Genomic DNA, 114917 nt, shown 5'->3' with positions numbered 1-114917 from the left:
AGCAGAGCACAGCAGGACGAGAGCTACTCGACGCCGTCCAACATGGAGGCCGAAAGCGTTTCTGAATGTTTTAACGCTGCGTCAACGTCCGTAATCACATTTATCTTCAGTCGCCCCCCCTCACCGGACACGTAGACCTCTGACGAAGCATGTAGATGAAGACAGAGATGAATCTGTGTTGAGATACTCGCCAAAGATGTCTTCTTGAAACAGAGAAGAGGATTTCAGGCAGCCTGAATGTTCAGAAACGTTAACCCTGAATACATGTACACGGGTTCATTTTGAGCACTCGTGATGCCGCGGAGGTTTTATAAAGTCTTAAATCAGAAAGAGGATTTTCTTCACAGGATAATAATAATAATTGACATTATGACAGACCAAGCAGGAGGAGAGGTTATATCATATTTAAAATGTACACAGAACAACCAGGAGTCACACATTTGAGCTTTTAAGACTCAAAACCGGCTGGAAAAAGCCCGGCGATCAGTCTATACCTCATCAGCAAGTGCCAGCCAGGTTAAATGGCTGTAATGATCTCTCTAATCATTACACTGCTCTCCTAATTGTTTCCTCAAGATATCTTTGTCATCAGTATTGCTGTCGATGTTGATCAATTGCTCGTTGAGGCACTCAGCTGCGAGTGCACCTGAAGAAGCACTTCTGCTGCAGAGGTTTGATGATTTTGTTTGGACTAAAAGAGCGAGGAATTCGGACTGTTTCTACAAACTGACGTAAAGAAACCGAATGCAATGAGACAGTGGTTCCCAACCTAAGGCTCGGGGCCCCAGAAGGATGATGATGATTAACAGAAAGAATAACAAAGTTCTAGTTATTTTTTCACACTTTCCTCTAATCGTTGCCATTTTTCTAGTGAGTTACTGGATCATTATGAATCTTCAGGGCTCAAAAAAAAAAAAAAAAGAACAAAAGATCGCTCTTTGGTCGAATTAGTCGCAACCGGTGATGACGGATGGGAAGTAGAGATTACTGCAATAAGAGATAAAAGCTACAATAACGTACTGAGTTACTGACCCCAAACCCAATAGTAGGATGTTTCGTTAATTTCTTCTTTTTAGATGTTTTTCCCGATTCATATTTGGCCTTAAGTCCTTAAATCAAGACGTTGCAATTGTATTTTCGTTCTTACAGTCCGACACCACAGTCACCGGGACTCGTTTTTTGTCTCACAAATACGTTTTTGGCACTAACCAAAATGGGACTGAAGCGCAGAGTATTGAAAACTGTCAAGAACCAAAAGTTGCCATTCATTTTGATCAGCTAGCTCCAGACTTGAGTCAAAATTTTGCCAATTTTAGACTGTATTGTATTTAGGCAAAGTTCTTGTTTGGCTTCTTACAACATTTGAGAACTTTGAGAACTTTCTTCTCACCTTCTTTTGTTATATGAAGAAAAAAAGAGTTTTGTTGAAAAAGATATTTATATGTTTCAAATTAAGGTATCAAGAAAGTAGCTTATCTCTTTGATACCAGAAGTCAGTATTCTCGTGAACTCAGAATGATCTGATTTTGACTTGAGAAGGGTCTCCTCTCTCTTCAACCCTCTGATCCAGTCATGATGGGGCGTTCAGTGGCACTCGGTCAACAGACGACCTGTGTGTTTTTCTCCCCAACTTGGGTGGTGGTGTTTGGACTCAGCACACACACCTCCCCGAGTTTTTAATCCACTGTTCTGAGGCTGAGCTCCGTCCCAGGGCTGCTCGGCTCCGCGGGCAACACGCTGAGAGCGGATTACTGCAGCAAATTAGTCTGAGGAGACCCGACGCATCCAAGCCGAGGTGATGCTGTGGTGTGAAAATCAAACAGACCCCTGTCCCAGAACCGGAGGAGGCCAAAGTCAAGCTGAGGGTTTGGTTTACCCTGCTGCTGACACCTTTTCAGATTCCTGACATGTCACAGCTTTCACACGCTGGCAGGAGATTTTACTTTAAAAAAAAACTAAAAATATCTTCAGCAAATATTTTCACTCAAATTGAGACAAATTAAAAAAAAAGAAAAGATCTCATTGTGAAAAAATATGATTGAAAAATGAATTTCAATGTGAGACATTATTGGAGTTTTTAAACTTTCTGAAGATTTTTTTTTTTTTTTTTACATTAATCGCACTGTAAATATCAGTTTTTATCCATCCATCTATGTTTTTGGACTGAAACTCAAAACAAAACCTTCTACCAAAAACGCTGCTTGTCACCTGAACTTCTTTCCTGAATTGAAAAGCAAATAGACCAGAAATATCATGCTTTATGCATCTTTTGATTTCTGCTGAAAAATGTCAGGATGATAGAAGTCACATGACTCCATCCAAAGAAAATAAACGAGGGGCCTGTTGGACCACAAAAAGAAGGCATTCAAAAAAAAACAATCCGTTCGTTTCTTTTCAAACCTTTAACCAGCTTAACTTGAACTTTTGCTTCTTAAATAAGATTTAAAGAAAAGAAGAAATCCGTTTTAAGAAATCTGCACATGAGATTTAAAAAAAAAAAATCAGGAAAGACGAACAGAAGAAGAAAAAACATGGAACAATTAAAAAAAAAAAATCTGATGCTTCCAATCATCATTAGTTCTTTATTATTCACCAACAGTAGAATCAGTACAAACGAATTCCGGCTTTATTGGCTTGTAATGGCATCCTTAATCAAAAGGATAAAGGGCTTGGAAAAGGTCACGGTTTGTTAAACAAAATTAAAATGATACATTCCTGAAGAATTATGCAAATTATAATCCCCAAAACGCCAACAAAAGGCGGCAACAAAAGCTCACCAGTGGAGCGACAATAAACCTTCCCTGCGAGGTTTTCAGCAGGAAAAGTGCGAATAAAGAGAGAAGCTGTGGAGCTGGGCCTGCCTGGGAAATATTAGTTTCACTCCAACAACTTAGAAAAACTGTCCCAGCTTGTAAAATACTTAATTATCACTCTTTATTTTTTGGTTGGCCTCCTTCTCCTGCAGGAGTGAAGCTAAATCTGCACAAAGTTTTCTGCTTCAGCTCTTCAGTTAAAAAGGAGCTTGTGGAGAATTAAAGTTCATTAAGAAACTAACTGGAGTCACATTAAGGTGACAGGAGGAGACTGTGGCCCTCCGGGGGCCCTGAAACAGAAAGCCCACAACAGACGCGGACTCAGAGCGACGTGCAGAGACAGAAAAGGCCGATCTGATCCGGTAAAAGAGGAGCAGGAGTGCAGGAGCGCCCAGCAACAGATGTCCAGGCACAATTCTCGGGTTGGATTTGAAATTTCACAAGAATTGCGTTTGGACAATCAGCAGCTAGAGCTCAAACATACACGCAGAAAGAAGCAGCAGCAAAAGTGTCGCGTTTCAGAGGAAGACTAAGGTTTTTAAAAGAGTCGATTCTTCGCCTCCGTCCACATTCAGTCGGAGCTCAAAGTGGAGTCAGCGGCAGCGTGTTCACACTCACAGTGACTGCACAGCAGAGGCCACAGCAGCCATATTATCCAATTACAACCGCCAATTAGCCGCTCACCAATTTATCAGAAATCATCCCCAAAACAGCAGCCGGGGGGGATCAACTTCAGGTCAGTAACATCACACAGACAATAAGTTTGAGTTTATCTGGAGGCGGAGAAGAAAAGAGGAATCCCGGGAATAACTCCTCTCCGCCATATCTGCACCTGTTAAGACGCATTTCTCTCCTCCATCCTTCCTTCCTTCCTTCCCTTTGTAGTCCCCCCCCCCCTTTAAAAAAAAAGCTCCAAAAAAGATGCAACTACCATGTCCCGCTCTTTTCATCTGCACAGCATTTCACCTTTTCCTTGCACAAACCTGCAAAGACAAAAAAAAAAAGGAAAAAGAAAAAGAAAGAAGGAGCAGGATGACGGGAGGCGCGCTGCAGGTTGCATGCTGCACCTGCTCCGCGTGTAGTTCCAGGAGAGAAACTGGAAGCGGTGTAGGCTGCTCCAGCGGCAGGAAGAGGAGGCTGATGATGGAGGGAGGGAGGCGGGCAGGGAGGCTGGATGCTCCCCCGGATGGTCGCAAGGAGGACGGGGTGCGAGCGGACGGCGAACCGCCGCCACAGAACAACAACCACCACCACCTCCGACGGCCCCCCGGTTTCTTCTGTCGCTCCTGGTCTCCTCCACCTCCTCCCCTACTGGCCGATTTGGGGGGCTTTTTCTGGGGCTCCTCCAACAATAAGCCCCGGTGCGTCCGTGTCACCGAGAGAGAGCTCGGGAGTGGGGCCGGTCCGCTCTTGGTACTGAGATTTGAATAAACACACATTCACACACACACACACACACACACACACACACACGCACACACACACCGCGGGGGTGATGATAAATGCCCATTGTGCCCAGAGGAGGAGGAGAAGAAGAAGAAGTAATGAATCTGCACTGAGAGAGAGAGAGAGAGAGAGAGAGAGAGAGAGAGAGAGAGCAGCTGCGAATGAAGGACCAACAAACCTCTTAAAGACACAACGGTCTTATTTTTCCTTTTCTCTCTCTCTCTTTAGCTTTTTCTTCATTTCCAATTACAATCAAAACACTGTTAACCCTCCCACATACACACTGTGCTGTAACACACACACACACACACACACACACTGAGCGCTGCAGATGACGTTTCCCGTTTCGCTGCTGCTGTAGGAGACAGTTGCAGCTCAGAGGCTTCCCTCGCTGGTGATGTGATGGTGGGAAAACAATAACAACAACAACAACAGCAATAAACAAAAAGGCACATTCATTTCATCTCACCTCCGGCGAACGAAATTCATAAAAAAAAAAAAAAAAAAATGGAAGTGTGTGCATCAGCCACTGTTTGCAACAAAATTCGTTTTATTTTGATATAAATTTAATCCAAGATTTTTCGTTTATTTACTTAAAGTATTTTTCTTAAAGTTGTTTCAATCTTAAAAGGCCGTATTTCGTTTTTAAAATATTAACTATAGTTTAAATTGAATTTAGAAATATTAAGTTTAAATTCAGCAAAGTCTTTTTTTTTTAAATTTCATATTCCACTTTTAAGATACCTCAAAGTGCTGGGAATTTAGTTTTAAATTTAAACATCTACATGAAGACTGGCTGAAGCTCATCTGCTGATGAAGATCGTGTGATATGATCGAAAGCTCCACAACAGCTGGATCTTGAGCTGAGATTGTTTTGTCAACTAAATAAACTGAAAAACTTTTTTTTTCTTTTTTTGAAAACTCTCAAAATCGAGTCCAACAAATCTAAATAAATTAAACACACGAGAATATTTTTTTTTCCTGTAAATAAAATGAAATAAAATGAAACGATCAGCTTGTTTAACAGACCATGTTTTACCAGTTTAAAAAATACGGCAATGAAAAACAAGTTGCTTCCAAAAACAATCGAAATTCAGCTCAGAACAGGAAAAATAATATTATAAACGTGTAAATCAAATAAGTTGCTGGTATGTGTATTTTTTCTCTCTTTTAATGACGCTAGGCTAGCAGTTTCCCCCTGCTTCCAGTGTTTGTGCTAAGCTAGGCTAAATATGTCCTGGGCGCACAGAGATGAAACTCATATTCATCTCATGCATCAAAGTCTAGAGAACAAGAGGATTTCATAAAAATACTGACTTCCCATGATGACACAACATGGATCATAACTAAAAGACAATTTAAAAACTTTTGTTTTATCAGCTGATTAGACGATCACAAACCTGAAATCAAACCTGATCCAAAAAGTTCCGAGAAGACGGAAAGATCGGCCCAGTGGTGGGATGAATGCAGGGTCAAAGCCAATGTCCTTTATTGATTTCCCTCGTCCGATCGCTCAGAAGTCGATGCAGATGAAGCAGAAAAGTGTGTGGAAGTTGTGACAGTTGAGATGTACTTTACTTTGAAAAACTGTGACTCAGAAAAATGTCCTTAAGTCTGTTACAGTCAGCACAAATAGCATCTATATAGCATATATCTGCTGTTTTTACATCAACATGGAGTGCTGTACAGAGCGTCCGTCTCAGTTTTCAGCTCTCAGGCTCCAGCCACACTGGCAGTAGAAATTCTGTGAACCGAAGACGCTGTTTTCTGCGTACGTTGGGAACAATTTGGAGAATATGCATGGAAAATGTGGAGAGGAAACCCACATTTCAAATACTTCTGGCTTTTAGGACAACAAACTGTCACACTCCGTTAGAAAAGTTAAACCATCTGTTCAGTCCCGTGTCAGACCTGACGTGAACCCGCATCTCTAAGACCAGACCCCGAGCGCGGTATTCATGAACCGCTCACAAATGAGAAACTCATATTTGGAAATAACCAAATCTGAACCCTCTCCGAGTCATGTGACAAAGCTTTTCAGAGCTTTACATCATGGATACATAAAAACCTAACGAGCTGGCGACAGTGGCTTCCTCCATACATGTTTTCTATTTGTCAGTGGTGCAACTTCACACGTCAAGTTCAGCAAAGTTGAACGTGACACCAAAGCGCTGTGAAGGGTTCACTTCAGTGTTCATGAACACATCGAACACAGAATGGGGCCTCAGCAGTCAGAGGGGCAGGGCCGAAAACAATAAAAAGGGGCAGAGCTGTGATGCATTTATGGTGAAAAAGATTAAAATTGTGACCCAGATTTAAAGTAGAATTACTACACCTCTGTAATAAAAACACACAGGGAACTATAAACTATGTAACCATTTAGAGGCACGTAGAGGCCAGCTGATTTTCTAGCATGTAGGGCAGCGTGGATGGCACTGCATCGCGCTTTCTCCACTGGAAGGGAAAATTCGAGGTATGAAAAATGGAACGTAACACCATGAATTTCTTTGAGAAGAGACAGTCTGAAAGTGTGCGTTGTCAGACCTTTTGTCCCACCTCTGAACGTGCCCGTCCAGAATGGGAACAAGCTCTTTCGCCTTTACATATGGTTGAATTATATTGTTGTACAAAGTAGTTCGTTTTAAGCATACAGAACCCTTGAGCCTCGTTAAAAGTCGAGTTTCAGTGGAAATGTTTATTGTGCATGTTTTTTACAGGTTCTTCACTCTGACAGAGATACAGTTCTTGTACAAATACTTGAACTTAAACTGGGAAAAGAAACCTTATTAATGTAAATATTGAACAATTCTGCAAAACGTTTTTAACATTCAAGGCCAACACTTGTCACATTTCTTCTTTGCATGGCAACTACAGCATGTTTAAGGTTTGGGAAAGAATGTGCTTACAGTTTTTTACCACTACTTCCTGCACTGGCGGTGGACGGAGACCGCGAGGTGCGGAGTTGTTCAATATGAACGTGATTCCTAGAGATGCTGTGCTGCGTGCAAGCTAAAATGGATCTAAATATTGGTGTCACTAGCCTATATAGGTCAAACCAAGAAAGAGCTGCTCACCATAAAGGACTTTCTTCACTGTGGGTTTCAGTTGTCCCATGCTTTGTATGTAATATATATATTTCAGCCTCATTAGAACATAATTCTTGTATAAACACTTGTTATTTTGAGCATGAAAAGTGAAATCTTGAAATGATTGGTATCTGAATTGGCTTCTAAGACCTACATCGTGGACCCCAGGGTGACAATCCAGCATTTGCATCTTTTATTTATTTATTTTTTTTTTTACTGTTGCACTCCCTGTGAGCCGCTCTGTACAAAACCATCGGCTTTAAGCCAAATGTAAACAGTTAGACAAGGGGTTAAAGGATAAATTACCCAGCAGGCTTTGCCTTCAGAGCGATGGTGGACCCTTCCGTCCCCTCTCATCAGACATGTCAATGGATTCCCTCTGCCCTGCTCCGCTCTGTACGGTGAGTTAACATTTCCGTTGCTGGGAACATCTTTGCACGTTGGATGCTCATTTGCCTCTTAAAGGGCCCCGCTGCTGCCTTTTCATGGTCCTGTAAGAATAATTTAGTGCGGGAGGCCCGAGATCACTGGAGATTATGGCTATGAAAGGGGAAAAGGACGCGTTATTAATGCTTGCTCATCGGAAAGAGACGAATGAGAAAAGGATCCCCAACGGGTCTGGATTCACTGTAACACACGGCTCTGCCATGGGAAAGCAGGACGGCTTCGGTCTATTCTGATGCTGGGAGAAGAAAAAACAGAAGCCTCGTGAAAAAAGAAACTGCAGTGATACTGAAAGACACTCAGACACACTCCGGGTCCATACTGGACCATTACAGCAATACACCAAGAGATAAAATACATTAAGGTCACTATAAACCACTATTCAGTCCCTACAGAAACATCATGAGGGTTAACTGAAGACCAATAGGGATACAAATAACATGAGGTCACTATTCTGGGCCAGAGAGACACTATGAGTCAACGTTTGAAATATTATACATATTAAAAATACAATTAAAGGACAACTGCACCAAATTATTTCTACTGTATGTGCTTGCAAAAGTTGACAATTATAGGACAATAGCTACATTACAAATAAATATAAAAGGACTGTTGGCACAATGTGCAGTAAAAATAACACAAATACACTATGTGATCGCACTGTACTTTCAAAGACCACTTCAGCAATTTAGTATTGCACTTCCATAAAGTTGAGGGACTTTGGGGGAGAGAATGGTTATAAGTAGAATCAAAATCAAGGCAGCAAAAGCTGAAGTGTCCCGACTTTCAGTCCCTGTTATGGGTGAAGCTCCAGAAATGCTGGATGCCACATTTCCCATAATACAGATCAGTGGCATCTTTTGTTCGGCCCTCCCTAAAATTCAAACTTTTTTTTTGAACGTGGGACAAAATTAAATATTCCAACCTCAATGACCTGTTTGAATTGAATATTTACAGTCAATAAGCACAACAGAACGTTTGAAGTAGTTTGCCTTGTGGACCAAAGTGGGGGGGCTCTGTTAAAAGTCACCATCAGCTTGACCTTTTGCATGCCACATTCACAGTAAACTAAGCAAATAAAGAAAAATGGAGGGCGACACCAGCTGGCAAAGCTGTGCTGATCGGATAATCACGGCACCGAAGCATCTGAGAGGCAGAGTGCGGAGGTGTTCTGGGCCAACAAAGAGACTGTTTGAAGACTTTGTAAAAAGCTGCTGCCTTACTCGACAACCACAACAACTGGAACCCAAGTAAGGCAGCGGACGCACCAGAAATGAGCGGAGCAACGTCAGCTGTACGACCTCGTCTGACTGCACTCCTCATCGGGAGCCAGAAGCTCGTAAAAAGGCCATCACCCATGAGTTAGCAAGATAGCAGCGTGGCATCATGCTGTGTGGGTTACTTGCTTTAAAATGATTTAGATCGAGTGTTAGTTCGACTTTGTCCGAACGTAACTTTTTGAAAAAGTGACAGCCCTACTGCCTGGTAAAACACCCATGCCTTTCAAACTCCACACCTCCAGTTTGTAACACAGGATCTTTAAGCCCAAGCTGAGACAAACTGGAGACGAACTGTCTGGAGAGACTTTGTCAGCAGATATGATTTCATGTTAGGATTAGACCAATAAATGGGACAGATTTCAGATGTCATCAGGTCAATGGTGTCCTCTTCAGATACGTTCCATTAGAGCTGCTGGAAATCTGGATTAGAAAATACAACAAGGACCCCAAAATGAAAAGTACATTGCCAACAGTGTTATTAAACAGCATGGCATTATTTCAGTGTGGATTTTTCCTTTAACAATCAGAATACAATGTGGGAAAGACACTGAATACAGTAAATGCTAGTTTTTACACTGACAGCATGTATTACGGACTGGTAGCAGACTTTGATCAGTTGACAGAGGAGACGGTGAAACTTGTGAAACAAAACTGTCACCTTACTGTAATTCTGCCACTATGAAAACATTGAGTGTGAGGGGAAGTTACTCACCAACCTGCCTCTGCAGCAGGTTACCAAGGTAACAGGGCCGGTAACTGCGGTCAGGAACTGGTCTCAAGATGCCGGTGCCATATGGAACCAGGAAAACCAGTAACATGACAGGGTCAGCCATGACAGACAGATGCAGACAGGATGACCTCACTTGTTACATGATACATCACTGCCAGACCAGGGAGGCATCTTAAAGCTTTCTTCACAGCAAGTCTCTAACTTTGTCTGTCCGCCATTTGATGCTGGGGAGTTGGTGCACACTGTTTCTGTTGCCAAACGCAGCTGCAGAGACTGAATCATAGAGTAAATGTGCCGTAAAACCAAAAATATGAGCTAACAGAGGATGAAAAAGCTCAGAGAGCTGCAGAGTTGGTGAAGTGACCTCTTTCAAGACAAATAACAAGACTAACAATCTACAGCTTAGCAGCTCTGGGAGGCTGTGCTTCGGCATAGTGGGGCTGTGAGGTAAATACTAATGTCAGCATGCTAACATGCTCACAATGACAGTGCTAACATGCCTATTTTTGTCATCAATCAGTTTAGTGTGTTAGCATGCTAACATTTGGTAATTACAGTCCAGCTGGTGCAGGTATTTGATCCTGAGCCAAAGTACTGGACCAACACAAATGTTGACCTGATGATGGCTCTAGAGGAAAGTTCAGGGGATCAAAGTTTTCACAATTCTTCCTTTTGGGACGATGAACGTCTGAACCAAATTGAATGGCAATTCATCTAATAGTTGTTGAGATATATAAATAAAAACCACAAACGTCAGCCTCATGGTGGCGCTGATACGTTGTCTGGGGGCCATGAAGATGTGTGCAAAATGTACTGCCAATCCATCAAGTAGATGTTTCGCGGAATAAGCGAAACCTTTGGGGGAATCACAAAGTCACTAGAATGCATTCTCTAGGGAACTTCATGAGACATTTCACTCATGAACACAAATGTCAGCCTCATGGTGGCGCTAGAGGAAAAGTCAGAGGATCAAAGTCAGTAGGATTCAGTCAGTGGGGACCATGAATATCTGAACCGAATTTCATGGCAATCCATGCAATAGATTTTGAGATATTTCAGCCTGGTGGTCCAACAGACCCTCACTGCCATCCACCCATACAGCCACGCCGCCAGCAAGGCTAAATATATGGATTAGAGCGTGTATGGAGAAGAGTGTAAATGTGCGTATGTTCCATTAATGTAGCTCTTCTTAATTAGCCTCCCCAGCATCAGTGGAGTAAGTGGGCTTGGTTTGTGTTTGTGCACATATGTGGGAAGACCCCCCACCAGGCCACCGTTAGCCCAGCTATGTTTGGCCGTAGAGCATGGGGGGGAAGGTTGGGGGTCCCATTCCTGAATAAATTTGGGGTCTCTTCTAAAGACCCAGGTGTCCAGCCCCACTGCTGACCTCTGACCCCTGCAGAAGAAAAGTTATTGAAGCCGCTGGTGAAGCCTCCTAAAGCTGACCAGCGAGGAGGGGCTGGGAAAGTGGCCTGACGGAGGCGAAGGGTGGCTCAACGGGGTCACAGCAGAGAAAGACGGGGGTTTTAGGAGGGTGAGGGGTGTTCAGGTTGTGTGTGTGTGTGTGTGTGGTGGGGGGTGACATAGAGTGAAGAAGTTTCCTTTGAGTCCACCCCCCCACCCCCCTCATGTCCACGAGTGTGTCCCTGCAGCTATTGTGACTCTGAGCTACAGCGGGACAGAAGGCCTCAAACAAACCGGGTCTAAACAATGTTTGGCCCCTTTTGTTTCTCGCCTGCCTTTCTTCTGCAGCCCTCCATCGCAATCTACTGGCCTCCTTTGTATTGATTTCCCTCATTCAGCAGCTCGTCGGCCTCTTTCCGCTGTTTTATATGCTCTTTTCTGGCTTTTTTTGTCCACAACCTCCCCCGCCAAACCCTCCCTCCTCTGGCATTCTCTGCAGTGTGAGAACACAGTGCGCCTCTTGACTGGATGCAACTCATTAAAGACACCTAATTGATGAAGAGCGTAATTAGTGTAACAATCGGAAGGGGAAATCAATATGTTTTTAGCCAAAAGAGCCACATCAGGGAGGACAAGCAGCATGTGAGGAGAACCGTGTGTTCGGGGGGGGCCGCAGCACGAATCACTTATCACTTTCAGATACAAAAATGGAGAAACTGAGCTTCAAGAAAAGGTTTTTGTTTCTTTCCAGTTCGGTTCTTAACTCGACTTCATCACTTAAGAAACTAGATAATTAGTCTGTTAACTTAAAATGCAAATGCACACACACACGAGACCTGATGCTGTTGTTTTGATAATCTTTTATATCAGTACCAAATAAGACATTTACAGTGCTCACACTTCAGAAGAGCATTTCATACAGTACAGACAAATGGCATTTGGCATTTTTAGGCCCAGTTTTGACCTCCTGACTACAGCTGTAAGATGCACCATGCCAAAATATGAGGTACTGAAAGAAAAGAGCACTAAAGTCCAGCTGCTGTTAGAAAGACGTCTCCTCGAGTAGAGAATCAACCCAACAAAGATCCATTCTGCATCAAAATGTAATAAAAACTGACTGAAATACAGTTAACAGTGTGTGTGTTCACAAATGTCCCCTGGTGATTCATGTGAGGGGCCACACACCACTGCTTACTGTTAGCAATCCAGTGCTGTGATTGTAGTTTGCTGCTGCTATTTCAGCTGATAGCAGCTTATCGCAGATACGTCGGTATCAAAGCATATAATGACAATAACAACAACAATCTCATGTTTTCGTCTGTATTTCTGTCCGCAGGGCTGGAAGCTACGATGTGTCAGAGTCTTCTTTTTACTCTGGGGCAAGCTTCATCACAAACAGAGCGGAGCAGTTAGCTTTATATGGCAATTTGGGGGCGCTGATTATGCTAGTGACACGCCCCTTCTCATAAACAAGTGATTAACAACACGTTTATGCAGTTAGGAGGGTTTGTTGAATCTGACATTATTGGCAAACCTCAGAGAGAGAGAGAGAAAAAACAAAACAAAACAAAAACTAGATTTAGGATAAGAACATGATTTTTTTTTTTTTTGCATGAAGCCCATCTCCATCAGTTTGTCCACCAGAGAGCACTGAAGGTTTATTTTTCAACTAAAATATCTCGCTCAGCACATTTCTGTGTTTATGCTAAAATAAGTGAAAAATCAGCTGATATGTTGTTTTCTGATTTTTCAAACTCAATTATTGCTAGTGGTTTGGCCTGAGAGAAAAGCAATCAGTTGGGCTCCACTGCATACCTCCACAAAGGCTGCACAGTCCTCTTAACTTGTTGTTTTAAATCAGAATAACTATAGAGAAGTCTTTAATCTACAACCATGGGATTCATGTACCTGACAATTGTTTCTTCCATTCGTGTTCAGTATTTCATCAGAAAATTGCAAAAATATTTCAAAAATGTCCCATCTTGCAGTGTTAGATTCCCTTAATAAATTCTTGGCTCCACACCAACGTTACAACGCATCTTACTGAAATCTGTTCACAGGTTCTCGAGGTATCAATGGCAACCAACAGTCAGACAAATATGAGTAAAAACACAACCTCCTTGGTGTTAGCAATCCATACTAATCAATACTGTTCAGACCGGCAACTTGTGTTAGTGAACAGTCATTGTTTTTGACATTTGATAGAGTAAATTATCTTTTTTAAATGAATTCACACAGAATTAGTTCGGCCGTGGCATCCATCCCTTTTGAACGGTTGGCCTGTTTTTGTGGTGACACCTCTGCTCCTGCTGCAGGGTTTGAGCCGTTATCATGCTCTGTAGAAGTGTGTGTCGCCTTTAACTCCCAGCAGAGAATAAATACAGCCTCAGTAAAGGTTCATCTTGTCTCCTTCTGATCTTGAAAACAGTTGAGTTGAGAAACTTTGGGGTTCAGCTGTGAGCAGCTGAGTCCTCAGCTGGAGAGGCTGAGCGCTCCCTCTCCTTCCTCTTCTGTGCTGCTTGTCTGCCCCCTGCTGGTGAGGAGGGGGACTGGGAGTCCTGTCGGGAGTCTTGCTCGGAGAGCTGGGAGAGGAGGAGGTCCACGCTCTGAGCCAGAACAGAGTCCAGAACCTTCTGCTCCTCTGAGGAGAACCGGCCCAGGACGTGACGCTCCACCGAGGTTTTCCCTGTGGGCCGGCCGATCCCGACCCGAAGTCTGGGCATCACCTGCAGGAGAGACGAGAGGACGCCGGACAGGTTTACACACACGATCCACCTTCAGTCTATTGATTTTTTTAATTTGCAAAGGCAAAAACATGTTTCGTCTATTTGTATTTTGCTGCAACGTTTGTGAACTTTCTTCTAAAAATAATAATCAGTATGCTGCACTTTCGTTCATGCAGTGAGTGCATTTGTGATTTGCACCTTGCTTTGTTCTACATGCATATATACTTTTTCTAGTTGTATTTTACAATGTATGTATATTTTATTTTACTATAGTATACATATATATGAACTTTGCTTTGTATACTAAAGTTCTCTTATCTTATTAATAACCACTATGGACATACGCTGTCAGTTTAACCAGCAGATTATAAATGTCTAATTAAATCAAACATAAAAACACAAATAAAAACAGTCAATAAAATCAAGAATATAGCTAAAACAACACCAGACTAGAACATGCAGTGGTCCTGCTAATGAACAGTTCAGCAGTGTGCGAGTTAGCAGTCACTTACATCAGTCTGAAGACAGTCTACACAGGAGCGGACTCCGTTATGGCCTCTGTGAAGAACAATCATTTGGGCTCAAGTTCATTTTGCATTCTCACTGTAATTTTACACACATCCAACTCTCTTTCTCACAAAATATTACATTAAGCATTCCTAAAGTTATTTTTGCACCACTGAATCTTGTCAATCACTTCACATAATAAAAAAAAATGTATTTGGGTTATTAATTCTTAGAGGGAACTTGATCCACCAGCAGTCAGACTGATGCTAACACAGGGGTAAGTTATTTATTGAAGCCTTTACAAATAACATTCATTACTTTTACTTTCCCGGACCTGCAAACTGCAGTATGGAGAAGTATTAAGCCAGTATTAAGCCAACCTGAGATCACAAGAACATGATGAATGAAACCGACCTGGCACTTCCTCCGTGTTTGATGGCGATTTTCCCCAGAGGTTTGTCCAGTTCGTCGTGGACCAGCAGGATGTCTTCAGGCTTGATGCCGTATTTACCAGCTGGAGGGGACAAACAGATACTTTGGATCAAACATTCAATGTGAAATCGATTTCAGCTGTCCAGGAATTAGTTCATTAATGACAAACAACTATATAGTTTTGTACTTAGTTTTATACAGAGCCTAATTTTTCATGAATAATCCAAATATCATAAAGGATAAAAAGTTCCTCAAACAGACAACTACAACTGTTTCATTTTTATTTTTTTAGCAACAGTCAAAAAAGATATTAAATGTACAGTGATATAAAAACAGAGAAAAGCAGCAACCAGCCAATATTGGGCATTTTTGCTTGATCAGAGAACTAAAATGATTATCAAAATCACTGCTGATTCATTTTCTGTCGATTAAGTTTATTAAACAACATATTTTTTCATCTCTGATAATCAGAGACTGTTATAACGACGCAAACGCTTCAATTTAAATGCTATTACTGCTTTCTTTAGCTGAACAGTACTCTGTGTAGAGAATTTGATTTTAAACACATTTCAGGAAAGTCCTAATTCATTTGTAAATCCAAGCTTTGGTGTAAACACACACACACATATACTGGAGCTGTATGACGTCAGTGTGACTGCTGTTTGTTCTGTTTAATTATCTGTCCCACGGAGGCAATCTATTAAATGGCAAACTAAAGTGCCTGAGAAAGAGACGGACGGACAGACAAAGGAATCAAATTTGTTTATAGAGCGCTTTTAACAAATCCAATTAGTGGCGCAGCGCAGAGCAGGACGTAAAGATAAAAAAAATAAATAAAAAAAAGAGAGTTCAGGATATGAAAGAATTTGTTCCTGAGCTCACCTCGGTTTGTAAATATTCAAATGAAACAAAATCAGTCTATTGACACACACACACACACACACACACACACAGAGACGGTGACCTCACCTGCTTTGGCCACTGACACTCCGTTGACGTTCATCAGCAGCCTGGGACGGAGCAGCACCACACGTGTGTGTTGTACCTCTGACACGATGACCTCACCGGACACGTGCTTGTCACCGTGCCAACAGTCAGCCGCGCCGAGCCGGGCGGCGAGCGCGCTGAGCACCGCCATGCCGACGCTGTGTCTGGTACCCTCCATCCCCGGGTTACCCAGCCCCACCACCTGAAACACACAAACACACATTTAAATACGCAACACTGAAGGCTACCAAGAGCAGCTTATTTTCATTCTTGACTACGTTTTGACTTATAATCTTTAAATTGGGTTTAAAGCAGAAAAAAAAAAATAGAAATAGCATTAAAGATACTTCAGATACATATGAAGGCATCATTTTAGATTTGGACTATGACATTTTAAAGGAAATGGCTGGTGATATTGCATATACACACTTATCAAACAAATTACCAGATGATCTAAGTTGTGCCACCACGCTGACTTGCCTTTAAAGAGGTGTTTAAAGCCCTATTATTCTGTGTCCTAATGTTGTTTATCGCCTGTATTTATTTATCTTTGGGTTTTTTTTGTTTACATTTTTTTACCTTCTCTTTTAAACTCACTCATTTAAAGTCTTTTTATATATTTATATATTTTTCTTTTAAATACATGTAAAGCACTTTGAAATTGCCTTAAGTTCATGAATTGTGCTGTATAACTAAATTTGCCTTTATATTTTTCTTTTTGTCAACAAATCTCACGAATCAATGGATTTAGTCTACTCACAAGTATTGTCTGTGTATCCAAAGCCTGATACATCTTATTCCTCTGTGCCTAAGGACTCCATTGTTAACTTTTACTCAGATGACTGAAAGATTTAAAACATGGATTATTGCTTCTACAATGCCAATTCTTCTTCAGAAAAAAAACAAAACAGTTTGATGTCAGCTGAGGAGGCTGACATAAACACACAGAACTAATATACAGCCGCTGCCTTGTACTGATGGTACTGATCCATTGGCAGCAGCAACAGCTCTGTTAACAGAAATACTATAGACTACATTGTATTAGACTGTGGCTCTATGGCTGCTGACACACTGCAAACATTGTGTTCTGCCTCTACACACTGAGCTTTTTATCTATTTTTTACTAAAATAGGACACAGTGAAAAGTTAACACAGTGGAGGTCAACTGATAAAGAACATTAAAAGACAAAAAATATGACAAGTTTATTAAAAGAAAACAGAAATGCCACAGGATTGTCCTTACGGTACCACAATGCAAATAAAACGTATATGTTGTAGTATACTTACAATGCCTGTTTTGTGTTTTCAGTCTCCATCAAACCATTTGTCCTTGGACAAAATGTCACTGAACCACTCAACCCACATTACACCAGTAGTAGAGTAAACAGAGAGAACAAATCAAACTCCATTCTAAAATACATCAATTTAATGTAACAACCATATGGCTAGTTTGAAATTACATTTTCTGAAGCACAGATCAATGTTTAATTTGGTATCTAGCACAGTATGCAGCACTTATTTTAATAAAATCTACACCGAATTGAAAAGTGGTTTAGAGTGATCCATAAAATGTATTCAAACTTATATAATGCTGAGTGGACACTTTGTCCAATCAGCAAAAAAACTTTAAATTGTCAGATTTTAGAATGGTGTTTGGTGTGGATTTGTCAATCCAGTAAGACTGACTGGCGATTACTGTGGTTTAGTAAAGTTGTGATAGACAAAGTTATACAGCTATCCATGGAGCAATAGTGTAGTAGACAAAATATAGATGGTGTGAGGTTATACACTTACCAGCCTTCGCCGGCCTTGTGTGTGTATTTCTGCTTCAATGCCCATTGCTGGTGTGAACAGCTCACTCAGCAAAACTCGGTTTATGACTCGTGTTAAAAGTCGTCGCATTGTGACAAAGTTCAACAACTTATTAAAGAAAAGCGACAAATAACGACCTAATGTACTTAAACTGTGACTTGTTTTCAATCGGCCCATAAAAAAAGACTGTCAGCTATTCCCATTACGTCAAATTTCAGACATTTTCACAATGATTTACCGCGACTAAACAACATTTCCCTGTGAGAATACACTGCAAGTTCATTATGTCAGTGGACTGATTTCTCAATGGGATTCGCTATATCTGAACTGAATCTTTAGCCACATTTATCTGTATTTGCCTTTAATGTAACGTCAAGTTACATAAGAAACTAACGAAAGGAAAAGCAGAGGTAAGTTTTTACATCGAATTTATGCCACAACTATGTGAAGGTAACTTTAACTGGTGTTGTTAGCTTGCTAAGGTTAGCTTACTGTACCGTTACCTTGCTGGCTAACCCAGGACAGCATAACACCAACCGACACACTTGAGAACAACCACAAAATACGTTCAAAACACTGACACCTGTGAGGCTAGCATATAACACCAGTCAAACTGAAAAGTGAAGCATGTTTTAAATATCCTCAAGTCTCACATGAGGTTATATTAGCTAGCTGTTGCCTCTCTCACACCAGTCAATGAGTGGCAGAAAGACAACATGCGTGAACAGGCTTTTCCTACTCTGTTGGGCTACAGCGCCATCTAGCTTGGTGACTGAGAAATACAGTATATTTAACTAGATATAAATGTTCTGTCTTTTTAGAGGCTGCATTCAACAGAAAACACTATTGCTGTGCAACTTTGAATACTGTGTATTCTCTGAGTGGATGGGGATCGATTAGGACACTCTAAACAACAAAAAGCGATTGCAAAGTAAAGTGTGTCAGTGCCATTGAAGGTTCGGGGGTCCCACCCATCACCACAGCTGTGATTTTCCTGATTAACACACCTTCAACTAATCAGGAGCCGTCAGTGAAATCACTTGCTGTAGCAGATCACTTTGCGACCTTTTAATGTTTTAACTGAAAAAACAAACAAACAGTCACTGTAGTCTGCATATTTCCTGTCCCAAAACAGCAGAAGTGTTGCTTTTTTAAACAATTAGGGAACCAACATAATACTTAAGAAAATATACGGCAGATATGTGTAGAGGTGCGCGTGGGCCGGAGTAACCCACGTGGAGGCCCCAGGGCACAAATTAACTCCCGTTTCTCCCACTCTATGTGCATTGTACATGTGTTAGTAAGTAAGTAGTAATTAGTTAGTGGTAACTTGATTCCAAACACACATTTATTTAGTAAAACGCAATTTTTGAGTACAACATACACTAAAATAATAAAGAGTAGATTTGAACTCAGGGCTCCTCTACGAGATGGGACCTCAAGATTTGGTGGCAATTCAGTTGTTGTCTTAAAGCCATTGTCATTTCAGTTTATATCAATGTTTAGTCCTGAATTAACAAACAAATGTGCAATTAATTAACGCAGTGACGGGTCATGTTGACCCGAGGACAGCGGGAGGCTTGAATTACGACAGACTAATTGCCACACGGTAAATCTGCAGCCTTAGACTACCTGAGGGGCTGGGGACAGCTGTCCACTTTGCCCAGATGCTAATCTAGCCTTGGTGGTGGCCTGTCCAAATACATAAATATATGTATTTACTGTCCAAAGTATTAGTTTTCTTGATATAAACTATTCAGTACATCAATATAACCAATTTTTACCCCCACTAGTGTTTGCATGGTTTCTGAATAATAAAGAACCTGTAGCAGACTGATGTGAATTAAATAAATATTAGAATAATCAAATGAAAATTAATGGATTCAAGCAATGGTTTTATATTGTTTCTATTTTATTTTGTAAGTAAATAAGTTCTCTATGTTTGACATTTCCTTGTATTAATCGTTATATTTTGTGGTATTCTATTTCTTTAAACTCTGGTTTTGAAAGGTGCTATATAAGTGTACTTTTACCTTGCAGTCAATGTAATTATGAAATATTGATGCCACATATTTAAAGTTGTCAAAGTAAATGTACTTCAAGAGATTTAATAAATAGTACAGCATTGTAACTGGACAAGTAGTAATCTGAAAATTATTTTCAAGGGTTGAGTCGGTGACAGTAACAAGCCTAAAGTATCTCAGTTAAAGGAAGACAAAAACTCCTTCAAATTTTTAAATGTATTTTATTTGGAAAACAGAATTTTTTTGGCTTTTTTACATTCGCCTTTTGAGCTGTGAAATCAAAGTTCAACAGGCTTATCATCAGTCTTGAGCTGGCGAGCAGGGAGCGGCGTCGGTCACCGGCTGACATCTCTCCACCACAGCGTTGAGCTCGCCCACACTCACGCCGTCGTAGGTGCCTGTGATGTCCGTCCAGTGGGTGTCTCCATTGTGGTTGGTCCTGCTCAGCCTGCCAGTGAAGGGGATGTCAGCCGTCATCTTCCTGCCGTCCATCCTCACCGAGCAGGAGTGGTTGGGTGGGACCTGCAGCTGCACAGAGACGGCGTGGCTGATGGACTCCACCATGCTGGTTCCCTCTGAGAAGGTCACCGTCTGCTCCTTGGTGAAGTCCACCGTCCCCGGGCCAAGGATGGGCACTTTGGCCTTCATGGTGGAGACGGAGCCGTTGCGGGTCTCTCTGCCAATGTCCCAGGTCTTCTCCACTGTAGTGGTCTTCTCCAGTCTCACCGTCTTCGCCACAGTTCTGCACTCCAGGTTGGTGACCTTGGTGAGCTGCAGGGCCTCTGGAGGATGGTGGAACAGCTCCATCTGGTCGATGCCGTACTCCACATGAGAGATGTGCTGGCTGTAGCTATCTCTGTTGATAGCGAGAACCTGGTACCACTTGTACCAGTACTCATCACCCTCCCAGGGAAGGAAGAAGGCCTTGTGCTGGGTCACCACTTTGCCAAGACCGTACTTGTTTTTGCCCACGTAGATGTCCGAGTTGGGGCAGGTTTTGACGGCATATTGGGGGACTGACCCGTAAGAATCTTCAACCCACTGCAGGAACTCAAAGTGGTCGACGTTGACCAGCACTTCAAACTTGGAGGACACATACTCTTTGTCAGCGTACGGGTACTGGCAGAAGTTCCCTTTGCTGGGAGTGTAGAAGCCGGCCTCGCAGTTGACTTTGCACACGTAGTCGGTGCGTTCGGTGTAGCCATTGAAGATGGCGACAGCGCCATTTGGGAGGGAGCCGTTCCACGTGACCCACTTGAGGTTGGCGTGTTCACCAAACATGGGGAAGGAGTGTGAGGTCGTCTCAGTTTCTGGGATCTCTCTAACTTCAGGAGGTTTGATGACTTCCCGGGAGGGGACGACATCTTCCAGCGTGGGGTTAAGCCATGGCTCTACATGACAAGACAGAAAGAAACTGGCAGTGGGTTTTGGTAGAAACATTTTTTTTTCATGAGAAAGTACATTTATTTGGAATATTTAGAGAGTGCATGATCAAAACAATATAAATAATTTAAAAGAAAATCACCCCAATTGAATCTAATCTTAATCGAAGGCTGTACTTGGTTTTAACCCATGCGCAGCGTACGGCTGCAATGCGAGCAACATTGTTCACGTACTTGCCCGCGTATTTTGTATATACCTGGATGTTAAAAGTGTATCCACTAGGGGGCAGATTAGGGCTAAATCATTCCTGTCCAGAAAATCTTCCTTGAAAACTTCAGATTTTCACCATTTTCATGCACTTAATTGCTTCTTGCGGACGTGCGGCGTTAATTTTTAAGGACGCACACAACTGACAGATTGAGGAAATGCAATATACGCAACACGTAAATAAAATCAAGTAGCCTATATCACGAGCCTAAGCATTATGTTTTGGTCAACCACAATCGTAAGTTGGCTTGTAGGTTGTCATTGTGAATATATCGTGTTTTAAATGTATGCTCATTGTTAAAAAGCAGACATCACTTTGTGACATGGTAGATAGCATATAGTGGAACTGTGACTAGATAAAACTGTAGTATTATGATGTGGCTCACTGCTGGGGTTTTCTTGCCCGTCCTGCAGCTGGGAGACGTAGAGCAGCGGGTCAGACTGCAGTGCTGGGCTGCAGAGCTGCAGCAGTGCCAAGACAACAGCGACGCACCACCTCATCTGGACACACAGGGAAAAAACAAGCGCCGTGTCAGCATCAGCGGGAATTTAGTCTGAAGCAAAAAAGCAAAGCCAAAAAACTCAAAACAACAAAAGTTGCAATTATTGCAATGTAACAGTTATTAATGTTATTAGTTAGTGTTTCGCAATCTGTGGCAAAAAAGGTCTATTTAATGTAATGAGCGACTGATATAGGCCTAGTTGTTAACACAGATGGCTGACTTTTGTTTTCTGGCTTTCGGCACCAAAGCTTCCTAATCGATAGCTTAAGTTTAGTTAAGTTTAAGAGTTTAAGGGCAGTGTAACTTTTGGCAAAATGTTGAAAGGTATGCTCAAATTCTGCACAAGATTAAGCCCCAGTTTCTTCAGAAACTTTGTTAAAATTAGTATCATGCCAATTACCAAAATGCAAAAAATGAAAGGAAATTAGTGGAAAGAAACACAGTTCTGATAGCTTACAACTTTGTGATACTATAATACACATGTTGCAAAGATTAAATGTCCTTACAAGTGAATAAGAAGCTGCCAGGCTTAGTGCCACCCAGATGTATAATTAAGGCAGCAGTATTATTAATTGGAGATTAATAAGAGCAGCCTTAAGAAATTATTACTCAATACCTTTTCTAGTAAACAATAGTAACAACAGGAAAAACGATAAACAGCATGTTCTAAATGTTTTCAGATATTTTAGATCCACTTATCGTTGATTCTGATTGTCAATCAATTGCATATACTGTAGGGAAAAAAATCAGCCAAGGAAATGATGCAGAATGTTGTAAATCAGGAAAACGAGCCCACAGCAGCACTTCATTCAGATACAGAGAAGCAGTTTTTACCTCGACAGGTTCCTCCTGCAGTGACGCCGCCTGCAGTATGTGCTGAGTTTTAAAACCTCCCTGCAGACTTATTGCCCGCAATAAACAGGAGAGAGAGCTGCAGCAGCTTCTCGCCCGTTGACCCTCTCCTGCTGCTCAGTCTGATGTGTTAGTGTTAAAGGACACACTCAAAGCAGAAACAGCCACACACGAAGCTTCTGAAATTAAATATTCCCATTTAACAAGTTTAAAACGCATATAAGGGAGGTGGGAAGGTTGACTGAGCGTGTTCTTCAACAGTTGACCAGTACAACCACTGTCCTCTGAGGTCAGTGGCAGGGTCAATGCCTTGCTCAAGGGCACAAAGAAATAGTCTGTGAGAAGAAGACAGGCTTTCCCAGCATGGTCTGGATTCAAAACAGTGACCTAATGCTTATAAATGTGTCCCTAATTGTCCTGAAACTGTCCCTCTTTTCGGACTTATAATCCAAACTCAATGGATTAAGTCAAAATGACATAGTTTAAAATAAGGCTGTTGTTCTTAACTCCCTAATTGTTTAACTTTTTTTTGTTTTTGTTGTTTTTAGTGCCGCTTATACAGTATTTGTTGGTTGGCTAGTACACCTAACCCTTATAATTTACAAGTTATTGCCTCTCTGAAGCCATTCAGCTATGCTACAACTGTACCGGAAACTGTTCATTTGGAGGGATCTAGTTGAGAAGTCAGACTCCAGGTTCTACCTGCCATCCTGTCGGCCATGTGTGGTTTCTTAGAACCCTTCATCAACTTATCTAACCTTTAGTTGTACAAGCTAGGTTGGCTGAACACACACACTAAAGAATTAGAGTCTGTGTTTAGATGACGATCTTTCAGGTCTTGTCTTATTTTTGTTGTGACAGCCAGTTGTCTCAGTTTCCTGCCAGACCAGAACCAGCCACAGATGCTTAGGTAAGGGTCTTGACTGTCTGTCCTTGACTCGAAAACATCTACCTGTAGCCCTCGAGCAGTGTAAAAAGAGTATTCATGCTGATGCTAGGATTCTTTATTGATCCGTTGTTAGAAAACAGCACTCCTCCCTCCTCTTACTGTGAATTACTCTTTGATGAGACTGTTAAAAGTGCTTCATAAATAAATTTGCCTGGATTTAACATCCCGTATCTACTGGGCGAAAGGGGAATGCATGATGTCCAAAGTGCTGTGGCGCTCTTTCTCCATTGATGACAAGATACTGTATGTTTAGATAAGCTCTGGCTGAAGATTAGATCCCCTGTGATAGAGGGTCATTGATTAATAAGGTCCTTGTTGCGTAATGTCGCTGGCTCTCAAGATTAAACCAGAGGAGAAGCCGCTCAACACGGACATTGTTCTGCTCTCACAGCCCTATCGTTGAAAATCGCTGATGTCATGGCCATCTGTGTGCATCCTTGAGACAGAAAGTTATTATCATTTTATTTATTTCAGTCTGAAAGAGGACTCTGTGTGAAACAAGGCTGTGTAAAAGTCATTTACATTGACAGAACTGCACTGTCACTGCCTTCAGCTGCTTCTGCATTTAGCTGAGTGTGAATGCTTGTAAAGAACTTCATTCATGCAATGTGAGAACTTTAAATTATGTTATTCAGATTCAGTGTATTATTCAGATGTATATATAGTGAGCGTAACAAGCAGTGATTCAGTCTGATTCACAGTTGATGTTGTCATTCTCTCTGACTGTCTTATTTACAAAGGAAGCTAATTGAACAAGTCAGGTTTTTCTCATAGGGGCAAAGTCTGAAAGTCTCTGTAATTTGCAGTGTCAAAGGAAATAATAATTAATAAATAAACGTCACTGTCTCGCCTCCAACCAGGCTTCTTACTGGTTTTAACAGACGACATCACATCACCCCAATCCTGGCCTCTCTCGATTGGCTCCCTGTTCGTTTTAGAATAGATTTTACGATTGTACTGATCACAACACGTCTCGGTCTGGCCCCAAGCCACATAATGGAAATGTTGACCCCATATGAGCCAGTTTGCAGCCTCAGATCCACAGGTGGGGCCCTTCTGGCCGATCCAAAGTCGAGGCTTAAATCTAAAGGTGACCGCGCTTTTGCCATCAGGGCCCCTCGGCTTTGAAAAGGCCTGCCTGAGGAGATAAGGCTCGCAGAATCAGTGACTTCTTTTAAATCACTTCTTAAAACCAATTTTTATAGACTTTTAGGCTTTTATTTGATGTCACCTCTACTGTGTTTTTTACATCTTTTGTCTTCTTGTTTTTACTTTATCTTAATTTTGTCTTGCTTTTGTTTGTTGTTATATTGCCTTCTGAGTGCTTTTGCTTTGTCTGTCAAAGCACTTTGTAAACTCTGTTTTTAAAGGTGCTATATAAATAAAGTTCCAACAATAATAATAATAATAATAATAATAATAATAATAATAATAATAATAATAAGTACTGTATTTAATGTCCAAGCTGAATGTAGATGTGATGGGAATGTAATTAGTTTTGCAGGTATTTAGTCAACATTAATGAACATAATGGGAACATTAATGTCTGAACCAAATTTCATGGCAATCCATCTAATAGTTGTTGATTTCAGTCTGAACCAAAGTGGTGTCAACTGACCGACATTGCCATCCCTATATATATATAATGTCGGTCAGTCCTATATATCCTATATGAATATTTATACCATCAGTCATACCCATACTTGGAAAGAATACTAATGGAAAATTATCAATAGATATTTTCCCCAAAGAAAGAGTGGAGAACTGTAAACTATTTACATGTTTTTGGTCGTGTCCCAGGCTCATGAACTTTTGGACCCAAGTGTTTCTTCTCATAAATAATGTTTTGGAGGTTTCATGGCAAATTAATTCTAAGACTGTAAAAGTTTGAGAAATCCCTGAAGGTTGTGGACATTCAAACTTGCTGAATGTTCTTTTGGTTATGGAAAGCAAATGCATAACTGCTCACTGGCTTTGCGAGGATATACTTTCCACAGGAGAATATACAAGCAGAATGTACAAGGAAGTGTATAAAATACCTATAGCCTGACAAAAACCTTTGAAATAAATGACACCCACTTATTACAAATAGGCCTATCTATTAAATAAAATACAACTGAATAATGAATGTTTATGTCAAGTCATAATACGACTTTAACCTACTGTGAATCCATCCCCCTTTTATTATTTATTTACCTTTCATTTCTTTTTTATTATGCATTTCTTTTTTTACCATCTCCAGTTCTCCCTTTTCATGTTTTTGTTTTATCCCTGCAGCTACATTTGTTAATTGTTTTCCCTATATGGGCAAGTAAAACCTGTTTGAGTGTAAAAGTAATAATTATTCTTTATTTTACTGAAATATCATTACCACAAACTAGAACGTTTAATTTAGTAAAAGTAAGTCCCGCACTCAAAATTTCATTTATTTACAAGTACTAATTTCGCATAAAGGTCCCTTTCAGGGCATCAAACTACTAATAATTTCGTATGCACTGTTTATTTTTTATGTAAAGTGTTTATCTGCAAAGTAATTAGTAACTCCAGCTGTCAGATAAATGTAGTGGGGAATATAGTACAATATTTTCCTCCAATAAGTCTCCCAAATTAGAAATGCTCAAGCAAATTAGCAGAAACTCAAAATGTATAGCACTGATTAAATGTACGTAAGTGCTCTGATGTTTGTGTTGTGAATATAAAATCATAAAATCAGTTTCATGTGCTGGTGGAGGAGAGCTGCCATCTGATTTTATATCAAAATGTATTTTCAACATGTAAAGTTTTCATTTAGACACCAGCCGACACAAAATATATTTTCCATTTACCACACAACATGTGCATGGCATTATTTTTATTGTTACACATCATTTGCTTTCAATATCACAAACATTAGATGTCATTTAGAAAATATCTTTTGGTGTGTTTTCCGTCAGTGTTTCAGGGGCAAGGCTTGGCATCGGCCACAGGTTCACAGCGGTCCACCACGGCCCGGACTTCTCCGATCTGGATTCCGTCGTATGTCCCAGATATGGACGTCCACTGGGTCTCCCCGTTGCGGTAGGTGCGGCTGAGGCGAGCTGTGTAGGGGATGTCGGCTTTGATCTTGCGTCCCTCCATACGGACTCTGCAGGAGTGGTTCGGCGGGACGGTGAGCTCCACGGACACGGAGTGGCTGAGGGCCTCCACCATGGTGGTTCCCCTGGAGAACTGCAGCGTCTTCTCGCCGCTCAGCTCAATGCCCCCGGAGCCGATGAGGGGGATTTTAGCTGTGATACTGCCCGTGATACCCAGCATGGTGGATCTGCCTATGTTCCAGGTGGTCTCCACCTCTGTGGTCTTTGAGATGGTGACTTTCTTCACCACTGTCTGGCACTCGTTGTTGGTGACCCCGGAGATGCGCATGGTCTCAGGAGGATACTGGAAAATGGCGACCTCATCGATGGCGTACTTGACATCAGTGATGTGCTGGGTGTAGGCATCCCTGTTGATGGTCAGGACCTGGTACTTCTTGTACCAATACTCATCGCCTTCCCAAGGCAGGAAGAAAGCTTCAAACTGAGGAACAACCTTTCCGAGACCGTACTTGTTCTTCCCAACATAGATGCCAACACCAGGGCATGTCCTGACTGAATATTGGGGCACTGAACCGTAGGAACCTTCCTTCCACTCCAGGAACTCAAAGTTGTCTTTGTTGGCCAGGATCTCGAACTCGGGGGCATAGTACTCACGGTCTCCGTAGGGGTAGCGGCAGTAAGGGCCCAGGCTGGGGTTGTAGAAGCCAGCCTCGCACTTGTACTTGCAGACGTAGTCGGTGCGTTTGGTGTAGCCATTGTAGATTGCAACGGCTCCGTTGGGCAAAGAGCCGCCCCAAGTCAGCCATTCCAGGTTAACATTATCACCGAAAATGAAGGAGGATGGCAGATCCTGCTGCTGCTCCAAGTCAGCAGGAGTCAAAGGACCTGACACCACTTTGTTACCAGTAGGTTCAGGCACTAGGCCCTCCAGCTCTGGGTTCAGTAAGGAAGCTGTGTAAAAGAAACAGACAGAAAGTTAACATATTAAACCACACCGCATGTTTCATGAAATGCTATCTAGTCCGGAAAACCTCTGCTTTAGAATCTATTTAGCCTGCATGGTTAGGTATATACTACAGGTTTAACACAAAGCTACTATCTGTCACAAAAATATGAAATATACCTTTTCTGTGTTGTGAGCTCTTCTTCACAATGTCTTGCAGATTAGCCGAGGACAGAGCCAGCAGGGCTAGCAGCAACAACACTGACAGCTTCATCTGGAGTTGAAACACAAAAGGTTTTCAAAACTTTAAACTCAACATGTGAAATAAGTTTGTATGTTCTGCTCATAACATTTCACCCTTGCAGAACAAACAAACAGGATCCAAACATCTCTTCCATTATGTCCTGAATAAGGATCTGACTTTTAGACATTAGAGTGGATTATTCCATCATTTCCTTCGGGCTGAACACTAGAGACAAAACCACCTTCATCGAAATACCAAATAGGCCAAAATCTTTTGGGACACAACCAATATTTTCACAAAAGTGAGCTCTGTCTTTCAACATGTTACACGTTATCTACAACCTCTATCTTTGTTACAACGTACATCAGTAGAAAACAACACAACACTCTTAAATGAGGAGTTAAAGTAGTTACTGTGAGTGTGTTAAGGTGTTAATATGACTTATAACTTCAATATTAACATCAGTATTATGTTATTACAAGCATATTTGCACTTGTGACTTATGTACATTTAACTTTTTTAGTTTTTTATCTAGAATATTTATTCTTTATATGTCTTTTTTCTGATCCTTATTTTTCACACTGTTCTTTTAGCACAATGTAAGAACCACGTCACATTGCATTTCACTACAGATATACATGTATATGTGAAAAATAAACCTTTGAATCCTCTGAATACTGATAATAATAACTTCAGTAGGAGTAGGTATCATTTTTTAAAATCTATAATTTTATTCAAGTGGGTCAATTAGAAAGTATGTAACAGAGCATGCATTTAACTTCAGTTACTCATAATTTATTATTTTTTGATAATTAGATAGCAAAGTAAAGTATTTTTAAATAACCACACCAAGAGACATTGAAATAGCAGATTTTCTCCAGGAGACATCTGATAAAGACAAGTCTTAACTTGACACATCTTTACAAAACAAAATTGGAAATATTAAATTATACACAAATAGCCCTATAACCAATTAATTCAAATTGATTACTAGAGATTATGCCACTTGATCATGATCATCAATGATTGTCCTGAGTCTGATTGACTGAAGGTGAAAAGAAACTGAACAGCACTCACCCTTACAGTCGCTCCCCAGTGAGTCCACAGCCAGTCACCTCCAGGTTTATATATACTGGTTTATGGCTGAACCATAAAGCAGACTGTGCACCTTCACTCTGCCTGACAGGACCAATAAATAGAAAGTGGTGCAGTGGGTTTGTTAACAGTGCAGTGGTTTTCTTGTCAGTGTCTCTCAGACTAAGATGGGATTAATTTTCCCTAAAAAGTTACTTCATCCCTGTTAGTTTGTCTGTTCCTTTCTCTTCAAAAATGTATTAATGGATTTCCATTACATTTAGTGCATGGATTGAACTTTGGCCAATATATGAGATGATATAAGATATAAGATGAGACTTTGGCACATCTGAATCTATGATTTCTGTCAATAGGCAATTACTGTCTGAGTCCTTCTACCTTAACTATTACATTTAAAGACTTGATTCCATTCTATTATGGTAATTTAGCACTTTCAACGCTTTAGTCCAAATAGACTTACAATAAGTACATTCAACCTCCGTATGAACAAGAGCTAGGTGTCGTCAAAAATTTTAAGAGCATCCCTGCCAAAGAAAGATTTGGTATACAACCACAGCTTTATTAACGGTGGACAGGTCTCAGTGGGGCATCCTTTCTCCTGAAGGAATGCAAGTACAGTCTTGTCCAGATTGAATTTTAGGTGGTGCCTTGGCATCCACTACGAGATATTGCACGCAGTGATGCATGCCTCCACCTGAGTGTCAGATTGGGGAATGACAAGAATAGCCGGGTGTCGTCAGCATAGCAGTTGTAGGAGAAGTCAATTTATATTTCCGTGTTCAGGAAATAAGTTTACATTCAAATTTAAAAGCTGTCCTGATCTGTAAGAGTACATTTGAGAATTGTTGTACATTGATGAAGGTTTGGTATCTCTGAATGTTAATTTTTATGTATTACAAAAAACACCCTTTTCATATGTGTAAAACAGAAACTTTAACAACCCATTTTGTTAGTTTTTGATTAAATTAATGATTCTAAATTAATTGGGGAAAAAAAATTGGAAAATGTTGGCACTGAAGGTTTAAAGCAGATAATATTTAATTGTCACCTAATTATTGTTACGGACAGAACTGGCCGGAGACACAAGGCAGGTATGATAAAGTTTATTATTACACAAGTACGTTGATAGTGAATGGAAGAAAATACATAGTCCTTGGAATGGAGGTGGCGGAGCACTGAGTATTAGGTCCACACGGGTTAGGAGACTGGAGCGACACTCACGGAAGACGAGAGACGCACGGGACCAGGAGCTGGAGTGGATAACTCACGGAGGACTGGAGACGCACGGGGACTGGAGCTGCAGTGCCACACACGGAGAACAGGAGCACGAAGGAGCCGGAGACGTGGTACTGGAGGCTGGTAATAGTTTACTCAGGAAAAGGGAGTCCAAGATGTTTAATGATTCAGGGGAACTAGCGTTCTATCCTTAGTCATAAACGAGACCGGACCCAGACTGTGGTGAGGAGCTGGGTTATATAGGGGAGTAGAGTGGCTGATTACGTGCAGGTGTGAGATAGGTGACAGGTGATTTGCATTAGTACTCAGGTGAGGGAGTGCAGAGTGAAGGAGAGTGGCTGGAGAGAACATAACAGACTGTGACAGTTATCAAATGAAGTGATGTAATGTTGTGACAATTTGTGCCTGAGCAGGTAATGAAGAAAACTGAATATTTATTGAGTTGAATCATTCATGGAAATTGTGAACAGTAGATATGAAAGTGAACAAAAATAACTTATATGAGGCTAGTTTTCTGTGCCTGTAAACCTGTGGAATAATACAAACCATAAGTATCTTTAATGTTGACTTGTATCACTGTATCAGTGGGCAGAAATAAATAATTCTGAAACATTTAAAATATCACAGGTTTTGGGAGCAATTTCCACCTGCACACCAAAATAATCTAACATTGTCTTATTCCAATTGGTATTCCATTGGTTTTAACTAACTAAACAATCCTGAGCAAGAAATATTCGGACTAAATTCACATTGAATCACAAAAGGTGGAAAACTGCTGCTGCACTTCTGTTTTTGGCTTTGGAAACATTCACACACGTGGCACCTCTGACCACACCCCCCCCACATTCTCCCATTGGCAGCTGATGGATAACACCTGTTGTGACATCACTGATTAGGGCGTGGCCGATTTCAATATGATCCAGTGGAGATTTTATCAATTTTGTCAGCGCAGTTCACATGAACAGTGAGGACCTTTTTTCTTAATTTAGGGGTGCTCTTGATTGTTATACTTGTGGAGGGAAGGTTGTTGGTTTGAATCCCCAAACAGGTTTGGAATATCAGGACAAATGTCAACGAGCAAGGTATTTTAGCAGCAACTGTTCCTGTTGAGCTGAGAGCAGTTTAAGGCTCCGGATTGCAGCAAAGGAGGGACACCAAACCATGGTTGGTTGATATTACTGATCAGCTTCCATGTGAATGTCTTGAATGGGTTTAACAAGATAAAGGTGATGAAAGACAAATCTGAAGAAGTCTATTTGCACCTTTGTCTGTAATTTATAACAACTTTGCTTTTGTGTTCATGATCACTCATTATAAAATCCGTGCAGATAAATCCAGGATAAGATTCAAGATTGTTAACGAGTAAAAAACAGAGTGATAAGGCAGTAACTTATGTCCTCCAAACTATCATACTCAATATCAGTGACCTTTAGTGTATCACACACTCTTTACAGTGCTTGTCAAATGTTATCTGTCCTCCCAAACAACATCTACTAAACGATGAGAAAACCATTCAGTGAGCCAAGCTCTTGATATTGAACCAAACCTTAAAGGAATACTCCACCAAAAAAGTTTTGGGTATCAAACAGTAAACCCCTGAAGGAGACTCACAAAAGTCTGGTTTGGTTTGCTTCTGCAACTGAAGTCAGCTGGAATTTTCAGCAACTTCAATACTGACTACAATACAGACTATTTTGACAAAATAATCTACTACTATTTACAAGATTTTTGTGGAGGCTCCAACTGGCTCATTGTTTTTATCAGTGGATTGAGTTTGCTCAGTCGTCATGGAGATTCAATTCAGTTAAATTTTATTTATATAGCGCCAATTCATAACAGAAGTTATCTCATTGCACTTTTCTTATAGAGCAGGTCTAGACCGTATTCTTTATAATATTATTTACAGGGACCCAACACTTCCCACCATTATGATCAAGCACTTGGCAAAGCTGGCAAGGAAAAAAGTCCTTTTAAGAGGCAGAAATCTTGGGCAGAACCAGACTCAGGGTGGGCGGCTATCCACCGCTGCTGGTTGGGTTGAGAGAGAGCGAGTGAGAGAGAAAGAGAGAGAGGCAGGAGGAGAGAGAGCATACAGTAACACGATAATAATAACTATTAATAATAATTGTAGTAGCGTCGTAGAAAAGGTTTCAGTCGTAGTCATCTGGACACTGTTTTCAGAATCAAGACGTTTCGGCTCCCATCCGGAAGTCATTCTCAATTGTGAAAAAATTGGACGGGAACTGGAAATTTAAACTACTCTGAGTTACATAAGCCCTGCCCTCAGGAAGGAATCTGCCTGAGTATCTGTAAATAGCTAGTTTCACCTGAAACTGACCTAATAGTTTCAAGATGGCCCAGTAATCAGTAATCAGGCCTATTGTTCTCTGGCTGCATCTACTTCATCACTGCTAAGTGCCTGATTAGCATGTGATAGGCGTGACCAAGGTGATAATACACTCTGATAGACTTTGGGCAGATTAAATCTCAGGCCACCATTTCTGTTCAAAGAGGGTTCTCTTTCTTCACAAAAATGGCTTCCTTGACGCCCGCTCAAACCAACTCTTCTCTCTACTAAGAATCTTCACCTCGCTGTCTTCAAATGTGTGGTTTGTAGCTTTTAAATGCAAATGCACGGCGCTCTGTAATCCTGAGTTAGCGTGTCGTCTGTGCTGATAAAGTCTTCTGTGAAGTGGCTGTTTGGTTTCGCCTATGTACCGTTCTTTGCAGTTTTCCTCACTGCACTGAATGGAGTAGACAACATTGCTCTGTTTCTGTGTGGGTAACCTGTCCTTAGGGTGAACGAGTTTCTGTCTTAAAGTGTTGCCTGGTTTAAAGAAGACAGGAACATCGTGCTGTCTAAAGATCCTTTGTAGTTTTTCAGACAGTCCAGACACATAAGGAATGGAGACACCGTTCCTTCTTGGTTCAGTTACACTTTTGTCCTGTTTTTGGCTCTTTTAACTTTGTTGATAGCCCAAGTAGGATAACCACAGGCTGAGAGTGCATTCTGGACATGCCTTTCCTCTTTCTTCTTACCCTCTGAGCCTGTGGGCACTTCTTTGGCTCTGTGCTGTAATGTCCGGATTACACCCAGCTTGTGCTGTAGTGGATGGTGTGAGTCAAAGAGCAGGTATTGATCCGTATGTGTTGGTTTCCTGTACACTTCTATCTGGAGCTTTCCGTCCTCTCCTCTGAGAGTAGAACAATCAAGAAAGGCCAAGCGGTTCTCTTTTGCATCCTCACGCGTGAACTTGATGTTGGGGTCCACCGTATTAATATGCTCTGAGAACGCTTCCAAGTCTTGTTTCTTGATTTTCACAAAGGTGTCATCCACGTAACGGTACCAATGACTTGGTGGTGTGCCCGGAACGAGGATAATGCCTTCTTCTCAAACTGTTCCATGTACAGGTTGGCCACAATGGGAGAGACCGGAGAGCCCATAGCACAACCGTGAATCTGTCTGTAGAAGTGTCCCCGGAATTGGAAGTAGGTTGTGTTGAGACAGATGTCTAATAGTTTACATATGTGTTCAGGTGTAAGCTTGGTCCTTTGCTGCAAGGTGGAGTCCTCCTGCAGTCTTCTCATCACCGCTGACACTGCTTCTGAGGTTGGGATGCAAGTGAACAAGGACACTAAAAACAGTGTCCAGATGACTACGACTGAAACCTTTTCTACGATAGAACACTCCTGGACGAATGAGGGACTACACCGTCTTAATTGTAGTAGCGGTTGTCGAGCAGGAACACGGGGGCAGTAGGAGGCCGACAATCATAGATCCAGTCTCTGCAGCTTCGGAGGCAGAAATACCTGCTGAAAGCGACAGAAGGAGAGAGGAGAGAGACGAGAAAGCACAGAACTACGGGAGAGAGAAGATGTTCAGTTAGTAACATGCAGTAATGGGATAAAAATGCATACAGATGGAGAGGGAGAGGAGGTGAGAGGTGCATCATGGGAAGTCTCCCTGCAGTCTAGGCCTATAGCAGCATAACTAAGGGATGGTTCAGGGCTCACCCGAGCCAGCCCTAACTATAAGCTTTATCAAAGAGGAAAGTCTTAAGCCTACTCTTAAATGTGGAGATGGTGTCTGCCTCCCGAACCCAAACTGGGTCCTGATTCCACTTGATAACTGAAGGCTCTGGCTCCCGGTCTACTTTTGGAGACTCTAGGAACCACAAGTAACCCTGCATCCTGGGAGCGCAGTGTTCTAGTCGGATAGTAAGGTGTTTCTTCTTTAAGATACGATGGTGCCTGACCATTAAGAGCTTTGTAGGTGAGGAGAAGGATTTTAAATTCTATTCTGGATTTTACAGGGAGCCAGTGCAGAGAAGCTAATATTGGAGAAATATGATCTCTTTTCGTAGTTCTTGTCAGTACACGTGCCGCAGCATTCTGGATCAACTGGAGAGTCTTAAGGGACTTATTCGGGCAGCCTGATGATAAGGAATTGCAATAATCCTGCCTAGAAGTAACAAATGCATGCACTAGTTTTTCTGCATCATTTTGAGACAGGATGTGCCTGATTTTTTCAATGTTATGTAAGTGAACGTGTTAAGTGTTTGTTTCATGTGGGAGTTAAAGGACACATCTTGATCAAAGACAACTCAGAGAATCCTTACGGTGGTGCTGGAGGCCAGGACAATGCCATCCAGAACTATATCTTTAGATAATGTGTCTCTGAGGTGTTTGGGGCCAAGTACAATAACTTCAGTTTTGTATAAGTTTAACATCAGAAAATTGCAGGTCATCCAGGTTTTTATGTCCTTAAGGCATGCTTGAAGTTTAGCTAACTGATTAGTTTCATCTGGCTTGATCAATAGATATAATTGGGCATCATCCGCATAACAATGAAAGTATATGGAGTGTTTCCTAATAATATTGCCTAAAGGAAGCATATATAAGGTGAATAGAATCAGTTCAAGCACAGAACCTTGTGGAACTCTGTGACTAACTTTGGCGTTAACATGAACAAACAGATCGATCTGATAGATAGGATTTAAACCAGCTTAGTGCGGCTCCTTTAATGCCAATTACATGTTCCAGTCTCTGTTATAGGATGTGATGGTCAATGGTGTTGAACGCAACACTAAGATCTAACAAGACAAGTAAAGAGACAAGTCCATTGTCTGATGCAATTAAAAGGTAATTTGTAATTTTCACCAGTGCTGTCTCTGTGCTATGATGCACTCTAAAGCCTGACTGAAAATCCTAAAATAAACTATTGTTATTTAGAAAGTCACACAACTGATTGGCGACTGCTTTCTCAAGGATCTTAGAAAGAAAGGGAAGGTTAGATATAGGTCTATAGTTGGCTAAAACCCCTGGATCAACAGTGGGCTTTTTAAGAAGAGGTTTAACTACAGCTACTTTAAAGGACTGTGGAGATGGCTCAGTTGTCATCACGTGAACCAAGATGGAACTTATATATTGATTTCTTAGCAAAAATACATTTTAATTTTACTTGCTCTTCAAGAAACACAAACCTGTTTCACACAAGTATATGTATAATAATATTATTTAGTATTTATACGTTTAAATTGAATAATGTGTGAGCTGCAAAGCAAGGCAGCTTTATTTAAATAGCACATTTCAAACACAGAGGCAATTCATAGTGCTTTGCACAGGAAAAGAAAAGCATTAGAATGCCATTCAAAAACAATAAGGAATAAAAAACGGAACAAATCAATTAAAATAGAATACATGTGTAATGTAATATGTAATCTATGTAATATAATCAAAATTCAATGTTTTATGCTTGATCATTACTGCACTTCTGTATGAGATAATGAGCTGGGGACTGGCATGCAATGCACAACGTGTGATGACCAATTAGTGATCTTTCAGTGCCACCTGCTGGATATAGCTCAGGGCTTAGTTCATTGGGCTTTCTGTACTGGCTTTGGGGGGGATTTCATATCTTTGAACTTCCTCTAGGGACTTGTAGTTCCTCTCCTGTTAATCATCTCGGGACCTATTTTTCTTGTGATCCCCAGCACTAAGCTCCCAAGACGCTCATGGTATAGTCTTTCAGCAGCAAGGCCTGGCTTCTGGTACAGGTTTACAGCGTTCCACTATGGCCCTGACTTCTCCCATCTGGACGCCGTAGCACGTCCCAGTGATGATGGTCCAGTGGGTTTGCCCGTTGTGGTAGGTGCGTGTCAGTGGGGCTGTGTATGGGATGTCTGCATTGTACATATATCCCACCTCAAGCTATGCGTTGTGGTTGGGTGGGACACAGAGCTCCACAGAAACAGAGTGTGAGTTTTCCTCCGTCACGGACATCCCCTTTGAGGACTCCACTGTTGTCTCAGCACTAAACTCAATTTTTCCAGAGACGATAAGGGGGACACCAGTGGTGACTGTCCTTGTGACACCCGCAGTAACCGCAAAACCGGTGTCCCACCTGGCTTGTCTTTGTGTGAACTGTTTTCACAACTTCACTGCACGCATAGTTGGTGATGGCAGTGATGTGCGTGGTCTCTGGAGAATACTGGACACTTTTAATGCTATTAATCTTATACTTGACCCCCCCACCCCCCACCCAGAGCAGGTCCCAACTGCCAACTGAATTCTGGGGCACTAAAGCGAAGACACTTGGCTTCTACTCCAAAAACTCAAAGTTATCCCTGTTCACTAGGATCTCAAATGAGGAGCAACGGTCTGCTTGTCTTGCGAAGGCGTAGTGGCAGTAAGGACCCGTTCTGTTGTAGAAACCGGCATCACACCTATATTTGCAGATATAGTCATAGCGACAAGTATAACGAGTGTATATCGAAACAGCTCCGCTGGGAAGAGAGCCATGCCAGGTCTGCCATTCCAGGCTGGTGCTTTTAAAGTTGAAGGGCAGAGGCTGACCGTGCCTGTTCGCAAGCTTCACAGCATTGATTCCAGTAATCTTTTCTCCCAGGTCTGAGTCCAGTAATGAAACTGTATAAAGAAAAGGAAAAGCTATAGACAACTTATTATAATTCATCCTGAACTCATTTTATTGGCAATCCAATAGTTGTTGAGACATTTCACTCAAAACCACAAATGTGAACCTCATGGTGGTGCTGGAGGAAAAGTCATTGGAATACACTGTTGGGAAACCATGAATGTCTGTATAGAACATAAACATTAACTGGTCCAACGAGATGAGAGAGAAAATCAGTAAGAGTGGTTTTGTGTGTGTTTGAGAGTCACCGTCTCTTTCAGGTTGGATTTCCCTGTGAATGAAACATGTGAATTTGAAGCATAAAAGGCCTGAAAAAACACATCATACATGATGAAACCCACAAATAAACATACATGTGCTGTCAAGAAACCATTACAAAAAAGAGTTGCCCCTTCGATTTTTAGACTATCAAGAAGGGGCTGAAAAACATGATCATAAAAGATGATAAAATCTAAATGTAAACACGCCTCTCTACTTCCTTGAGAGAGAAAAATGTTACCCTTTTCCCTGGATTATTTATAGTCAGGTAAAATAGAGATTGTAAATGATTTAGGCCGTATTAAAGAAATCAGAAAGATAAGGCACACAGCATGATCAGTAACCAGTTTTGTTGTCTCCTGGCTTCTTGACCTGATGCAATTCATCTCCTACCAATAGTCAACATAGGCTTCTTTTAACCCTTACCATGACCTTTACCCAACCTCAACCAAGAAGTTTTTTTAAGGATCTTTAGGGTTTATTTTCATTTTGAGAAAATGTTTTCATTCTCATATAGTTTTTGTGTGATATCAAGGGGAATGGTACACGAATCATAATACACCAACTCATCTACTGCCACTGCATCTTCTTCACCTTCCACACCGACATGTAGGCTTTGCACATCACAGATTACACAAATTACTACAATTACATAATTTAAGGAGAATGATATACTGCTTTGTTTATAGCAATAGCTGAAGGGCTATTAGTATTTCTCCACTTTCTGACACCACATTTTAAAACTTGTGGGTCCTATTGCTTTTCTCTTCTGTGTAGAAGTACCGAATATTGCATCTGGCAGCTGGAATCCTGCGTGCACTGAGGTGATAGTGAGCAGCTGTAACGAAAGAGTTTGCCCCTTTCTGATTCTGATTCTGATTGAAAGGAGATGAAAATATGTAGAAAAAGATTGAGAAAACTTTTAAGAAAAAACATGTTTACAAAACAACAGGCAAGTATGGAAGACTTCCAGATCGTGCGAGGGTCGAGGTCTCCGGGGAGACGTAGGTCTCTCGCCCATTCGTTTATCTCCTGGAGACAGAGGTCTTGCAAATGAATTCACTCCAGAACTGGACCCAAACGTTCTCTCAATGATGCATTCATGTATCGACGTATTTGAACTGCAGACACAAACACACACAGCAATTATTTCACTGATAACCAGATTAGTTTTTTCCAGCAACACAAGGAGCAAGCAAATATCATCTTTGGATGTATTTTTTTAATCAAAATAACTGGCTAACAGTCAAGCTAGCTAGCAACTTTTAACTGTTACCGATATTCCAAAGGAGAAACTGCACTGAGGAAGCTAACAGAAGAGGTGCCTTATGAGGACAAGAAGAAAAATTAAAGGATCCTTGTCGGTAACATTAATATATCTGGTAAACTGTACATAGTTCAGTTTGTAGTGTTAGTGTTCGTAGGCTAGAAAAGCTAGCAAAGTAAATAGTTAGCCTAGCTCCCCTTGGAGTAAACTCGATGCCTGCTGAGCCAATTGTGTGGATTTTGGTAGTGCTGCTGCTCTTGAAACCCACTGTGATGGGCTCGTCTGCAGTCACAATTTGGTGTAAAGGCAAGTGGTGCAAAGTCAGGCAGTTACATTTAAGATAGTTAGCTAATTATTTAAAACAACACAATTTGCTGCTTTACGGTAAATCATTTAATGACTTTGTTTAGAACTTCTACTATCATCGTTAAATCCAAATGTAAACAAGGTTCCCTTATTCTAAGGAACCCTCAAAAATATTGCCCTTCTCTCCTTTTCATATTCTAAGGCGTGACCCTAAAAGTGATTTCAGTACCCCCATCTTGTCAGCTGTCTGAGTCCTGCAGGAAAAGATTAGATGCAAGATATTCTCCCTACAGGAATACATGTTTGAGGAAACACAACAGTATCCTATCAAGAAAGCATTTTGATGTTATATCCATTAATGCTAAACTAGCATTCGTTACAGCTCAAGCCACGCAGATGAGCAACACCAGCCGTAGCTGGAAAGGAGCTTTCTCCTCACTTACTGTCCAGTGGTCCAGTGCACACACACATTTGTTAAAAAGGCACATAAAACATGAAAGCAGAATTTATTTTGACAAGGTCTATTCAACATGTACAATGAGTCATTTTGTCACAAAATAGTTTTTTTCTGTCACACATAGTGATTCAGGATCAGAATTTCATAGGCACCCTACATCTCTTAGCTTATCTTAGTTTCTTTTGGGTGCAAGGTTTGGCATCATGTGCAGGTTCACATCGCTCCACCACAGCTTGGACTTCTCCAATCTGGGTGCTGTCGTACGTCCCAGAGATCAGTGTCCAAGTGGTGTCTCCATTTCTGTAGGTGCGGCTCAGGTGAGCAGTGAAAGGGATGTTTGCCTTGTACTTATGTCCCACCATGAGGGCTCTGCAGTAGTGGTTTGGTGGGACGGTGATCTCCACAGAAATAGAGTGGGAGGACTCTTCTGTCACAGTATGTCCTCCTGAGAATTGGAATGACACCTCACTGCCGATCTCAATACTTCCAGATGCAACCCCGGGGACTCCTCCAGTGAAGGTCTTCTTGATACCGAACATGATGGAAGAACCGATGTTCCACATTTTCTCCAACCGATTTGTCACTGAGAGAGTAGCTGTTTTCATCACTGAACTGCACTGATAGTTGGTGATGGCAGAGATGCGCATGGTCTCCGGAGGATACTGGATGATTTCAGCCCCATTAGTGTTGTACTTGACGTTGTACATGTGCTCGCTGTATACATCAACCTTATAGGTCAGGACCTGGTAGCTCTTGTAAAAATACTCATAACCTTCCCAGGGAAGGAAAAAGGCCTCATTCTTAACATCTACTTTCCCGAGACCGTACTTGTTCTTCCCAACATATATGTCCCCACTGGAACAGGTTCTGACTGAATGTTCGGGCACTAAACCATAGGAACCGTCCTTCCACTCCAGGATCTCAAAGTTGTCTTTGTTCACCAGGATCTCAAACGTGTTGTTTCTAAGCTCTGCGTTTCCATAGGGGTAGTAGCAGTAAGAACCCATGTCGGGGTTGTAGAAACCGGCTTCACACTTGTATTTGCAGACGTAGTCAATGCGACCAGCATATTTATTGACAAACGACACAGAACTGTTAGGGAGAGAGCCGTTCCAGGTCACCCATTTCAGGTTGGCGCTATTATAATGTAAGGGTGGAGGTTGAGCATGTCTCTTCGGTCTTCGATGTTTTAGCATTGTTCTGTTAGAGATGATTTCAGGAATCCTGTCCTCTGGACCTTGGTTCGATATGGAGACTGAAAAGGCATAGGCAATAAGTTAGTAGGGTGGGTCTGCTGGATGGATCTTATATTGCTGCTATTTACCTTTGTGAAATGTTAAATGTGGATTACAATCATTTATTGCAGTGGCAGAGCTCATTTTCTTTGGTTATTTTTTGGCACGTGCATTATGATGCTTTCATGCTGTTGAGAAAATATGAGTACGCATGTATGAGAATCGGGAGCATTATGAACTGAAATGGTACGCAACATATTTCCCCCCAAGGTGTTGCGTTGTTTTGGGGAATTCCTATTGGATTAACAGACAAGTAGCAGATAATGTACAGCCTTTCAGTGGAACATGCTAGACAACAGGATAACTTAAGTGTCATCAGTCACATCATTAGCTTGAACATTGTCGGACATTTTTATCTCATTTTAATCATCATACACTTCTGTGCTGTAAGGCATCGTACAACTAAAAGATCTATTGAAAGCATTTTCCTCATCCTAAATTGAGTGAAGAAATAATAAATAAGAATAAGAAACTTCAAAGAAAGAAATTCACAATTCCAGTTTCTTTTTTTTTTATTATTACCATTTTTGTGCTGTGAGCTAATCTTTACTATGTCCTGGAGGCTGGCTGAGGACAGAGCCAGCAGGACCAGTAGAAACAACACTGACAGCTTCATCTGGAGATGAGACACAGACCAAAATCATTAGTACCTGTTCATAAACCATTTAACCAGTAATTTAATGTTGCACTTCCATAAATCTGGGGGAATTACAATAGACATATTTAAGGAAAGCATGGTCAAAATCGAAGGAGAGGCTGAGATATCCTGACTTTTATTCTCTAGTTTGAGTCAAGCTCCAAAAACTCTGAATCCTTCAATTGCCATGATGCAATGTAATGTAAGTGTTTAGTGAGAGGGGAGCGCAACCCAATTTAAATCACTAGTATGAAACAAACTCGTAGTTTCTAAGAACTTTGGAAGGACTTTACTAGCTCTATATCTCTATATCACGAGTTCAGTGGTGGTAACATGTTTGATGAGCATGCATTCAGTTTTTCCAGTTACCAAAGGAATGCTAAACGCAGAAATTTGCCAAATTTTTACGATAAAATGGTTGAAATTTATTAAATCATCTCTCACATGCCTTCCCCTCACACATTTTTGCAAACAATGTGTTAATATAAATGTTCACATTTTTGTGTGTAAAACCAAAGCTGAATACTTAATGAATTAAATACACAATGAAATATACACTTACCCTCACACACCACTCACACCAGGTCCAGGCTCGTGGTTGCATCAGGAAGCTGCACAACAGACTTTGACCAATGAGCAGAGCGGTTGAAGTAGAGATCAACAAGATGAGTTTTTGTGTGTGCATGCTTGTGTGTTAATGTTTAATTCACGTTGGATCTGTCTTTTAGCCCAGACGTTACCCCATCATGGAGGTTCATCTGTCAACATGATATCTCATAAACCTGCAGTATGAACAGATTACAAGTTTTTAGATGACACAGTGAAGGACTGACTGTTCGGTGTTGTGGCTTTGACTGTTTCCCCTTTTATCTTTCAAGAGGAGAGTTAGCAGTCACGTGGGTCGGGACAAAAACTGAAAAATGCAGAATGCAGAAGCTTTTGGCATTGACCTGATATCTGAAACATTATGTACACAGTAGACGTGTTGTTTCTGTTTACAGTTAGAGCATGGATGGATTCCCAGGGGTGCAAGGGGTTTTAATATCGAGTATCAGCCAAACAAATCCAGTCCAGCATTTGTTTGGATGACGCTTTTCCAGTCAAACAGGGGTGTTGTTGTATTGGTGAATTTTTGGACCAATAGGACTACAAGTACCTGGGAGTACACTTAGATAACAAACTGGACTGGACCAAGAATACTCAAGCTGTTTACAGGAAGGGCCAGAGCCGCCTCTATTTTCTGAGGAGGCTGAGGTCCTTCAACATCTGCCGGACAATGCTGAGGATGTTTTATGAGTCTGTGGTGGCCGGTGCTATCCTGTATGCTGTTGCATGCAGGCTAAAGGTAGCGGACGCCAACAGACTCAACAAACTGATCCGTAAGGCTGGTGACATTGTGGGGGTGGAGCTGGACTCTCTGGCGGTGGTGTCAGAGAGGAGGATGCTGGCCAAACTACACGCCATCTTGGACAGTGTCTCCCACCCGCTCCATGACGTGCTGGCCAAACAAAGGAGCACCTTCAGCGGAAGACTCATCCCCCCACAATGCACCACAGAGCGCCACAGGAAGTCATTCCTGCCTGTGGCCATCTCCTCCTCCCTCTAAGGGTTAGTCTGTTTGACCCTAAGTCACTAAACTGGACATTGAGCATTACATCTCCGCCATAATTAATAATAATGGTGCAATATTCTGTTTACTACTCCCGTGCAATATTAGTTTCCCCCTTGTTAGTTTTTCTTATTTATTGTTACTGATACTATATACCTCAATTACTCTCGACAGTACATGCACCTCCGCTTATTACTATTACTTATTACATAATTAGTTACATTGTATTTTATACTGTACTTTCATCATCAACCAGTAAACCCACTTGGTACTCGACACTTAGTTTATCTTATACTTATACCGACATGATACTTAATTTATTTCTGACCAGTTTTATAGTGTTTATAGTGTATCATATCGTTTTCTAGTATTTTCTCCTGTGTGCACTGACGTAAAGGCGAGCTACTGTAACAAAGAGTTTCCCTTCGGGGATCAATAACGTATTTCTGATTCTGATTCTGATTCTGATAACCTCAGCACATCTAAAATCGTGTCTACAGGTTCATCTGATCAGGTCTCGACATTATTCCCTTGAGACAGATTTTAAAAAAACATATAAATATATTGAGAAATATAATAACAAAATATAAAACACTTATAATATTGTGCTTTTTTCACAAAAAAGCGCAAAAGAGATATTTTTAGAAACATTTCAAGATTTATACATGACAATAAATGGGTTAGTATAAAAGATTTGGGGGGAAAATCCTCACTCAAAGTCCAGTTAGCTTGAATGGGATACATTCAGACAAGCCTGTTGGCTTTGCAAAACAAGTTTGTAACAAGTTTGTACAGACACCTTCATGTAAACCGTAGTGGCTTGTTACGTGGCCACCATTTCTGTTTGGTTGAAATGCTTTTATCAGGACACAATTTACATTCACAGGCAGCAGAGGGCAGCAGCAGCCTGACTCAGAAATGAAGGTAGACAACCTGCTTTTACACGTACATTTTGGATTCAGTCTATTCACTGACATTTTAAGTATTTGTTTCATCAGGAATGTAAAATGGGTGTAATATATATATATATATGTGTGTGTGTGTGTGTGTGTGTGTGTGTGTGTGTGTGTAACACAGTTCATGTGAATTCATGTGAATCTCACTTTTTATTTTGAAGACTGCACTTGGGTACATTTTAGTTTTTATAAAATTATATTAAAATAAATCAGTTAATCAATCAGTCAGGGTGGTTCTATGTAAAACAATGTTACAAATTAAATCCTAATTTTTCCTAATGCAAGTTAATTTGAATTATTTTTTTTTGCCAGCCTTGAATGTGAATGAATAGAAACTGTGTAACCAAACTAACAAAAAGAATCCCATAAATAACTAAATTTAATTAGGATTTCGTGTTAGAAACTTTTTACCAGTAAGTTTTCCTTGGGTTATTGATTAATTACAGCAATTTTAATAATATTGCGCTAGATCCCTGTTATAGGAGTAATGTGTTGTAACTGAACAAAAATCAAACCATCCATGGGTCCGCCATGTTGCAGGTAACAGACTGAGGGTTACAGGACGGTCTGAATGTTTCAGCCAGCAGTTTTACTGCAGCGCTCACTGGCTCTTAACCAGAGATAAATAAAACATAGGTCCCATCTCTCTCTCTATTATCTATCTATATCTCTCTGTCTCTGATGTTATACACCACATAACAGAACTGCGCCCTCTCTCTCTCTGCCTCTACCACCCTCTTTCTGCTTTCAGCTGTGTTATGTTCACTACATATTGCATTAAATGGTTCCTTTATTAGCATAAACATGAACATGGGTAGAAAGTTTAGGTTACCACACAACAGCTTTAACAAAGTAAAAAAAAGTCTGCAGCCGTGCTAGCAGCTCTGTGAGGCTGTACTTAGGCACAGCAGGGCTTTGAGCTAAATGCTAATGTCAGCATGCTAACAAGCTCACAATGACAATGCTAACATGCTGATGTTTAGCAGGTGTATTGTTCACCACCATCTCAGTTTGATGTGTTAGCATGTTAACGTTTGCTAATTTGCACTAAACAAAAAATCCAGCTGATTGGCTGATGGGAATGTCATCAGTTTTACAAAAAACTGGCTGCCTTGAAGGTAAGAAACAGATTTAAAGACTCATTTCAGTTGTACTCTATGTGTTTGTTTGTATTTTTGTATGCATTTACACCTCCAAACACTAGGTGGAGCTTTCATATCATCAGGGCACAGGTAAGGAGATTTATTTAAAAAGATCAGGTACAGGTACAGTGTTGTTGGGGTGCTGTTTTCGTACTAGTATTTGTGCCTGCTGTGGACCTTTTTGGGTATTATTATTCGGTTTATTTCAAATGAAAGTGGATCACTGGAATATGAAAATGATGTGAAAATAAAATGAGTTCTTGTTTCTGAGAAAACCAGGATATTTTATTTTAGGTTATTTGTTTTCAGTGATAAGGCCAGATAAATCAGGGATACATGTAAATTTGTAAAGGTCAAAAGGTTATATATGCTCTGTGTGCTGCGTATGTTTGCTGCAGAGCAAGGCGACATCACAGCAGCTGATTTTGCAGAGCCACGTCCAGTAGAAGGTCAGAGAGAGTGACTGGCGTGAGTTTTAGGCGAGCCTGCACTTTGCTGCGCCCTTGAAGGTCCTGTTCGGCTTCATTTCGGCTGAGTGAGCTGTTCCGTTTGGGGTGGTTGGATAGATGGCTGCCTGCGCTCAGGGTGACAGCGATCAGGCAAACAGCTCGTTAAAGGCAGCTGAACTACCAGGCCGTGCCTGTTTTAATGAGATACTGACAGTAGCTTTGTGCCTGAAGCCACTCTTCTGTGAGGTGAGTTATTATCTGTCACTCACACACAAATCTAAAGACATAAAGCATCAAATCTGTTCAGAACGTATCCCTAAAAACATTTTAAATATCAGTGATTCTCTATATGGTTTCTAAATATTTTTCATGTACAGAATAAACAATTCCAATAATATATTAATAATTATCATAATGAATAATATTAGATTTTTGCTTTAATCTGTGCTATTTTGAATTATCTTTATTGTAGCAATACTAGGAGTAATATGTGTATTTTTTAATTTTTTTATTATAGTTTATGATGTTGTTGTTGTTATTCATTATTACCCAATATTTGTTTGAGCAGCATTTTATTGTTGTCGTTATTATATAACCCGACGTGTAACTTCATGGTTGGTCCAGGTTGTCGTGATTATTGGAGGTTGTTCCACAGCCTGAGAGGCAAAACTCAGAGCTACAAACTCCCATTGAGCCTTCAGGCATCGGCCTGTGTTATACATGTGTTGGCTTGTCTTGCTTGGGATGTTAGTCATGTAGAGCTTGTATCTCCTCTAGCATGAACGTGCTAATTTAACATATAAACAAACAGCCTAAGGCACTGAGGTGGCTAAATTATGTGCATATGTGTGTGTGTGTGTGTGTGTGTGCTGCCTCTTTCTTATTTTCTCTCACACGAATACACGGATACGTGGTTTGTTTATTCAGTTGCTGAGGATCACAGCTGTATAGGCACAGTCAGCCACACAACGTTCTCACACAGTAATATAATATTAATCACCTACCTCAGAGGTCAGAGGTCGGGTACAGGACACACCCGGAGCTGGTTGGGATTCAGGATTTATAAATTCTCGAAAAGCTTTATTTTTGTGGTGCTGGCTTGATGCGAACTGAAGGTCAAAACAGCAACCATACCACAAAATCACAAATTACACATTTGCCTCAAACAACCTGCACTACATATGACACTCTGTATTCTTAGACCTTCGATTCAGATTTTTGGCTTTCAGTGAAATGTCTTGACAACTATTGGATGGACTACCATGAAATGTAGTACAGATAACCATGGTGCCTAGACAGTGACAGCGGCATCATCAGGTCAAAATTTCTGTTTATCCAAATATCTGCAGAACTAATGGCATTACCATCAGCCTCAGCTGTACTTTGTGTTTAGTGCTGATTAGCAAATATTAGCATGCTAACCCACAAAAAAGGATGGTAAACATTATATCTGCTAAACATCGACATGCTGGCATTCTCATTGTGTATGTTAGCATGCTGATGTTAGCATTTAGCTCAAAGCACCAATGTGCTTAAGCAGACTGTGTTGTTTAAACTAGGTAGGAAGGCTTATGTGCGTGTCAGAAGGTTAATTAAAATTTAATTTGTGAACAGATAAACTTGTCTTCAACAGTGATTTCTGAAGAATCACTGTCAAACGTGCAACTGCTATTTGCTTTTCAATGATTGCAGCTGCAGCAGATCCTTTGCTCCCGCTGTCGGCCAACAACTGAGCTTTCACACGGATTGTGTAAGACGTTTTACAGCCAAGCCTGTCATTTTCAATGGAGAGTGAGGCTGCGCTCACCTGAGCAGCTGTGTGAGCTATATCGCCTCAGACGGGCCTGATTTTTTGAAAAAGTGTAAGTTGTGCTCAGCTAATTTGAACTGTGACCCTGCAACATGCATCCAGTGGCAATCTGGCACTGCCAGAAGGTGGACGTCATAGGCGTAGTTATAGGCATGAGAACTGCAAAATAATCTTTATTTATTTATATTTGTCATGTAATACAATGTATCATCTTCTTTATAACAGATACATTATATTTCCTGCAGTGCAGAGCTGAATCTGTTCCAGCGAGCGAGGTGAGGAGTGCATTTGTGCCCATAGTCGCACGGCCAGCTGAGCACTCATTGTCATATCAGAGGAGCGAAGCTGCCGTGTTCGCCATGAAAAATGCATGGGCTTTATCTTTGAGCACATTTGCATTTCAGAGCACTCATCTTACCTGCCATCTCACGGCAGCATGACGGCATTTGCCTCTTTGTGTGCATGTGTGTGTGTGTGTGTGTGTGTGTGTGTGGTAATTGGAGGGTCACAAGTGCTTTTCACATAGCAACCAATGTGTCCGTCACAATAAGTGATGTAAAGATGCACCTTTCCATCTTTCCAACTCTCTGTTTTTGTTCTACACAGACAGAAGTAAAATTAAAAGTAACTGTCTTGTGTACATAATGCAAGAAAAAAAAATCATCTTTCGGGACTTGGTGCTACGTACATTTAAAGCTGACGGCTGAAGCTAATACTATGGAGCCTGGTACTCTGCTACCAACACACAACTTTCATTTTACTGAGTTTAATCTCTGCTGTTGCTAATGTCTCATCAAACTCACAAAGAAAAAAGTCTGGCTCCTTGGTTCCACCCGCTCCATGAGATTACGTCTGCCTGGACTTTACTTTAATCTCAGTGTTGTGAATTGTCTCCTTTGCTGCTACCTCTCCCTGTCAGACCTTCCTGCGTCTTCCCTGACCCGTCCACTTCATAAACGTAATGAATGCTGACCTGCTGTCCCCTCCGGGCCCGATCTGCCCACTCTTTCTCTGCGCGCCCTCTGATTCATCTGCTCCCCTCACGCTGATGTTTATGTCACAGGCTATGCTAATATCCGGAACAATATGCTAATAAGGGTCAATGAATATTCATTAAGTTATTGGAATACATTCAGGATGACAGTTGGAAGCTGAAACTCGATGTCATTGGGGGAAAGGTACAACTAAACTTTGTGACTGCTCTGTCTAAACTTCCTGTGTGGATGGAGGCAGATAATGAGGTTGCTGGTTTGGTTTCCAGAGATGTTTGGCACGCAGAGCTGGTGAGTTAGCAGAAAGATGTGCTTCCAACCATTTTGACTTGTCACCTTTTAAACGAGCCCTCAAACGTTTCATATTTATATGAGCTGTGAGCACTTGATTTTTAGCCATGTTAGCGGTATGGCTCTATGGATGGCAAGACTGGTCAGTCTGCTGGTCCAGACTGAAATATCTCAACAGCTATTTGATGGATTGCCATGAAATTTTGAATAAACATTCATGGCCCCCAGATGATGAATCCTACTGACTTTGGTGATCCCCTGACTTTTCGTCTTGCGCCACCATGAGGTTGACATTTGTGGTTTCGACTGAAATGTCTCTGCAACTATCACATGGATGGCCATGAAATTTGGTACGACTTTGGTAAACTCTTCACTTTTCATCTAGCGCCACCAAAATTTTAATTTGTCCAATACTCAGCTGTACTTTGTGTTCATCACTAATTAGCTAAACTAAGATAGTGAACATGGTAAACATTATACCTGCTAAACATCAGCACGTTAGCATTGTCATTGTGAGCATGTTGGCACCGCTGTGCCAAAGTACAGCCTGACAGAGCTGCTAGCACGGCTGCAGGCTCTCAGTCTTGTTACCTTAGATTATTTCATTTGAATAATTTTACAGGCCTGAGGAAATAAAACTATCCAGTATGTTACAAGGAAAAAAACATAATTTTATGAAGCAGAAAAATGTTTTTGTTCTTCTCTACTAACTATGATTCATCTAGCATAGTCTGTACACACCCACAGTCCAGAGAAATATTCTCATTAGAATTAGATTCAAATCACCTGTGTGGGTTAACCATGGCTGTGAAGGGTCTTTAAATTACTTTGAAATATTATAAACTAGTAAATATTGTTTGGATGGGTTTAATGTCAAGCATTTTGACATGTATTTATTGAATAAAATGTTACTACAGTCTGAAATAAATGCAAATAATCCACTGTTCTGTCCTTTTAATGGGCACTAATCTAACACTACACGCTTCCTCTTATCCCACAATTTAATGGAAGTAAATGACAGTAAACTAAAACAAAAAACAAAGAAATTAATGAGCGATTTTTCACATCAATTAATCTGACAGTTGCTCAATCAACAGCAGAAGACTGTATCGTGTTTTACGCTCATGGTTCTTGTTTTTTACGGATTTGTACAGAAAAATGTCTGGATTTTAAATGAGGAGCAGATCAGTTTAAGCTGATTTTCGCCTGAAGTTTATAACCTTCCAAAAGTTATTGTGTCTCCTGTTCACTGTAGTTTACAGTAATCAAGTATTAACAGTATACTTAAGTATATTATGTTTCGTTAATAAGAAGTGAAGAGAAAAACAGAGAAAATGCTGCTGATAATGTGCCTTGAAAAATAAAAAATGAGTATGTAGCAAATAGTTTTTCTGATTTGTACCTGAGTTTTTAAATCTGAAGTTTTTATTTAAGTAAAAAAAGAGCCCTAACTATGTTGTACGCAGCTCACGGTGTGAATGTGTACAACTGTGTGAGAAACAGAGCGTTGCTGATAAAGAGCATATGTGCTCAGAAAGTGACAGTTGTTTCTTTGACCTTTATTTTTATGCAGCCTCCAGTTTTATGCACGGTTTGTTAAAGTGATCACACACTTGATTTTTTTTCACCTGGACCTCATCTGCATATCTTAATAGCCTGACCCGGGCTGAGACAAAGTTTTTAACCTTCATTTATTCATGGAAGACTTGTCCAGCATTGTCATACTTCACGTTGTCTCAGTCAAAGTGCTGGGAGCTTCCCAGTACAGCCAGTCTGCTCCTGCTGGCCACTGTGGAGGATGAGTGCCTTGCTGAAGGGCACAGAAAGTGTAGGTACTAATGACGTCATAGTGTTTGATACATATTTTGAGGAGCGGCATGTCATGTTTGGGATCTCTTAACTTTGAATAAGATGTAACTTTCACTGACAATTAAACTAAAATAGTTTTAACATGAGAATACGTTTCCCGAGGTATGTTTGCTGTCATCGGTTCGTCCCACAGACTGAGAGGTGGGAATGAAATCACTTCATTTCACAGGTAACGTTAACCAGGTGCAGCCACCAAAGTCTTTAAATTCAACATAGAAATACTGCATCTAGAATCACATCAAAGACATAAAACACCCTGACAACAGACACGGAAAAACAACCAAATGAAAGAATAGAAGGAAGTAACGGACAAAAAAGGGTGGACTAACAGACCATTACGTTATCAAATAATAGTTTGATTATCATTAGGAATAGTAAGTAAACCCAGATTGCAAAACATTCAGTAATGAACCAATCATCAAATTACAGCAGAAAATATTCACAAAAAAGACGCACGAAGTTCTACACAAAATACATTAAAAATCAAAATCCACATGGTCTCTTTCTCTTAATTCATCAGTCATTGCTGCAGAAACCTTCTCTTCTGGCTGCTGATGTTTTGAGGTAAATCCTGATGTGTTTGTCCCAGTTTATGTTTTGACAGTTTTAGTTTGGGTCTTATGTAATTTAACTGATGGCTTGAGACAGATTTTAGGTTGTCTTTAAGCTGCCTTTTAGGTAGTTTTTTCTGCTTCCTGAAGTTATATGCATTTTTAGGCCATTTATCTTCTTTATCTGCTTTTTCTTCTTGTAAAATATTGGATGTAGTTTTACTATTTTACCAAAAATCAGTATTTGCTTGTACCTTTGATGAGGGGTCATGAGTCGACTTTGTGTTGTTTTAAATGGTCACAAGCCAAAAGAAAGAAAAGCGATTTTTAATCTTTGCTTTCATATATGTTCTTAAGAAGTCCCTAAAAGGGTGACGATCTGGAGACGGCAGGTCCAAGAGTGAGGATTTACGGTGGTCAGCCTCCAGGAAAGTATGAACACACTCTGGTGTTCTTCCTGTTGCTTGTCTTTGATGTGATTCTAGACGCAGCATTTCTACTTCGACCTTGATGACTTGACTGGCCTCACCTGTCTCCCAACTCCTGCAGGTGTACGAGCAATCTGTAAAACCTGACGGGGACCGGCTCGTTGAGATGTTGATTTTTATCCCAATATATAAATAAATGCATCAGTGACAAGATTAACAAGAGTGTGCTGCTTCGCCCTCAGTTTATCCTGTTGGATTGTTTTACAGCACGGCACATCATCAACCATGTTTCTCTCACTTTTTCACCAAGACAAATTAAGTCAATGTGCTTGAAGAGATTTAGTTTGAGTAGAACCAGTAAATCCTCTCACCCTCTGATATCTGAATGTTTGAACCTTCTTCTGCAGCGTTGGTTGGACAGAAAAGGCTGAGATGGCGTAGGGAGACGAGGACGGTCAGCTGCTCTTAGGCTCCATATCCAATAAAAGCCTCTTCAAACAGAGATGCTCTCCACGCGCTTCAGTGGAGACGAGCTGGAATATTCCTTGAAAAAGCCTTTTTCTTTTCCTGAAAGTGGGGTCAGAGCACCAGAGAGAAGACCAAACCATCAAATAGAAATCTTTGTGTTTCATTATTAATAATGCTGTTGGCACTGCAGGAGGGGGAGGAGGTGTCTTGGTAACCAGCTGTGATATGTTGTACTGGCTTAGACAGAGAAACTCTAACTACAGTACATGTTTCTGTGTTACTAGCAATAAATCTGGTGTTATTTTTATCTTCTAAATTAATCAGCGACCTCACTCTGACCAACAGCCAAAACCCAAAAGTATTTAATGTAAAACAGAGAAAAACAAGCAAATCATCATATTTGAAAGTGTTGTTTTATTTGATAAATGACAAACAATTGATTATCAGATTTGTCATTTATTTTGTGACTCGCTCGTCTAGTTTCAGCACAAATTTCTATGTCGAGTTTAATTTCAAAGCTACACATTGCACAACGGCTGTCCAAAATTTAAAAAACAAAAAGCAAAACATTTGTTCTGTTACAGGTTTTGTGCACACATGTCTGCAGTTGGCAAATTAATCTAATAATAACCTGTAATTAGTTGTACTTTCGTCTCAGCAATCATTTTTTGGAGAAGCCGTCTCATTGTTGAGATGTTTCTCATCTTATTTTGTAATTTAACTGTTTACTCTGAAAAATACATGCAGGAGCACTTATCTGTTCTCTTACATTAGCATTCTGTTTGTGCACACACTTTAACTTTATATGTGAAAGAAACTCAGTGTGTGAACTGTGAGGAATGTCTTAGATGTAATTTTTTTGTTGTTTTCTCCGATTTCCTCTGATCATAAGAACAGAGTGTGGAAGCAGCGACAAGAAAAACTTGGTTACCTGCTACAGCCCAAGTGAAAGTGCGGTTTCCCTCTTTACATCAAGAACGATTGTTTTCTAGCTTTTATCCTATAAACAGAAACTATTTGAAAGTTTGTTGTCTTAGTTGTGCAAATAAATGCTGTCTTAATATTAGCTGTGAAGAAGAGGTCTGCAATATTGATTCATAATTTGTAAACATAACGTTCATTCCTTTGTCATTTTATGGGCTATAACACGTGAAGGCGTCTTTGGTTCTGTTTTGACCTGAATGATGGAAAATGTATTTAACCACAGAGAACATTACTAATTGATTAATTTTTATTTTTGAGAAAAAGATGATAATAATATAATATAATGTATATTATATAAAATTGCTTTGAAACTTTATCTTGACTCAAGCTGACGTAGAAGCCTTCAATATTTTTTTCCATCGTGTTATTTATATGGACATGGAGCTACAAGATAAGTAGAAAAAAGTATTTATTGAAAGATTCCAGAAATTCTGAAAGCATTTCAAACACGTAAATACATATTTCCAACTTTTAAAGTAGAAATACAACAGATCCGGTTACTTAGGTTTACACACTTGCCTTTCCTTAATTATAAATGTCTGAAAAATAGAAAGGATTTATTATAAGTCCTAAGAAAATGGGTTGCTCCAACACTTTGCATGTTTGTCTGGTTGCATTTACAAGGAGAAAATACTGTACAAGTTATTCAGTTTAGTAAAGAGAGTCAGTATTTCTAAGGTACTGTATCTTCAGTAGTGAATGTATAAAGACTGATATTTAACATTAAATGGATGAAAAATGGGCAAAAGACTCGAAATTTGACAAAAACTTGAATTGCTCTAAAGCCTGATCTGTCAGCTAAATGCCTACAAAGCTAACAGCCTGAGGGGGGTTTATGTATCTTTTAAAAATTATATTACACACCTTTAACCACTGGAAACAAATCAAACAAAGTAGGAACAGAAGCTCATGTCTGAAGACAAGAGAAATACAGGCTCTTTCCTGTGTTTTGTCTGAAGGTAAGGGCCTGTTTGTGCAGCGTTCAGGATCAGAGGGCTGTTTGAATGGATCCAGACTCCAACCTCTGCTGCCCGGCCCGGACGATGACGCAGGGAGAGGGCGCGGAGCGGCAGCCTGACATCACGGGCCGTAACATGAGGATAACTCTATATATTTTATAAACACTGGGGTTTGGTGGGAAAGCCGGGGAGGGCTAATTCGGTGGATCATGCTAACATCACATTTCCCTCACCCGCGGCGTTTTAAGGAGATCCAGCTAAGCCTTGCAGTTCACCACAACACTGAGGGCCTTCACACCACTGCGGGTAGCTGTCCAGGAGTCTGACCTTTCACAGACAACCTGCAGGCTGATGAAATGATAATAAAGCTGCTGGGTGCCAGAGGCTCCCTCCCTGCCTTCCCTAGACTAAATAAAAGACGAAACAGTAGACACCTGTAAGCTGACGGGCCGGGTCAAACGAGGAAGTCTGCTCTGACGTTCACACAGCTGGAGGAGACACCCAGCAAGCACTTAGCAAAGTTCAGACGACATCTGCAGTCATCAAGAGCGGCTGCCTGCATCAGTTTGTTAGAGCTGGACTTTAATAGCTTCCTGATATCAACTCAAAGGTTTCAAAGACCTTAGATATTAATACTGGTGCTAGAGTGGCGTAGTACATAGAAAAGTACTGAATCTGAAGCTAGCGCCAGCAGCTGGTTAGCTTAGCTTAGCACAAAGACTTGAAACAGGGGTAAACAGCTAGCTTGGCTCTGTCCAAAGGTAACAAAACCTGAATAGCAGCACTCCAAAGGCTCACTGATTAACACATTGTATCTCGATTGTGTCAAATATTTTGTGTAAAAATATATGGGGTCATATGTCGGACTATTTCCTCACAAGACCAGTAACTTCCTGGAGTCTTCGCTGGTTGCCTGGCAATGGGTCCCCAAAAAAACAAGAAACAACACCTGGGGTAGCCAATCAGATTTCAGGGGTGGCCCGTGCCAACCCAGGCCACTCCCTGGACACGCCCCTGCCAGTAAGCCCTGTCAGGGATCCAGCATGCACAATACCAAAGCCCTGGAACTGGCTCACCTAAATGGAATGCAGCCATCATTAATATTATTAATTGCACCTGTGCTTTTCCTGCTTTGACATGTCAAAATGTCTGCCGTGATAAAGGTCTATTTAGACAATACATTTGGTGTTTTAAAAAACTGAAAGTGTGCGGATGTTTTGATATACAGCATATTCATAAACACAATTTTTTATATCCAGCATCTTTTATACTTGTAGTTGGTGGTAACTCTGAAAAGTTACCACAATCGAATACAATGTTCCAAATTAAGTTTGCTTCATTTTATACGCATTTAACTTCAATTCAGATTTACAAAAATCTGTAGGTCTAAAGAATGAATTGAGTTTGTAATGGACCCATAAATTGTATTAGGAGAGGTTGAAGCTGCTTATTGGAAGATGTAATCTCTCTAAAATTAATCAATCAGTGTTTGAAAACTTTTCCACTCTGTAAGCAGATGACTGCTGATGACTCATAAAGTTAATGGCACATTTTAATGTGCTGTATCTTTGATGCCAGCAACTGTTTTACTAAAGTAAGCATCTGTTTTTTCACATGGTGGATCTCTCATTTAGGAGCGAAGCTCCTCATTAACATGACATGAATTGTGATGACATTAAAATTACATTTTGTGGCATTTCTCTGTTTCCAGACAGCAATCAGAGGTGACAGACAGGGAAGATGGGCAATATAAAAGAAAGGGGATGACATGTAACACAAACTGGACGAACAACAGCCGACTAAACCACTCCTGATACAGTAGACTCTGCTGTCTACCTGTAATTTTGTCTCAGGTAACTTTGTCAGGGACGATAATTTCTTTAAGTTGGAAACCCTGTAACTTCATATTCAAAAAATGTATATGGTTTTTTCAGCTGATACCACAAATGTTGAAGGTGCATTAATATTGAACATGATGCAAATTTTCAGCTTGCTTTATTCACGTGGATTTGACTGATGGACTGTTTTCGTAGTCTTTGTTCATTTGCAACAAGTACCAGATGTACCTGTTAGTTAGGTCTGTTATTTTCCTCCAGTTTTTCTCCTTTTTTCTTTTGTCTCAGTTAATTTATAAAGCGTCCTATAACTTTTTGATAAGTAATTTATTTAAATTATTTTCTGCTCAAGTTGAAACATTTTAATCTTGCACAGATGGGTATTCGCCTCAGCTTGCACCATCCAGAGCAAATCAGTGTCTGTTCACATCCACTCTGATCTTTCCATTGACTTTAAAGGTATTCCTTAATATGTGCCAATTGTGACTATTTCTTTGGCTCCTTCCAATGATGTTTAACTCAACCAATGACATCAAATCAGTTTTAGAATTTTTTTAGCAACAGTAAACCCTTCAGGGTTTCAGTAAAGACAGAGGGCATGGGCAGTACGACTAACTACGAATGTGAAGTAAAACTGAAAAAAAGAACATGCACCAAAAATACTGGAATAATAAAGATGATGAAATTCATCTTTTCTATAACTGTTTCACCGGAATCCAGCATGACTTTGTTCCCATGATTTGTTGGGACAGAAAGTGTTACTGCCAGTATGTTGCTGTGATTCAAGCCTGCAGGCCAGTAAGTCAGGACTGACTTAACTGAGACTGCCAGAAGCTAGAGGAGTCATCTCTGCTAAAAACAGACAGTTTTAATGAGGGCTGAAGATCTGTCAGGGTAGATAACTGCTACGAAGATGTGTCTGTGTTGTACTTTATGTTTTATGCCACTCTGATTCACTGCACAGAGGAGACTGAAAGCTCCATGTATATCTGATATGTTTAGAGCAGAATTAGGCAGATACCCACTGAAAATTAACATTCAAAAGAGCGCTCACATTTTTAAATCACTTACTGACTGAGTGTTTGAGTAAAACCGCCTTATGGGCCATGAATTTTGAAAGCTGCACTGAATGATCTGTGACCAGTAGGTGGCAGACATATTCTATAACAAACATAAAGACTTTCAGACATTATAGCTCTGGTTTGGGCTCCACCAACTCCTGCTGAGCAGGTAGCGTACAGCGGGTTTATCAGAGCTTGTTTGCTGAAAACAGTTGCCTACGGTATTCTATGGTGGGTTGATAGGAGTGGTAAGAATCAAACATACAGAGTTTATTCAGCCAGAGGTCCAAAACTAAAGCTAAAGGAGGCTAAAAGCTCCCCAGAGCTGCAGAGTTGGTGTTGATTCTCAGTGGGTTCAGTACTACAAGTGTACAAGTGGAAAGCAAATGTGGATGACCTTTGAACTCCAGCTGTCTGAAAATTATTATTTTATTGTGATTACAAATATATAAATCAAACTATTATTTAAAGTACATTTTATGAATAAAGTAAGATACACAAACATGAGGACTACAAGTAAGAAAAGTTTAGATTACGGCAGTGATGTTCTTTGTCTTTAAAGGAACCCGGCAGAGCCAGAGAGCCTGTCATCTTCCATATTGGAGGCAGCAGCTCATCTTTCTGACTGAAGTGAAGCCTCCTCTCAGCAATATGAACCCTGAGTAAAATGTTTTATGGTTCCTCAGCGAGCAGGACTTCAGCCCTGCAGCACCACAAATCAAAAGCCACTCTGGCCGGAGAGTTTAGTGGTCTATCAAGGCATATTGAGCCGCTGTCCCCCCCGGCTATCTCTTTTGATGGATCACGCATAAATGGTTATTGCTGTAATTATGAGAACCTCTGAAGCAATGAGCAGAGCCTCCAGCGCTGGTAACTACAGCATCGCCACCCTGCAACAAAAGACACATTTGACAGAAAAAATATCGGCCTCACATATTCGAAGAAATTTGTGAAAACCAAATAATTACAGAGCATATTTCCCACTGTACAATTTCAGTGCCAATTATTTGTGTTGACAAGTGTCGAATAGACTGTTGTTTGTCTACTATTTCAGCTTACTTTGGCTCTACAAAGTCTGCTGAAAGTTTTCAAGTGTTGCATTGTTTGTGTATATTCTGAAAAAAAAGTCACTTCTTTCTAAATAATGTCACTTGAGTCCAAAAATGTAGTCGAAAATAAGTCAGATTTATCAGGACTTACGACGCTATCTTTATGATTTCAGTCTGGTTGGTTTGGTTACTGGTGCTGAAGGCAAGTGCAGTCGAACTGAAATTAAAATTAATTTTTGCTAAGAAATTAGTGAATATGTCTGTGGTCTTTGTTTTAATTAAGTACTTCCTACGTTACGGCATTATTTACCCCTGCTTTCTATAATGCAGGACAAACACAACACACGTCAAACAAAACTAACGTCTAGTGGGAATCAGCGCTGACGTTAGCAAACTAGGCAACCTAACTTCTTCTTTCCGATGAAATACAAACTAAACAGCACGATGGGTCCAAATGTTGAATGTTGTAAAGGGACTGTTGCAAACGTCAGATAGCTAACGTGTAGACTTGTCGAAAAAGAGAAAAAACATCTTGCATCAACATTCGTAGGATGTACAGTATGACATTTCACAGTCAGTACTGCACCACAGAAGTTGAAAACTCGTCTCCCGGCAGCTCTTAGTTGTCAGTCAGCCGTTGCCATTGGAAACGCTCACTCAGAGGCTCATGGCTTAGACCCGGTTTCCAAATATACATCCAAAAATTAGTTTTATCGTCTTACATCCTTTCTTACTCACACAAAGAGTGAGGAGAATTCAAATTTCTACTTTACTACTACAGATATGAGAGGATTCATTATATCATGTTGCTTTAATAGAAGACTAAAGAAGACACTCAACACTGACACAGTGATACTGAAGTCATGATGGAACTTTGTCTTCCGCATTTCGTAAAATGCAAACATGTGCACGTCTGCATTGCTCCCAGTACAAACAGTACATGCATGGTTTCTGGTGAATCCCTTGTGCATAGATGTGCAATTTGAATCCTGAGCAGGAATGGCGGACTCCGCCAGTAACAATGAAAGCTACTATATAGGGAGGAATTACAGAATACTAATACATTGAATGGCTATTGCAAAAAAAAGATCTGATGGGATGTGACCTAAAAAAAAGGCGTTTCCCCCGAATAATTCTAACTTAAAATGTTCAACAGTTTTAAGACTTAAATGCTCAGTTGGATATATGTTTCAGTTGGTATCCAGTGCTGCAGCTTGTTGTGGTGATGCTGCAGTTGTAAACAGACTTTGTGTGGAAAGCCAGAGGGAGGTGGAAACATCCTGTCAGCCCACTGGCTCGTCGGTGGCGGCCATGTTCTGGATGATGTTCTGACTGAAAGAACAAGAGCTCAGATCAGTCAGAGCGATGCAGCGTGTTGAACATGGGGCTTGTCAAGATATGAGAGATACAAAGCAGGACGATGGCATCTGGTGGGTATCATGACGTTGTGCCACATTAAGGATTCTGCAGCTCCTCTGTGCCAGTCAGGATTATGAACTGGAGTGGAACAAATGCTGGAGGACACAGATCGTCGCCTGCTTGAGAAGAAAAAGGAAGCAAAGCAGAAAAAAGAGACTAAAGAAGAGAGAAACTACATGCTGTACATTTACACTCACACTGACCAGAACAATAGAAACCTTGGTATCATTGAAATTGACCCATCATTCCCATCGGCAAAAGGGTTCAGTTGGGCAAAAAAAATCACATGAAAAGTCAATTAATCACTAAGGGACTGCACGAAAGGATACATCCTCTAGGGACCATGAATGTCAGTACAGAATTTCACAGCAATCCATCTGATTGTTGTTGATATTTTAGTCTGGACCAGAAGTGGTGGACGGACAGGCCGACATTGCCATCCCTTTATACTAAAAAGTATATAGCAGCACTTACAATATGTCAGGATAACCTACATCATCCAAAATTGAAAAAGTTACTTTTAAAAATAATTTTTGGGTATATATTTGTGTGATTTTTAATGTTTTTGACATCGGGTCATATTGTCTTGATATTAATCCTCTCATTTCACTATTGGAAACAATTATTCCTTTAACTATTCGAAGTATGTTGCTTGCAGATGAAAAGACTTTCCTTCAGTTTCCTTAGAAAAAGTGTAATTTAATAAAAAGCTCTTGTTTGGTTGAATCAGTTGCTCCTCGCTGTAGAAGCTCCGTCTGACACAGTTAATGCCTCGTCTGTGTTGGCCTTTGCCTCGTCAGTGTCGACCTGTTACCTGACCTTGCCAGGTGTAAACAGTCCCCGCTGTAAGCTAATCCATCGGCCGGAAGTGGGAATCAATGCTAAGTGGATGACTTACACTGAGACCCTGTTTGTTTTATTGAGCGATGCCATTGGACGGGCAGTGAGATGGGAGAGGTAGAGGTGTGACCAAAAGAACAAAGAGATGCTGATTCTTTTTTAACAGCGTTGTCTGTATATTCATTTATCAAAAGTTCAAACAGTTGATACTTCTATTTCTGGTTTGATTCAGTTTTATCAGATCTACTAAACAGTGACAGCTGTTATCTATATATTTTGTTAGGAGAAAGAAGTGATCTTACCAGACCTCTGTCGCCCGCTCCTCAATGTCTGCTGCAGGCTAGAAGCTCCAGGCTACATTAGCCACTACTAGCATAACACACCCAAAATGCTTGGCCGAACTGCGGTCGTGTCTAGATGGTGACCCTGGATCTGCCAAACTCTTGCGAGATTTGTTCGTGTTGTTTCTTCATTGTGCGTGTTCCTTAACCGAACCAAGTAGTTTTGTTGCCTAAATCGAAATCTCGCGATAGTTTCCGAAAAATCCAGGGTTACCATCTAGACAGGACCCCAAACTGTCCACAGTCTAGTTGCATTGTGGGTAATCTAGGAGCCAGGTTTTGACAAGGAAGAAGAATGTGTGGAATAAAAGAGACGATAACTCTGGTTCTGCTGCATCAATCTTTTTCTGAAAATGATGAGTATGTTCAATGAACGCCGCTCTTTTAGCGCGTTCATGCACAACACTGTGGCACACAACTAACAGGCAAGACACATTTTATTTTTAGGCATCTCAACAAATGACAGATGCTGTCATGGAGAGTCTCCTTTTTACTCCAAAAAAGTTGCAACATCGTCTTTCTCAGACTCTATTTATGTACAACTTTTTCTATTTTTTGTGTTGTTCTACGTTTAATGTGACCAACACAAAACACAGACCACCACGCTGACTTTCTCGACCGGTGAAGCTGATTCTTGTGTTTTCGCTTTAACTGAAAAAGCCTAATAAAAGTCACAGTGTTCGATCGTGTCGTTGAAGTTCTGCGCTGTGAGTCCAGGTTTGACCTGAAAATCTGTTTTTGCTGCTCAGAGCTGCAGCTTCCTCTGGGAGCGGCTGGATGCTGTGTTGAAGCACAGCAGGAGCAGCAGAAAAGAGGAGAAATAACCTCTAATGTCTCCGCTCATTAATATTATACATTCTTGTCTGTACAATACAGTGGAATCTCAGCCTGCTTTAACCTCTAAATAATTCACACAATAAAATATTTTCTTTCTCTGCCTCCCGTAGACTTCTCTTTTCTCGGTGTTGCTCAAAGTGGAGACAGAGAGAGGTAGACAACAGCTACAGAAAACCTAAAGAAATCCAGACAAGAAATATTCCACATTTTATTTAAATTTCTTACTTCTAAAGTTGTCTTTTGTAAAGTGATTCCTCATTTACAGGCTGTAGACTTTCTCTCACTTTCTTTGGCCGAGAAATCATTTATTTAATTTGGCTTCAGTGTTTGTTGCGTGATGATTTCAAAACTGTTACCAAGACAAATGTACAGGAACCAGAGCAAAGTCATTTTTTTTGTTAAGTTATAACATAGTTATGGTTTTCTATTACTGTCATTACTGACATCAACAAACTGCTACAAATATACAACTCATAAAAGTAGCTAATTCTGGCTATGTAATGGTGGGACTACAAGGCTAGAAGTAGGGGGTGACCATTTTGGAAAAATACATGAACACTCCCATCCGTCCTTCCATACTTTCTAGGAAGGAAGTCGTGGAGGATGGAGTGCCCCCTGCAGGACGAAACATTTTGCCCACTTCTACAGAGACCCGAGGTTCGATTCCCAGCGCGCCTCTGCCATAACCACGCCCCAACTTCCAGGTAGCCAATAGAGTCGTAGTTCTACTTGCGTCGTTGGTTCGTTTACAGGGCGCGGCTGACGGGACACTTTTTTTTAAATATGTTGTTAGCCTGATTATGATAATCAGTACCACTTGATGCAGTCAGCTAGTACGTGGTGATCTTTTTTCAATTACAAATAGGCTATACATAATAATGACAGAGCCAATATGAACTGATTTTAGCGTGCTGTAACGTTACTGTTTTTCAAAATTTATATTAACTAGATAGCTCACAACAAAAGTATTTCACAATATTAGATCCGGTCATTGTTCCTCACTTCAAAACTCAGTATCAGTGCACTGATTAGCAAGCTAGCTAGCTAGCTAACAACATCACTAATCAGAGACAGATCGTCATAATCATGCTCAAAGAATGTTATTCCACGTCAACTTTTCTGACAGGAAAACAGGCGTCAAACAGTGTTTACTTTCTGACGATTCGGACGAGCGCTGTGTGACGCACTAACTGTCGTGGAGTTGGCCAATGAAATCGCTCCTGAGAAAGCGTCAGAGCACGTCAGAGCCTAAAGCCGTGGTTATGGCAGAGGTTTGTTGGGAAACGTAAAGACGCATTCCCAACAGCAGTACAGTAGCCGACCTCCAGCCTGTCATTACAACAAATACAGCCGGCTGTGTTTGCAGGTGGGAAGCCAGTGAGGGATCATGCTCTTGCTTTGCTGCACCAGCAGTTTGTACTGGTTGGATGGAACATGGGACAACTTCCCATGTGTTACCCCCCCCCAAGCACAAAATAACTACAAGCGAAGTGTAAAGCTACAAAGCCTGGTGGTGCTGATCAAGTCCTACTGAATAATGGTAATAAATAATGTCCATATGTTAACAGTTTACCAGTACAGCATGTCAAAATTCCCTGTAATTCACAAGAAGGTTCATAAAGCTTTGTATCCCAGATCTTCGGAACACGCGGCTCAGGCCTGTTCAGGTGTGCTGCTGAAGGTGAAGGTGACCAATGACTGAAGGTGCAAACCATTCAACTCTGAAAGTCACCAGAAACAGCGCGTAAAGGTGCAAAAATATCCATTTTAACAAGCAATTCAGGAGGACAATCTGAGGCTAAAAGGCTATTTTCCTTAAAAATATTTAAAAAAACTGTCATAAATTAAGACTATATGTCTATCTTCCAGTGTAGAGTCAAACATATTTTTAGTTTTCTCCCTGGAAACAAGATCGAATTACGCGGATCATTCCGCCACTATCAGGAAGATGTCACTTAAGTCAATATAGTGTCAAATTAAAACGAGTACAACCGGGATTTAAAGCGACCTGGATGCACCCTTCAGGTATTTCTGCAGCGTGCGCTCCTGTGACGCACGGTCACGTCCGGTCAGGTCAGCATCGGAAATGAATGCGCTGCAACTCAGACTGGATGAGACCGGATCCGGTGTGCAGAACATACATCCTCCAATTAATTATAAGCGGACCCGAGCTTTTCCTCCTGCGGTCATCCTGCGAGAGTTTGGATCAGCTGCTTATCTGTTGTCTTTTTTCAAGGTTTTATTGGGACTAAAGCCAAGAGAAAACCTGGGGACCTGGAGAGGAAGTATTTCAGAATTTGGGATTTTATTAAATTGAACAGCTTTTTTAAAGTCTGCAACCCATTCTGAAGCAGTCAGCTGCACTTAAATGAATGGAAAATTAATAGAAGGAACAACAAAGGAAACAGTTCTTCATTAACTAAAAGTTTTTCTGTATTTCAAACGTCTCCAGCGGTGGAACGAAGCACAGGTTGTGAAATTACGGAAGAAACGTGAAGACAAATTTGCCCTTTTTTCACTCCTTGACGCACCGAGGCAGATCTCTGCTCAGGTCAGATGTGTGTGTGGATGTAAAACGCTGCTGTTAGCTGAGACTTATAGGTTTGGTTACACCTCTCCCAGCTGAAACTCGACCCTCCTGCCCGTCACCTCTGCCTGCAAACCGGGGCGCCCCGAGCTGGAGGTGCCGCACGGGACGCCATGGGACGATCCAAATACTAATATGATGGGTAAGATTATCAGATGTTTATGTGGAAGTGTCTGTGGCTCCTGCGGTTCACTGAGAAGCAAAGTGGGTGCAACTGTACTAAGTGCCAGAAAACGGCTGTTAAGAGGTTTGTGCCATGGTATCTTTCGAAACGCGTAACATGCGCGTAAAGAGAGCTTTCCAATCACTGCGGGGAAGTTAATATCAGTAAATGTGTACAGTAATGTTTAACTGAGTATTCAGTTCAAAGAAATCTCTTTCAGTGTCCTTAATTTGTGGGTGATTTTGTCTACAGTGGCCACCGCGCTTACGCACGCAAATCAAGAACAGATTTCGATCTTTCTCTGCAAATGTCGTTCAAATAAAGAAGAGAAATGAATGTTAACCTGCATGTATAACACATAATGACGGGGTTTAAAGGGTAGAAACGCGTAATTTAGGATGGTGTAGTAAAAACAACAGTCTGGAGCTTCAGTGTGTGTGTGAGTGTGTGATGCATGGATCCTGAGTTCAGGAGGCTGCCGGAACTTCTGGATGTTGAAGCGAACCTGATCAGTGTTAAACAGCCACCCATGCGCGTCAAAGTCGCACCATAAACTCCACAAGTGCACATTTACTCCCTGCAAGCAGGAAATCAATCACTTGATTTATTGATGTTTTATAATAATCACATCACATCCAAAAATCCTGCTCAAATGCCTGTAGTCATCTGTGTGTGCGTGTGCGTGTGCGTGGCTGTCCTCATATGAAAAGATTTAGTATAAATGATGTGTCTACTTTCTCAATACAGGCTGGATCCAGGATCCAGAATCCATCAAGTCCTTCAAACTCTCACCCCCCTTTAGAACATTTTGACCAGACACCAAATAAAAGGTCTCTTTAATGTTTCAATTATTTGGATTTTCATGTTTAATTCATTCATTTAACTGTTCATTTAGATTGTGTGTAGATTTTATCTCCCAGTATGAAGGTACGGTCCTCTCCACACTGTCAGCAATGCAAGTGTGTTGAAGAACTACTGATTGCTGTAATTATTTATTGGCCTAAAAGCAGTCAAATTAAAATATATGTTTGAATTTGACTACTTTTAAACCAGAAACAATACTTACTAAGGACATGACCTCAGTTTTCAAAATGGTAGCTAAGGCCTTGACTAAGTATAGAATTTATAGTCACCTCATCTATAATATAACACTGACATATTGCGATATATTTTGGGTAAGAGGTGTCTGAGCTGCAGGTATTAAAGCGTAAAAATAGCATTAATCTAGGTTTTCCTAATTGTTAACAAATGTCATTAAAAGAGCAAAACCAACAGTGTAGTAGTCCATCTCTCAGTATTTCAGGTTGAAATAAGATAATAGGAAAATTAGACTTTTGCAATTTAATAACGGACAAAAGGTGCTTGATGAGATGGAGATTTGTTGCGGTGTATGCTCTTCCTATTGCTTATATCAGATTTATTTGATATTATTAAAATTTCTGAGATTTCTTCTAAAAAAGAAGATACAATGCGTTTAGTTGGACTGAAGCTGTCAGTAAGCGCTGAAGGATGGAGGTATGGATGGATGGATGCTGACCTTTGAGTGTGTGTCTGTCCGGTGATTTGTGTGTGATGCTGACTGGCTGTGTGGGTGTAAACGACTCTCTAGCCCTCGGCGATGCTGATGTCCAGGGCTCTGTCGTTATGGAAACCCAATGCAATAGCCTGTGATGAGTTGAGCTGGCAGCTGTGTTCGGTCGTGCGTCTGAAACTTCTGAGTGGTGACAGGTTCAAACATACACATCTTCATTGTGAGAGGATGAAAGCTTTGCTGCTCCGTCACAGACTTCCCAGCAATCGCTTCCAGATCATTGTGGAGCTCCAGAAAACTCTTCTGGTCTCCACCTGCCTTTAAGTCATAGCAGAAATGAAGCTGAGGGTTCAGATGAATTATTGTGACTGAATATCATATCTGATATGTAAGTGTGGCGGCAAGTAGCCCTGTGGTGGTGTTTTTCTTTGACTTCAGATGGCAGTTAAAAATGGTTGTCAAAGTTCTGAAAGTACTTTCATGGATGGAGAGTGATGTGGATACAGAGAGAGTTCAGGTTTATTTTAGCATCCCAGAAATAATTTTCAAATTTGGAGACTTTTTTCCGTGTTGATACTTGCTTTCATTGGACAATAAAGTTTATGGAATTTGGTTTGTGGTGCTGCAAGCATTTAAAGATTTTCCAGAAACAATGTCCAGGTTACTCTGAATGATCCTCAGACCTCGCTGTGAACAGTTTTTAATTGGAACTATTTTTTAGTTTAGTTTTAGTCCCTATGAAAGCTTTTCACTTAGAGGTCTGTGGGTTATCCAGAGTACACTGTAATGTATGTAAGAGATGGTAACTCTTCGCTGACAGTGAGCCAGAAAGTCTGCCTGCTCAGTTGGGAACTTTCCAGAATTTATCCTGGCCGACTTTTACAATTTCATGCTTTGGATTTTTACTGAATGATGAATTTCATCAATGCAAGAAATCGTGAATTGTTTGGTTTACAATTGGAAGCTAGCAGTGCCCGCGAGGGTTCAACTGCTTCACAGCGCTTCTACACCCAGAATGTGGAGGTCGGACAAAATTTTAAAGGGGACCTATTATGCTTTTTCTTATTTTCTGTCTTATATATAATGTTACAATGTCGGATGTTCATATTAAACGTGGCCAAAGTTTCAAATAATGAGATAAACGTATGTAAAAGTAATCCCTGTGAGCAAAAAGCTCAGGCTTTAGACTGCTCTGAATACTAGGTTTCCAATGCTTTTTTCTACTTTCGTGCTGAGCTGATGTCAACTCGGCACGGATGTCCTTATACGGTTATCTGCTCCTGGCATGGCACAACACGCCCAAGTACAGGGACGCCCATCCACCCGCTCAGTCTGTCTAAGTTATTCGACTGCTCTGCGCTAAAATGAAGTGTGGAGATAGGTCTGGCTGTGCAAGACTGCTCAGGACTACTCTTCAGGTTTTTGGAGGTTGTTCAGTATGTCTTGCAGAAAGTGCTTTTTTATTTGTGAAGGAAAGTTAGTTTCTTGATGGACAGCTTTACTTGTTGCTAAATTAACCGCTAACTACTGCTAACTGTAGCTGCCGTTAGCTCAGTTAGCCGTGCAACCAGCGGTCCCTTTAGTTAGCTGACTCTGACTGGACTGGGAGCACGGAGCCCAGCCTGAAAACCTCCTCCTCCCAGCGGTCCAAAGTTCCTGTGCTAGCGGTGTAAACACCAACACTCACTCAATGAAGTCTTGTTGTTGTCGGCCAATCAGAGGAAAGTGGGTTTTTAGGGAGGGGGGGCCTTAAAGAGATAGGAGCTAAGACGGCTTGTTTCAGACAGGATAAACTGAGGGTCTGCAGAAAGGGCCAGTATAAGAAAAATAAAGAATTTTTTTAACTGTGAATCATGTAAAGCTACTCTAGTGGAATCCCAGAATAAAAATATAGAGCTGGAAATGAGCGTATTTCTGCCCCCCCATGGCGGCAGAAATACGCTGCCGTAAAATCCAATTTAACAACCAGTTTCACACTAGTGTTTTGACACTGAATAACTTTCACACAGACTACCTTCATCTGTTGAAGGGGGTGATCGCTGGCTATGTTTACGCAAACATCTGTGCTTCGATTGTTAGTAAAAATGCATTCAGTTCGACTCAGATTAGTCGATAGGTAGAATCTACCTGTGACATCTCCTCAGAGCTTTTTCCCTCGGTTATTTGTGGTATATCGGATGGCGTGTCGGCTGCGTAGCTCCCCATGCATCGCAGCATGACAGTCCCACAATACGACACTCTCCCGCCGACCCTCGTCACACCCACACAGGAAGCACAGGAAATGAGATGATGATGATGATGATGGCTTGACTTCAGTCATGTCTCTTCTCACGTGACTCCTCATCTGCCTGCCGGTGTTTTATTATTCATCAGTGCACATTGTTTAAACGCTACTTTGGTTCCTGATTTATTGTATAAAACATGAGGGAAAGCTGAATATTAGCAATTCATAATTTAAATTCATAATAATAATCTAACATCAGGGATGAGTAGTTTTACTCTCCAGGAGCACGTTTGACTGCTGAGTTTAATAGTGCAGAAGCCTACAGAGGGAACCGGTTACATTTCCATCTGTCGTCACATCAAAGGTTGAGGAACGTTTGTTGGTGTCCCTTTAGTGTTTAGATTTTTCTGTCCATTTGCTAATGCACACTTAATTCTGATTTGGGACCAGATTTTTTGCATAAAACATGAAGGGAAAGTGAATAAAATGCATGAAGTCTCTCTCTCGCTAATGTAATTTCATGGAGATTATAAACAGACTTCCTGACTTATCCTCATTCACACGTGACGAAGAAAGGAAAACTGTAGAACCACGTGTCACGCGCCGAATTATTTCTGCTTCTTCTGTATAAAAATCCCTGTCCCATATTTATCTGTTCTGTTCTGTCCTCTCTTAACAACCTTTTCCAGAGACAAATAAATATGGATTATGGATATGGATGGATTGTTTTTATTGCTGATCCTTTTGGAAATTACCTTGTTACTTTTATTGAAGAAGACTTTTTCTATTTTCCTGTCAGTTTGTCTTTTTGTGGTCGTTGTAGTTCTCAAAAATTTACCAGCAGATTTTTTAAATTCACTGATCAAGTCTCTTTTTGCCCGAGCTGATTCAATACTGGTGAAAGTGCAGAATAAAGCTTTCAGCTGCTAGACGATTATAATTTTTTCATCCATAATGTGTTGGAAGACATCATCATAAACAGTCCTGGCTGCAGTTCTGCAGCTTGCAGACTGGTTCAGTGTTAGCAGAGGTTTGCGCTCTGCTGGCTGTCTTATTGTTTAATTGTCAGGTTGCTTTGGGAGCACTCAGCTGAATGCCTTAAACTAAAACATGTAAAATGTTTAATGGAATGCAGTTAGCTCATGAAATGCTAACCATGAGGCTTATTTAGATTCTCATCTTATCGTCTGTGATCCTCGAGTCCTGTCTGGAGTTTTTCTCACCTTCAATAATAACTTTGAACCAGATTGATGCTTTTTGCACTCCTTCTTCTCGGTCATAACAGCAAACAGACATGATAACAATTCTGTTACAATCAATGCAAATTACAGTTTCCAGGGATATCAATGTCTTCGATGTCCTGTCTTCGATGACTCGTGTCTGTCAGGACCAGAGGAGGAAGTAGTGTGACTTGTTTTTACACCTTGTTTCCTTTAGTTGTCATTTTTACACTTTGGTTTTTGGACTTATTGAACAAATGACATCGAACCTGTTAATTAGTGAGCTTTACAGGTGCTGGTAAGTGGGTTTCGTTAATTTTGTACAGAGCCAGGCTAGCTGTTTCCAGTCTTTATGCTAAGCTAAGCTAATCTTCTCCTAGCTGTAGCTTCATATTTATCTTCTCATCTAACTCTCTGCCAGAAAGCAAAATAGGGGATTTCCCAAAATGTCGACCTATTCCGTAAGACAGGAAAAAGTATGAGAAAATAATTTGATTGGTTAGACAAACGTAAACAGCAAAATGCCTGGAAGGCTTAGTTCAGGGGAAAAGAATGGTTTACTCAAGCCTGCAAAGATCAGTAATGATGTGTTTCCTGCTGCTGACCTCCCACATGTGGTCATTACTCATCATCAGAATCAGACCTGCTAATATTTGCACTTGGCTCACCGTAACTTCATTTTTTTTTTCACTCGGCTGAATTTACTGCCAGTCGTAACCGATAAAAGATAAAAATCGATCAGCATTATTTTCAGTAATGGCTGCTGGCAAGAGAAACCAGTTTAAACATTTTGGAGCTGTACAGTGGAGACGTAAAATTTTATAGCAACATCATTATTTTTCTTCTGTCCTCCTCCTCTCTCTCCTCTTCACTCCCACCTCGTCATCCTTCTCTTACTTCCTTGTTTCCTCATCTTTCTATCTTTACACCTTCTCGCTCACCTGCTTTTCTTCTGCTCATTTTCCTCCTCATCCACCTCCATCTTTCTCCTTTCTCCACCTTTCATTTTCCTCCTTGCCCTTTCATGCCTTCCCTCACCTCCTCCTCCCATTTTCCTCTTTTCCTCGTTTCTTTCTTCTTGTTCCTCATCTTCTCATGTCAAATTGACTTGACTTGACCTCTTCCCTTGTCTCATTTTCCTTCCTCTTGTTCTTCTCCTCTCCTCTCCTTTCTCTTTCACTATACTCTCTCCTCCCCACCAATTTTCTTCTCTTTGTCTTTCTCCTCTTCCCCTCTCCCTGACCTTCCATCTCTACTCTCTGCTTGACTCTCAATCTTCCCCCTCCTCTCATTATCTTCTTTCCATCTGTTCCTCCATTTCGCTCTCCCTCTTCGCTCTTTCTCTCTTTCCTTATCCTCTCCCTCACTCCTTCTCATCCTCCTCTTAACTCTTCTCTCCTCTTGCTCCATTTCCCCTTTCATCTCTTCTCCTACTCTCTCCCTCGTTTCCTCCTCCTCTTCCTCATATCTCCTTCCACCTTTCTCTTATCCCACCTTCCTCTTCATCCTCCTCTTCTCTTATTTTCCTCCTCTTCTTCCTCCTCCTTCCCTTCCCTGCAGGCTGTTGATGGAGAGGATTTCGAATGTCAGCCGGGACAGTGGTCATCGCAGGAGGAATTCTGGCTACAGTCATCTTACTGACCATCGTCGCTGTACTGTGTTTATGTAGGTTGCAGGTATGACTGTTTTACTATTCACTATGCATCTAATGTTTATATACATGACTGATTTTCTTTCAAAAATGAGAGAAGCTAACATGTATTTGAAAATGTAATATATGTAGCGATAGATTAGACAAGGCCAAGGTTTCCTCCGTAGGGTGTCTGGGCTCAGCCTTAGAGACAGGGTAAGGAGCGTTGACATTCAGAGGGAGCTCGGAGTAGAGCCGCTGCTCATTCGCGTCGAAAGGAGCCAGCTGAGGTGGTTTGGGCATCTGATCAGGATGCCTCCTGGGCGCCTTCCTTCTGAGGTTTTCCAGGCACGTCCAACTGGTATGAGCCTCTGGGGTAAACCCAGAACATGCTGGAGATATTATATTTCTAATCTGGTTTGGGAACGCCTCAGGATCACCCAGGAGGAGCTGGAAAACGTTGCTGGGGAGGGGGACATCTGGACTACCTATCTTAGCCTGTTGCCGCCGGCCCCGGATAAGCAGCAGAAAATGGATGGATGGATAGATTAGACTATCATCTTTTTTATCATTGTGGTCAACAAGTCACCCCATTGTAAAAATAATCCAAGTACAATGCACAGCAGAGTATTTAACTGAAACCTTAACAAGACTAAGAGTCTAAGCCATGCTACTTAGCTACTTTGCTAGCGTGTTAGCATTTGCTATGCACGGTGCTAGATGAAAATCCAGGGGATCACCAAAGTTGTTACAGTTCATCCTCTGGGGACCGTGAATGTCTGTACGAAAGTTCATGGCATTCCATCCAATAGTTGTTGAGATATTTCACAGACTTGACATGGTATTGTTCAGACACATCATAGAATACATATGACCGATGTCCACAAGGACTCAGTCCACAAGTCCAGAGGGTTGACGTTTGGATCCAGCTATTATTTTGTTTCAATTAGTGTTGTTTCAATTAGTAGCATGGCTTCATATTATCAGCTTCTGCTTGACATTTTGTCTTTTGCATTATGTATCCCAACATTTGACAGTGACTGACCTGTAGTTCTCTATTCCTGTGTTTGACTGCTCCAGTATTACTGCTGTAAGAGGGAGGAGTCTGAGAAGGGGGAAGAGGAGGAACCAGAGCTCGCCACCATGTCGCCATCCCACCCCCTGGCTCTGTCCGCTCCCCCTACGCCTCCGACCCCAGAACACTACGGCGACGACCCGGAGACCTACCCCCCTACCTTCCTCACTGAGGCCAACGGGCCTGCCAGCTACTCCCCCACGCCGCCGCCGCGCAGGTGCCAGCGCTCACATGCTTTCTGCCCGTCCTGCGCTCGCTGCTCGCTGCCCTTCTACCTGCAGCATCCGGAGAGGCTGTGCAATGGCGGCCGCAGGATCAGCTACAGGACTGTGCAGCAGCAGGACCTGGAACTGCCCATGGACCTGGCCAGCTTCTACCAGAAGCTCAACCTCATCCGCTCTGTCACCATGAGGGAGGTGGTCACCCACAGTGTCAGCACCGATGTGTAGGAGCAGGCAGAGCGGAGGCAGCGCCGCCCTGCTGGCCTGGAGGAAAGGTTGATTTATACAAACTGCACAGACTGTACTGTCTGCAAATACACTATATGGATACGGACATGTTATATAAGCATTGTGCTGTGGGTGCAGCATTAATCTCCATAAACAGATATCTGCATATGAATGGAGAATCTGTAGGCAAGGGACAAGATTTTGGTATCGGAAGCTTTCTTTTTTTTCTGTTTGTAGTCCATTGGTTGCATGCAGGTAAGCAGTCGGTGTGGAGGCAGAGACAGAACGCATTTGCCAAAATGCAATCTCGGAAGCCATCGGCTATCATCTGATGACAGTTTAGCTTTTTATCAATCTCAAAACCCTAGAGATTAGCTTTTTATTAGCTTTTTTAAAATGTATCTGCATTCAAATCGTTGTCAGACAATAGCCGATGGGTTTCCACAATTGCTAATCGGACTGTAAACAATGACCGGCACACAGAAGAGGAAGTCTTGGCCCGGATATCCGTTATCCGTATTTCCGCTGGCTACACCGGAAGCCCCGAAACATTGGTCGTTGCCCCCAGAGGCTAAAACATCGTCAGACGATGGGTTCCGAGATTGGTGCAGCATTAATACTGTGCTGTACTGATATACTGCAACACTGAGGGCTTTTGGGTGATGTAACACATCTCCTGGCAGCCATATTGGAGGTCTACAGCTCTGGAGTAATGCATTTCTGAACGTAAACATTTGTTTCTGACAGAGTTGAAAAGATTTTTTGTCAGACTTAAAACTGGTCATTTTGTGACGATTATGTCTGATTTTGTGTTTAGAAAATTAGCTTGTTTGCTAATTAGCTAGTTAAGTAGCTAACCAATATATATGTATCAAATTATAAACAATTATAAGACAATTTACAAGTTGAGCTTTTGTCAGTAAATTAGCACAGATTTAGTTTGTTTGAATGCACCACACAAGAGACAGAAATGGAGGTAAAAATCCTTTAAAAAAAATTACGTTTCCTGAGGCTAATGGCTAGTTACCGAGTCTCTTTTAAAGGATGAGTCTGGTCTTATTGCAAACAAATCCCATGTGCAGACCAAAACTAGCTATGAACGTATGTACTAACAAGTATCGTGTGTGTATCAAAGCCTGATATATCTTCTTCTTCTGTGCCACAGAGCTCCATTGTTGTCCAAAAACTGTTAAAAACACATCAGTGAGCCGCACTGTTGACATGTTCCTTCATCACCGTGAACACACACACTGTAGTTTATTCTGACTCAGTCCCAAACACACCGTCCTGCTGCCCCAAATACTCGCTAGAGCACCAAATGTGGATTAATCCGCCGCTGAAAATAGTTCCCAACAAATGCACTATTCCCTGCTGTTTGAGTAACGTTTATTAAAAAGTACAGTGGCCATCTGTTTTAGAAAATTACTGAGCCTTTTTGAAAAATGAAACTATATATTTGTGAGGTGTTTTGAAAGATTTGCATCGTCAGTGGGAACCAGTGGGCTTGGAGCTGAGAGCCGAAGACAGGAAGTCAGAAAGTATTGAGAGACAGACTAACACATTATTGGTTTTGGTCTTTTCATGGGAATTTGTTAGAAAAAAAAAAACAGAATAATACTGATCTATTAAGCTCAAAATCAAGACTGTTTTGGAAAAGAAATAAAGCTAAAGACAAGTCTGAATCCTGAGTCAGTAGCTTCCATTTGGAGATCAATTTATCAGACTGTTCACATTGACTGTCACACCTACAGTCACAAAGAGCTTTTTCAGTTTAGAAATCCATTATTTGTGCACAACCAAAACTCCGACAGACCACTACTCTGCTCTAGTACTGAACATACAGTATATATGTGTACTTTTACAGTGTACTTATGATACCACTTGACTGTGATTAATTGATGCAGTGGAAAACAAGTGTTGACATAAACAAAATGGGTTTTTTGTGTTTGTTAGTGTAGCAACAACCGTACAGTGTCCAATAACTGTTACATTTCACCTTTATTTCTTTCACAGTGGAATTCCTTCACTTGACACCTCATAAATAATATCTTTAAATACTTTTTTATAGTTTATTATCTATTTAGACTGAAGCTCCTACACACCATGGCGAAGCTGCACAGGTGTTCTCACTTATTTTGCCTGATTAAACCTCTTCTTGTGTACAGACTGAGTCTAATCAGCCAAACTAACTGAAAACACCTGTGTAGGTTTGAGCGGCTTTTCAGGTTTAAATTCAACACAGAGCATACAGGAAGTCATTTCAACTTTTAACATTTTTTCCTTGATATCAACAATTCAATTAATCTGAGCCTGGCAGGAGTCAATGTGGAAGAAAAGTAATTTGTGTGCATGAATTATTTATTCTAGATCATTAATTACAAATGTGTACACAACATTAAAATTTTAATGACTAATTCATGCACATAAATGATCAATTTGAGTGCACAAAGTAGTATTTTTGTGCCTACGCATTAGTTTTTTCCCCACGGCACCTGCCGAGCTCTGTACAATAGTGACTTGTTAAAATCTGAATTTTTAATGAATTAGAAATTAGATTTCTAACCAGATAAAATTGAATTAGCAGTGTCAAGAAATGAACTAAGACATGACTATCATGACTATCATCACCATAACTGGAATTTGATATTTACAATTTAATCATTGCTTTTAAAAAAATTAATAAAAACTAAAATGGCTTCCGATGCAGACATTACATGGAGCTTCTGTCTGACCCGTGTGTGTTCACTTGTGTAGATTTGTCAGCACAAGGTTGTGTTTTTGTCTGTATTTGATTATAACTCAGACAGTGGAGAGCCACTGGTGATTCCATCAGTACGTGAGTGTTTCAATGTGTGAATTCATGTTTGTCTGCGGAGCGCCACCGTGCAGAAAACAAATCGCATTTTAAAGGGCTTTTCTGAAGCATTCAATGATCCAATGACTGTGATTTCTGGAAGACATTTATTTGCTGTTAAAGACATCGTACTGTAGATAGATGCTGTGCTGTAGGCCAGGGTTCAAATGATATTTGAAGAGTTTTCCTCCAACATGAGGTATCGAGCATTTAAGAAAAAACTGATAGCACATTTTGGTATTTCTTAATGATAGTACAGTAGCTGAGTGTTTGGTATTTTAAAAACTTCACACTTCACATGAGTAGAGAAAACAGCTCAACTCCAGGAGCTGCAGATAACTTGTTCCTGTAAACTTTCAGATGGAATAAAACTCAAACATACACTGTAACTTGAGGATAACATGTATGATAAAATGGCTGTTTGTTCTCGTAGGCCCACTCAGAAAATGAGTCTGAGTGTGTTTTTTTTTCTGTCATGTGTGATTCGTCCCTCTGTGTGTGTTTAGTCTCATGATCATGAACAGTGAGTGCATCAGATGGATGAAAGTGCAGAAGCTGCAAAGCCCTAAAACACCTTTGTTAGAATGAATGGATGTTTGTTAGCGGTCAGGATAGCTGCAGCAGCCCTGAAGGCTGGGAGGCTGTAGAAACCTCAGGTTCTGTTCCAGAAGTAAGAAAACTTTCAAAATTCAAAATCACCTTGACATTTGTAAAAAATATAAATGACTAGAAATCCAGTCCTGGAACAAAACCTCACTCAACATGATGCTGTTTGAAGTGTGAAAGAAAAGGCGTTTTGCCCTGAACTGAGTCTCCCAGTGTGACTCTAAGCAGGGTTAGAGTCTGCAACGTGTTCAAAAGTGACAAAATAAAGTATACTCAAAGGTATGCAGACCAAAAAATAAATTATGAATGGTGGTTATATATGTGTGTATGTATGTATGTGTGTGTGTTGAAGTTGAAGTTTAAGTCATAGTTTGATTGACATTCGACGTGGAACATATTATAATTTCCTGTTAGTATAAAATGGTAAATTGTGTCGTTTTTTTCTAGCTTTTTATACGCACAAATATACTATCTGCTAAAACAGGGAACTATGGTGATTCGTTTGTACTGTGGATTGGGGACACAACTCAAGAGCTCTCAACATTTCCAGGTTCAGTTATCCGAACAGACCTGATGACATCGTGTTACACCGTTGTAAAAGAAATGTTGGAATTTAAATATATTTTGCAGTTTAATGACTTATTAAATATCTTTCAGTACCGTGAAGTATAAGCACAGAGATAAGATCCAGATTGGAACCATTTCATGAAATTAAGCAGTTGCTAAGTAAGCTTTTGTTTCTACTACACGTCTGGTGGAAGTTCACCTTTTTTTCTGGCTGTGTTAACTTCTTTAATCTCTACCAGTCTGTAGTGATGATGCTGCACAAAGTCTACACACACATTTGAGTGAAGTAACATGTTCAATTCTTTCGATTGCTGGAAATTTTAGTGTATTGCAATGTTAAGATACCAAATTCATGCTTCTCCTGACCTCTGACCTCCTCTTAAAAAATGTTTTCTGCCCTGAACTCAGCCTACCAGGCAAAGTACTGCCCACAACAAGCTGTTTTAGGTTATAATAGAGGTTTGTCTTACAGCCATAGTTGGGGTTACAATTTGCATGCAGCCATAGAGGAAGAACATCCTGGGAGTCTCAGCTCAGGGCAAATAAGTTGCTGCGGTAGAAATATCCATGCTGTTGATCAATAAAGCCTCAGGCATGAATCCATTCAGGGTGTTTTGGGGATGAAGCTGCAGGTTCTACACTTTATTTTGCAAAGTTCCTGAGGAAGAACGAGTGCAGAACCACTTTCATTATTCAGTGAGTGTTTCCTGACAAGTCTTTTTTTTTTTTTTTTAGAAAAGACTGAAACTGTTGCATTTGTTTTTTTCTCTGCTTCAGTAGTTGATGTGTTTCTATTATCCTGCAGTTCAGTAGATGAGACGTTTGCTGCTGTCACACTGACCAGCAGGGGGCGTCAGCTGCAAACCTGCATCTACTGTATGTGCTCTGTGTGTGAAAGTGACTTCGTTTACAGCGATTAATAAAATGATGCAAAACTGTTTGGTATCCGTGTAATGCCTTCTGGGAGAAAACTGATACAGAACCGCAGAGCAGAGTTAATTCTGGACGCATGTTGTTCTGGTGTTTTGTTGCTTTTGATCAGTTTTGACCCTCATTAAATCAGACAAGTCGACTTGTTAGAAGAAGCCTCAGGGAAGAGAGCGGCGGTCACTGAGGAAGGATACACAGATTACAGTCATCACAGTGATTTTTATGCATTCATAGCTGTGATGCACCACCACATTTTCAGCATCACAACCTCCAATTTCAGTGTTATAACCTAAACAGTGGCCCAAACATGTCAACTGAAATTACAGAGAAAACACTTTGTCGTCTTTTTCAGGAACTTGGGAAATGGGACCATTTCAATAAGGTTGCCAGTTTGAATCCCTGGATTGGTTTTTAAAACCTGGACTGGGAAAAGTGAATGAGAAAGCATACCAATGGTAAGAATAGTTCTTTCTGCTCAGAAAGAACTACAAAAAACGTCCAGATACAAGTTATTTTAAATACTTTTGAATATAAGTCATTTTTTAAGAACTAAAACTGCAAAGAGCAACAGTTTTAATGTAATACAATTTTTGTTGAGTTGGTGTGATTTAAGGGAGTCCTCGGGGTTGGGGTGCCACGACCCCGGTTCATGTCCGGACAGAGACCTTTGTTGCATGTTATTCCCCATCTCTCTCTCTCTCCTCATTTCCTCTCATCTCATCTCTCTGCTATCAAAATGGCATGATTAAAAAGCCTTTTATGATTTTTCCTCTATTTCCTCTTTGGATGTTTTTCTTCCTACTCAAGGACTCTCTCAGCAAAGAGGTTTAGATCTCAAGAGACCATCCCATATAAATAAAGGTGAAATAAAGCTCTAAAATCCTCTCCTGCAGCAGCTACTGTCAAGGTGCCGTTGAGCAACGCATATATGGAGGTGTATGATATGGTTTATGGTTGTAGGTCTGCTCTCCCTGACTTTTTCGCCCTTTTTTAATTCTTTTATTTTATGGTTTGTGAGAAACATGCTAGGTCTACAACCCTGTATAAAAATATCAATTCATATAAAAATGACAAAGAGGCAAATATGTTCATTTGAACTGTTGTTTAATTGAAATACAAGTCAGTACCATTAGGTTTTCAGTTTATCATCAACAGTACACAAATTCCATACTTCCGTTTTGTACAAAGAGGTATCAGTTATATAAAAACACAGTACACGATAGTTAAAAATGAGACATACATGTACACGTCTGAATACATTTCAACCATACTTCAAGTGTCAGGAATCTTGCTTTCTGTGTTTGTATTAACTCTCTCCTCCTCTGTCACACACACAGACCAGAACTGCCGTCAGTTGACCAGATGAATAACCATCGGCTGGCATCAGGAGCGTCACGATAAATGAAAATGTGCTATGACTAATAAATATGCTTCCATATCCTGCAGGCGTGCCAACACGGCGCCAAACGGCAGGGGGTGGAATGGAAATATAAACTTTTTACATGCCAGACACCAAACTGAAACACAATTAAATAATATTTCATAAACCGTATCTGTATTAAATATTCTAGTCATGCAGTATAGTCCGTTGAGAAATAATTTAATACATCTTTTCATTGCAGCGATGAACACAAGAGCAAGCTGCTAACTGATGATGGAGGTCTGTAAGACCATTTGAGTGTCGACTCCACTTTGTCTCCAACTCCACATGTTGTTAGAGGAAGATAAATAATCAATAACAGCTGATAGAAACTGGCTTCATGGTTGAGATACAGTTTAATGATGATGAGGCACATTAACTGTCTGTTGTTTTAGTTAATCATGTTATACTGTGTGAAGGAGTGAGGGGAGGGGCAGCTGTGGGACTCAAGACCCGCATGAGGTCTTGAGATAATATTGGAGATGGTCAGGAAAAGATTTCTTGGGACAAGAAAAAAAAAACAGTCCTGTATGTTTCCTGAATCTGTTTTGAGCTGTTTCAGAGGTCTCGAGGCGAAAGGCTGCTGCAGGTGTTTTACTAAAGACCCCTACGCACTGTGAAGAAGAAGTAACTAATCAAAACTTTGAGTAGGAGAGAAGTTCCCCTCAAAATAAACATTGCTTTTTGCCCAATTCTTTTTCTATTTTACATTAGCATCTGTGATTGGAAAAGAAAGAAAAGAGCAAACCGAGAATGACAAACGTGTTTCTGTTTTGTGTTTGAACATCACAGTTGATGTAGCATCAACAGGACAGACCAGATTTCATTTAAGATCATTTGAACTTTCCAACTGACAAATGAACCCACGTAAATCCAAGTTACCGGAGGAAGCTCTGCTTCTTAAAAACAGTTAAGCGCTTCCAAGTCTGACGTTCAGCTTCCTCTCACTGTTCACAGTAACTGTAGTACCACGTGTACACAAACGTACCCATTTCTTTCCTCATGCTGGAGTTAGAGTCGGTGTGGAGAGAGGCTGTGGTGTCCTGGACTAGGAGGTTGGAGGTCGTACGGCGCGGCAGGAGTGGCAGCAGGCCTTGCTGTAGTACCAGTGGCTGCACAGGTTGACCTTCAGCGCCAGCAGGCAGTTGGTGGAGGGTCGATCCTGGCAGCTCTCATCTGGGACACAGTTCACACACGGTGGAGTTCATGTTAGCAATTTCAAAACACTTCAATCTAAACCAGAACCAGGTCAAGATCTTTGATACCAAAACAATACCTTTTTTGATAGCTCACTTTGAGAAATATTAACATGTTTTTATAACAAAACCCTTTTGCATTTATCAAAAGAAGCCAAAGTTCTCAAATTTAAAGGGAAATTCCAGGACTTTCATCCTCTGTCTTCCGGTGTGTCTACACAGGAGGCGTTTCAGTTGTGTATTTCGTCCATCTCGGGCACGTCTGACGGAAAGGATACGCTGCCATTTTAATCAATCTTTTTTGTCTACACAGGCCGAGTAACGGCTCACTTTTCACTTGCGCTGTACGTGGGTAAACGTGACCCGAAGCGTATTTCTATGCTAGTCTATTGTCTATTTTCTTCTGTTTTACGTGCATAACTGCAGTGATTTTGTGTTGGACGCTGAGCATTTTGAGTCCAATATCTAGTGTGCAAAGTGTAGTGACCTACACTCAATACTATGCCTATGCTGCTCTGCTCACATGCTGCTCAGCCTACGCCTCCTGTGTGGACAGTGTTAAGTCTCGTAATCGTGGCCATTCTGGCTGTGGGTCATGCTAACTGTGCACACCTACCTCCACCGTAGAGATTTAGGAAACATGACTCGGGACAAGCAGCACAAGCCTCCTAAAGCTTTCCAAATAAACTTAAATTCTTACACAAATCATTGACTGCAGCTGAAAGTAAACACAGGAAGTAGCTTCCTGAATTAGCTATTGTAGCTAACTGCATAGAGATGTACTTCTGGAGCAACGTGCTGGCCAACCAAATTGCTGTTAAGTACACTGAACCTGACTGAGACAAACTGACTGTTTCAGTTCACACTGATTGGTAACAGATTTGTGGCTAGAATAATCTGTTTTCGAAATGTTGTTAGATGAGTAGGTAGATTTTGTTTTCTAAAACAGATAACAGCAGTAAGGAATAAATGAACAGTGCGTGTGTGTGTGTGTGTGTGTGTGTGTGTGTGTGTGTGTGTGTGTGTGTGTGGGCAGCTTCTGGGGGCAGAACAGCAGGTTTCCTGAGCTGTCACCTGGCGGCTCAGTGGGGCAGGCCTGCAGAGTGCAGGTCTGTTTGGCCACCGGTTTGGTGAGGGGGTCGCAGCCTCGGACCAGCTCCCTGTCCTGGTAACACTTCACGTCCCTCATCCTCACACCCACACCACACGTCTTAGTGCACTGAGGACACACAAAGTCAGAAACACAGTCGTTATAGGCCACTGAGGAACTGGAGGGTGTCTTTGTGGTTGCAGAGATATATTATTTGTCTGTCCTACATTCAAACTGATTACAAATAATAAAGATGTATGAATGCAAACTTAGCAGAGAGACGCAATAAAATAATATGGAGGAAGTATCATTGTGTAATGTGTACTGGCAAACATAGAATTTGTTTGGGATTTTCATTTTACTGGAGCAAGAAACTGACCTGCCACAGTAAACTAAAAGCCAGTCAGGTTTTTCACTACATGTTGACATCAGAAAAAATGGATTATTAGTGACCAAAAACACTGACCAACATCATCTGCCGATCAAACATGACACTACTCTTCTGTGCAGGCATACACATCAACAGTTTGGACTACTGAATGTAGTTAAAAATTATTTCATATCAAAGTGTGAGGTTTATCTAAGTTTCCTGATGTAACACACCTCTTCTTCCTCTTTGGACATATTTGCAATTAAAAGCTTTTTGTAAATATTTCTGAATCATAATATATGGTAATAATATATAAGATGAGATATTTTTTCGTCTCAGTAAGGGAAAATGTCACTTTTGCTCTAAACGCTTAACAGACTCTGTTGTATTCAAGAGTCGAAACATTAACAGGAAATCTGAAAACAATTATATATATTTAGTACATATCTCTTGTCCCAACAAACACACTGTTGGAACAGAGGTTCTCTGAGAGCAGTTCCAGTCTTCAGGATGAGGAACTTGTCCAGCTTTCGCAGCACCCAACACCAAAACTTGTCTGAATTTACGAGCCGCCTCACTTTGATAAAACTGTGTCTGCTGCAGCACTGACAGTCAGCAGTTAAAACCAAACCTCCTCAAATGTTCTGCATTCTAGTGACAGAAAAGGTCTTTTAAATGAAAATACATTTACCATGCTAGCAACAAATTGAAACTGTATTTAGCCATATTTTGGTGAAACGTGTGGATCATGCTGCAGGGATGGTTTGAGAAGTTTCTATGGACGTTTTGATACTTTTTCCCTTGTTTATCTGGATCTCATTGGAATATACAGTAATTGCTGTGAAGCCAAGATAACTACAGCTGCTGTCTTTCACGAAGGAGCAACATAAAAACTCCTACAGGGAAACACATTATGATCCACTCTCCATATCAGAGGTGTGAAGGTGGAGTGTGTGTACTGTGTTGACCTCACCTCAGACCAGGGGGTGGTGTACCATTTGAAGCACGGCCTCTCAAAGCAGGTGTTTTCCTCCTCAGGCTTCTCGCTGCCTCCACACGCCTCTTCATCAAAGATCTGGAACTTTCCTCCACTGATGCCGACACACAGGACCATCCTTCGCTTCACGCCACGACCACAGGTCGTGTTACACTGGAGACAAAAACAAGTTACCGGTATTCATATCTGACTTTGTTGATTCTCTTCAAGACAACTGAAGAGATTTTCTGCATTTCAAAGTTTCTTCACAAAGCAGTTACCAACAGAGTGTTTTCCTGCTGATGTTGAAAAGTGAAAACTGTAACCGTGGGACACTACAACCGTCCCTGACAATTTCATTTCAGACTGTCTGATGTCCTCAAAATGCTTGTTTTGTCCAACACACAGTCCAAAAAATATGAGATTTTCAATTTACAACAGAGAAAAGCAGCAAATCCTCATATTTCAGAAGCTGGACCCAGAGAATACTGATGAATCGACTTAAACAATAATCAATAAAAACTATAAAAAATATTCTGTCAATCAACAAATCAGTTAACTGACTAAGGGTTTCAGGTGTACTAATAAACAGTTAAATGTTAATATCGCCACTGTGACAAGGCCTCACCCTCTCCCAGTCTTGGCTCAGCCAGTGTGGAGCACAGTCTCTCTCCCCACAGGGGTGGGTGGCCAGCGGCTTGTTCTCTGCAGAGCACTGGTTCTCAGGAACCACGCGACCCTCCGGAGCCTTACAGTACACATGACGCACCATCTTCCCCTGGCCGCATGACCCTGAGCACTGCAACAACAAGGGTCAAAGGTCAAACTGGAGGATTCATAATCGAGAATACTGTTCTCATCACTGCCTTCTTCAGCCAAGTTTTGTCACGAAGCTCAGAGTCAAACGCTGTTTGTCACACGAAGTCCGATCAGGTCGCCTCACGTCACATTAAATAAAAAGGAAGCATCACGTGAAATGAAATGGCATCATGTCACGTCACATCAGATAAGATCACGTCACATTAATTTAAGATAACACTATGGATTATACGGAGTGGTACGACACACTGTTGTTGTCGTACCACACAAGATAATTATTTTTTATAGAAGCACGTGCCCGTAGTATTGATGTTCAATCAAACGTTTAGACCTATGACCCTATCAGCCTATTTGACGCAACTGAGCAATCAGCTGGCACACCTGGGACTGTATTTCTTAAGTTTTGTTCACTAACACATCTAGCTGCTCATGATGAAGGTTTTAAAGTGAAACCAAAAGCTTGAAACACCAAAAATATTTACTCTACTATACGTTATAAAAATCAGTGGATCTTGTGGTTAGTGCAAACTAAATTCCATTCACCTCCATTGAATTGGGGTGCAGGAAGAAATCTCAGAGACATATTTTTTTTAATATGATTTCGGTAAATAAACTCTCTAAAGTTAAATCAAACTGATGTATGATTGCACTGTGCTACTGTTCTCTCTCTCTCAATTCAGTTGGGCTTTATTGGCATGGGAAACAGATGTTAATACACAACAAAGCATGTGTGCAATAAAAACATTAACTGGAAAAATGTGCAATTAGAATATATACAGATAAGATAATATAGTAATAATAATAATAATAATAATAATAAATATTGACTTACAGAGTTGAACTTGTTAAAGTAAATATTTCTTATTGTAGGAGGAAATGCATCTCTCTCTTTTTCCTTGCCACTGTCGCCCAGTGCTAGCTCATGGTGGGATTTGTTGGGTCTCTGTAATTAATATTGTAAAGAGTACCTGGTCTAGACCTGCTCTATAGGACAAGTGCAATGAGATAACTTCTGTTATGAATTGGCGCTATATCAATAAAATTGAATGTACATTTTACTCAGAGGAGGAACAACACACTCATAAAGATATAATCTTTCATTTTTGATTCAAAATGTCGGCCATTTTTGAAGATGTTGGTAGTTGTCTTGCTTTATCCACCTGATTTACATATGAGAAGGGCATAATATTACAAACACCTCTCAATAAAAATACAGATTTATTGTTGGATTGCACAGATGTACTTAATAAAATGGTAAAGCAAAGTACATTAAAAATGCAATGGCACATGTGCTCACAGTTAGTGATTTTCTAAATAATAATAAATATGACTGACCTAACATTAGCAGTTGCACAGGGAATTATATTTTACGTTGTGCAAAGAAACTTTCAAATTCGTCCATGTTTGTGACTGGTTGGACTCCATGGTTGTAAATTAGACCTGCGAGTTTCCAGACTTTGAATGGAACATAAGGAACTACATTTGTCTGTACAACACAATCAAAACCATAAATTCACACTGTCACACTGAGTTTTTCACTGAAGTAAAAACAGCTGGGAAAGACAAGCTGTTTTTTGTAACAACCCTATCAAGCTCAAAAACATTAGATGGTGGAAAAACCTTCTGAAATTTAAGGAAAAAGGAAACAGGTTATAATAATAATAATAATAATCCTTAAGATTAAGTGACTGATTTCGACTAATTTCGCAGGGAGGAAAAGATGGTTTTGTATGGATATACAGTGTTTGTCAGTTGTCTATAATGTTTTTTTCTGCTGAGAGCAGCAAAAAGAGCAGCAGCTACTGCATCCTGGTAGCAGCTAATGGTGATCAAATACAAAACATATATTATCATACTGTATATGTTATTGTCACTCATGCAGACTGACATGCAGTAGCGTGTATATGGAGAGTAAAGACACTCACAGGTCCCCACTCGGACACAGTCCAGTGGCGTTCACAGGGCGGACCGGTGCAGTTTTTGATGTTTGGCGGTTTGGTCATCGCGTCACATGGTCTGGTCTCATCAGAGCAGCGGACGTCGCGGCTCACCTGGGCTTTGCGGCCACATTTAGCAGGACACTGGATCAAGGACAGACACACAGAGACACACGCAAGCTTATTATTACCTGCACATTTTTGTAAAATAAATATTAATGTTATGTAGCATTAACTCAACAGATGCCTAAAGGTGAAGCAGGTTTGTTATCACTGTTGGAAAGCTGATTCCTTTGGAAAACTGTCAGACTTCGCAGACTGAGTACAATATTGTTGCTGCTAATAAAGTGCTCTTGAATAAGACATTTGAAGCCAAGCTGCTCCAGTTGACCTTCTTTGGAGCCATTTTTAATCAGTTTGTAAAGTTTTGCTATTAAAGAGTCTGAAATCTGCTGGAAACAAACAGATCTTGAGAATCTTAATCTTTTTAATATATTTAATATTAACATTTATTGTTGCCTGCAGTCTTGCCTATGCAGCAAGTTATTAAGCTAACTAACTAACTCTGCTACTCAATTCAAGCGTTACAGCTGTTGTTCCTGTGCTAATGTGCTACCTGATGTGAAGTTTACGCTTGACAAATTAAGGGGGGAAAAAACAACAAAAGTGACTTCTGATGTTTAGTCACAACGAATGTAATAGTGAAATAAACAAGATTTTGATTCTATCTGAATGTATGAATGTAGCTGTTTTAACACTGTGTTGCTCCAAAGAGAAGGAATGATCAGTGAGCTGTACATTTCACTCATTTCTGGGTTTTTCAAACCCCATTGGCTCAAATCACATTGTGTTTTTTTGGTGTCTGCTAAGTGTCTCTGGAGAATCCATCAGTGACCACAGTCAGACCACACGACTGCAGCAGACAGCTGCTAAACCTGAGCCTGAGAGAGATGTCTGCACTGCAAGAAAAAGTCCCTCTGAATGATGGAGGTCTGTTCAAAAATCAAATAGAACAAGAATCCAAATAAACCAATTGAAACAATGAATACAATCCAAAGGTTAGCAACAGGTGACAAAAAATATACAATTACTAAAGATACAAAAAGAGAGAAATGTGGAAAAACTAAAAACTGACAGTTCAGTCACAAAGCATTATCAGTTGTGAACAGACAAAGCCATGAGTACTGTAAAGATGTGAAACACACATCTCGTCTCTGCTTTCTTTCTCCTTATGTTCTGGTTTTGTTCTCAGCAGGGTACATCATTACAGACGTCTCATACCTCGGTCCACTCGGCCACCTCCCACTGCGGGCCGCAGGCGGGGCTCTTGCAGGGCCGTCTCTCCACGGGTCTCTCCAGGTCGGCCATGGTGCAGAGGTCACTGTAGACCGAGCTGTCCAGGCCCGGCGAGAGCATCTTCCAACAGCGAACTTGACGAAACTGGAAACCCTCCCCACAGGTCCTTGAGCACTCGCTCCAGCTGCTCGCTTCCCATCTGGAAGACCACATTAGTCCCACCTCATCAGTTCAATTCAGATAAAGATTCTGTACAGGTACACTGTCAGATTTTATAATAGCAAGAAATATATTGCACAATGTACTGTCAAGCAGTTAGAGTCATTTCTGGTTCATTAAAATGTTTTTCCAGTGGATTGCACCTGGGCTGACATTCTCTCCCAATACAGAAGTCGTGGACCGGCTCCGGTCTGGTCAGAGCATCACAGTACATATCGTGCACCTCGATGCCGTCATAACGAATACATGTGACGAAGGACTTTGACACTCCTGGATTGTGAGCAAGAAACAATAAGCTGAAGGCAAAGCAAGGCAAACTTATTTATTTACAACATTTTAAACACAAGAAAGGAAAACTCAATGTGCTTTACATGAAAGAAAGAAAGAATGAAAGATATTAGCATTAAAGAAGTTAAGGAGAGCTATTCACAAATGAGTCACAACAAGCACACACAAACCAGAAGACACAAAAGATTCAAGTAGCAGAAATGAAAAGTTTGAAGTTACTTTTAAGGGAGTTGGATTGTTTTAGCGTATTTGTATTGTCTCACTTAATTTTACAATGCTGTTTGATCGTAAAGCATGTAAAGCGTTGTAACTTTGTTTACAAGTGTGCAATGTAGATTAAGTTTATTATTCTAATTAAATGGAATGCAGTCAATATTAATGTTATTACACACGAGTGTGTTTGACAAGTCAAAATGTCTGCTGTGTTACAGCGACCTGGTGTGCAGTCTGTTGAGTTTGAGGTTTGATCAGATGTTGGAGATCAGATTTAAAGAGGGTGATGACAGGTGGCTGTCAAGGATATACAACTTCATAATCTGACTGCCCATGGATCTTCAGTGTGTGTGTGTGTGTGTGTGTGTGTGTGTACCTATAGAGCAGGTCATGCTGCAGGGCTCCTGAGAGGAAAGTTTCCAGCGGTACATGTCAGCAGCACTCAGCTTCAGGTTCTTCTGGTTGATCCTTTGATTCCCCCTGTCACCCAAAAACAAACACACAGTATAAGGAAAGGAGAACTTAAGCAGTACCTGTGGCAGCATTTACCGTTGTGTCATGCAAGTATTTAGCCATATTTTTGCAAAAATATGACTCGAACATACTGTGCATGCAAATGGTCAGTAGAGAAGTGGATTATGCTGCAGGAGTAGTTTCTATAGAAGCTTTGATACTTTTTTCACCATTAAAATAAATTTTAACTGCAGTGAATTCAAGCTGATTACAGCTACTGTCCTCCACGAAGGAGCAAGATATAAACCTTTCAAGGCTACAGATAGATTTTCTGTGAAATATTCTTTTAAGGACATTTAAGGATACCCAGTAGTACAGAGCCTGAAACACACACACACACACACTTACACACTAAGACTGTCTCCCATGGCCTCAGACGACTACAGTGTGACAGCTGATTCACAGCCTGTATCCCGGCAGACGCACTTTGTTTTTTCATCACATCACATAAAAGTCATGTGCACATTCTTGTCATAACACCGGTCATTCCCTCCGCCAGCCGCCAGACGTTTATTTGAAAATCACAAGCACTTGAGTTATACCTCGCCGGCATCCCTCCATGTAAGCCAGACTGATTCCCGCACATTATATTCTCCCTAGAGATGACTACAGTCTGACAGCACACTTTCCCTCTTTGCATCATATTTTTCACTTTTCTTGCAAATACCTTGAATTATTTGTTTCTAAGTGTGGCTGTATTCCCCCCCTCCCCTCTGTGCTGCTCTGCTCTGCTCGTTTCCTCTCCTCTCTCTGTCTCTCAGAGGAAAGGGCGTGTCATCGTGTGTTTTATGGCTGCTGGCTGCAGAACTGGTGAAGCTGTGTTTGGACACAGAGCAGGGAAGCCAACATGAATTATAAATATGATGAATGCAAAACCTGCAAGGTCTACCTGTCTGTCTGCGTTACTGCCTTTACAGTGTGTCTACAGTACTTGTCCACCTGCTTTACTGCCTGTCTACCTACCTGTCTGCCTGCTTTACTGCACATTAGCCCACCTGTCTGCCTGCTTTACTGCACGTTAGTCTTCCTGTCTAACTGCTTTATTGCACATTAGCCCACCTGTCTGCCTGCTTTACTGCACGTTAGTCTTCCTGTCTAACTGCTTTATTGCACATTAGCCCACCTGTCTAACTGCTTTACTGCTTGTTCATCTACCTGTCCACCTGCTTTACTGTCGGTCTGCCTGTATTTCTTACTGCTTGTTACCAATCCTGCTGCTGCTGTTATACTTGCTTTGAAGTTTGCTCTTTACCTGCTGGTCTAAAAACGTAATTGTCTCTTTGCCTGTCTGTCTCACGCACTACTCGCATTTCCACTTGCTTACCTTGCAGCCTGCTCTGTGTTCTTGCTTTTTTGTATAGTTGTTTGTCTTACTGTCTCACTTTGCTACCTGCTTGCCTGCCCTACTGCTTGCTCTGCTTTCTGCCTGGCTTACTGCCTGTCTGTCTACCTCCTGTAGTCTTTATCCCTTAGCTTGTCCCACTGCCTTGTCACATTCTTGCTGCTTGCTTTCCTGTGTTGCTGTCTGTCTCACCCCTGAAAACGAGTGTCCACGCCGCCCAGCCTGCTTCTCGAACAGCCTGCAGCAGATTTCCCTCAGCCAGCAGCAGACCCAGGGGCTTGACAATGTCTGAGCATTCAGGCCCAGTGTGACCCACACCTAAAAACATTCAGTCCAGACTTAATCCAGCCTGAGGGGAAATGGCTTTCTGTGAGCCCAAACCTGACTGAAGCTGTGAAGAGCGGACCTCTGCTGTACATAATCTTAAAACCCATTTGATGTACCTGATGCTCTTTTTACCTGTGTTCTGTTAGATTACCTGGTTCTGTTGGAGCGGCTGGAGGTCCTCCCACCACTCTGCACTGTTTTGTTCTGGTAGGAACTGTCTCCACTGTCGTTGCGTTTGCGACCCAGAGTCAACTCCAGCGTCTCGTTGAGACCAAACGGCCCGTCTTGCTCCAGGCTGCTCAGGTCCACCTCTACTGGTCCCACCTCTGACGAGAACAAACTGTCTCCCTCTGTCAGCAGCTGATTGGTTGAGATGTTGATGAGCAGCTCATCTGGGTCAATTCGTCCATCCAGCAGGACCCTCCAGATGAGGTTTGGAGAGTCTGGCCCTGTATCCAGGGCCCACCAGCAGGGGCAGGGTTGGCAGTGCTGTCTGTATGGTTGCTGTTTCCTTCTGATGGATCAAAGTGGGAAAAAATCAGCTGTGCTTGGAAAGCAAATTGATATATCTTAAGTACAATCTCTGATGTAGCTTTTGGTCATATTTGCACTTGAGAAAGTCATTTACATATTCAGCTCAGATTAGAAGACTCTGCAGCTGTTTTCTGGTCCATATTCATTTTCAGTGGGAATGAACACAAGCAAAATAGTTTCTTCTGAATCTTTTTGCGTTTACCTAAACTTTTCTCAGCTCCCCATTGGTCACCGAGGAGGAGTACAGAGGTGTGGGGTGGGGGCTTCGTTAGGTGGTCTGGGGATAGCCACCTACAGCTCAACATTGGCAAGACCTAGGAGATGGTGGTGGACTTCAGACGAAGCAAGAAGCCCCCAACCCCCTTAAAATCCAGGGGGAAGGGATAGAGATGGTGGATTCCTGGGAGTACACTTATATAACACTAAAGCTCTCTACAGGAAAGGACAGAGGAGACTTTTCTTCCTTAGGAAGCTCAGGTCCTTCAATGTGTGCAGCAGTCTATTGATGTTCTACCAGTCTGTAGTAGCCAGCTCACTGTTCTTTGTGGCGGTGTGCTGGGGTGGTGGCACCAAGGCTGGGCAGACTAACAGACCCAACAAGCTCTGTTTTTGGTCTGGACCTGGATTGCCAGGAGGCAGTGGTGGAGTGCTGGAGCTGGAGTTCCCCTCACATCCCCTGCATGAAGAACTGAGGCAGCTAAGTAGCACCTTCAGCCACAGGCTCATCCCACCCAGGTGCAAGACAGAACGTTTCAGGTGCATGCAACCATTAGACTGTACAACGATCACAAAATTTGTGATTGATAAGTAGGTCTGTACTAGTCTGCACTACTCAGTTAACTTTAGAGATGATAATTTAAAATTAGAAATTTTGAAGGAAATTTCAACACTAAGTGAATGAAAAATATCAGAGGAGAAAGAGAACAGAAAAGGACTGCGAGAAGATAAACTCAGTTCAAACTGTTTCAGTCAGCGCTCAGTATCTGGTCTGTAGTATGACGTCAGCCTGTGTAGAAAGTGTATGGAGAGCCTTTCAACCACATATCCATCTCATCTCACCACCCAAAGCAGGGGTGTAATGGACTCGAGAGTCAGCTGAGTGAGCTGAGAGCCCACAGGAAGGCCATTACCGCTCATGTTTGTGATGCAGCCATTTTTAAAAGGAGAAAACACCACGAAATTCTGAATTTTTCATCTGCCGCTGATCCTCTTTTTATGTCTGTACTATGAATAATGCAGAGCTCCAAAGGGTCATCTCACACACACACACACACACACACACACACACACACAGAAAAAAAGAGAGCGAGATAGAGGATCTGGTGTAAAATCTGACCTATTTTGTCTGGTCTGCCAATGGGCAACCGAACCACCTTCTGATTTATTCTCTCTTGCTTTCTCACGCACTCTCCATCTCTCTCTTTTTCTTTCTCTTAAAGCCCAGCCAATATATCAGCATGGACGATATTATTTTATCACAGATATATTATAAACAGTATGTCAGCTGATAAGTAACAAAATTAAAGTACAAAAATGCAAAAGTTAAGTTTAAGGTAATTCAGAAACTGTCACCATGACATCAATATTAATAATATTAACTCTACTCTTTTTAAGCTGAACATTCCCACTGTCTATAAATGAGCCTATAAATGAAAATGCTTTGTGTTAAACATCAAAGCAAGGATTTACTGAAGGTGTCACCACAGTCAATAAAAACAAGATGATCACTTTAGCCTGTGAACTACAGTAATATATAAAAGCATATTTGAATTGTAAGGCTCTAAACAGATGCAGATTCCATTAGTGAAATCAGCTGCAGCTTTATCCTAGAAAACATCTTATCATGAACTAAGACAAATATCTTCAGTTTGATTGAACCCATGTGATTGTGGAATGTCTTGAAACAAGCATATCGTTCAACTTGAATCTGAAGTAGAAAATTCTCCACAAGGCACTTGATTTTCAACTGACAACTTCATATAGTACCATCTAGTGCTGAAAAGATTAGCCCATCAATTAATTATTAAAAGAAAATTAATCAGCAACAGTTTTGATATTCAAGTAACTGTTTCAGGCATTTTTCAAATAAAAATGCCAAACATTCTTTCACTGATGATTTGCTGCTTTCCTGTTTGATGTTGTAAATTGATTATCTTTGGGTTTCGGACTGCTGGACCAACAAAGCAAGCAAAGAAGAAGACGTCACCTTGGGCTCTGGGAAACTGTGATGGGCATTAAATTATTTATCGATTAATCAAAACAAATGCTTTAAGCGATAATAAAAATAACTGTTAGTTGGAGCTCCCGTACCTTCCATGCATAGATGTTTAGCATGGTAGGAATCAAACCTTTAATCTGGCAGTGTTATTTGCACGTTCTATCATGGTGATGGGTTGGTGCCTGAAATATTTCATACATACAAACAGATCTAAGGTGTTACAAACAGTCCCTACCTGTAAGTTTTGGGGCAGCTGCCCCATCCTGATCGCAGTCGATGGCCGCTGTCTCCTCGTACACCTCGTTGGTCTCTTGGCCCTTCTGCACCTCGGCACCTCCTGGCTCTAATTGGCCCTTAGGGGCTGTCTGGTCATAAATACTGCTGTTAGGGGGCAACAGACCACCCACCTCCACAGAGACCTCTCCGGCTGAGGTGTCTGATCCAGTGTAGACAGGAGGAGGTGGGACAGGTGGCAGGGAGTCTCGGAGGACAGTGTATTCGTAAGTGATGTAGGGTGTGCGACCGTTCTGGTTCCACACCTGAGTGACGAGAGGAGAGTGAGTCAAATCAAGGTCAGGTTAGTTTATACAGGTTTCAGACCAGTAACAAGGGGAGTTACTTTCACATTAAAACCTTTGCACACCAGGTCTGTTATTTTTGTCTAAAATGTTGGGCTTTAAAAATAGATTTCACCTCATGTTTAGTGTATGCATTCAAAACCAACTCCTAAACTGTCATCCTTTATATTTGGCTTCAGAACTGCCTTAAAAAATGTTCTTAAAATATTTTTTTCACATCTGACAAGAGGTTATAAAGAGGTGAACTCTTTATTTGTGAATAAACCTTAGATGTAGGAGAGATGTGAGCATATTTTGTATTAAGATGATGTTTCCCTGAGACAATGTGCTGTATAGCTGTAGGACTTGCGGGATGTATTGCAGTGTTGTTCTATTAGTCTGCATTACATACGTGTTGTTGTGTACTGAACTTGGCTTAACTTGCCACACACACACTTTCAGCTCTAACAGGTATGAGTCTGCCATAGCTTTACAGATAAATGGATGTAAGATTATCATTTAGAGGGAGAATATGAAGCTCTTTAAGGCCAGGTTTAAAACAAGAATGAAGTCTGTGATGTTTTACATGGTATGCATCTTGGCTCATTGTCAAGCTTTTGTGGCAAAAAAGGACAAAACTCTGCGCCCGTACATCAATTACCAAGGGCTCAACCAGATCACGGTCAAAAACAAATACCCGTTACCTCTCATGAATTCCACTTTTGAACCCCTGCACGGAGCTACCATCTTCTCCAAACTCGATCTCCGGAACACCTACCACTTGGTCAGGATACGAGAGGGAGCGTTTCGGACTTTACTCACACCTATCGTCCCTGTTCCAAGAATATCAAGCCCAACGCCTTATCCCGCCAGGACCACCTCCTGGACCATGACCCGGAACCTGACACGATTCTCCCGTCAAACTGCGTGGTGGCCGCCCTGACATGGGAGATCGAATCTGTGGTTCGGGAGGCACAGACCAACCAGATCCGGGCGATGGTCCTCCTAATCGTCTGTTTGTTCCGGATTCTGCTCGCTCTCAGGTGCTCCAATGGCCCCATAACTCCCAATCACCTGCCATCCGGGTGTGACTCGCACGCTCTCCTTGATGAGACACCACTTCTGGTGGCCACCCATGGAAGCGGATACCCAGGTCTTTGTGGCCGCATGTACCGTCTGTGCTCGCGGCAAGACCTCCCATCGGCCAATAGCGGGATTACTTCAACCCCTCCTGGTTCCCAGTCCCACATTGCGGTAGATTTTGTGTCTGGGTTACCTCCCTCTCTGGGCAACACAACCATCCTCACCATCGTAGACCGGTTCTCTAAAGCTGTGCATTTCATCACCCTTCCCCAACTCCCTTCTGCTCGTGAAACAGCAGATATCCTGGTCCAGCAAGTTTTTCGGCTCCACGGGATACCTCTGGACATCATATCGGACCGAGGCCCACAATTCATCTCTCAGGAATGGAAAGCTTTCTGTTTAGCCCTGGGAGCCACGGTCAGTCTCTCATTCGGATTCCATCCCCAATCCAATGGCCAGACGGAGAGGGCCAATCAGGATCTGGAAGCCGCGTTACGCTGTGTGGCGGCCACCAACCCATCCTCCTGGAGCTCCCAACTCCCCTGGGTTGAGTATGGACACAATTCCCTTACCTGTACTGCTTCTGGTCTCTCTACCTTCGAATCTTCCCTAGGGTATCAGCCTCCATTCTTCCCAGCCCAGGAACAGGAGTTAGCAGTCCCCTCTGTGCAACATCACCTCTGCTGCTGCCGCAAAGTATGGAGAGAGACCAGGGCAGCGTTACTCCGATCATCGAAGAAGAACCGCCAGATCGCGGACCGCCACAGGATTCCAGCACCGCAATACTCCCCAGGTCAGAAAGTTTGGTTATCTTCTAAAAACATACCATTATGCACAGTGTGAGAGTCAAAGAAACTGTCCCCTCATTACATTGGTCCCTTTACCATTGAACGCATCATCAATCCCTCAGCAGTGAGGCTTAAACTGCCCTCCTCCATGAGAGTCCACCCCATTTTCATGTCTCTCAGTTAAAGCCAGTTTCTGCCAGCACTCTGTTTCACTGGTGATCACAGCCACGTCACCTCACGGATTCTGCTAACCTGTTCACCCGCCTTGTCCCTGCTCTGTCGGTCCACCTGAGATCGTCCTGCTCGGCAAGCTAACCAGCGAACTGCCTGCTCAGCCAGCCAACCAGCAGTCTCCTGGCTCGGCCAGTTTACCAACAGTCTCCCAGCTGGCCAGCGAACCACAGTGTCCTCGACCCCACCTGGGAGACCTCCAGACCACGCAGAGTCAGCTCACTTCACTCTACAGATCCGTGACCGGCCTCACTTCATCACCCGCTGTTCTTGGTTCGGAGCAGTCCACCTGGACCTGTTTCAACGCACATTCTTGCACTTACCGTGGTCTGAATAAAGACTCACTGTTCTATTTCACTCCTTGTGTTCTGCATTTGTGGGTTCTGACTCGTACATTACGACATCATAAGCCTGATGATAAAAGCTCAGAGATGAACCAGCGGAGTCACAATGAGCTTCCAGGAGGATCTGTGTTCCAGCATCCTGCAGAGAAATCTATCAAAACTGGCCTGTGACGTGGACACTGTTTGGGATATATGGCCACTGTCAGAACACAAGGCCTGTACTCAATCAACCTGAGACACAGACTCACCATTATGTCTGCCTTACGTTTACATCGTAGACATTTGGCACTCTTAAAAAGGAGATGATACAAATATTTTGGGCATCTCTGATGTACTACAGGGGCTGAGCTGCTACAACATCACCGCTTTAATCACACATGAGCATTTTGTTGCCAGGAAATATTCTGAATAGACTGTGCTTAATTTGTTTTTCGTTGCTGCAAGTGTTGGCAGTCTCCACTGCTACCCAGAACAAAAGTGCCTCATGAGTCAGCAGTCTTAATCACAGTGACCTTTATTAAGTTTAAGAGTTAAGAATGTAGCCTAAAGCTTAAATTCTTTGGCTTCTTATTTTATAATTAGCTAACAAAAACTGCAGAGGCCCAAACAACAAACTTTCTGTAATTTAAAGGCTTTTAGAGAAACTTAGTTACAGTCACAGACACTATGGAGGTAACTATGTTAAACAAATTGGTGTAGATGGGACTACCAACAAGATGACTTTCTGCATCATCCACTGACCTTAAAAGAGTACTCAACCAATTTGGTTTGGTTGGAAATTTGGGTGTGTTATGCTAGTAGGGGCTAATGTAGCCTGGAGCCTGCAGCAGAGATGAGCAGCGGGCTAAAGAGATCTGGTGAGCTCACTTCTTTCTAACTCCAGATTTTTCATTGCATTTTCAAACTTGTAGTCTTCAGCCCCAACCAACGCCGACTTGTAGTGACATCACTTGAGGACCTTTATCAGACTTCACACAGCTCCCTCTGGAGACACTAAAAGCAGTACTCCCCAACACCAGTAAACACACTTTGATGTGTAAAATCGTTCCCTTAAGGACAAAAGCAAATAATCAAAAATTAAATAGGTATAAAGTAGTGTAAATTTAAAAAAACAACCTATGGGCCCTGAGACTCAACCATCCACCATACAATCGAGACATTTAGAGACTGAAGAGTCCTCTGTACAATTCTTGTGTGATTGTTAATGCACAAATAATATGTGTAATTATCTGAAACCACTACAGTTCGTCAGGGTGAGGATGCAGTGGAAGCCAACAGTGTCTTGATGCACAAAATATAGTATATAGTATATAGTATATTTGGGCTAAGCTGAGGATTTTTAAGATTTTTTTGGCTTTTTACTATTATTAGCTAGATAGACAGGAAACATGGGGGAGATAAGAGAGGGGTTCGATGCAACAAAGGTCCCTGGCCGTAATCAAACCGGTGACGTTGTGGTGAGTTGCTGGGGTCAGTACATGAATGATGACATAACATGCACACTCTCTATCGAACAGTTAGCTCCATGATAAAGAAGCAACAGGTGAATGTGGAGGAAGAGTTCAAGCGAGAGAAGTGGATGGAGGAAGGTTAGGTGTACCAGAATATTGATGGCTTGGTCTATGGGGCCTTTGGCGACAATGTACTCGATCCCGGTCTCGTAGACATCCATGGGCCGGCGGTACTTGAAAACGGTTCCTGCTGCGTGGAAATTCTGGGGACTATCCACCTTGTAAGCCCCATTAAAGAAGAAGTTGCCTGCCTGGTCAGTCACAGCTGAGGAACAAGATAAATGGAAAACTCTAAGAGGTACAAAACACACTGGAAACAGCAAACTCTCGTTTGAGTCAGAAAAGGGCTGAGTCCTGCATTTTCTCCATCAAGTTAAAATTAGACATTTCCATTAAACATTTGAAAGAGTTAATTGTTGCACACCTGTCTTTTGTGAACAAATCTAAATAGTTACATGTGTGAGGAGCAGGAAAAGAGGAAGTACCCACCGAGAACATCGGCCGACTTCTTCCTCTCAATGATCTGGATGTCCCATGATCCTTCAGGGATTTGAGTGATAAAAGAGTAACCTTGACGACGGGAAATAGAAAGCGTCACCACATGCTTTCTTTTTAGCCTTTCTATTTTTATTTGATGTTTATTTAAACAAGAAGACTGTCCTGACCAATCCTAATGACTTAAACTAAATGTTTGGGGATATATCAGATAGAGAAAGAGATATTAAAATTCATATCTAGTAAAGAGTGTTTTTAAAAACGTCTGTGGTAAATAGACTGTACTTATATAGCGCCTTTCTAGTCTTTCTGACTACTCAAAGCGCTTCAACTACATATCACATTCACCCCATTCACACACATTCATACACTGATGGCAGGTGCCAGCTGCTCATCAGTTGAAAGGAACTAATCATTCACACACACTCACACACCGAGGGCACAGCCCGCTCTACCACTAAGCCACAGTCGCCCCCACCCCTGTGGGTCAGCACGGGACAACTGAGCGCAGAGGCTCACCCAGAGTCATGGCTCCACGGCGGAAGTTTCCGGTGACTCTGCTGCAGCTGCTGCCGTCCCCCTGACAGACCCCACACTTATCCAAGGTGTTGGAGGAAAACAGTACTCCGTCACATCCGATTGGCTGAGCAACAAAGCAGGAAGTGGAAGCAGAGAGGATAAAACAAAAAAATAAAAACTTACCAGTAATAACATGGTAATGATGCAGAAGCTAGCAAATATTTCCTATCATGACCTTAGATTCTTTTGCAACATGATCAAAAAAGATTAAGTTTGACATAAAATGAATCTTCTTTTTTCTGATACATTAATTTTATTGTTTTGATTCATGTTTACCGTCTACATGTTGTGTTTTTTACATTACGATTTTTGACCAGAGCCATTCATCAACCTTAATGAGAAAAGCAACAGTTGCCGGTGTTACATCAGAGGTGTCTGAAGCCTTGCAAACTAAAAATTATTAACAAAAAAATTCTAAAATGAATAAAATGTTTGCAACACAAACAGACAGTTGTTGTGCTGTTTCATGTCTAAATCGGTTTCCCTCACGTTGTTTCATCCTCTGCACACTGTGGCTCTGAAAGGAACATGACTAATCTTATGTGTAAAAATAGTTTAGATGGAGTATGACAGGGTTGCTGGCTATTAAATCATGCGTCTATATGACAGAAAATGCACTGAAGGAGAACAGGGGAGGCCGTGGATCACACACATAGCCAAGTGTTTTCACGCCAACAGAAGCATTTTGTGTACATAAGTTTTTCCCATTATCACATCAGCAGCCATTTTAAGGGTAGAATATTTATGAAAAGTCACAATAAAAGAGCAGTGTGCATTTACATTATTTGATGCATTTACTTTTGAAATCTCAAGGCCTTGAGGCAACTGCTTGTGGTCTTTCTGATTAAAAAGGCTTGTTGCCACTTTTGGATTCACTGTGTAATTTTTTGGATACAAGACACTCGTTTTTATGATTATTTTATAACTTTTCACCTCATTTACTTTCATTGTTAGTCAGAAAGCTGAGATGCTACTGCAGCAGCTTCGTCCCTGTGGGTTTGTTGGTCAAACAAACTTGGTGTGGTGCTTTCAGTGGTGCTGAAAACTGAAAGTGGAGTGAAACTGTTTGAGAGGAAGTAAAACAAGAAGAAGCTGGACTCACCTCACACTTACCGTCCACGCAGACGCCGCGGTAACTGCTGTACTTGCATGAAGTGCCGTCTCGTGCTGTCACCATCAGCTGCCTCTGGCCGTCGGTCGTGGTGCAGTGGAGGTCGCAGGGGTTACTGGAGATGTGAACGTAGTCGTCTGGAGAGGAACAAAGGTCAAAGGTCACTGTCTTATAACCACTAACATTGGAAATAAGACAGTTTCTACTTTTACCTATATATTCCTAATCACTGCTGTTAGCGTAGCTATTTCTTCTGCTACAACTGCCATTATTGCTACTACTCTGTTCCTATTTATTCTGTTCTCCATCCTCATCAGTTGTCAGTCATCAGACCTTTTGTTTCAATAATTGGCCTGATCTTTGTTACCATACTGACAGTAAAAGCCAACAAGGTGAATAAATAAAAAACACTTTCAGATATTAATCACAAACAGGTTTTAAAATAACATACTGTATTAAACAGGCAGTTACATCTGAAAAGAGACATAAAACAATTAAAGACTATCAGAAGACAACCTTTGTTATGTCATATAAAGGATGCTACTGTTTTGGGCATGTTGGAGCTCAGCAGCTCAGACAGCAAAGACCTCAGCCACCTCTGGTCTGTTTAATGGGGTAAAGAGAGGTTGTCAAGGCATTTTATGGGTGTTATTACCAGGATACAGAGGTTTCCACTGGTAGTTCCTCCCATTATAAAGCTGGGAGTTGAAGGACCAGCACTGCTCCTCTCTGAAGCTCCTCCCAGTGGCAGGGCATTCCTGCAGTGCAGAGAGACAGCACAGACCATTAAAAGAGGTCTGTTTCACACTTGTTAAGACTCGGTTTTACAGTATGTTATACAAATAAATTCTTTTTAAGCGTTTATTTGTGCAGGGATGGTTTTCTGAGAATGCACGAATATTCTGAGCCCCGCCCGGCTTCACTTTCAAACAGCTACATACACTCACGCCTGGAGGCTGCCCGCCACAACCACAGTCCTCTACTAATCAGAAGGACTGTGTTTGTTTTAATAAGATGTGAAATAAAGTGATGAGAAATTAACTGGAAGTCTGCAACTCACTTTAGTGTTGCAGAGATGATATTTCTTAGCAGTTCCTGTACAGGTCATGTTGTCTTTCCCAGCAGCAACTTTCTTTCTTTGGACAGAAAACAAACATTTGGAGAAATGACAACATATAAAAAAAAGATTGCAAACAAACCATAATGAAACATAATAAAATATCAGGTTGAGATGCATGTCATGTTATGACCCGTTAGCTGAGTTTAAAGTGAAGTTCACCCCAATCTAATCTAATACTAATCTACTAAATTAATCTACAATTTGACTGCCAACACAGGTGTCTGTTAAGCATTTGGCTGTCAAGTTCCAAACAATCGTAGCTCATTATTCTTGTTTTGGTTGCAATAAATAGTTACTTTTCCCCTACTGAAAAATAATCCTATATACCTGCATTTTATGCATGTGTATGCAAGTAGGAGGAGCATGTACTGTACATACAAGCATAAGTGTGTGTACTTGTGCATGAATGTGCGTATCCATGCATTCTTATTACTGCCAGTATAACCTGTAAATGTGTGTGAATGAGTACATGTACTGTATATGCGTAATTGTGCCTATGTGTTTATGTGTGTGGGTACATTCATTATTTACGTTATGGGGACAAAAATCTCTTGAGTCACGTTGAGAGGACTCACCTCCATCTGGAGACAACAAGCTGGTCCCCACTAAATTAACCATTTATTTCAGGGTTAAGACTTGGTTTTATGGTTATGGTGCTTTCTGTGCAAGAGTTAGATGAGAAGATTGATGAGTGGTATCGATCTTATTTCTCAGAATGTTGATCTATTCCTTCAAGGTTAGGGTAAGAAGACTACCAAATGTATTATGTGGTTTGGGACTTCTCAAAGTTTGAACCAAGGTCAGGATCGGGACCAAACTGCAATGAATTCGGTCTGGACCATGTGTCATGTATTATATTGTGTAAGAATATATTTTTTATTGTTTATGTGTTTTTGTGACTGAGCATGCCCAGATTGTTACTGGTGCGCTGTGCACACAGTATGTGACACGCTGCAGATTGCAACAATACACGGAGGTCCCATCGCAAGAAGCATGTCATTGCTATGACGAGTTGTTATTGTCTGTCAGTGATGTCCAAACCTTATTGCTAATGTTAACAGCGAGATGCTATTTTCAAAGTTTGCAATGAAAAGGGAACCTGATGAAGAGAACTGAGAATTCCACGAGGAAAAAGAAAAAACGTTCAATGTACGAAATGTTTTGCTCCATTTTGGACAACTTATTGACTTTTATTTCCTTTTGCTAATGCAGTTCCAGACGTCTGAACTTAAATAACACTCATATGTGGACTTTTAATAAAAACTTTGAGTAGTCCTGATGTACATCTTAAAATATATAGAAGTACAAATCTGTGTGTCTGTGTGTGTGTGTGTGTGCTGACTGACCTCTGTTTGAGGCAGTGTCTCTCCTGTGACATCACTCCCCCTCCACAGGTACGAGTGCAGGCTGTCCACTTGGCCCACTCCCCCCACCAGTACGTGGTCACCTCCAGCTCCTCCTCCAGACTGTTGGACGCCACGCCGTCCTCCTGAAAACACACAAAAAAATACATAAAGACACACAAACAGTGGTAATTCAGTTGACATTTGCAGTAGCAGCATTAGTCATATTAACAGTATTAAGACCTATGGAGAAGCAGCTGTTTGTGTTTACAGTGCATCTGAATCTGCCAACATTACAGCTTAGTGAATCAAATCAACTATGGCTTTACTATTCTATTCATATCTTTCTCTATAGCTGTGCACTTTCACACGTTCAATTGCAATGTTGTGAGGAGAGGGTAATTAAATAACAGATAATATGTGTGATTTATAATAAGCACAGTATTACCAAGTTAATTTGGCCCAAACACACCACCAGGGACTGAGTGATGAATCCATCAGAATGTGGCTGCACGAACAGAACCACAACACAACCTTGAGCTCTGAGGTTTTACATGGGCCTCAACTGGGCCACAACTCAGCGTTTCTAAGACCAGGCCTGTTTCCCTAAAAGCAGATTATATTTGATTTGTTGCATGTGGGCAATATTTGGTCCAGAATCTCAACTCACAATTCAAATAATAAATCTTACATGTGGCTGGTTACTTTTTTGTTTTACCTTTATGTATCTGGGGAAACTTCACAGTGAGCAATGCTCTTTTTCATATGGGCCACTTTGGGCCCACAGCACTGCTGCTATTGCCATAACTGGCCAATAAGTGCCTAAACTCAACCATATTTTGGCTGTCTGCCATAGTAGTTATAGTAGTTGAGTAACACAAGCCAAAGTAGCAGCAGAAACAGCAGTAGTAGTGGTCATAGCATTAATCAGAATCAGAATCAGAAATACTTTATTGATCCCCGAGGGGAAACTCTTTAAATGGGATTGGTGCAAAAACAGTAGTTGTGGTCACAGCTGCAGTAGTAGTAGTAATGGAGGTAATAGTTGTAGTAAAAGTAGAATTACTACAAGCCGTTGTGGTAGTATTTGTAACAGCAGTTGCAGTGATTGTAATAGTTTTAGTAATAGTCTGATTCCACTGCATAAAACTGCTGTACGTCAGAGTGTTGTGTGCTGGGGCTCTAACGTGTGAAGACGGTCAGCACACATTCCTGATGTGCAGGAGCAGCATTAATTCAGGCCAATGGCTGCGTCCCTTCATTCAGACAGATTCATCAGAGTGACCGCTGGAATGTGTACTGAGCTCCTTGTAAAGGTGTGAGACAGAGCAGCTGTGAGAGAGGGCGAGAGACACTGGAAATACCAGACAGAGAGCGTAAGTGAGGGAGAGACAGGGAGAGATACATGGGTACAGAGAGAGAGAGAGAGAGAAAGAGTTAGGGTAGAAAGAAAAGAGTAAATGATTGGTGGACTGACAGATCAGTTTGACAGCAACTCATCACAGTGCTCAGATGATTTTTAAAGTTAGTATTTACGCTTTGCATGTTTCTTTTATAGTTTTAATTCGGTTAGACTTTTCATTTTTACCTTTTTATTTACCTTTTTGATATATTTTGTTTAGTTTTTATTTAGTTTTTCAGGCAGATGAACCCGCCCTCCTATTGAGCTCTGTATGTACTCTTGGTATGGTCCAGGAGTCAGAGACAAGCTGGGAAAACATGTCTCTGACTCCTGGACCATCAGCACCGGTTCCCCCCAAGGCTGTGTTCTTTCCCCTCTGCTCTTCTCCCTGCACACCAACAGCTGCACCTCCAGTCACCAGCATGTCAAGCTCCTGAAGTTTGCGGATGACACGAGCGTCACTGGGCTCATCTCTGATGGGGATGAGTCCTCCTACAGGTGGGAGACTGACCACCTGGTGACCTGGTGCAGTCAGAACAAATTGGAGGAAGAACCCAGCCCCACCCGCCCCCATCACCCTGTGTGACTCCCCTGTCGACACTGTGGAGGCCTTCGGCTTCCAGCTGAACATCAGCTCCCTCAGCAAGAAAGCCCGGCAGAGGATGTACTTCCTGCGGCAGCTGAAGAAATTCAACCTGCCAAAGACAGTGATGGTGCACTTCTACACCGCTATCACTGAGTCCATCCTCACCTCCTCCATCACCATCTGGTACACTGCTGCCACTGCCAAGGACAAGGGCAGAGAGCAGTGTATCATTCGCTCCGCCGAGAAGGTTGACTAGCTGCAATCTACCTTCCCTCCAGGACCTGTACGCCTCCAGGACCTGTACGCCTCCAGGACCTGTACGCCTCCAGGACCCTGAGGCGAGCAGGAAAGATTGTGGCTGACCCCTCCCACCCTGGACACAAACTGTTTCAGACACTTCCACACTCACAAAAACTGTTTGTCGTCATCGAGGGAAAATGTCAGCAGGTGTGAACATTGCACCTGATTTATTTTATATTAAGTTTTATTTTATATTAAGTTTATAGAGACCTTCAGCATTTGTGAGCTACAGTAGACCCTGTTCCACCAGCACTGGCCAGACAATGTATTTACTAGTTTACTTCACAGTGGCCACAGTTTTATTGCAAATTACACACACTGGTCCCGTGCTTCTTTCGGATTGAATGAACGAGTACTTCTCAGTCTACTCATCCTTAAGTGCTCTCTTTTCTTTGCATTGGCTAGTTTTTAACATGCCACTCCAGATTTTCAACCCACCTTCAGACCTCTGACAACAAGCTTGCTAAATGCGGATACTAAATGCAGCTTCATCTGAAAGTTGAACAGTGAGGTGACACGATAACAATGTTTCACTCGCAAGCTGTCCGGGTCAGGTTGCATTGAAATTTTGAATTGAATATTCCAGATTAAACTGACTATGTGGGTCATAGAGGGTTTCTTTCATTGGCTTTTCTAAAAAGTTTAAACAGGATATCATTGTTTTAATTTTATATTTGTATCTGGGGCGCAAATGTGTTACATTTGCTGCTTTTCTGGAGCATCAACACGCATCAACGCTGGTAATTAGGGGTCAAAGTGTGAGGTTCAGCACAGTGGTAGATACCCATTTTCCCCCCCAAAATATGAACAAAATCCCAGTATCATATCAGCTCTTCAGAAAGAGCAATGGGGAAATACTCAATACTGATAACTAAATGCTAGTTGAACACAAGCTAGTCCAGAAGTTGAAGGGGATTTTGGCTCTCTAACTCCTCCTGATAAAGACTGATTTGGTGATTAGCAGATCAAAAGACACCTAGACGTTTAGGCTAAAACTCGGCTAAATTTGTTTTTTTAAGATGAGTTGTTGCTGGACAAAACCTGACTCAATTTCCAGCCAAATGTATCCTAGTTTTAACTTTACATTCAGACCTAGTCTTTTGTCCTGCAAATCACCAAAACAAATGCTTACTGGGCTGATGAGGCAGCAAACTAACATGTCACATGTCATGTCCCCAAATGTCAGAATATGTCTTTGAAATAATGCAGCTCAGTCTGTCTGGTGTCATCACAGTCCAGTCGAAGGTGTCTGAGATTTCATGTTTGTTAGACAACCAATTACCAACAGACTGAATTTTAGTCGCTCTCACAAAACACTGGAGGACAAAAACACTGTAAGCCAGTGTTTTTCAGTAACATTAGCCAAGTGTTTTCCTGTGTGTTGTGTACCTGCAGCCCCCTGGTGGACAGGTTCCCCACAGACACTGCCAGCGTCAGGAAGCCCAGCAGGACCACGACCGTCTCCCCACACTGTTCCCATGACCACACCCTCATCCTGGTTAATCAGAGAGAGAGAGAGAGAGAGAAGGCAGGTTTAATATGCGGACAAAAAATAAATATCTGGTGGTTGAAGAGACTGTTCTGGTACTCATTGCTGCAGCAGCCTGGGATGTCCCAAAGCAAGAAACTGAACCTCGAACAGCTCCACCAGGCATTGTTCTGTAACTGACCGCTGCCCTTTGTGTAGAATGTATAAAGTATAGTTATTTAATTTCTGGCATGAAAGCTAAGCAAAACATCTCTGCTGTCCTATGAAAACATACAATAACACAGATTTTTTTCTCAATGTGTAGTAGTACAACATTAGGAGCCTTGATGCTTAATAAACAGTTTTTAAACCATCAAGATTACTTCAACACAGAGAAAACTGTAGGGAAAATGTGATGGTACACTGTAATGTTTCTGCCTAAATCTGCCTTGTGTCCTGTTTGTGATGAAAGACAGTCACATGCCAGAAATCAGCAACCTCTCAAGTGCTTAACACTCAGACCAACATCAGACATGTGACAGTTTTCACCAAACATAGCAGCCAACGTTATGATTGATGGAGGGAATGTGGGACCGAAATCTGTCTGTGTTTCTAGATGGAAGCACCCAGTGATGAGTCTTTAACAAAGGCTGAAGGGTATGAAGGGAAGTATCATGACCACTAATGAGTTCTCGTGGCATTAAAAACCCACGTCCAGGCACTTATGTGAATTGTGGATGAAAGCATATTACCGAGATATGTGGGTGTTTTTTCATGTCTTTTCCCTCTCCAAATTGAGGCTTCTCTGCTTCCAAACCCACAGAAGGGCCTGAAGTTGGATTTTTTTACGCCACGAGAACACATTTGTGGTCGTAATATTTCCTTTCTGACTCTCCAGTGAAATCCCTCACCTCCAAGAACATCTGTGGTTGTTTAGGGAGGATACCTGAAGTGCTGCTGCTGTCTTTTACCTTTGCACAGAGAGGAGGGTTTTTTTTTGACAATAAATAACATCAGTGTTGATCCAAGATTCAAGAGCACATAGCAGTAATTACAAACAATTTCAAACAGCAGAAAGTGGACACACACCCGAGACTTAATGAAGTGCAGAATGCAAAGTTGCTGTACCTCACTGCTTTTACAATACAAATTTACATTTTGTCCCAATGAAAGTATGTGTAAGTATGGAGCTTGAGTCAGATCATAACTAGCTTAGCATAAACACTGGAAACAAGGGAAAACACCTAACCCAGCTCTGTCCAAAGTTCAAAAATACTCCTACCAACACCTCTGAAGCGCTCTAATTTGTTTTACCTTGTTTTTTTGTTTAATTGATCCTGATGCCTCAAGCTGTTTCTCCGAACCCTTCACACTGTGTCTCCCTACAGGGATTCTTCCTCTGTCCAACAGCGTCATAAATGCACTTACATAAACAGAGTATGTTTATACAAGTGTTTTATAAAGCTCCTGCCTGACTCACATTATTGCCTTAATTGCATTAGAGTTGTATCTTGTGAGTCCGTATAAAGCTGGTAGCTGAAAGATGTTCTGGATTACAGCATCAGGTGGACTTAAAATGTAATCCAGTATGGACTCAGATTTCCAAGCACGTCAGAGAAACGCCAGCGAAACAACAAGTGAAGGGTATTTTCTCAGACAATGCACGCTCCCGCCAAAACCAGCGTGCCGACTGCAGGTATTTGAATATGCTGGCAGTCTGTGGTGGGCTGGCGCTGGCAGGTGGAGGGTGACAGACAGGCTGTTGAGAGGCCACAGGTGTTGGAGACGAGAGTTGGACAGCGGAGGGGCCCGTGTAAAAGTTAAACAAGCCCCAATGTGCTGGAAGGACGAAGGTAAGTTTCCTAGGACTGTACACAGGTAGGCCTTTGTTTGGCTCTTCAGACTATAAGGAAATGTAGATGTCTGTATGTAAAGGCTAACATGAACAGGCACAGACACACAGGAAAGGGGGGGGTTCTTGAAGGGCTCTGCAGTTGTATATACAAGTTAGATGACTCAAGAAAGCCTTTGATTTGTTAAAGGAATACTGAACCAAAAACCTACGTTTACAGTATAAAACACTTATCCCCCGAAGTCTGCAGAATGGTGGCTCTGAATTTGTATATCAGTGTGTGCCAAATACATAGCTAACATTTCTCGCACTATTAGCATTGTTAGCTGTCTACCTTTGTCGTACAAAACTGTGTTACATTTATAAATATACCATTTACCATCAGGAAAAAAAAAACACAGCAAAAGCTGTTACATCTGGAGTCACCTATAAACTAAACTGATCGCAAGATGAGTTACACCAGGATTCTGTAGGGCAAAGCCTGCAGCTCCAAGTGTAAACAGCTAACTGTGCTAAGCGACAAACAGAAGCTGTGTATTTTGTCATATTCTGGCAAAGGTATGAGTGTTTGGAACATACTGCGCATACAAATGGATAGTGGAGAAGTTATCTATGCTACAGGGGTACTTTGAGAAGTTTCTAGGGGCCTTTTTTGTTTGTTTTTCAGTGGAGTATTATAGTATAAAAGTAGTGAATCATACTAAAAAACATTTTAACGCTGCTGGTTTTGAGCTTTCATACTAAAGAGGATCCTAATTATTTAAACTGAACATATAGACCCACAAATACCAGGCAACCCACGTTTTGATGAGACTCGGTCTCTCTCTGTATGAGGAATGTGGGCTTTAAACAGACACACAAATGCAGTATACACAAACGTATGACTACATACTGTAAGTGCATTCAGTCATTCATACATAGACACACATGTATTCTAATATACTGACAAATGCATACTGCACTTGCAGAAGGTTTTGAACCCCCATTTAATGTTTTCATTAAATTACATTTATTTCTCAACAAATGACAAAGCAAATATATGTTAATGGTATTTCTTGTGGATTTGTTGAAATTAGAAAACACAAATTTATAAAAATATTCAACCTTTTGTGCCAAAACTGCGGGGAAACACTATTGGTTGCAATTTCTGAATCAGCAAAAATCAGGGGCGCCAAATGATTTCTGGAATCTCTGTGCTGCACATACGCGCACACACACACACACACACACACACAGAGCTTCTAGGAAGGGGTTCATAGTACATCCCGTGTCCTCAGGTCCAGTTAGGCAGCCTTGTTAAAATAAGCAAACAGCTCGTCTCGCCCTGTTTGCAGTCTGGCTTTCTCTGGCACTAAATATTGGTGACAGGTGTCTTAAAGCAGGCGCAGCAGCACCTGGACTTCATTATCCAACCAGACACAGCTGGAGCCCGGCCAGCTGCCAAACACACACACACACACACACACACACAGAGGAGACGGACCCTCAGTCAGACACAGCTGCACATGTGTATACACTCAGCCAGTGGCGTGACTGAGTACACACACACGCACATACACGTTGCCCACCGTGCACACTCACGCTGAAGCTTGAACCATGTGCACGTGCAGGTATGCAAATGCCCTAGTATGAATGTACACACTGAACAACACACAGTCATACACTTACTCTCAGTGTTGTTCACACAGAGACTCGCGCTCCCTCTCTGCTGCTTACATACACATCCACATTTGTACAGCTATACTTCCAAGGACCATCACTGACACAATATCATGCTTTCCCTATCCCATAACCCTAACCTTAGTCATCTCAGCTACCTTAACCATAACCTAAACCTGAGTCTAAACTTCAAACTAAAACTAAGCTGTTGCCCTCAAATGGCCCCTCAACGGTGTGGACTGGCCAAAATGTAGTTGACTTCGCTGCACTGTCCTCAATCTGGTCAACCCACCTCATTTTGCCACTTGGCTAAAACATCGTTTTTTACACAATGTTCTCACAAAATGCCGTCCCATTGCCAAAAAGTCCTCACTTTGCAGCAGTGGCCTGGCTATGATACAATGTTATCACATTATCACAACGTCCTCACTTCGCTGAAACATCCTTATTTTACCACAATGTCCTCTGTTTGCCAAAATGTCCTCACTTTGCCACAATATCTTTATGTTGCCACAGTGTCCTCACTTCGCTGAAACATTGTCATTTTGGCATAATGCCCTCAATTAACCAAAATGTCCCCACTTTGCTGAAATGTCCTCACTTTGCGAGAATGTCCTTACTTGGCTGAAACTTCCTCACTTCACCACACTGTCCTCACTTTGGTCAACTATCCTCATTTTGACACAATGTCCTCACTTTGCTACAATGTGCTCACTTTGCCAGAGTGTCTTCAATTGGCTGAAACATCGTGACTTGACCACAATATCCAAACACAATATGGTCCTCACAGACATAGAAGTATAAGAGCACACACAGACCCAAGCTCATGCACCCATGGAGAAACACACCCAAAACTTCTGCATCTTTCCATCTCATGCTCTCTATGCGTCTCTCTGGCTCGCACACACAATCAGAATCGGCCTGTTGCCTCTTGCTCGTCCAGACAGGGTCTTCCTCCTTCCTCCTTCCTCCTCCCCTTTGCTTTCCCAGCCAGCCGGGCAGGGCAGGCACAGAGGACAAAAGTAAACACAGTCCCCTCATCCTCCCTGTCTCCCCCTCCCTCACCCCTGTGCCGTCCCCACCCTGACGGCCCCCTGGGGCCCCTCGCCTCGCTGTCGTGTTTTTGTAGCGCTGGCAGCCTCAGTAGACAGACAGACAGCAGTAGTCTGTCCCCTGGGAGGCTGGACTGCAGCAGAGCAGTCAGACCGATATATCAGACCAATACTGGACATTTATTATCTAACACTGGATATCAGCCAGGCACTGCTGGCCACCTGTAATATGAATATCATACAATTTAAATGAAAATATTTCACAGGTTTAGAATAAGGTAGTAGCTGAAATAAGAGTCGACTATTCAATTAGAAAATGAATCAACAACTTTGATGATCAATTCATTGTTTCATTCATTTATCCAGCAACAATACAAAAATAAAATGTGCTACTTTTCTCTGTTTTAAATAATTGTTGATCAGAAAAAACAAGCAATTTGAAAACCTCACCTTGGGCTCTGGCAGCGTGTGATAGCTGTTTTTTAGTATTTCTGTTTACATTTTATAGATCAAACTATTCTTTTATAAAGTAATCAACATTAATTAATTAATTGATAATGAAAATCATTAGTTGCTACATCCTTGTGAAAACAGAAAATGACACTGGGGACATTGGTGTGGCTTTTTCAAGATGGAAAATTATGATAATGGACAAAGGACCTTGAAGTGACGCCAAAGAAGATGTCTTGGGCAGGTTCCAAATAACCATTTTGAAGAGATGGAGTGTGGATGGGCGCATTAGGCATTTAAGACGGCAGGGTTTTCCCAAGGTGCCTAATACGCCCATCCACACTCCACCTCTTCTTCGAACATGCGCTCTCCGTCTGTAACCGTAAACGAGCACACACTGCTACGCTCTCATCCTTCTGAGAGCTGCCATACACGCTGTAGCAGACAGGTCAACATAAACCCAGATAACCTACAGATTCCTTTACTCAATTCTGGTGCTGGTGTTTAAATACACAAACTACAGAGTGCCTTCATTTTGAATTTTGCTACTGTACACATATCTTGACAGCACGGCATTCCCAACGAGGGAACAATGTGACATTGTTACCACAATTTAATCAGCAAACATCAGCATGTTTGTCTACATATTTCATATAGAAGACCTCCATATTGTCACCCACTGAGAGGTAGATAAAAAAATATCGATATCATGTTCCCATGAGAGCTAGACAAAGTAATATTGGTCTTTAGACTAGACCACAAATCAATCATCAACAAGGAGCGATGCAGATCATTACACATCCATTCACACACTCACTCACACACCGAGTGAGCTACCCTGCAAGGTGCTGGTCTGACCGTCTGGAGCAATTTGAGGTACAGTGTCTTGCCCTTGGACGCTTTACGTGCGGACAGGAGGAGCTGGGGGTCGCAGCGCCAACCCTGCGATTAGTGGAGCGACCTGCTCAACCTGCTGAGCCCCGGCCTATGTTTCACATAGTGCGCACTAAAGTGCATCAAGCAGAGCCCCACATGCAGTGGCCTTTAAGTGTTAGCATAGAGACCACAATTATTCACCAATGTGAAGAACTTCACACACCTTGACTGGCATTTTCTATACCTAACAGACAACTACTAAAAACTATTTCACAGTGAGGAAAGACAGAATGACAGAAATGTTCCAGCACAGCTTTAAACCCAGGACATTGCAGTCACATGGTGGTAATAGAAAGTCACAATAGTGATATGCATAGTTTCAGTTGAGAGATTGATGGTTAGATGGTTGAGACAATTATGTTGATTAGATTTGTACAAAAAACTCCATAGTTTAAATTTTTTAAATATTTGTGACATGAAAAAGTGGTATAACATGTTGGTGATTAGACAAATCCCAATGTCGCTGTCTGCCTTCTAAAGCCCATATCGGTCAAACTCAGGGGGGGTGGGGGTGGTGGTGGTGTTTGTAGATGTCTGCTTGTCAGCGGGCAGACTCATCCCTTCTGCCTTTTGCTCCATGAGCCAAACTCTCTTCTTTTTCCTCAACGACGGTCCCTTCTCAAGTACACATGCAAAGTGGAAAATGGATCGGGGCTCTCCTCTGCCTCTTGTATACAAAAAAAAAGACCAAGAGAGCCAACAGACAGGCAGACGGATGGGCAGGCAGACAAAGAGATGGGGAGGGAGGATAATGGATAAGATACGTAGTGAGAAGAAGAAAGAGAAAGAAGGAAAGACTCAGAGGACGAGTTAGCAAGGCAGTCTGGGAAGTTGAGGAGAGGTCAACAGAGTTTAGTAGCCCCTGGGGCAAACAGAAGCCAGGGTAGATTGCTCACACTTGAACTCTGACCTATTTATTGACTCGCTCTTCAGGGCTGGCTTTCCCAGGAAAACAAGCAGGCGCAGTTCATCTGTGTTACATTCACTCGCAATGAAACAAAAACGAAATTACTCTCGAGCAGGTTTCGCGAAGGCAAGTGAGCCCATTAGTGGTTTGTCTGACCACCAGACTTCTTGGAGCAAGTCTGTGCAGTTTAATAGCACGATGGTAAAGCACACAATGCTGCTGACTTTTATCTATTTACAAATTGCATAATGACTGCTGTCTTCATGTATATTCAGTATGAAAATAGTTTTGTTCATCAACGGAAGACAGTGATATTAATCGAGGCTTAACAGGAGAAGAGCGCCACCTGCAGAAACGTAAAATCCAGCGACCAAAGAGAAAACACTGCTTCTATATTTCGCATATCACCGTCCCTTAGACAAAAAAGCACATACGCAATCAGTGTATTCAGCTTTTGTTTTGATTCTCTTTTTCCAGCATAAAAACTTTCAGTCATTAGAATCCGCTGTCGTCACTCTGGATCCAAGCTACCACAACCACTTTCTGCAGGTAGAAACTTTACAGCCACCTGTTGAGTCTGCAAAGCATGAGTAGTTTCATACTAAAAGATGTTGGATGGTGTATGCCCTTAGGGTGTAAGGATAACATGCGATTTGAGTCCCATCAAACATTTTGACATGGTGGTCAGTACTGCACACATTTATTAATTTTGACAAACTGAGGTGGAAGTTCAGCCAATTACCAATCATAAATTGGTCTACTTGTCAGATTTCTAGTTATATTTATTCTTTCAGTTGTGAAGGAGTTTCAGGATTAGTTCGTCGTTTGGCACGCAGCTTCATCATTTAAAAAACACGATTATTAAGTTCTGAAATGGTTCTGAATGTGTGAACTTTAAGTTGACCTGACATGAAACTGACATCTAGGTTATTATTAGCTGTTATTTCAACTGCATTTAAAAGGCTATTTGTCCATCCTATATATCAATATAGCAATGCAATTCAACAGCACCACAAACTGCAGCCTACAAAATAGCCATTAGGTTGAATCAGCACCTCTCTAGAACAGTTTGAACAAACACTGAACATTTTAACCACTGAACCTGAAAGCAGGATTTATTGCAGGACTACTGCATTAGTTTTAGCTAGGTGGACCTAATAAACTGGCAACTGAGTGTAGTTCTTTAAATGCTGTCGAGACAATGGCTGTATGTAACCTAAAAATCTAACAAACGTTCACTTTTAAACCAAATTTAACCCAATTTTAACTTTGACGTCTAGATATTTTTGACCTGCAAATCACCAAAACGGTGCTTTTTAGGCATCTAAGTGAGTTAATGATAAAAGATTAGAGTGACATCCTCAGATGGAGGAAAATGAGCCTTGATATTTGATACCTGTACCACAAACTCAACATCTGAAGTGACTCCTAACTTTAATATATACCCTAAATGTGCTCGACGTTAACACCAGGAGTCCTTTCGTCCAAGTAGACACTTTTTTACACTATTAAGAGTAAGTTTAGTAAGTTTTGAAACTTGACAGGCCAGACGTAAGGAGAATTTATCCTGTAATTCTCTGCAACAGTTTAGAACCACAGAATCCACAGTTTGACAAGCAGCACTGGCACGAATGTTAGCCTCTACCTCACCAGTTTACATACACACACGCATACTCTCTTACACACACACACACACACTCCCAACAGCTGACAAGTTTCCAGACAGACTCTGGCCTCTCCAGGCACACACATACACATGCATGCCTGCACAAACACACACACACACACACACACACACACACTTCTGAAAGAGAGTCAGCATTATTTTGTGGATTTGTTTTGGTCTGGTGCAGAACACAAGTCTCATTGGCTCTAGTGTACCTCGTAAATACACACACACACATACACAGAGAGCAGATGCAAACCACACCAGCACATGCAGACATGCAAACAGCCAACACAGACACACACATGCATGGAAACACACGAGAACATGCACACACACTGAATCCCAAAATACACAATGCAGGCACACAAACTTAACACAACTTACACAAACTCTAGCACAGTATACACACAGTCACACTCAAACATAGCATGCACACACACACACACACTCAAATATTTACCCACTCACCTCGCCTGCAGCAGTCCAAGGGCGTCTCGGTCTGTGTTGAGGATGCCTCTCAGTGTGTGTGTGTGTGTGTGTGTGTGTGTGTGTGTGTGTGTGAATATGTGTGTGTGTGTTAGCGTGCCAGTGACAGCGGTGGTGTGTTGTGGTGTGTTGGTGAGTGCTGCTGTCGCTGTGGAGTGAAGAGGGAGAGACAGACAGAGAGAGGAAGAAAGAGAGGAAGGGAGGGAGGGAGGTAAGGTGTGCTCTCCCTGCATCCCTCTTCCTCCTCCTCCTCCCCAGTCAGCAGGAGCAGCAGAATGGCAGCACAGGGAGAAGGTGGGAGGATCAGAGGAGTTAGAAGGGGAAAAAAAACAGGAGCAACCCTGGCTGGCTGCTCTGCTTTCATTCTCTCTGTCCGTTTTTTTTACTGCAGCATCTCAAGTCTACTGAAGCACTCGTGGATCTAAAAAATCTATGCAAATATAAACTTTAAATGTTTATATTATATCCATATCTACTTTACACCTTCCCAACCGTGTGCCTCCATCTTTTGAATCTGTTGTTGGAATGAAGAGCATCACTCTGAGAAACAGACAAACGAATGGACAAAGACAGACAGACAGATAGACAGACTGGAGACAGAGGGGAACTCCTTATTTCCCACAGTGCTCTCCTCCCCCGGGTCCTCTGCGTCCATACCGAGCAGAAACATCAGTTTCCGGAAGAAACTTTCTCATTCATTTTTCTCAGGTTTTTTTTGGAAGCCGATAAAAGCACATTAATATATTATATATCACCAAGAAGCTTTTGTTCTGTAGATACAGTGGTGTGAAAAAGTGTTTGCCCACTTCCTGATTTCTTATTTTTTTGCATGTTTTTAGTCAAAGATAACACAAGTAAACACAAAATGAAGGTTGTTATTATTAAGGGAATACAAAATCCAAACCTACATGGCCCTGTGTGAAAAAGTGATTGCCCCCTAAACCTAATAACTGGTTGGGCCACCCTTAGCAGCAACAACTGCAATCAAGCATTTGCAATAACTTCCAATCTTCCAGTCTTTTACAGCGCTGTGGAGGAAGTTTGGCCCACTCATCTTTGCAGAATTGTTGTAATTCAGCCACATTGGAGGGTTTTCGAGCATGAACTGCCTTT

At 41.4% G+C, this 114917-nt stretch overlaps 6 protein-coding genes and 1 pseudogene across 8 annotated transcripts; 1 reads left to right on the top strand and 6 right to left on the bottom strand.

Moving 5' to 3' along the window:
- Positions 1-12046: 12046 nt before the first annotated feature.
- ptrh1 (peptidyl-tRNA hydrolase 1 homolog) lies at positions 12047-18448 on the bottom strand. Its single transcript, XM_044195182.1, has 5 exons — positions 17650-18448; positions 15838-16057; positions 14851-14950; positions 14442-14487; positions 12047-13929 (listed from the first exon to the last, which is right to left on the bottom strand). The coding sequence occupies exons 1-5, from the start codon at positions 17842-17844 to the stop codon at positions 13654-13656; spliced, it is 837 nt and encodes a 278-aa protein (XP_044051117.1). The 5' UTR covers positions 17845-18448; the 3' UTR covers positions 12047-13653.
- Positions 18449-19892: 1444 nt separating this feature from the next.
- LOC122875728 (natterin-3-like) lies at positions 19893-21895 on the bottom strand. The gene is made up of 2 exons (XM_044195181.1): positions 21728-21895; positions 19893-21082 (listed from the first exon to the last, which is right to left on the bottom strand). The coding sequence occupies exons 1-2, from the start codon at positions 21840-21842 to the stop codon at positions 19992-19994; spliced, it is 1206 nt and encodes a 401-aa protein (XP_044051116.1). The 5' UTR covers positions 21843-21895; the 3' UTR covers positions 19893-19991.
- A 4561-nt stretch (positions 21896-26456) lies between these two features.
- Positions 26457-29037, bottom strand: LOC122875727 (natterin-3-like). The gene is made up of 3 exons (XM_044195180.1): positions 28984-29037; positions 27843-27936; positions 26457-27670 (listed from the first exon to the last, which is right to left on the bottom strand). The coding sequence occupies exons 2-3, from the start codon at positions 27934-27936 to the stop codon at positions 26583-26585; spliced, it is 1182 nt and encodes a 393-aa protein (XP_044051115.1). The 5' UTR covers positions 28984-29037; the 3' UTR covers positions 26457-26582.
- A 7227-nt stretch (positions 29038-36264) lies between these two features.
- Positions 36265-39359, bottom strand: LOC122876163 (annotated as a pseudogene).
- Positions 39360-39491: 132 nt separating this feature from the next.
- LOC122876679 (natterin-3-like) lies at positions 39492-42061 on the bottom strand. Its single transcript, XM_044197286.1, has 3 exons — positions 41954-42061; positions 41277-41370; positions 39492-40714 (listed from the first exon to the last, which is right to left on the bottom strand). Exons 1-3 carry the CDS (start codon positions 41993-41995, stop codon positions 39627-39629), a joined length of 1224 nt encoding a protein of 407 aa, XP_044053221.1. The 5' UTR covers positions 41996-42061; the 3' UTR covers positions 39492-39626.
- Positions 42062-45439: 3378 nt separating this feature from the next.
- On the top strand, positions 45440-73393 carry LOC122876680 (protein FAM163B). 3 transcript variants are annotated; one of them, XM_044197288.1, is made up of 4 exons: positions 63411-64010; positions 64779-64861; positions 70567-70682; positions 71717-73393. In XM_044197288.1, the coding sequence occupies exons 3-4, from the start codon at positions 70590-70592 to the stop codon at positions 72158-72160; spliced, it is 537 nt and encodes a 178-aa protein (XP_044053223.1). In that variant the 5' UTR covers positions 63411-64010; positions 64779-64861; positions 70567-70589; the 3' UTR covers positions 72161-73393. The 3 variants fall into 3 exon arrangements, with proteins under 3 accessions (XP_044053224.1, XP_044053223.1, XP_044053222.1); XM_044197289.1 differs by lacking the exons at positions 63411-64010; positions 64779-64861 and adding an exon at positions 45440-45793; XM_044197287.1 differs by lacking the exon at positions 64779-64861.
- Positions 73394-78204: 4811 nt separating this feature from the next.
- adamtsl2 (ADAMTS-like 2) lies at positions 78205-114020 on the bottom strand. The gene is given in 20 exon segments (XM_044197149.1): positions 78205-79713; positions 80808-80952; positions 82167-82343; positions 82798-82968; positions 84914-85069; positions 86207-86420; positions 86584-86710; positions 87318-87421; positions 89275-89584; positions 89587-89637; positions 92111-92414; positions 96479-96654; positions 96879-96959; positions 97404-97527; positions 98566-98711; positions 99230-99332; positions 99635-99710; positions 101041-101183; positions 104715-104820; positions 113787-114020. Coding segments are annotated over 19 exon segments (2841 nt in total). The 5' UTR covers position 104820; positions 113787-114020; the 3' UTR covers positions 78205-79585.
- Positions 114021-114917: the final 897 nt, after the last annotated feature.

This window comes from Siniperca chuatsi, linkage group LG5 (genome assembly GCF_020085105.1).
Source record: "Siniperca chuatsi isolate FFG_IHB_CAS linkage group LG5, ASM2008510v1, whole genome shotgun sequence".
NCBI lineage: Eukaryota > Metazoa > Chordata > Actinopteri > Centrarchiformes > Sinipercidae > Siniperca > Siniperca chuatsi.
This window is presented reverse-complemented; position numbering and strand designations above follow the sequence as displayed.

What these genes read in the sequence shown, in the direction of transcription:
- ptrh1 (XM_044195182.1), bottom strand. Translation starts at nt 17,844, where the DNA reads ATGGGCCGATTGAAAACAAGTCACAGTTTAAGTACATTAGGTCGTTAT. An exon ending in AAACACGGAGGAAGTGCCAG is followed by an intron (nt 14,488 to 14,850) that starts GTCGGTTTCATT and finishes TGTTCTTCACAG; the next exon opens with AGGCCATAACGGAGTCCGCT. An exon ending in TAGACTGTCTTCAGACTGAT is followed by an intron (nt 13,930 to 14,441) that starts GTAAGTGACTGC and finishes TCTCTCCTGCAG; the next exon opens with GTGATGCCCAGACTTCGGGT.
- LOC122875728 (XM_044195181.1), bottom strand. Translation starts at nt 21,842, where the DNA reads ATGAGGTGGTGCGTCGCTGTTGTCTTGGCACTGCTGCAGCTCTGCAGC. An exon ending in CGGGCAAGAAAACCCCAGCA is followed by an intron (nt 21,083 to 21,727) that starts GTGAGCCACATC and finishes CTTGTCATGTAG; the next exon opens with AGCCATGGCTTAACCCCACG.
- LOC122875727 (XM_044195180.1), bottom strand. Translation starts at nt 27,936, where the DNA reads ATGAAGCTGTCAGTGTTGTTGCTGCTAGCCCTGCTGGCTCTGTCCTCG. An exon ending in GAGCTCACAACACAGAAAAG is followed by an intron (nt 27,671 to 27,842) that starts GTATATTTCATA and finishes TCTTTTACACAG; the next exon opens with CTTCCTTACTGAACCCAGAG.
- LOC122876679 (XM_044197286.1), bottom strand. Translation starts at nt 41,995, where the DNA reads ATGCAACCACGAGCCTGGACCTGGTGTGAGTGGTGTGTGAGG. An exon ending in GGTGTGAGTGGTGTGTGAGG is followed by an intron (nt 41,371 to 41,953) that starts GTAAGTGTATAT and finishes TCTCATCTCCAG; the next exon opens with ATGAAGCTGTCAGTGTTGTT. An exon ending in TAGCTCACAGCACAAAAATG is followed by an intron (nt 40,715 to 41,276) that starts GTAATAATAAAA and finishes ATGCCTTTTCAG; the next exon opens with TCTCCATATCGAACCAAGGT.
- LOC122876680 (XM_044197289.1), top strand. Translation starts at nt 70,590, where the DNA reads ATGTCAGCCGGGACAGTGGTCATCGCAGGAGGAATTCTGGCTACAGTC. An exon ending in TGTGTTTATGTAGGTTGCAG is followed by an intron (nt 70,683 to 71,716) that starts GTATGACTGTTT and finishes TGACTGCTCCAG; the next exon opens with TATTACTGCTGTAAGAGGGA.